Consider the following 121,896-nt stretch of genomic DNA (forward strand, 5'->3'; position numbering starts at 1 on the left):
CCGCTTCCCAAGAGCAGTCCCTCCCAGAGGCCTCTCTTGCCCTCTTGCTCAGCACCCTCCTGGCCCAAAGCCTTGCATCTATCCAGAAAGAACTAAATGAGGCTGGAGTACTGAAGCAAAACTGAGGAAGAGGGCAAAAGGGGTAAGGGTAGGAAGAGCCGAGGTGGAGAGGCAGAGGAGATAAGAAATTCAAGGAGGTGGGGGCTCCTGGCTGGCGCAGTACGCGGATCGTCTAATTGTTCGTTTTGGTTCAGGCCATGATCTCACGGGTCATGGGATCATGAGCCCTGCGTCCGGCTCTGCGGGGAGTCAGCTTGAAGATTCTCTCCCTCTGCCCTCCCCCCACCCGTGTGTGTGTGTGTGTGTGTGTGTGTCTGTGTGTGTGTGTGTCTGTGTGTGTGTGTGTCTGTGTGGCACACACGCTTTCCCTTTCTCTCAAGTGAATAAATAAATGTTTAAAAAAGAAAGAAAGAAATCCAGAAATCCAAGGGGACAGAAAACAAGGGCAAGAGGTCTCTTTGCTAACTTTTAGGGGCCCACATGTTTTCCATCTGCAAGTAGAAGATACAGCTGTGGGTGGAGATACAGTCTTTACATTGATGACAAAATCAAGGACCTGACCCTTCCTGCACCTCGCTTTGACCAGAAGTAAGATAACCAAGAAGCTCTCTGGCTCAAGCTGAGATTTTCCACACCAGTGCGGAAAACCAGCAGGGGAGCTGACGAACAGGACAGAGGCCACCCCCAGATCTCCAGCAGCCCCCACCCTCAGGCCAGTGAACCCTCTAATGAACATCCTTCCAGACTTGGTGTCTGGGCTTCATCAGCGTATCAATCTGTGCGTGGATCAGACAGCGACTTCCTTTCCAACACAGGGGTGAACCAAGGGGATCACAGGTTTATTTAATGTCAAAATCACTCAACCAGTACGTTCCAAAGGATAAACCATCATATAAAGGGATATTTTGCTGATTTAAAAATATTTAGTGCATTCATTTTTCAAATAAATATATTTTTTCTCCTCTATTGAACCTATAACCCTCCCCCATATGGGTAGATTATGAGTCCTTTTCAAGGAACTCACTCAGTCTTCCCAGCAGCTACACAGAAGATCATACCTCTCTTCCTGAGACCCTTTTTCCCTCCCTACAGACCTGAACGACTCATTTTGGTTCTCTCCTCTCCTCCTCACTGCTGCTACCTTCTCTGTCTGTGTTGATCAGAGTTGTGAGTGGCTGACAACAACCCCTCTAGTCAGTTTAGGCAGAAAGGGATTACTTGAAGTTATCAGGTAGCCTGATGCGTTTCTCAAAGGACTATGGAGGGAACCAGCCTTGGATTAGGGAAGCCTCCTAGCAAACTAACGATAACCTCACTATTGCCATGCAGGCCACCAAGCGTCATGGTCGGGATTCTCTTTATAATCCCAGGTGTGTGCTGTTCACTTGGTAGGCACCCTAGATTACTTATTACAATGCCAGCAGATGGTGTCTTATTCTAAGACATCAGTGTCCTAATGACAATTTTTAAATTTTTTTATTTATTTATTTGAGAGACAAGAGCCTGCGAGAGAGAGAGAGAGAGAGAGAGCACGAGCAGGGGGAGGGGCAGAGAGAGAGGGAGAAGCAGCCTCCCCGCTGAGCAGGGAGCCCAACATGGGGCTCGATCCCAGGACCCTGGGATCACAACTTGAGCAAAAGGCAGACACTTAACCAACTGAGCCACCCAGGCGCCCCCAATGACAATTGTTTTTGCAGTTGGAATTGAAGGGCTTTAGGCTGCATTAGGTATCTTTTTCTAGTTAATACAAAGATGCTGTATAACTTAGCAGTAACCATGACCATGATAGCAGATATTAAACGATAGAGACCCCACCACCGTTGCTCCAGAAGATCGCAAACCTCCGCTATGGTGTTTTCCAGAAAACACAGTCTCCTAGACTTCAGCCAGGGCCTCACTGCCACCTTGAAGTCTCACTGGATGAGTGCTCTGCGGAGCCCTAGCTGCACAGGAGTCTGGTAACTGAAGGCTTCTCCAGCCCCTGCAAGCAGGAATGTGAGAACGGTGTTCTGGAAAACAATCCACAGAGGAAACCCTAGGATTTGCAGTGGAGGGCATTATGTCTCCCCTGCCTCCCCTTCTTCACGCTGCTGAAAAATACCATTCAGCCTTTCATCTTCAAAAGGTTCTGCTGGAAGAGGAAAAAAAATGTTCTGCTGATCCCTATGGTGAAAATCTGAGGAGCCATGCAAAAAAGAGAGATTTTGGAATCAGAAAAAAATATCCCTTTTTATGGTTCAAAATGCTTTGCAATTTACTAGTTGAATGTTGTGTGATTCAAGGCTCCTGAAAATCTCAAAAAGATCTCTCTGTATTATTTCTTCCATCTATACTGAATTGCAAATGGAATTTCTGGTCCAACTAGGTAATCAGAGCACATGCATTGATAATCCATTGCTGACCACACCTGACACCTCATGCGAATGACAGTAAAGGACGAGAGCAAAAGAGAGGCATGGTGGCAGAGCGATTTCAGAGGCAGGCGTGAGAACCGAGGCAGCCGGTGCCTTGAATACACAGGGAAAGTCGGCCTCCCAGGAAAGCCTGAGGCCCCACTGTGACAAGTGGTCAACCTGTCCCTAAACAGCAATGACTCTGCGGCTGCTACGCCTACTGACTTCTTTTTCTAAAGATTTTATTCATTTATTTGACAGAGAGAGAGAACAAGCAGGGGAGTCGCCGAGGGAGAGGCAGAAGCAGACTCCCCGCTGAGCAGGGAGCCCAATGTGGGGCTCGATCCCAGGGTCCCGGGATCATGACCTGAGCTTGAGCTGAAGGCAGACCCTCCACCGACAGCCGCCCAGGCGCCCCCACATCTACTGACTTGCCGGGCGGTCACAGGCAGCGAGGAAACAGCCCCAGCAGATGCACTTTATCACTCGCAGGCAGCATGAGCCCCGAGTCTGCGTCAGATCCACCTGCCCCCAAGCCTCGGGAGGGTGATGTGGAGCCCGCTGGGGTGAATACTGCCCATGTAGAGGTCCATCTCGCAGCTGAGAAACCCCCAATCATATAAAAGAACTGCTAGCAAAACTCCCTCCACCCCAACCCCATGACCCAGAGGAAGACGGTATCTTCATTATATCGGTCAGGAAACAAAACTGTCTTCTGAGTCAGAGAGAGGCATTATCTCTAGCTTCCAAGGATGTTTGCTATGCAAGCAACAGACAAAAGCTGTCGTAAAATGTGTAGAAATGCCATGGAGAATTGCCTCCCGATGTTCTGTGGGTATGTTAGAGGCAGATGGAGAAGTGAGGAGGAAAACGGGGCATCTACTGAAGGTCTGTAGGAGGGGTGATGAGGTGTAAGCACTGCCCCAGCCCAGGGGTGGTTGGATGCAGAGTCTTAAGCCTGGTAGCTTTGCAACCCCTCAGGTCTCAGGACCAGTGTAAAGGATTGTTCCTGATGAGTTTTAAAGCTCCTTTTTTGTGGGTCTGGGGATGTTATGTTTGGAGGGTGAGCCATATATGTGGTAAGACAAATATGGGCTGAGCGAAGGTGTAGAGATGGACGGGAGTCACCAGTTGCCATGACATTGGGTGAGGTGCTGGCTACTATTGAGAAGTTCTCGAAGCACAGCTGCGCTAGCCCTTAACACGGGTAATGACAAGTTACTCAGTTCCCACTCACTTCTGGAGGCCTCGAATAAACCCCTTAACCCGTCTAGGTGGCCCTTTCAGGTCAGGCTTTGTGTCAGGGGACCTCCCAAACCTCTCTCCTCATTCCTCTCTTCCCCCAAAACCTTTGACCCTTTAGAATCAAGCTGGACAAAGTTTGGAGCAACAAATTATGGTTTCGAAACAGAATGTAAACCTTACCAGCCTTTACAATGTGGAAACAAGTGACAGATGTCAGGAATTGGGAAGGAGAGCGTGAAGAGAGGAGTTTAAGGGAAAGTCAGGCTTTTTCGACTTTCAATAAAGTCACGAAGATACTGCCTAAAATCATTGGAACGAGAAAGAGACATGTATGTCCATTATTTAATGTTAAAAAACAGTAACCACGAGAAGAACTAAAAATGACGATACACGTCCACTGGCAGAGTGTGTGAGCGGGCTAAATCCTGATCATTCACAACAGCCAGTCAAGAGATAGTGTCTGAAGTTGATAAACCAAGAAACAGCCGTGTGAGCGTAATAGACGTCCTGAGGGAATTACCTAAAAATGGAACCCAGGAGGCTGCGTCTGGGTAGCAGAGTAAATTCCTGGTGCACAAGAATAACTATTCAACACTGTAGAATTTAATTTAAAAAAATCATGTGCTTATATTACTTCGTTTAATACGTTCAATGATTTAAAGAAGTATAAATGGAATTAGGCTTGTCGCCCCCTCCTCCTGTATTTTGTGAATAAAACATCTCCTCAGCTTCTTCTTTTCTTGTTGGTAAGACTCCTAAATGAAACTCCCTCTTCCCAGGTCTACAACCATTGACTTAAGGATGTTCGTTGTGTCAAACACATGTAAGTTTGAATCAAATGCCTGAGACCCAAATGAGAACTTTCCATCGTATTTCTGTACTTATTTTGTATTCATCCATTCAATTAATATATATTCTGTGACTGTGTAATGTGTGCTGGACGCTGGGGATATAATGGTGGAAGCACTCGTGGAGGTGAGTCCTTCAGGCCAGATCCCTAAGTGACAAGAGCACATAGAGTCCCTTTGCTGATCCGGACAGGTGACATAAAGAAGAAACAAGCCTCCATTGTGGTAAGCCACCGAGATTCGGAGGCTGGTTCCATAACATAACTTAGTCAATAGATAGGTACAGGGAGGCAAAATAGAAATTGGGGTGACATGGGAGCATAATGAAAGTTCTATGTCTTCCATTCTGGAGGTTGCAGACTAAGATTTCATTCCCGCTGCAAGTACTCACTATTTCTTATTTCTTCTGGCCAGAATTATCCTAGGGCTTAAAGCCCTACAAGGACCAGAAGCAGCTCTTGTAGTTTTCCCGGCTTAGAATGTCCTTGGAATCAATGTTCTATTCCCCTTTTTCCATCCTTAATTCAAATTTCCCCAGCTCTAAAATTACTCTTCCTCTCAATTCAATAAAAATGTTTCTTTTCCTTCTCAGTGTGAGAGATCACGGCTATGCAACAAGAAGTAATAAGAAAATTCCCTCCAGCATGTGAATAGAAGCTTCGCTTCCCCAAGAGGATTTGCACTTGAAAAGAAGATTTAAAAACAAAACACAAATCCCACACAAATGAAGCTATACTTGGTGAAATTCCAGGAAGTGTGATTAAGTGAGGAGATTTCCTGAAGTAAGGGAGATACTTAGGGGACAAGAGGAACTTTTCTCAGGTACTCTGCAGATGATACCAAATTGTTGGGTATTGTGCTTGGGATTACTGGGGGCTTCTGAGTGGCAGAGAACAAGGAGTCCTCAGGGATGCTTTAAAGCGACTTCCTGTGGTGTCCAGTAATCCCCAGTCTCCTTCAAGATGGCTCCCAGTGACACACCAGTCTATCTCCTACTGCCTCACAGCCTTTCCTGTCCATCCTGAGGCCCAGCTTCCTGGGACATGTGACCTTTACCTCAGGGTAAGTCCTTGAAACGTGACACAGAAATATACCTGCTGCCACATCTCCACTCTTCTTTCACCTGGGGAGGCTTACCTCATATCTCAAAAGTACTGTATATTCATTCATAAGAAATCAACTAAGCAACTTATTTAAAAGGCGGATTCCGAGATCCAGATTCTGATTCAGTCGGTTGGGATGCAGCCCAGAAAGCTGCACTTTTATAACCCTCCTTCCCCCAGGTGGTTCGGATGCACTAGGCAGACTATACTTAGAAAAATGGTGCCCCAGGGAAATGGGTTAAGCTCTGAGCACAGGCTGCCCTCCGGAACCTCCAGCTAACCCTTTTCTAGTAAGCTCTGACTTCATGTGTTATTGATGTAAAGAGGCCATCTGCTCACAACCTTAAAACTAAACAAAAGAGACAAACAAAAGATGGAACGTTGCCTCTTGGAATTCTGTGCTGTTTTTCTTTCTGTTTACAGGGGAATGGGTCTTTTTTTGTGATTTAGTCCTTGATGACAAAAACGAGGACAACTGGTCGTCTCGTCTCCCACTCAATTTCTGCCATATTTGCAAAGGGCCTAAACACATAAGAAAGAAGAAGGAACCAGCTGGGAGTGTTCTCAAATGAACGCTGAGATAATCAAGAGTTAAATGAAATTTGTTAACGCAGTGTTTTTCTCAACCTGATTTAGAGCCAGTGACATAGTGTAGAACCAATAGTCAAAAAGACATAAACCATTTGGACAATTGAAGGGTTAATTTCTATGGCCTCCAGAAAGAGGCTGCAGAGTTACCCCTACCCCGCCCCCCGCACCTGGAGGTAATTATCCCCCTTGGCTCCTGCCCAGCCCTAAACCAGGTCTCTGACCGAAATGCGTTCGCCCCCTGGTGGTTAAAAGGTAAACTACACTTTACATTAGAAGAAAATCAGTTTTAATATTCTTGGGTTTCACCACTCAACACCCACGCAGAGCTTTTTCAGGGACAGATCTGCACGTACAGAATCCTCTTCAAAGATACATCAGGACTGTTTTATACGTAAGGATATCAGCTCTGGTGATAGCCATACAATTTATTGCACACACCTGAAGTATTTGGGTACTTTGATACTTTAAGAATGCAAACATTTAGCAGCCCTTAAAGGCACATTTCTTACCTAGCCCAACTCAGTACACTGAACCAGGCCAAGCTACAAGTGTGTGTCACAGAAAGCACCCAATAAAAATCAAGTCCCAAGTTCAGCATGGGCCTTTGCCTCCACCAGCACCCACTTCAATTCCAGGCCTGCCTGCCCAGCTTCCCCTCTCCTTTGTGGTGTCTGGACCCCTATTATGGACCCCAGAATCTGCTCTTAGGGACAGAGCTTGCATTCACCCTGTGGCCCTTGGGCTCCATCTGGCTTGCAGGTCCACTCCATCCCCACCACCCTAATTAGGGAAAACCTCACAACTCCTAACTGGAAATAGGAAATGGCCTTTGAACCTTCAAAACAAGCCAGCCTTTAGCTGGACATTCTACTCACATGCAAGACTTTTTTAACTATTAATTACACAGATACATTCTATTATAAAAAAAAAAATAAAGGGTACCATACAGAAGCCACCATTATTAGTTTGGAGTATGTCCTTCCAGAACTTTCTATGTGTATTTACACATATAAATGTACATAGAGAAATACAGAGATTTGTGAGCCTGTGGAGCCTTTTCAAAAAAACAAATAGGGTCATTTTGTACCTATCTTCTTTTGCAGTTTTTTTTTTTAATTAACAGTAAGATTCTATTATGGGGACACCTGGCTGGCTCAGTCCGTGGAGCGTTCGACTCTTGATCTAAGGGTTATGAGTTCGAGCCCTGCATTGGGTATAGAGATTACCTAAAAACAGAAAATCTTTAGGGGTGGTGTGCCTGGGTGGCTCAGTCAGTTAAGCGGCTGCTTCCAGCTCGGGTCATGATCTCAGGGTCCTAGGATTGAGCCCCATGTCTGGCTCCCTGCTCAGCGGGAGGTCAGCTTCTCCCTCTGTCCTTCCCCCTGCTTGTTCTCTCTCTCTCTCTCAAATAAATAAATAAAATCTTTTTTAAAAATCTTTAGGGGTTTCTGGCTGGCTCAGTCAGAAGAGCATGTGACTCTTGATCCCAGGGTTGTGGGTTCAAGCCCCACCACGTCGGGTGTACAGATGACTTAAAAATAAAATCTTTTAAAAATTGAATAAAGATAAAATTAGGGGGCACCTGTGTGGCACAGTCGTTGGGCGTCTGCCTTTGGCTCAGGGCGTGATCCCGGCGTTCCGGGATCGAGTCCCACATCGGGCTCCTCGGCTGGGAGCCTGCTTCTTCCTCTCCCTCTCCCCTGCTGTGTTCCCTCTCTCGCTGGCTGTCTCTCTGTCACATAAATAAATAAAATCTTTAAAAAAAAAAAAAGATAAAATTAAAAATCTTTTTAAAAAGACTTCTTTTATCAAAATGTCTTTCCATTATATAGAGAGAGAGAGAGCCATTTAGTTCTTTTTAACTGCCGCATACTATTCCATAGTATTGAGAGTTTAGAAAGCCAAAATAATACTTCTTTCTTTCCCTCCTAAGTCTGTGATCAATGGAGACAGATATGAATCAAAAACTTACGGAAATAAAAATGTCTGTGTTGTAAACATGCTGACTGGAAAGCATGGTTTAAAGGTGCCTCTAGAGGGACTTGCATTTCACCCCTGAATGATTGTGGGGTCACAGGCATCTTGGATATCCACATGTCTTCCAGCTTCAGAGCTTACTACAGAGCAGGCCGCGGGCTAGAATGCCCTCCAGGCAGACACCTTGGAAAATGGGAACAAAAGGGCTGAGCTAAGATGCCCAGCCCCTTCTCCCCAACTCCCCATCGGGCAAACCAATCCTCCTCTCATAGGAATGAAGGAGTGGATGAGGGAAAGGAAGGAGGAAAGGAGTGAAATCTAGAAAGTAACAGAGGCCAGGGAAATGGAGATTCCCCTGATCATTTTTCAGCTTTTTTTTTTTTAAAGATTTTATTTATTTATTTGACAGAGATAGAGACAGCCAGTGAGAGAGGGAACACAAGCAGGGGGAGTGGGAGAGGAAGAAGCAGGCTCATAGCGGAGGAGCCTGATGTGGGGCTCGATCCCAGAACGCCGGGATCACGCCCTGAGCCGGAGGCAGACGCTTAACCGCTGTGCCACCCAGGCGCCCCTCATTTTTCAGCTTTTTGTTCTTGTAACCTTTTTAGACCAAAATGCACCAGGGCATGGTTGACTCCCCCTTTCTCCCTGGAGCAGAGAACAAGCATTTATCAGAAGGTTCCTGGCTTCCGCCTTCACGGATCCATTCCCTGAATACCAATCACTACTCCTTTATAGATCTGTCTCGTGAACATTTAAATTTTACATTGTGAAGTTTGCATTTTAGCTTCAGAAGACTCTAATATGGGTTACGACAGTCCATTTATTAAATCGTCTCCTAGACCTTGATGTTACCTAAGCAAAAACGTGCTCCATCTTTTGCTTCCCATAATAAACATGCCCAATCACATTATCCAATGTAACTCACCAAAAGTTATACACCAAAAAGATACTCCTTTCGAAAATGCAATATCTAACATAATAAAAGTCGTATATTAAAAACCCCCAGCTAACATCATACAGAACAGTGAAAGACTGAAAACTTTTCTCGAAGATCAAGAACAAGACAAGGATACATGCTTCCACCACTTCTGTTCAACATAGTATTTTTTTTTAAGATTTTATTTATTTATTTGAGTGAGAGAGCAAGAGAGAGAGCACAAGCCAAAGGGAAAGGCAGAGGGAGAAGCAGAGTCTCCATCGAGCATGGAGCCTGATGTGGGACTCGATCCCAGGATCCTGGAATCAGGACCTGAGCCGAAGGCAGACACTTAACTGACTGAGCCTCCCAGGTGCCCCTCAACATAGTATTTAAGGTCCTAGGCAGGGTAATTAGGAAAGCAAAAGGCAAGCAATCCAAATCCGAGAGGAACAAGTACAATTGCCACTATTTGCAGATCACGTGATATTATATATATCATATATAATAGTCTTCAGGGTTAAAGACGCCACCAAAAAACTGAACTGACAAACAAATTCAGTAAAGTAGCAGGATACAAAATCAAAATACAAAAATATATTGCATTTCTACATATTAATAATGAACTATCAGAAAGAGAAATTAAGAAAACAACCCTATTTACAGTTGCATCAAAAAGAATAAAATACCTATGAACAAATTTAACCAAAAAGGTGAAAACCCTGTACACTGAAAACCGTAAGATATTGATGAAAGAAACTGAAGAAGACACAAATAAATAGGTATCCCACGCTCACGTATGGGAATAATTAGTACTACGAAAATGTCCATACTACCCAAAGTGATCTGCAGATTCAATGCGATCCCTATCAAAATTCCAATGGCATTTTTCACAAACATAGAACAATCCTAAAATTTGTATGGAATCACAAAAGACCCCAAATAGCCAAAACAATCTTGAGAAAGAAGAACAGAGCTGGAGGCGTCGCTCTCCCTGTTTTCAAACTATATTACGAAGCCAAAATAATTAAAAAACCACAGTGATCAAAACAGTGTGGTATTGGCATAAAAACAGACGCACTGATCAGTTGAACAGAATAAAAAGCCCAGAAAAAAAAAACCCACATATTTTTGGTCAATTAATTTACAGAAAAGGAGCCAAGAATACACAATGGGGAAAGGACAGTCTCTTCAGTAACCAGAGTTGGGAAAACTGGACAGCCAAATACAAAAGAATGAAACTGGACCACTATCTTACACCATACACAAAAAACAGTTCAAAATGTCTTAAAGACTTGAACGTAAGACATGAAACCATAAAACTCCTAGAAGAAAACAGTAGGCAGTAAGTCCTTTGATGCCCTTGTTGGCAAAGATTTTTTGGATTTGACAGAGAAATCAAAGGCAACAAGGCAAAAATAAACAAGTGGAGCTGTGTCAAACCAAACCTCTGTGCAGCAAATAAAACCAAGGCAAGGCGCCTAATGGGAGAAAATATTTGCAACTTATGTATTCATAAGGAATTAATATCTAAAATATATAAAGAACTCATTCAACAACAACAAATCCAATTTTGAAAAATGGGCAGAGGAACAGAATAGACGTTTTTCCAAAGACATACTAATGGCCAACAGACACATTAAGAGATGCTCAACCTCATAATCATCAGGAAAGTGCAAACTGAAACCACAATGAGATATCAGCTCACACCAGTCAGAATAGCTATCATCAAAAAGACAAGAAATAACAAGTGTTGACAAGGATGTGAAGTAAAAGGAGCCCTTGTGTACCTTTGGTGGAAATGTAAATTGGTGCAGCCCCCATGAAAAATAGTATGAAAGTTAAAATTAAAATCCTCAAAAATTAAAAATACAACTACCATTTGATCCAGCAAGGCAACTTCTGGGTATATATCCAAAGGCAATGAAAACAGGATATTGAAGAGAAGGCTGCACTCTTAAGTTCATTGCAGAATTATTCATAATAGCCAGATGTGGAAACAACGGAATATCCATCAATAGAGGAATGGAAATCTATCTATCATCTACCTATCTATCATCTATACACACACATACATATACACATACATATAGATTACGTATATATGCATACATATACACTATATGCATATATACATACACATTACTTATACACTGTATAATATACAATACATATATATAGTGTTATTTGGTCCTAAGAAAGAAGGAAATCCTGCCATCTGTGACAACATGGATGGACTTTGAAGGCATTATAGTAAGTGAAATAAGCCAGACAAAGAAATACAAACACTGCATGGTATTACTTATGTGTGGAATACTTTTTAAAAAATTAAAACATATAAACCTGAGAATAGAAATGTTGTGGCCAGGGCTAGGGAATGGGAGAAATAGGGAGAGGTTGGCAAAAGGGCTCACACTTTCAGCTATAAGATGAATAAGTTCCAAGGATCTAACATAAAACAGGGGACTATAGTTGGTAACACTGTTTTGTAAAACTGAAATTTGCTAAGAGAGTAAAATTTAAATGTTCTCACCAACAAAAGATAAATGTGTGAGGTAATGGATGTGTTCATTAACTAGATGGGTAGAATCATTTCACAATATATACATATATCAAATCACCATGATGTACACTTAAATATCTTACAATTATATACGTCAATTATACCTCAATAAAGCTGAAATTAAAAAAAAAGTACTGCAAAACTACAGTAATCAAAACACTGTGGTATTTGCATAAAAACAGTCATACAGACCAATGGAATAGAATACAGAACCCAGAAATAAGCCCTCAAATATATGGTCAAATGATTTTCAACAAGGATGTCAAAACCCTTCAATGGGGAAGGAGCATGTTTTCAAAAACTGGTGCTGGGAAGACTGAATATCCACATACAAAGGAATGAAATTGCACCATATACAAAAATTAACTCAAAATGGATCAAAGACCTAAATGTAAGAGCTAAAACTATAACACTCTTAGCAGAAAACATAGGGGAAAACTTTATGACATTGGATTTGGCAATAATTTTTTGGATATAATACCAAAACACAGGCAAAAACAAAAATGAAAATAGATAAATTAGACTTTAAAATTAAAACCTTTTGTGCATCAAAGAACACTATCGCAGAGTGAAAAGCAATCCATGGAATGAAAGCAAATTTTTGTATATCGTGTATCTGATAAGGGATTAATATACAGAATATTCAAGGAACCCCTACAACTCAACAACAACAAAAACAAACACCCCAATTAAAAATGGGTAAAGGACTTTGAGATGGTTAATCTTAGGAGTCAACTTGACTGGGCTACGGGATACCCAGATAGCTGGTAAAACATTATTTCTGGGTGTGTCTGTGAGGGTTTCATCGGAAGAGATTAACATTTCAATCAGTAGACTAAGTAAGGAAGATCAGCCCTTACCAATGCAAGCTGACATCATCCAGTTCTTCGAGAGCCTGAATAGAGCAAAAAGTTGGAAGAAGGGAGAATGTCCTCTTTTTCTTTTTGAGCCGGGATATCTATTTTCTCCTGCCATCAAACATCAGCGCTCCTCATTCTCTGGCCTTCAGTCTTGGACCAGGAGTTATATCATCAGCTCCCCTGCTTCTCAAGCCTTCAGACTCCAATTAAATTGTACCTCTGGCTTTCCTGGTTTTCCAACTTGCAGGTGACAGACCATGGAACTTCTTGACCTCCATGACAGCATGAGCAAATTCCCATAATAAACCTCTGTCTATATACAGGACATATATATCCTATTGGGTTTTTTTCTCCTAATACAGACTTGAATGGATATTTCTCCAAAGAAGATATAGAAAAGGGCAATAAACACATGAAAAGATGCTCGACATTATTAATCATTAGGGAAATACAATCAAAACCACAATGAGTTACCACCCCACACCTATTAGGAGAGCTTTTATCAAAAAAACAGAAAATAGGGGCGCCTGGGTAGCTCAGTCGTTAAGCGTCTGCCTTCGGCTCAGGGAATGATCCCGGTGTTATGGGATCGAGCCCCACAGCGGGCTCCTCCGCTGGGAGCCTGCTTGTTCCTCTCCCACTCCCCCTGCCTGTGTTCCCTCTCTCTCTGGCTGTCTCTCTCTCTCTGTCAAATAAATTAAAAAAAAAAAAAAAAGAAAAAGAAAAGAAAAGAAAGAAAGAGAAAAGGCAAAGGAAGTGTTTATTTGCTAAATAAATAAATAAATATTGGTGAGGATGTAGAAAAAATGAAACTCTTTCACATTGCTGGTGGGAATATAAAATGGAGCAGCCATTGTGGAAAACAGCAAGGCTCCTCAAAAAATTAAAAATAGAATTATCATATGTTCCAGCAATTTCACTTCTGGTATATACCCAAAAGAACTGAAAGCAGTAGCTCAAACAGATCTGTACACCCAAATTCACAGCAGCATTATTAATAATAGCCAGAAGGTGGAAAGAACCCTAATGTCCACGATGGATGAACAGGAAATGTGCATAAACATACAATAGAATATTATTCAGTATTAAAAAGAAAAGAAATTCTGACACATGCTACAACATGGCTAAAACTTGAAGACACTACGCTGTAGAAGAGAAAAAAATAATTTTCCCTCTACTCTTCTGAGTTCTTTGCTGAGACTCCTATAATAAAAGACAGTTTAACACAAGAAAACCAAGTATGTTTGTTAACATGTATACTTCATATGTATGTGGGAGATAATTAAGGAAAAATGAATAGCTCTCCAAGGTGGCATTAGAATTCAAGATTAAATACTATCTTAATATGGAAAGGGGAGGGAAGATGTAGGCCTCTTAGGGGAGAGTAAATGATTTTTAGAAGAGATGAATGGGCTCTTAGAAGAATAGGTAGTAAATATGATCGTTTGTAACAGAGTTTGTCTGGGGGTGGTGTTAACTTCTAATCTGCTCTCCTGTGATGAGGGTCAGTCCTCCGTGGTTGTTGAAACTCCATGGGAAGGGATCGATGACAATTGAGTTCCTTTGGATGACCTGTCTTTGGGAAGATAAAGGGAGATCAGGGAAAGCCTCTTCCTGCATGTGCTGGTTTTCAAGTGCCTATAGCTCAAATCAATAAAATAAAGCAGCATATTTTGGGGTGGTGTATGCTGCTACTCTTCAATGCTAAGTGAAAGAAGCCAGTCCTGAAAGGACAGAGACTGTAGGACTACACTTACATGAGGTACTTAGGATAATCAAATTCATAGAGACAGAAAGTTGAATGGTATCTGCCAGGGGCTAGGAGCTAGGGGAGAAACGGGGAGTTGTTGTTTTATGGGTATGGAGTTTCAATTTAGGAAGATGGAAAGGTTCTGGAGGTGCATGGCAATGATGGCTGCCAGTAATGTGCAGGTACTTAATGCTACTAAACCATACAGTTAAAATAGTAAATGTTATTTTATGTTATGTATATTTTGTCACAATAACCAAAAACATAGTATCTGTAACGTAGAGATTTGAATACGTTCTCCCTCCTATGATGGCTATCTCAAGAAAAATTAAAGTCCAAAGATTGAATTCCCTTAACCTTGTAAGTTAGAGGAGGTTAAAATCCAAAATTCTTCCTCTCTGATTGATTTCTTATTATGCTCAGTTTCTGCCTGAAGTTTCTCACGCCAATGCCCAGTAGAGTGAAATTTACTTCAGCAAAATGCCTTCCCATTGATGTCCACAGGAATGAGTATAGTTCTTTTAAGCTCTCACTCATTGAATCCATTCTACAGAAAGACTCTAATGTACCTCTCTTTTAATGAGTCCAAAGAGTAAATAGGATTCACAAGACTGTCCTAGCACAAGCCACATACCTACAAGATTTTGGGAACTCAAGCAACTCCCAGTCCCCCATGATTGCTGTAAGTACACAAAACTTGATCTAGAAACTTATAATTACCAAAGACCAAGGCCATGGGATCTGAGAGAAGGAGACTAGTTGGAGAAATCTTTGTTTCCAGCCATACCAGAAAGCAAATCATCCATGTCAGCTATCTCGAGACTATAGCCTGAAAATAAACTATATCCAAAAAAAAAAAAAAAATCAAGAGGTGAATTAGAGAACCATACATTTACTATACATAGAAACAAACTGAGGGCTTCAGAGGGGAGGGGGGTGGGGGAATGGGATAGGCTGGTGATGGGTAGTAAGGAGGGCACATATTGCATGGTGCGCTGGGTGTTACACGCAACTAATGAATCATGGAAGTTTACATCAAAAACCAGGGATGTACTGTATGGTGACTAATAATATAATAAAAAAATATTATTATAATTTAAAAAAAAAAGAAAGAAAGAAAAATGTCTCCTTCCTTGGAGGATGGCATTTGAGACATTCCTGTCTTCGTGCAAAGTCACCATGTTTTATCTAAGGTTCTTTTCTTAGCCACCCAATTGACTTCCAACCTCTTAGTTCATCTCCCCCTCTGTTTCTGGCCACTCAGTGTTCTGTCTGGTGACAAAGCCTTCACACTCTCCCCTGAACAGGCATGTTTGGTCCTGTGTTCCTCTTGCTGTTGTTATTCTGGTCTGTGTAGGGCTGAGATTCAGTGGAGATGCCCTAGGAAAGCTCTTGCCATTGTTCAGCACCAGCATTCCTTGGGACCCCAGGGCCTGTTTTCCCCAGTCCCCACTTTTGTTTCAGCTGGAGCTGCCTGCAGCAGATTCTGGACTGAAGCAGTCTCCCAGAGGCCTGCAGAGGGCCCATGCCTCTGCCATCTGTTCTCCCTCAAACCCCAGGCTTTCTTTAGCTTTGCATATTTTTGAGGTCCTGTATTTGAATTTCAGGTCTTGAATTACTTTCTTCTGCCAGGTCTTTTTCTGTAGTAGTGAGATAAACTTCTGGGGTTCCACATCCCCTGTAGTTCTCATCCTCCTTCAGAAAGATTTTAAGCAGTATAGCTAGTTATTTATGTCCATTCACTCTCTTCTCTAACTCCTCCATGGCTGTTATCACTCATGGGGCCTGAGTGCCTTCATTCCCACCAGCCTTTTGCTTTCTGGCTCAGATATTGTTTTTTGAACATCATCATCTGCAATTCATCTTGTGGGGTCTCTGAGAAAGAGACATTAAATCAGTGAGTTCTGAGTTTCCTGAAAACACTCATTTTCAAACAAACAAACAACAACAGAAAACAAATTCTAATATCATCTTCCTGAATCAAACAATTCCATCCTGAGGACAGGTATTGGGGGGGGAAAATTCCCTCTACCCTTTCTAAGTTCTTAGCTGAAACCCCTGTAATAAAAGACAGATTAACAAGAGAAAGACAAACAGAAGTCTATTAACATGTATACCTCATGTGTACATGGGAAATACCCAGGAGAAAATGAGTAACTCCCAGAAGAGGCTTTAGAATTCAAGATTAAATACTATCTTAATAGGGAAAGGGGTAGAGGGATGTAGGCCTTCTGGGGAGAGTAAATGGTTGTGGGGAAAGATGAATGGGCCCTTGGAAGAACAGATGGGAGGTATGATAGTTCATGACAAAATTTGTCATTTTCTCTTTCAAATCCATCTAGCCTATGCTCTAAGATAGTTCTCAATCTTTTAGCAGGCATCAGAATCTCCTGAAAGCCTTGTTGCTGAGCCCTGCCCCTGGAACTTTCAGGAAATAGGTCTGGGAAGGGCCAGAGTATTTGCATTTCTGTCAAGTTCCTAGTGACATTCATGCTGCTGCCCTGGGGACCACACATCCATGCCAAGTCTCTCAAATCTCAATCTTTTCTGAAGGGAATCTCTCTCTTTATTTTGCTTGCATTCTTCCACTGCTCTATCCTAAAGCAGATTTTTTTTTTTAAAGTAGAGTCCATGACCAACATGGGGCCCAACATAGAGCTAGAACTCACAACCCTGAGATTAAGACCTGAGCTAAGAGTCAGACACTTAACCAACAGAGTCACCCAGGAGCCCCCTAAAGCAGATGTTTCAAACCTAGTTTGAAACAACTAGTTCTTCCTTCACTCTCTGACTCCTAGATATGGTCTTTTTATTTTTAATGATTTTTTATTATATTATGTTAGTCACCATACAGTACATCCCCAGTTTCCGATTAGATATGGTCTTTTAATCACTTCTTAGCCTTTGGCTTTATAGTAATTCTATTGAGTTGTTTTTCTACTTTAACCCAAGAGGTTGGCGTAGTTGCTTACTAAGAAGATAATTTTCTGTCTCTTGATCTGAGCACTTTTTTGCATGTATGTTATACTTTAATTTTTAAAAAAAAATTATTAAAGGGTCACGTGGGTGGCTCAGTCAGTTAAGTGTTTGCCTTCGGCTCAGGTCATGATCCTGGGGTCCTGAGGAGCCTGCTTCTCTCTCTCCCGCTCCCCTTGCTTGTGTTCTCTCTCTCCCCCTGTCAAATAAATAATTATTTTTTAAAGAAAAAATCTATTAAACACACATGCGTGCATGCACACACAAACACACACAGACAGACACACACCCCCATTCGTTCTGATAATGGAGCTATATTTTTTGAGTCTCTAAAATCCAAAGTCATGGTCAGAGGTTATATAATTGGTCAGCATGGTGGATGTGACTCTAACCTGTAGACAAGCCCAATGAATTTAAAAGGTTAGTTTCCTGCTTGACCCTAAAAGCTGATATAAAAAATGGCCACATTTCAAGCCATATTTCAGTCATGGGCAAAAGAAACCCTGGCCCTGTCCTTCTTACAATGGCAACAAAGCCTAATGCCAGCAGGCCTGGCTGTGCCAGGAGCATGATCTCTCCGTGTGTTTTTTGTTTTTTCGGTTTTTTTTTTTTTTTCCCCTGTTCTTAGGGCCAGTCCCAGTCTACTGCTCAAGGTTCCAAGTTATTGGGTTTTTAAGAGGCTACTATTTACAGTTCTTTATTCCCATCCCAAAACAGAAGCAACTGAAAAATAGACAATAGACCACAGTGTCTGCTTTTTTACTGCTGAGTTTTGGATAGAACATGGATTCAAATCTTTGGCTACAAGCAGTTCAGCCTATAATTAGATAGGCAGGGTGGAAATAGATAGGCTTCCTCACTCGTTACTACTGTGTCAGGCAGCAGGAAACAGATCAAAATGCAGTGTCCCTGTGGGTCATCAAAAAAGAGAAAAAGGAAAAGGAGCATATCCAGTTCTTTCTTCCCAATTCACTAATCATAGATGTCCTCTCTTCCCATAGAGAGGTGTGAATAAGGGGACAGGGGTGTTAATCTAATTTCCTCTCACTGGAAATATGAGACCAGAAAAGAAATGGAGGTTCCCCCAGCATATAGTATGGGCTTACCAGAGTTTTTTAACACCTTCTCCTTTGATGGATATTTAGATTGTTTCTAGTCTCTCACACAATGAAGAGGTGTCAGGGAAGATCCTCTATGTTTCATAGTGCACACATGCACGTTTCCTCAGGCAAGCCATCTGGAAGGGAGTATTTAGGGTAAATGTTTAAACATTAAAACATTTAATGAAGACTGACAATTTGCTTTCCAAAAAGGCTAGACATGATTTGCACTTAAGCCAAAATGTGTGCAAATAACTGTTTCCCCACATCTTCATCACTGTTGGTTATAAGTCATCTTTTAAATTGTTGCTGATATGATAGATAAAAAGGATATCTTTGTTTTGGTTTACTATATATGATTCTGTCACTGGGGAGAACAAACATCTTTTTATGTTTTTGGCCATTGTATTTCCTCTTCACAGAATTGTATGTTCATTTCCTTTGCCCATACTTCTAACAGGTTATCTTTTCCTTATTAATTTGTAGGCATTCTTTATACATTTTGGATGCAAATATTTTGCCTTTTATATTTGTGATAATTATTCTTTTTAGTCTTTTGCTGGCTTTGTAAGTTAAGTATGTATCTTTGGTAGTACAGAAATTTTATTTTTATCAGGTTGTCATAATTTACTTCTTTAATTTTTTTTTTATTTTATTTATTTAAGTCATGTCGACATCCAACGTGTGGCTTGAACTCACAACCCTAAGATCAAGAGTCACGTGCTCCTCCAACTGAGCCAGCCAGGTACCCCCATAATTAATTAATTAATTAATTAATTTTTCTTGGGTGAGAGAGAGAGTGAGAGCAGAGGGAGGGGCAAAGCGAGAGGGAATGAGAGAGAGAATCTCAAGCAGGCTCCACGCTCAACACAAAGCCTGATGCAGGTCTTGATCTCAGGACCCTGAGATCATGACCTGAGCTGAAATCAAGAGTCGGATGAGTAACCCACTGAGACACCCAGGTGCCCCAAATATCCTGAGTCTTTAAGAAAAGACTAAATTTAGGTTTAGGCCCCTTTGTAACTTGTTTTTTAACAAGTTACATATTTTAAAACAATTTCTGTTTTGTTTTTTTTTTTTAAAGATTTTATTTATTTATTTGACAGAGAGACAGCCAGCGAGAGAGGGAACACAGCAGGCGAGTGAGAGAGGAAGAAGCAGGCTCCCAGCGGAGGAGCCCGATGTGGGACTCGATCCCCGAACGCCGGGATCACGCCCTGAGCCGAAGGCAGACGCTTTAACTACTGCGCTACCCAGGCGCCCCAACAATTTCTGTTTTTAAAAAGTGGTTAAAATAAACACTGTGTTGTCACTTGAAGGGGCAAGTTTCCATTACATGGAACTATCAGTTGCATGGGACCTTGATTGTCACACGAAACAATGTCTGTACACTGAGTGTTGTAATTCTTAGATATCAAATTCTTAGATATCAAAAGAAATCATGGTGGAACCAATCTCATAAGCTCAGAGCAAGGAAGATCTTACCTGTCATTTTAAACAAACCTGAAAAAGACCCGAGGGCTTTCTTTTCTCATGCTGGGCCTGGTTGCCGCATCTCCCTGCCTGAGCGTGCAGACCCTCGCGTTACAAGTTGCAAGCTCTCCGTGCTCAAGTTCTCAGTCAGCCTTGGCGCTTCCTGCCAGAGACAGAAATTCATGGCCCTGTAATCTGAGCTTCCACAGGCTCATATTTTAGCCTGGGGGTAAAAATCAAGGAATATGTATCAAAGTAACAGCAACAAAGGAACAGTCTTGGCTGCATGCCCCTACCGTTGAGATTTTACTCTTCTCACTCAAGATGTTTCCATGGTAACTCACTTGTGCCTCTAAACAGCCTTGATGGGCCCTGTAGGATATTGGGTTACTGCTCCTTCACTTCCTCCCAGCAAAAAAAGAAACTCCACAGCCTTTGCGGTGCGACTCCGTAGGGTCTCTCAGTGCGGTACCTCTTCATGCCCCATTGATGTCGGGCTTGAGTCTGTGGTTTGTTTGTCAATGGAATATTAATGAACGTCACGAAGCAGAGGCTTTAAATGTGCTTGCAAGGTCTGGCATGGCTTCTTGGACCTCAGCCATGTACCATGAGAATTCACTGGTCCCAGCGTGAAAGACACAGGGAGTTGACATGAACCAGACTCACAGCCTGAAGCAGACCCACTCCAGTGCCCTATAGCGAGAAACAGACATGTGGTGATATTGATATAAGCCTCTGAAATTTGGGTTTGTTTGGTTTTTTACACAAAATCATTGCAGGAAAACCTGACTGATCCAGCCCCCACCTTTTATTTTTTCTTTCTCTTTTATTTTTTTTTAAGATTTTATTTATTTACTTGAGAGAGAGAGGGAAGCAGACCCCCACTGAACAGGGAGCCCGATGTGGGGCTCGATCCCAGGACACCAGAGCCGAAGGCAGACACTTGACTGAGCCACCCAGGTGCCCCCAGCCCCCACTTTTTAAAAATAGAAATTGTTCTAAAATATATAATTTATTACCTGTCTTAAAAATCAAAGGGCTCTAGGGATGCCCGGTGGCTAAGTCAGTTGAGCATCTGACTCTTGATTTTGGCTCAGGTCATGATCTCAGGATCCGGGGATCAAGCCCCATGCTGGGCTTCCCACTCAGTGGGAAGTCTGCTTGAGAGTCTCCTCCCCCTCACTTGCATGCTCTCTATTTCTCTCCCTAAAATAAGTAAATAAATCTTTAAAAAAAAATTTTTTTAAATCAAAGGGCCCTAGGGGCGCCTGGGTGATTCAGTCTGTTAAGCGTCTGCCTTTGCCTCAGGTCATGATCTTGAGGTCCTGGGATCAAGCCCCTCATCAGGCTCCCTGCTCAGTGGAGAGCCCGCTTCTCCCTCTTCCTCTGCCTCTTCCCTCTGCTCATGCTCTCTCTCGCTCTCATATCAATAAATAAAATCTTTTAAAAAAAATGAAAGGGCTCTAAACATAATTTAATCCAGCGCCTTGCTGGACACATCCCCAGTGTTTACTGTGCACCTCGCCTGTCATTCCAATAGTCACTACTCACCAGACACACACTGTGACTTGCTGCACAGGTCTTCAGCCTCCCACTATGGCTGGTGCCCCCACCATCCCCTAGACTATCTCTCATGTCTCTGGGGTCACGGGTGAGCTACAACTCCCCTCAGTTCCTGCTGTCATGAAACACTTACTTTCTTCCGACCTGGGTTAAACTGTATGAGGCCACAAAACAGAGCCACACTGTGCTGCTATCTACAGCTTTGAAGCTTAACTAATTCTTTCATTTTAGCACAAGACTTCTCTCCCCAGGAGATAGTTACAAGACAGCTGGGCCTAAAGGTCATTTGAGACCCTTATAGAGGCCCTCTCTCCTCAGCAACCTAACCAGTGCTCATGGGCCAAGATGAGTGTTCCTGTTGGGGTGAATTGCTTTCCTTTTAGAATACCACCAGGAAGGTTCAGGTAAAGTTAATGATCTCTAATGGAATGTGGGTCAGCCCTGGGGGCCAGGTGTCAGTCCCAATGTACCAGGTACCAGGCTCTTGTGAGAAAAGAATCCCCGAAAGCCCATGTGGAAATTCACATGAACTCCATCGCTCATGCCTGCACTCTGAGAATCTAAATAGGATAACAAGCTGGTATTTTCATTTTCCCATTCCCTAGAGAAGATAGTCTGTATCAGAATAGTCCTGGAAGATGCATTCATTCAATTCACACAATAAGTACTTATTCAATTACTGAGTTAAGCCCTAGAGATACAATGGAGAAACACACAAAGTCCTTGCCTTCATGAAGCCTACATTCCTGGGAGGAGGAGGAGGGGAAGGAAACAAAAAATAAAGAAATAAACATAAATATAACACTTTAAGTGGCTATAAGTGCTATACAAAAAATAGGGCAAATAGGAGGGTAAATAATAAGAACAGGTAGGGCTCTTATATATAGGGCAGAGAGAAGGCATTTCTTAGAACCTCACATTTCAGTAGGCACTTGAACCAAGGGAAGGGTCAAGCCTAAGAAGTTTTAAGGAAGAACAAACTAGAATGGGAAGAGGAAATGCTAGGACCTAAGCCTGGAACAAACATTCAAAGAGCATCACCAAGTCCAGTGGCTAGAGGAGAATGAGCCAAAGCAAGTGGGAAACAGTGGGTAGGCAGGGTTCAGGTCCTCGAGGAGCCTGTCAGCCATGGAAGGAATTTGAATTTTGTTCTAAGTAGAAAAGGAAACCACTAGAGAGAGTTGAGAGGGAAGGGGGGGGGGGACTTGTAATCTGATTAATCTCTTTATTTTTTTAATGTTTTTTTATTATATTATGTTAGTCACCATACAGTACATCCCTGGTTTTTGATGTAAAGTTCGATGATTCATTAGTTGCGTATAACACCCAGTGCACCATGCAATACGTGCCCTCCTTACTACCCATCACCAGCCTATCCCATTCCCTCACCCCCCTCCCCTCTGAAGCCCTCAGTTTGTTTCTCAGAGTCCATAGTCTCTCATGCTTCATTCCCCCTTCTGATTACCCCCCCCTTCTTTATCCCTTTCTTCCCCTACTGATCTTCCTAGTTCTTATGTTCCATAGATGAGAGAAACCATATAATAATTGTCTTTCTCTGCTTGACTTATTTCACTTAACATTATCTCCTCCAGTGCTGTCCATGTTGCTGCAAATGTTGAGAAATCGTTCTTTTTGATGGCTGAGTAATATTCCATTGTATATATGGACCACAACTTTTTAATCCAGTCATCTGTTGAAGGGCATCTCGGCTCCTTCCACGATTTAGCTATTGTGGACAATGCTGCTATGAACATTGGGGTGCATATGACCCTTAAAACCTAATCTTCGTTGGTACAAATGCTAAGGCAAGAAGCAGCAAAACCAGTTGGAAGGTTACTGCAGTAACGCAGATGAGAGACACTAGTGATTTGGACCAAATGGTAGTGGTAAAGTGGTGAGTAGGTGTCAGATTTGGGGAACAGTTTGAAAATAGAGTCCCTAGGACTTAGTAAGCAGCTGGATGTGGACAGCAAAGAGAAGAGGCGCCTCAGGGATGACTTTCCTGGAGGGACAGAGGGGTGGGGGTGCGCCTTGAGGAAACAGCTGGAACCCTGTTACACAGTTGCTTGAGTATCCCCTTCATCACTGAGATCGGAATGTCACAAAAACAGCTGAACAGTCGAGTCAGCAATCCGGAGAGAGGGCAGGGCTGGAGTCGTGAACCTGGGAATTGTCGCCTTCTAGGTGAGTTTTGGAAAGCTGCGAAGCAGGATGAATTTTCGAAGGAGCAAGTGTAGTGAGGGAAGGGGATTGAGGAGAGTTAGGTGGATCTGGAATCTCACACTCTGGAAGATGCCCTGAGAAATGTGGATGGTTCTCCATGTGGATGTCATGGCGGATTCATGTTCTTGAGGGCAGGGCCCTTATCTTGGTGACCCCGCTGAGTTTTGCATAAGATAAGCCCTGGTGTCTGGCTCCCGTCTCTGTAGCAGGAAGAGTCTCAACTGTGGCTTCAGCTGGGAACCTGAAGGAACACAGCCAACTCAGGGTTGAGTTGCAGCCAGAAACCAGAAGTGAGCTGACAATTTACTTTGTGTTGTTCGTGGTTTCACACGAGTTTGGTTCTGCAACCGGAATGACAATTATGTTGTGTGGGAGGAGGAAAATGGAGATGAAAATTTCTTAGCATCTGAAATGTTCAACTATCTTTTGAGTGAACCTCTAAATTTTTAAATAAGTCTTTCACAGTTGCTGGGGTAGAAATAATTACCTACAATTAGATTGTGCTGGACATATCATAATTTTTAAAATCTTTTTATTTATAAAGAATTCCCAACTTACACAAAAGTAGACAAAATAGTGTAATGAGCCCTCTATGTATCACTCAGTCCTCAAAATTATCAACCATGACAATCATGCCCCATCCACACCCTTGTCCAACTTACTTTGAAGCAAATCTCAGACGTAACATTATTTCATCCTTAAAATTTCGAGTATGTTTCCTTAAAAGATAAGTTTTTAAAATATAAACACAATACAATCATTACACTTTTTAAAAAAAGTTTTAATAGTGTCAAATGTCCCATCAGTGTTTAAATTTCCAATTGTCTCATTAATGCTATGAATTTTTCCGTTTTCATTTTTTGGGTTTTTTTTAAAAATGGAATCAAATAATATCCACATACTGCAAATGGTTGCTATGTTTTTAAAATCTCTTTTAATCATAGGTTTTCCTTCTACTTCTTTTTATAACACTTGCAATTTCTCTGTTGAAGAAACTAGGCTGTTTATCCTGAATAGTTTCCAATAGTCATGGGTTGTGTTTATTGTATCACGTGTTTTATTAAACATGTTCCTCTGTCCTCTGCAATTTCTATAACTGGCAATTGGAGTTGGATCATTATTTTAAATATAACATTTTTAAATATAGATCATTTGAAAACATATCAAAAAACTCCCCAAAAGCACCATTTACTCCAAGTTCCACTATTTACCTTTACCCCTCTTTTTGAACAGTAAAGAATAAAAATGGAAGTTCTCCCTTCTCTTCCTGGAATTGCATCCTTTAGGAGTAACCATAGGTAACAATCTGGTACTTGGAGCACATAGTTTCAATTTAAAAATGAAGAAAGGTGTGAGGGTTAAATTTTTTTAAAGATTTATTTATTCATTTGAGGCGGTGGGGGGGAAGATGGGGGCAGAGGGAGAGAATCCCGAAGTAGACTCCCCACGGAGCGTGGAGCCTGACTCAGGGCTCCATCCCACAACCCATGAGATCACAACCTGAGCCAAAACCAAGAGTCGGATGCTCGACCAACTGAGCCACCCAGGTGCCCCTTGATGGTTAATTTTATGTGTCAACTTGACTGGACCATGGAGTGCCCAGACATTTGGTCAAACCTTATTCTGGGTGCGCTGTATGTTTTTGGTTGAGATTAACATTTGAATCAGTAGACTGGATGAAGCAGATGGCCCTCCTTCATGTGGATGGCCTTCACTGAATCAAGAGTAGAACAAAATAGACTGACCCTCTTTCAAGTAAAAAGGAACTCCTCTCGCCTGACTGCTTGAGCTGGGACATTGGTCTTTCTTCCAGCCTATGGACTCAAGCTGGAATATTGACTCTTGAGCCTGTGGGCTTTTTGACTGAAACTTACACCATCAACTCTCCTGTTCCCAGGCCTCTGGACTTGGTCTGGAATTACAGCTCTCCTGGCCCTCCTACTTGTCAACCGCAGATCTTGAGACTTCTTACCCTCTGTAACTGCATGAGTCACTTCCTGGCAATAAGCATATATATCATACATATCTCCTATTGGTTCTGTTTCTCTGCAAAACCTAATGCAGAAGGCTAAGTGGAGGGGATGGAACTTGAGCTAGGCCTTGAAAGATTGGTGGCATTTAAATGGTTAAAGACAAGGGGAAAGAGTATGCCAGCAAAGCAAAGAGGAAGAGTCTGGGATATGAATGTGTTATGTGGGGTTCAGAGTGAAGATTGGGCAGACTGCAGCTAAGATTTGGGGTTATTGAATTATGCAGAGTTTTGGAGGCCAGGGTTAGGAATAAGTACACTATCCTACAAGCAAACGAGAATCACTGTCTACTCTTACCAAGATAAAAAGGCAGGTATTGAAGAAGTCCGATGTATGCAAAACGGCTCAAAGCAGTAGGATTTGCTGGACAAGTTCCACTGCGGAATTCTGAAGGAACCCAAGATTCTCATTACAAACCTAGTGTCAGAAGCCTCACATACATGTTAAGAAACACAGTTGGAGGGCAGGGGCGCCTGGCTGGTTCGGTCGGTAGAATATGTGATTCTTGACCTTGGGGTGTCAGTTTGAGCCCCATGTTGAGTGTAGAGATTACTTAAAAAATAAAATCTAAGAAAGAAAGAAAGAAAGAAAGAAAGAAAGAAAGAAAGAAAGAAAGAAAGAAAGAAAGAAAGAAAAGAAAGAAAGAGGTATGTGGGTAGCTCAGTCAGTTAAGTGTCCAACTCTTGATTTCAGCTCAGGTGAAGATCTCAGGGTCGTGAGATCAAGATCCACATGGGGCTCCAAGCTCAGCGTGGAGTCTGCTTGAGATTCTCTCTCTCCTCTGCCCCTCCCTGCTGCCCCTGCTCACATTTTCTCTTTCTCTCTCAAATAAATAAATAAAATCTTTTTTAAAAAAATAAAGAAAGGAACACCTATGAGAGCCCTCCAAAAGGGAGGTACAAGGTAATGAAGGCTGTACAGAATTGTGCCTCAACACGGTTACGCCTTCACACCCTGGCTCTGAGACACTCCCTCCTGCGCTCCACCCCTCTGGCTCTCTGGTTCCCAAACTTGGAATGCGTCTGTATCAGTGCCTTCTTGACTTCTGATTCATTATGGCTGCCAGTCCTTGTTCAAGTAGTCTGCTATGGCGTCTATGTTTATCTGCTTGGCTTCCATGAAAGGCAACAGAGGGTAAGTGGTTAAGTGTCTCTGGAGCTATATTGTCAACATTTAAATCCCAGATCTGTCTCTTCTCTGCTTTACCCAGTCTACTAATTCAAATGTGAGCCTCATCCCAAAACATCCTCATAGCATACTCAGAATAAGGTTTGACCAAACGTCTTTTCACCCCACGGCTCAGTCAAGTTGACACACAGTGTGATCTGACCCAAGTGCCTTAAACTTTTCTGAGCCTCAGTTTCCTCATCTGTAAAATGAGAGTGATAGCAACTTACACAACAGAGTTATCAAAAGGATTAAAAAGATGGTAGACATGAAGTGCTTAGGACAGTCCTGGTGCGATAGTCAGTTATTTTTCATGAAAACACATGCAAAACATGTGGTCTCTTCTTCCACTGCTCTATTCCACTGCTGAAGTAACCCATGGCCTTGAATTTCAACCTCCCTGATCTCAGAGCTGTATGCTGCCCTCTCTCAGAGAGGTTCCCTGAGAATGCTGGATTTCTGCACTTGCAAAGCTGGTTTCCTATCATTTGCCCCAGCTAATTTAGCACCTTCACCAGGCGAAGAGATGCGTGATATCTGTCCCTGCTCAGCTATGGGCCTTGAGGCCTTTTTCCAGCAGGCTGAGCTGACCCTAGGAATGGAGGGGTATTGGGAATACCAAAGCCACAGCGCAAGAGATCTGGAATCAGTCAGGCTGCCACAGGCCTAGTATCTGCTGTGCTTGCTTCTCAAAGCCCTAAGCTACAAACATGCCCCCTCCAAACCCCTGGGCTCTGCCTCCACCTCCTATTCCTGGTCTAGATGAGGAGTCCTCCCTTAGACAAGCCTGGCTTGTATGTGACACCCTGCACTGCCCTCTCTGGCCCAAAAGGGCTCTCCTCTGTTTTCCTCTAAAGGCTTTATTGATTTTTCCTTTCACATATAAATTTACAAGCCATCTGAAATTGATCCTGCCTTTAGTTCAAATGTTCTGCAGAGAATTGAATTGAAAATGGTTGGCTTTCATTCATTAGACAAAGGTGTCTGTCCAGGCTATTCCTGCAGCTCCTGCTCCTTTACTTTCCAGAGCTGACTTTGTTCCTATCCAGTTCTGGGCGCGATCCCCCAGCCTTCCTGCTAAGCCTGTGAACTTTCTATAGCCTCTTCTAACGTACCCTATGGATTTCATCAGCCAGAGTTGGTTTCTATTACTTGTAATCAAAGATCCCTAATTTTTATACCCACAGATAAGTAAATGACTCAGGTCCAGCTTTCTGGGGTGAAGGCGGCAGAAATGAAGACATTTGAAGATATCAAGTGAGGAAGTGTATATATTACTGTTGGTGAAATATTAATCTGTCATCTTTACTTTCTTTATTCAGGAGACTAGAAATACCCATCCCCAGGCCTTGCCTCAAAATTGGGCAACATGAATAACTATGAAGTTGTTTGTGGTGGAGACAGTGGGCAGAGGTAAAGAGTACATGGACAGGCACCTCAGGAAATTAGCTTTGGTATTCCCAGTACCAAAAGGAAGAAAGAAAAGCTAATACCCTGATGATGGTGAAGCTAAGGGTGCTTAGTGTTACTGAGCCATTTAACCAATCCTGGGACTTCATGTTAAGTAAGCAATAAATGTCCTTATTGTTCATACTTACTAGTCACTTTTCAGTTATTTGAAGCTGAATATAATCTCACTAACACTGGAGGCCACCAAACTTGTCCCCGAGCAGGCTGAATAGCCAAGGCCATTTAGCGAATGGAAGACCGCACCACGTCTCTATGCCTATGGTACAGGTTCTTGGCAAAAGGGTGTTCTCCCTCCTTGAGGGCAAAATGCCATCATCGCTAAGAGATCTAAATTTGGAATAAGATGCCCAGATTCAAATCCTATCCTCACTTACAAAACTAGACACTAAGTTTGCCTGTTTTTATTTAAAATTTCGTGTAAAAAATTATAATTATGGGAGGTGATGAATGTGTTAACTAACTTTATCACGGTAACCATTTCACAATATGTGCATGTGTCAAATCATCACATTGTACACCTTCAACCTACAAAATATGTCAATTATATCTCAATAAAACTGGGTGAAAAAGAAAAACTTCGTGAAAAAGACATATAACCTGTACTTATGTCTTTTTTCTCAATGATATCTTTGTGAGTACCATCTATGCTACTGCATGTATCGATCACTCATTCATTCTCATTGCTGAACATTATATTATGAATAGAATAGAACTTTTGACTGTTGATGAATACTTAATATCCAACTTTCAGTGATAGGAACAGTTGCTCCTATGAATATTCTTGAACATATCTTTTAGTAAACATATAAATACACATTTCTGTAGATCTCTCCAGGAAAGTATTGCCAGGCAGTAAGTCTGCACTTGTTGAGCTCTAAAAGATACTGCCCAACAGTTTCCCAAAGTGGTTGAAACAATTGGCACTCCCACTGCAGTTAAGACAGCTCTGCTTGGGGCGCCTGGGGGGCTCAGTCGGTTAAGCATCTGCTTTCGGCTCAGGTCATGATCCCAGCATCCTGGGATTGAGTCCCGTATCAGGTCCCGCATTGGGCTCCCTGCTCAGCGGGGAATCTGCTTCTCCCTCTGTCCTCACCCCCCAGCTCCTGCTCGCTTGCTCTCTCTCTCTGTCTCTTGCAAAAATAAACAAAATCTAAAAAAAAAAAAAAAAAAAAAAGACAGCTCCGCTTGCTCCACACTTGCATGTTTAGACACTTAAATGTACTCTTCCTGCCCCACCTTACCTTGCCTGTGGGGCTTTGAGATGTGGCTACTAGAAACCAGGAAGGTAGGAGTGTGGCTACCTAGGCTTGGAGTCCTTTCTAAGTACTGGATGCTGACCGCTACTTCAGGTCCTTGCTGGCAAGGGCAGGAGAAAGGCTCTGGGGCTCTGAGGCTCTCACTGCGTCTCTGCGGGGGAATGACAACTCCAAGGCCTTCCAGGCAGAGAAGGGGTCTCTTGGATGCTCCTGGCCTCCAGCCTAGTGGGTTGCAGCAGTAAGGCTGGGCTGGCTGCACAGGTGGAGTGCGGAGTGGGCAGAGGAAGGGGAGATGGGGGGGGGGGCAGTGTGACAGCTAGAAAGCAGATTCAAGGTAGGTGGGAGTGGGGGAACCAGGGTACAAATGACTGTATTTCCAAGATGTATGCAAATCAGATGTACTTAGAACTAGGTTTCTAATTTAAAAATCAATTCATTATACAAGGAAAACTTTTCAACTACCACAAAAGGGCAAATGAAGTCTCTTTCCCCTCTTAGAAATTCTGGTCCTCCAGACCCCTTCCCCAAAGAAAAGCAAGTCCTCAGAAGCCTGATTATGCAGGCATAGACGCAGAGGGGAAGGTGTAAGGACCACAGTCCAAAAAGACCCAGCCTCTACTTTTCCTGGTTATTTCTGACATAAAGGAGAATAAGGGCACTTAATACAAGTTGATTTTGCGAAGTTGGGGTTGCTATTATTCATACTAATTAGTAGTAATAAATCACTCTGTTGAAATGAAACTGGCTTTGGAGTAGAAGTCAGATGTGTCTGGATGCGCCACCGTGGTTAAGGAGTTCTGTGGTCTTGGCCAAGTCACTTACCTCTCTAGGCCTATTTCCTTCTGTGTACAGTGGAAGGACGGATTGGATGTGTCTTATGTTACTGATTCTAAGATGTAAGTTTTGTGGGTTGTTGTCATTGCTTTTCACATTTTAATATCTCTGAACTTGGAATGCATATATAATAGTTATAAGCAATGTTGTCTTATGATGATTATTGGCACAGTTCTTTTCTTTGCTGCTTTTATCATCTATGGCAGATTAGAACCAATGAAATGACTGAAATTTACTAAAAATTTACTTCTAGCCTGGGAGGCTTCTGGGCCCTAGGAGAGACCTGACTCTGAGACACCAAGTACCTATGAGAACTGTCCATCATGAACTGGGTATTATCTTATCCACCAAACTATAAAATTAAACACATATAGCAGCATTCCAAAATAGAAGTGGTATATATATGAGACCAGGCTGGAGCAATCCAGAGGCATAAATACATTATCACAACCAGGGGGCCCAGGATTCCCTTGTAACTTGCTCCTCGTACTTTGCCCTCTCTTCCTCCAGACATCCTTAGCTTCATTGGGAATTCCCTATGATCAGTTAATTAAAGAGGCAAATGTGGAAGACTCATTGATCAATCTGCATGCCATACTGTTTCTAACTAGAATTGGACGATTTCGTCCTACTGCCCCACTCAGCGTAGCTCTGAAATATAGTGGCAAAGGAAAATCCTCCCAGGATTTAGGGTATACACCTTATTATTTACTTCATGTATAAATAAAGATTGACTGAGTATGGATCTATATTTATTAATGAGCACTGGCTAGTAGCTTGGCCAGCTGAGCAGAGACTTGAGAAAGAACAAGCCTAGAAAATGGTGACAGGAAGATCCAGGGGAGAGGTGCCTGGATGGACCTTTCAGAATGGTCTCTGAATGTGAAAATGTCCATATCCTATGTGTGGTAGGCAGAATAATGGTCCCCAAAGCTATGTTCTCTTACACGGCCAAACAAACTTGCAAATGCGATTATGTTAAGGATCTTGAGATGAGATTATCCTGGATTTTCCAGAAGGGCTAATATAACCACAAGCGTCCTTATAAGAGGAAGACAGGAGTGTCTGAGTCAGAGAGAGATTTAAAGATGCTCTGCTGCTGGCTTTGAAAATGAAGGAAGGGGCCATGAGCCAAGTAATGTGGGCAACTTCTAGAAGCTGAAAAAGGCAAGGAAATGGATTCTCCTCTAGAGCCTTCTAAAGGTGTGTATCCCTCCTGACACTTTCATTTTAGCTCAGTGAGATTTCTGAATCACAGAATTGTGAGATGATGTGTGTGGTTGCAGGTCAAGAAGTTAGTAGTATTTGTTAGAGCAGCAATAGGAAACTAATACACCATGTAAATGACCACAACATGGTGCTCCCAGCAGAGACAGCACTCTATTAATCAGGTGGACTAGATGACCCGTTTTTTTGTATGTCAGCCTTTTCCTAGCCACTCCAGTGCTAGCTTGAAGTGTGTATGCAGTCACTTAATCCTCACACCAAATTTATGACATTAGTACTATTATCATTTCCCCATTTTATAGATGAGGAAAGCAGGCACAAGGAGGTTGTGTAAATTGGCCAGTCATATAGTGGAGGAAGGATTTGAACCCAGGTCATCTGATTCTAGTGCTGTACTATCCAATATGGTAGTCCCTAGCCATGTATGGGTATTTAGATTAAACAATATCAAAAATTTAGTTTCTATCACCAATATGCCCTTCAGCATCACTCATTAATTTCAGATCAATCTCTAAATGAGATCACAGCATGGCTTAGACTCTGCTCCAAGCCCCTAAATAGCTACTCTTTATGGCTACTTTGAATTCTGCATGTGCTTCCGATTCCTCAGAATGTGTTACTGACACAAAGAAACCCTTACAACACTGGTGTTGAGATTTGGCAGCAGAAAACCTGTGCTAAAGTGTCAAGGGAGCTGGGAGGACTAAAACAGGTTGGCATTTTCTTCTGTGCCTAGTACTGTGCTAGGTGGTAGTTGGAGAAGGGTGGAGGGAGATACCAAAGATATATATCATAAAACCATCGTCCTCAAGAGGTGAAGAACACAGAACTACTCTCGTTCATCCCACAAATAGTTATCAAGTGCCTACAGTGTTCTTGCCATTGTCCTAGGCATTGGGAATTAAACAGTGGATAAAACCAGACATGATTCCTGACTCTGTGGTGCTTACTACATGCGTTCCTGGGGGAAAGAAAGACATTGAACAAGAAATAACAAGTCTGATGTATGTGAGGAAATGCAAAGTATGGGATGCTTCAGAATAAAATAGAGAGTTGATAGTATAAATACTCCAGGAATTTGTGAATGAGACATAGCCATGTACAATAAATAAAAGGCCATGTTTTTACTTTAGGCAAGTGGGAATCTTTGTATGGTTTTCAGCACGGTAGTGAAGTATTGGCCAGAGGTGTTTCAGGAAGGTGGTATGTCACAGAGGTTAGGCATTCTGGAGTCAGGTTGGTGTTAGATTTAAATCCTGCCTCTGCCACTTACCAGCTTTGAGAACTCAGTTGTATCATCTCTAAATAGGATAAGCATTAATAGCCCCTGCCTCAGATTTCTTTAAAAAAATGAATTATTGTAATGTACCTAGTTGTTCTTACTATTATTACTATTATTTTTTCAATCTTAGATCCTTTGATAATTATGTGGAGAATGGGATTGAGAGGATTAGATCCTTAGAAAGACCAATTAGTAGGCTGTTGAAGCGGCCTTGGCAAGAGACAAACTAGGGCAGTAGCTGTGCAGAGAGAGAACTTGAGATATTTAAAAAGTTTACGTGTATACCAGAAATTGCACTCAGGAGAACTGAAAACATGTCAATGTAAAGTTTTGTATTAGTCAGGGTTCTCCAGAAAAACAGAACCAACAGGATATTTATTATAAGAATTGGCTCACACTGTTGTGGAGGCCAGGAAGTCTCTTGATCAGCTATCTGCAAGCTAGAGAACCAGGAAAGCTGGTAACGAAATTTAGTCCAAGTCTGAAGGCCTGAGAATCAGAACCAATACTGTAAGTCCCTGTTGGAGCTGAAAGGCCAAAGAACCAGGAGCTCTAAATCCCAGGGCAAGAGAAGATGAATGTCTCAGCTCAAGCAGAGAAAACAAATTCCCCAGACCTCTGCCCTTTTGTTCTATTCAGATTGAATGACGCCCACTCACGTAAGTGAGGGCATCTTTATTCAGTCTACTGATTCAAATGCTAATCTCTTCCAAAGACACCCTCACAGACATACCCAGAAATAATGTTTTACCAGCTACCCTTAGCTCAGTCAAGTGGACACATAAAATTAGCCATCACAAATGTTCATAGTAGCATTATTCTTAATAGGCAAATAGTAGAAACAACCCAAATGTCCATCAACTTATGAATGATAAACAAGATGGGGTATATTCAAACTATGGAATATTACTCAGTCATGAAAAGGAATGAAGTACCAATACATACTATAACAAAAAGGAAACTTGAAAACATTAGACTAAGTGAAAGGAGCCAGATACAAAAAGCTATATGTTGTATGATTCCATTTATATTAAATGTCCAGTATAGACAAATCCATAAAGACAGAAAATAGGTTAGTGGTTGCCAGGGACTTGGAGGAACAGGGCATGGGAATGACTGCTAATGGGTTCAGGATTTGTTAATGGGGTCATGAAAATGGTCTGATATTAGACAGTGGTGAGAGTTGCACAATTTCATGAATACACTAAAAACCACTGACTTGAATGCTTTGAAAGGGTGAGTCTTATGTTAGATGAATTATATTTCAATTTAAAAATTTAATTGAAAAAAATTAGTATAACTGGGTGACAGAGATCAGAGACTATCTGTGCCGAGAAATCCTTTACTCCCAGAGACATTGCTAATATCTATTCAGTCTTTGTGGTAACCAAAAGGATTGCACTGAGCACATGCTATGTGCCAAGCAATGTTGTAAGAACTTTACAGTCATTTAGGGGCGCCTGGGTGGCACAGTGGTTGAGCGTCTGCCTTCGGCTCAGGGCGTGATCCCGGTGCTCTGGGATCGAGCCCCACATCAGGCTTCCCCACTAGGAGCCTGCTTCTTCCTCTCCCACTCCCCCTGCTTGTGTTCCCTCTCTCGCTGGCTGTCTCTCTCTGTCAAATAAATAAAATCTTTAAAAAAAAAAAAAGAGAACTTTACATTCATTTAATGTCCATAGCAACCATATGAACTAGGTGTTATTAGTTCCTGAAGAAACTGAGTCTCAGAGAGGTTATATAATTTGTCCTTGGTCTACACAACTAGTACGTGGTGCAGGTAGGATTTGAATCCACAAAACCTACCCTTAGAAGAAACCACCATATCACAAACTCTCTTATAGAGATGAAATACATCTTTGTGCTAAACCCCCATTTGCACCAGTAGGTGTCACTGTATTTATCAAGGATGCATTTTATCTCTGTGGATCACCCCAGTGCCTGACCTTGGACCATGGTTCTCCGTCTGCTCCCTAATTCTTTCAAAGTCCCTCATGTCTCCATCCATTTATCCACCATCCACCATCCATTGGCCAAAAACTCAAGAAAGAACTTCAACTGGGTTCTGAAGAATATCCTTACTACAGCACATCTCCTAGACCACACAGTTCTTCCTCTGAGGGAAGGGAGGAGAGTAGAGGGGAAGGGAGAGAAGGAGAAAGGGGAAAGGGGAAGGGAGGGGATGGAAGAATTTAAAGGGGAAGGCTTCCTGGTCTTTCACTGTCACACCCACCACCTGGAGTACATCCTTCAGTTAAGGTTTTCTTGATTAAAGTCAGAACTTTCCCAGGGCACCTGGGTGGCTCAGTTGGTTAAGTGTCTGCCTTCGGCTCAGGTCACGGGCCCCACTTTGGGCTCCCTGCTCAGTGGGGAGCCTGCTTATGCCGCTCCCCCTGCTTTTGTGCTCTCTCTCTCCCTCTCTGTCAAATAAATAGATAAAATCTTTAAAAAAATAAAATAAAAATAAAACCAGAACTCTCCCTTTGAATTGTGAACATTGTCCTACCCATTTGGCCCTTAAAAGCCAGTCTGACAGCTAGGTCAGCTCCCTAGCCTGATTCTGCTGTCCCCTCCCAGCACCACCTGTCTATGTTGGTAAGGTCCCAGAATGCCTGGAGACTCAGCCTGTCCGAGTCATGACCAGAGCTAGAGCCTCATTTCCTGTTCTTTCTTTATTAGCCCCAAATGCAATGACTGTATTATCCTGGGAGACCATCACAGGTTCCAAGTGAATTTCCTGGCCTTCTTGCTCTCTCCCTGGGTTCTCAGGGAAACAATAACGCAGCAGCCGTTTGCCCCTCGCCTCCCCTTGCATGCCTCCCTACGATCCTCTGTGCCCCCTTCCCTACCCCGTCCCACCCATTCTGCGCCATCGTGGACTTGACCTTCCCCTTCCCCTACCAAAAAAAAACCAAACAAACAACCCAATCCCATCCTTTGGCTTCTTCTCTGGTTGTGACAGGAACGGGTGATGGGTAGACTAACCAGCCAACGCTCCAAGTACTTGCAATGAACCCCACATTGACCTAAGACCTTTACCTCTAGGAAGTTGTTAAAGCCCTACCAACAATTCCCTGTTGCAGACAACACATTATCATCTCTATTCACTGAGGAGAAAAATGAAGCACAGAGAGGTTGTGCCTGAGGTCACAGAGCAGTTAGTGAGAGCTGAGATTTGAAGCCATATGGGTCCAGTTTCAGAGACCAAGCCCTCATTCCCCATGCCATACTCTCCTGGTATATAGAGTAGCTCATATGTTATCCTTTCTGGCTGACAGGTTTGTATTTTAACAAGGCCTTTCAGGATACCAGGTCTCGACACAAAGGTGTGACTAAAGGTGACTAGATATATTTGGGGTGAGTTTAGGGACCCCCCTTCTCAGGCTAGCTCCACCTTGTGGTTAATGGGTCTGCCAATTAATGTTTTCTAATTTGCCCTCAGATGCTAACTGAAGTTCTTAATGATGACCCTGAGGCATTACAGGTCCCTGAAACTGCCCCTGAATCACCGAAGATTAAGCTGTGCACTGCCTGGTTCATTTATTCAATAAGTACTTACTGGGTGCCTATCACCAGGCACCCGATATTGGCACCCTGCCTTCATCAAGCTGTAGTCTGATGGCAGAAATAATGTTAATCAAACAATCACTCAGTAAGTGTGAGATTGCAGCTGTCACAAAGGTAACTTAAGGAGGGATGCCTGGGGCTCTGAGAGCATAATAAGGGTCTGACAGATCAAGAGGTCAGGGAAGGCTGAGAAGGAATTGACTGAGTGGAGATCTTGAAGCATGAGGGTTAGCCAGGTGAAGAGAGGAAGGAAGAACATTCTAGTCTGGCAGAACATGCAAAGCCTTGTGGTGGGAGGGAGCATGGTAAATAAGAGGTCAAGGTAACTGGAATGAAGAGAAGAAGGAGGAAGATGCTGGAAAAGACTCGTAAGCCTGACTGCACAGGACTCTGAAAGCCCTGTGAAAGTTTTGCTTTGTCCCAAGAGTGAGGGGAAGCATAGACAGGTTTGATCAGATTTGCATTTTGAACCCATCATTCTAGCTGATATGTGGAGAATGACTGCTAAGTCGTAATTTTTTGTATCCCAATGCCAACCATTTCTGCACATGAAGGATGACGGATGTTGTAATTAGCTTCCTCCAGTCAAGTCTCCCACCCGTTTTTGGTCTCGAGGACTACATATTACCATGTTGGCTAGACTGGGTACACTCTGGGACATAAAGCCTCCTAGGGCAGAGCCACTTCCTTTTTGGTTTTAGGTGAGTGACTTGCACAGCGCATTCCCTTACTGGAAGGTAGATTTTGAAAGGATTCACAATCATCCCACCTAGTTCTTTTTACATAAATACCCTGTGCTTGGCATTGTTTTATAGAAATGCTACCTCATTTAACCCCCACCACAGTCCCATGAGGGAGATGTTATTATTTTTCCTGTCATACAGGTTGAGAAAGATTAAATAATGTGTTCAGGCCATTCTGCTACTAAATACCCAGGAAAAGGAACCAAGGCTTCTTGATTCCAAGCCCATCCCAAAACTCCTTCCTTAAGTAAACCCTTGCCTAGGGTAAGGTGAGCCCTTCCTACAGATTCCCTCTTTGAAGAGTGCCCTGTTGTGAACAATTTTCACTACTGCCACACCTACTCTGAACTCTAGGAACAGTTACCAAAGAGAAGAGGCACGCCTTCCTCTTTCTAGTTACCTGCTTGCTCATTGGGCTGTGCCAGCAGCCTTCTTCCATCCTCTAAAGGCCTGCCAAGCAGCCAAGCATAAAACTGGCCTAAAAATAATCTTCTTAGGCAGGTGATTAATACCTGTCTTTTCTCTTCCAATTTTATTCAAGTAGCCTAGTAACTGATAGTACAAGTTTATCAAAGCAGTTACAGTCAGTGCCTTCAAAGCTTTATTGCTTCATGAAGTTCAAGGCAAATTACCTTTAAAATGCAGTTCTAGTATCCTATGTGTAGAAGATACTTTTTCCAACAACACACTTGGACTGCAAATAACTTTTGCCTGGAGAAACATCAGTATTGTCAAAAACAATGACATTGATTTTTTTCTCCCCCCAAAGTTCTACATTTTCTCTTTTTTGAAATGAGTAAGAGGATAAATCAAACAGGTTCTTAGAACTGGTACCTTTGTAGGAGGTGTGGGGGAGCCAGGTTGGCACAGATAAGAATTGAGGTATTGTTTCTGCTGTGGCATGAGAAGGTGGGATAGAGCCCTAAACTTCATGAGAGAGTTCTGATTCACCCTTTGCATTTCTTTTTAATGCTCGTGTTAAACATTGAGGAGGGGCACCTGGCTGGTTCAGTTTGGGGAGCATGTAACTCTTGATCTCGGGGTCGTGAGTTCTAGCCCCACAGCGGATGTAGGGATCACTTAAATAAACATTTTTTAAAAATGGTTAATTATTTAAAAAAAAATAAGTAAATAAATAAACATTGAGGAGAGGCCCGTAGCAGAGGGTCTGGGGCATGGGCACGGAGAAGATGAGGAAGAGGTGAAGTGGAGCACTTATGCATTGATGGGAGGCAGGAAGGAGGTAAGGTGGAAAAGGAAAGAGAGTGGTTGGAAATGAACTGGGAAAGTAAAGAGAAAACAGTGAGAAAGCAGAGGGAAGAAAGAAATGTTTGCATGAGGGAGAATATTCTTCTGTCCTTACCATGAAAGATCTGGCATCCTTACCAGGGACCTTTCTGAAGATCTGTCTCCTTATCACTCCACTCCAGCAAGACTAACATCCTTGCTGCTCTTGAGCACTCTGGCTTTAGGACCCTCCAGTTGCTGTCCTTCCTCCAGGTATCTAGAGGTATCTCCAGCCTCTTCCCTCACTTCCTTCAAGGCTCTGCTCTGGTGATTGCTCTATCCACACCCTGCATAAAACAGCACCTCCCTCCTATCTTTGCCTGGCTTTATTCCTAAAGCTGCAATCACCATCCGTTATACTATTTGGTCTTGTCTGACACCCTCCTCCTTCCTTCCCAGAAGGTAAATTCCATGTGTGCAAGGGACTTCATTTTCTTCGTTGGTACATCTCCAGGACCTAGCCTGACACTTCGTGGGGTGCTCGACGCACGCTGAAGGACTCAAGGAGTGGGTGCAGGTGGCGGAGAGGGCGTTCGGGAGGGGTGTTGGGGGTGTGCTTCCAGCCCAACAGACTAGCATTCTTTTTCTCTCCTCCCCCATATTTCCCTCCCCAGTTTTGAGGCTAGGAACAAGCAGCAGGAATGAGGCAAATAAGAAAAAATCCAAATTAGTCCAGCTCAAATTCTAATGAAAAGAGCACAAGCAAGGCCTGAAAGGTAGAGAACACTGCACACGCAAAAGTGAAAGAGTGAAAAGTAATAAGGGAAGGCTAACAGACGTCACTCTGCTCATTCTCCCTGATCCCCCCACTGCAGGGCGAGGCGCTCCTCGCACTCTCTATTGCCCATGTTGCGGCTCCCTATCACCATGCCAGGCCCGCCTTCGCCCGCCGGCTTCCCCAGGGCCCGCCTCGCCTGAGGCCCGGCACGCGCCTGCTAGAGCCGCGAAGGCGGTCGGGACTACAGCTCCCATGGTGCCGAGCGCGGGGGGCGCCTGCGCAGTGCGGCGGGAGGCGGCGGTCTGTTCTCCGCTGAGGAGGAGCGGGGCAGAGGAGGGAGGCAGTGGGTGAGAGTTCAGAGTTCAGCAGCAGCAGCCCGAGCCCATGATTCCCATATGCCCTGTAGTTTCTTTCACCTATGGTGAGTATAATGTACCCCGCCGAGGTCCCTGCCCGGCCCCTTCCCCGACCCGGGGCTGCGGGGAGGCGCGGGGGTTGGGGCTGGCTCCGGGGAGGAGGCGGCGGCCGCCACCGGGGCGTGCGAGTGAGTGAGGGAGTGCGAGGCGGGAGGGGGAGGCGGCGCGGCCGCGGCCCCGGCCACGGCCCGGCGAGGGCGGCTTCTCACAGCGCCTCTCTCTCTCCCTTTCCCTCCCTCGGCATCTCTGCCCCACCGCACCTCTCCTCCCGCCATGGGACCCGACTCTCCGTGCCCGCCGCAGTGCCCAGCCGGCTGGGGGAAGATGCCAAAATGGCGACCGGCAACTACTTTGGATTCACCCACAGCGGGGCGGCGGCGGCGGCGGCTGCGGCCCAGTATAGGTAACGGCTCCCCGCCCTCTCCCTTCTTTCCCCCAGCTCGCTCTTCCGCCCGGATCCCGTCGACAAGACGCCCCCGCGCCGGCCCCCGCCCGGCGGCCCCGAGCCCCGGCCCGAGGCGGGCCGGGCGCCGCGGCCTCTCCCGCCCCGCCCGGCCCGGCCCCGCGGCGGGGAGCGGCCCCCGGTGGGGGCGGGAGGGAGGGACGGCTGAGGTGTTGGGACGTGGAGGGCCGCCGGGGCTTTCGGCGGCCCCGCAGCTAAAATGGCCTCCCGCGGCCTCGGAGCCCAGCCGCCACCCCCCGCCCGGCTGAGGGAGGGAGCCGAGGCCGAGGCTCGGATCTCTCCCCAGTCTCCGCCCCGCCTGTCCAGTCCCCACCTCTAATCCCCCTCCCACTTGGGGAATGGAGAGGGTGGGCGAAGGGGAGTGCCGAGGCACACTGCCCACCGGCCTGTTACGCGACGCCTCCCGTGCGCTAGTCTTCGCCCGGTGCTGCGGCCCCCTGAGCCCAGATAACGTGTCGTTTTCTCGGGTACCTTCTCCTTTGGCTCCTCCTGTCCCTCGAAACCTGCAAACAAACTGCGGGTGTCACTACAGTCATTGGGTTCCTTTAGTTTTTCCTCCGGGAAGAGATGTAAACATAGCAACCACCTGTGAATTTGTAGTTGGTAGACTGGAAAAGATGTGCGAAGTTTCTAGTTCTGATAAATGAATCCATGGCCTTGTTCTAACTATTGAGTTTAGGCTGGGGGTGGGAGGGCGGTAATAATTCCCCTTGGGGATGCAAGTGAGATTATACTGGTTTACTGTGATGCGTCCTATGAAATTTCTACATTAAGGGAAACTCTAATATCTGAAGTGTCTGTAGTTCATTATACATCTTGTCAGAAGAGAAAAACACGCTAGATTTTTTTTTTTTTTTTTTTTTGTGGTCGTTGTTGCTTTTGAGTCCGTCTGAGACATTTTCTTCAGCTTCAGACCATAAACCTGCAGGGTTCCTAAGTGACAAGCTTTTTATAGAGAGAGAGATTATATTAGATAGCTGTGTGTTAACTGTTTGGTTAAACCCCGGTAATTTTTTCATCTCATTAACTTCAAGTGTTGAGTTGTGTAATGAAAAGGGCATCACTGGGAATCAGAAGATCTGGGTTCCGTGTCTTTTTTTGCTCTTGATTTTATGACGTTGGGGACATACCTACTTGGGCTTTCATTTTCCTCGTCTGTAAAATGAGATATTGGGCTTTCTTCTTGGGTAAAAGCCTGTAATTCTAAGAAAGTTGCCGTGTTTCATGGAATTCTAAAATGCCATTTATTTGTAAAGGGTGACGTTATTTTATGTGTCATTAAAAAAAGTGCTGCCAATTAAAATATGATACAATGTTTAAGACCCCATTGATTTAAAGAGCTGTTAAAATGTGTAAATGTGCATTATATTTACAAATCGGTATTAAATTTTTATAATTGTTTTTAATGTCTTGAATGCATGTGGCATTTTTTACAAATCTGTTTTATCTTGAGACATACTCCAGAAAAAGGACTGAGATGACAAATTATTGGGGCAAAATCTTGGAACTTTTCAGACATTAAGAAATTCTTTGCTTATAAGTTGTGATAATTAAACTAACAAAGTGTCAGTTACTTTGATAAAACCTTTTAGAGTCAATTTCTGTGGGGAGAGAAAATCAAGCTATTTTCTTTTTCTGGGAAACAAGATAGCTAATCAGCATCTGTGCTATAAATCCTGTGCTACCAAGTACTATGTGTTCTAGACAAAGCTGTATTTAACCATTAAAAATGTGACTTGTTTCACACAGTATTTTTTGTTGTTACTATGGGCAGAGATAAATTTTAGGATTATTTACTTACTGAAAATATAGTGGATTCTTTGGCAGTTTTGAAGTAGTTTTTCCTAGTGCAAACCTACAGACAAATGGGGGAGGAAATGCCAACTTAAAGATACTAAATCATTTTTTTAATAAAATATTTGCATGTATATAATTTATCCTCGTATAGAAAACTAGTACAGAATTTGTGCATCTGATTTTTTCTTTGGCTTTGAATCTCCCCAAGTTTCAGTAAACTATAACAACCATCCAAATTACTAAATTGCTTGTTATGTGAATGTCTACTGAGGATACATACATGTCAGCAAAACTAATTGTTAATATGCTCTTCCTTTTATAGAAATACAGTACATGGAAAGTTGTTTGCTTTTAATGGGAAGAAATCAGGCCCAATAATGCTAATACTTTGGCTCAAGGAAGATAAGTAGCAATAATAAAAGGATATACAAATACTTATTTTTCTTCTGTCTAGAAATCACTATAATGTAACTTTTAGAAGACCAAGGCTTACTTTGCAAGTTTTTGTTTGTTTCAATTTAAAGGATGCAAACTTGGGGAAATTTTAAGTGTTCATGTGCGGATGATGTGAGTGGTTGCTACACCTGTCGTTGAATACAGATAAACAGAAAGTAACCTAAGTCTTCATCGCATTCTGGTTCTTAGTTTTCTTGGTTATAGCTATGTAAAGCTATAAATTCTGCTACTTCTAACTGCTAACTTCTAGGTAAACTAAGTTTTTAATTTGTATAATGCATATTAAATATTTTTGTGATAAACATTTACTTACTGTTTATGCTTCTCTTTCCATCAGCTACTGAATATTTTTACTTTATGTATTTTTTTAAGTCAAGTAAATCTATTATGTCCATTTGCCACTCTTGGCAAATGCAGTCTTTTCATTTTCTGACCTTTCATGTACTTTTTCCCCTTGGAAATGAAGAAATTTGTATGTGTTTATATGTGTGTATTTCTGGTAGAATTAATTCGTGGGGCACAGGATGATGCAGATCTCAAGTGTAGTGAAAAAAAAATAGGATGGCTTTGCAGCAGAAAGGGGAGTTGGTTGGGTAGGTAACCTACTTTAGTAGAGTTACCTCTTTTGTTTGAGAAGATAGGCTTACAGATAAATCTAATTTTGTAATCTTGGGGAAAAGTATTTCAACAGTTAGGAGGACTTAGGGTAGCAAAGAATTTGGGGAAAGATAATCCTCAGTAGAAAAAAAGTTTTCTGATAGTTTCATAGGCTCGAAATCATTTTTTTTTTCACTCCTTCATTGGAGGTGATAAAGAAGTTCTCATAGGTGTTTACTTTTAGAAAGGAATTTGTGGCATACACAAATAATATGTATATGTACTATAAATATAAAATAAAGTAATATTCCAGTATTCATAGGACATAAACATTTCTTTGAGAGTTTTTAACGGCCAGTTTCCCTTTAATTGTTATTTAGAAAAGCCTTGGACATAACAATTCCTTGTCATCTTTCTGTCTAATCAAGCTACTTGTCTGTTACCTGGATAACCTAAATCTTTAGCTTGTGCTTAATTAAACTAATTTTCTTTGTCCTATATAAAACTCTTAGTGTATCATTGAATAACTTCAATAAAAATAAAGTTAGCTATGTGAAAAAATCATTTGGCAACTTTTTTTTTTTTTTTTTTTTTTTTTTTTTACCCTTCTTACACCTAGTATTTATTGAATCCAAAGGCTTTAGGGTAGAGGTTGTATTAAGATGCAAAATAATTACTTTACCCCCATATTCTTAGAGTCTTAGCAAATATTGTTAAATGGTAAATGTTTAAGTGGATCTTGACTATTTGCTGGACAACAGTTTAAGCATCTGTTAGGAAAGCATCTCATCCAGTGATTCTTGAGATACCTTTAGTATGTCTGTTCCTAAAGGATAATTATCTCTTCACATCACTGAGATAAATAACTTGGTTAGGCTGATTAGCTGGTGAATCTTCCTTTTTCTCCTTTTCCTTTTTTACTTTATTTTGAATGTAGTGTTAAAAAAACTATGTGTTGAGGAAAGAATGAGTAACATTAGTAAGGTAGAAAAGGAGTAATCCCTAACTGAGAAGGTGAAAAACCAGGTGAGCAGGTTTTTGAAACCAATCATGGTGATGGAAATTTACTGGCTCAGCAGAAGAAAAAAAAATTCTGCAACTGCTAATTATATCAGCTCTTTCATTGTTGAATCAGAGATCTTGGGATTCATATTGCATGAATGAGTTTGAAATAATGAAAATGTTCTAAAAGGATTGCTGCTGTTACATTGATGATATTTCCTGTCTATGTTATTAATAGCCTTAAGAGTAGTTGTAAGCCACAATATTCCTGTATAGAATGCTTAAGGTGTATATTTGTACTTTCATAAACGGCTTTACAATATACTCTCATTGGAAGAGTTTGGATTTGGAGCTTGTAAGACTTCAGATTTGAATCCCACCTCTATCTCATCAGTCACTTGGGCAGATCACTTCATTTTTCTGAGACTGCCCTGAGTTAACTTTCCTTCGGGTGAAGATTATGTATAAAACCTTCTATGCTAGTGCCTGATTTTCAGTAGGCATTTTACCAATGATAGTTTTCTATAAAGTATGCTGTATGGATTTTTAAAGGAACTCCTTAGTTGATGTCTTTCATATACTTTATGTAGAGAACTTCATAATCTCAAAGTAAAATGTTTTAAGAGTAGGTACGTGTGTATCAATTGATAGGTCTCAATTTCCATGTCAGTTTAATGGGGAAGGAAGGAAATTTTTTATTTGCCAGCAACAGACAAAAATATGAGAAATAATAAGCATTCAGCAAATTTTCTGGATCTAAGATCAGGCAAAAATAGGTAACATTACTGTTTCAGCAATCAAACAGTGTTTGGGATCAAAACAGATTCTAGTGTTGGTGATGAAGATAGTATTTGTCCAAAAGTAGTGATAAGAGACTTGTAAGCTATGACAAGGAAGGCCTTGTATTACCACATATCCAGACTTTATTCAACAGGTGAATGTGGTATTATTGGTACAGGGATAGACAAATAGATCACTGGATTAAAATAGAGATCCCAGGGGCGCCTGGGTGGCTCAGTCATTAAGCGTCTGCCTTTGGCTCAAGGCGTGATCCCAGCATTTTGGGATCCAGCCCCACATCAGGCTTCTCCGATGGGAGCCTGCTTCTTCCTCTTCCACTCCCCCTGCTTGTGTTCTCTCTCTCTCTCTGTCAAATAAATAAATAAAATCTTATAAAAAATGTAAAATAAAATAAAATAGAGATCCCAGAGACGAAATTATGCTTATGAGCCGTTGGATTATAATATATAGCTGTTTAAATAGACATATTTGTAAAACCAGTCAAATTTTTTTTTCAGAAGTACACTGTCAGTTAACCAGAAGACCTAGCCTTGGGCTTATAAGTGTAGTAATTGACAGAGTATATTAGAATTACTTAGATACATGATTAAAGGTGTGGAGTACACCTGTGCTCAGCCATAAATTGTCCTTGGCACTCTTATCTCAGAATTAGGGTCACTGTTGGGAGTATAATATTTCTGAGTGTTGCGTGAAAGCTGTGGTGCAGTATAGCTCTTTAATTCATGCTTGTAGAGGACAAATTCGTGAAATAAAGATTACATTGGGCTTTTTTGTTGTTTTAATGTTAGTCTTCTCATATATAATATGTTAAAATATATTTGTAGGGAGTAACACATGATATTTAATGAGCATCTACAATATGTGCAGTTCCTGCACTCAGGAGTTTATACTTCTGAGTTTATACTGAGAGTGGGGACAGATACACCTGCAAATAACCATGCCATGATAATGATCACACCTGAGTTGTAATGAAATATTAAAATGGGGAATTGGAGGATTCTGACTATGGAGTTTGAGGTACGCTTCATGGTCTTTCACTCTGAAAATTGAGAGATCATTTTATTTTTTTTATTTTAAAGCATTTTTTAAAAAGATTTTATTTGAGAGAGCATCAGCAGAGGGAGAGGGAGAAGCAGGCTCCCTTCTGATCAGGAAGCCCGACATGGGGCTCCATCCCAAAACCCTGGGATCATGACCTGTGTTGAAGGCAGATGCTTAACCAGCTGAGCCACCCAGGTGCCCCGAGAGAAGATCACTTAAGACAAAGGAAATGTGTTGAGCCAGGATGCTTGATACGGTTGAGAGTGGATGGTCTTTGAAATTAGACTACCTGAGCTGAATCCTGGTTCCCTATACTACTTGCCATTTGACAGTGGGAAAACAGTCTCTTGATACTTAAGTTTCTTCATCTTTAATCTGGAGATAATACTGTTCCTTACCTCATAGGATTGAGATTTTTAAAAAATTCTCTGTGAAAGTGTAATATATGTAAAAAGAACTGCATATATAATAGTATAGCTTGATGAAATGGCATATACTGAACATACGTGTATAACTAGCTCCCAGATTAAAAACAAAAACAAAATATATTAGCATCCTGGGAGGCTTCTATATTCTCCATTGTGTTTTGAGATCAATGACTAGTATTTGCAAAGTGCTGGGAACAGTCCCTGGCATATATTATATCCCCATCAGTGTTAGCTATTATATTCCATAGACATTTGGAAATGGAGCTTAGGAAAGGGGTAAGGGTTGGTAGTATGAATCTGGATATCATTCATATGGTAGTGACCCCCCATTATAGCTGTTGAGTATGGATGAAACCAAAGTTTCAACAGTATGTGGCATACATCATTCAGTAAACATTTTTTAATGAATGAAAGAAAAACAAAAAATATAGCCATGGTTGCAAATTTGCATCTGTGTTTAAGGTAGGGCCAGTGAAAGAAACAAATACAGGGTAGGCAGAGAGCTATGAGAATGTTACGTCATAAAAACCAGAAGAAGAGAGGTAGTAAGCAATGTTAGGGCTTTAGAGAGGCTGGATTAAGGATTTGTTAGTTGTCAAATTATAGGTATAATTTTAATGGGTAGCCATTATAGGAAAACTAAAATCTAATTATTTGAAACTGCAGAAAGACTAGCATAAAATTTTGCTTAAAATAAGTTTTGTGGTCTCCAGTAGGGCCTGCACAGCATCCCTGAAGAGAAAGGCCTTCTCCCCATTTCTCCAGCCTCACTGTGGGGTGTGTAGTGTTAACTACACTCCCTGTGTCCTAGATCCTTGCTAGAAACCTGCTTTTCTGTTCGCATACCTTGAACTTTCATCCTGGGGGCTCAAAAAAAAAAAAGTTTTGTGGTCTAATTTAGTATTCACATAAATTCTTGAGAGTCCTAGAGATCAAAGGAGCTTAAAATATTGGGAAGCACTGGTCTTAAAGATGATTAAATGAAAAATTTTAAATCATTTTATTTCTGGGAAAATAGTGTATAAAATGCATTACGTTGATATGGTAGTCAGCTTTAAGTGGGAAAGAATGTTCTCGAAAATAAATTTGAAGAAATGTAATACTTTTTTGACAGGAAAAATAATACAAAAGCCTTTTAAACAATAACCATACAGGTGAAGGCAAAGAATGCTGTAATTTATGAAGGTGGCTTTATAGCTTCTCTCACTCTCCAAGTCCTACCCACCCCAAACCATTTTTCACTATAAACAAAATGCTCATCATAAAATGTAAATTCAGCACAACACTTTTCTGCTTAAAATCTTCACTGGCTGTCCGTTACTTTCAGAATATCTGGTTTTCCTACCTTTAAGAATTTCAGGATCTTATTTTACACGTTTATAATTACTTATCCACATTTATGAAATCAAAAAACTTCTGAAAATACACCTTGTAAGTTTGTAAAACATTTGACAATAAAAACTGACCTTAAGTGTCAGGAGGCTATTTTTGGTTTTGTTTTGTTTTTCATCTCACTTAGTGTGAGCTTTCATATCTTTCACTGGAGAAATTTTTCTTGAGTTCAGGAAGTTACAGGGCACTTTGGTTTAATTAACTTATGGTGTCTATCAGCTTTTATTGTACCCAGACATTTGTTGGGTTGTTTTGTTTTGTTCTGTTTTTTTGGATTGATATTTCATGACTTTTTTTTCCTTAGAGGTCTTCCAAAGAAAATTTGCTTATTTTTAAAAGTGGAATAAAATTCATTTTATCTTGCAATTACTATATGGATCCACAGGATCCTTTTATAAGTCTAAAGTTTACCCTATGATAAATGGTAAATGGATTTTATTTTTCCCTGTCTTGAAACATTGTGCTGTTTCATCGTCCTAGGAATTGTTTCCTTTTGTCACTTATTGCCGACTACTCTAAAAAAGACTGATACGATAGAAAAATGGAGGAATGTTGGAATCACCTAGAAGGGTGGTACAATAGTGAAATAATTGGAAGACATTGCATTGCCCAGATTTTTGCGTCTTTTTTTTTTTCATCAAGATTTTATTAGAGAGCACGAGCGGGGTGAGAGGCAGAGGGAGAAGCAGACTCCCCACCAAGCAGGGAGCCTGATGCCAGGCTCGATCCTGGGACTCCAGGATCATGACCTAAGCTGAAGGCAGACGCTTAACCAACTGAGCCTCCCAGTTTCCCAATTTTTGCATCTTTGAAAATGGTATGAAAAAAAGTAGAGACACTGCCTTTATAGTTGGCTTTTAGTTTTTTCCTTCAGCACAGTTGAGAATTCCAAGTTAGCCATACTCTGTCCATATCGGCAAAGAAGAAAACACAGGAAGATGTTTGGCAATTATTAGATAAGTAACATGAATGCAAAAAACAGCACCACTCTAGACTAATGATGATAGTGAAATTGATTGTAAAAACAAAATCTCAGATTAAGAATCCTCAGATACAGTGTCCTAGGTGAATTTTTTTTTTTAGCTCAGGAATCAATGAGTGAAAGATAAAGTTTTTCTAAGGATAAAAAAGTAAATATGGTGTTTTTATCCAGTCAGTCAATAGGATTGACTTCATTATGTAATATTCCATGAGAAGATCTTGAACATCTCAATTTGCTAAAAGTGTATGTGGCAGCATTCTTTCATCTTTTCTGATGTTTGTTCACCAAAATTTACTTCATATGACTCATTAATGGACAGATGGCTGAAGGCAGGTATGTATACAAAGATAATTGGGAGGAAATCAATGATGTAGAAAGGAAAAGATTAATATTGATCATTCCAGACTAAAAATTGAAAATGTTTTGCAATTATGAAGCAAAGAAGATAACTATCTCTCTTAAAGCCATCAAATGTTTTTTAAAATTTTGTAAGCATTGCATTTTGACAGTTCAAGTGCAAAAAGAAGAAACAGAAGTAATGATAAGTTAGAACTCATTAAAGATATATTTGAAATCTACAGTCAGCATTTATGAGATAGAAATGTTCCAGGTTCGTGCATGAAAGTTGATTAGCAGTTCCGTTAAGACAACATGGTTCGTTTTAAAACGAGGAGCATATGGATTAAAAATTTGGGTCTGTCGCTGCTTTTAAGACTTCTGATAGGGTTTTTTTATTATTATTATCCCTTATTCTGGTATAAATAATTTGTTAAATGACTTCAAAAATAAAGTGCAAAAGGTCGAGTGGACCCAGGTAAATCGTAATGATTCTTTTTCTTGGTATACTGTGAGTTACGGATCCCAAGAAAACTAACAGTTTTCAAATTATATTTAACCACCCCTTGCCCTACTAGTAGTCTACTAGTGTTAATGTTTTAGTAAAAGTTGCAGGATTGGTTATTTTATTTGTTCTAGTTCTTAAAGAAATTTAAATTTCTTCTAAAATTCTGTGATACAGTTATTGTTTTGATAGTATTGTAAAGATAATGGGAGCACAATATATAATATCAAGTGTACAGAATAAAGATGGTTTTTCTTTAGGGTGATTCTGTGAGGAAGTTTAATTTTGCATCTTTGTCAACATTATAAAATATTAAATATAAGTTAAAGAAAAATCTGTCAGTAATTTGGTAGATACATAAAATGCCATAATTTGACCTAGAAAATAGAAAAGTCCAACAATGTTGAACATTGAATTTGGACTGATGAAAAGATCAAATTGTATTTTGTATGCCATGAAAAAGTGTTTTGTCTATCAATTACTTTGCCATTTTATCCAAAATTGAAAATAATGCACACACACAGAGAATATGTTTTCCAGGGAGAAAAAAACACATCCAGTAATGTGAGTGACAGAAGCAATCTACATTTTCTTGATTGAGACTTTTTCTCATTCCTTTTATAAGGTCAGAAATTTTATAGTGGCTCCTCTAGAAATTTAGCATGAATAGTTCATGCAGTCTAAAGTTAATCATTATCTTTACTCCCCTAAACAATACAAGGACTTAAAATGCTTTAACCTGATGAATCCTCTCCTGATTTTTGTGCTATTAATTTTGTACGATATTCTAGATTTTAACCCCACAAGCAGTCATTGTTGAATACCGTTACTTTATATAGTCAGTGATTATTTAAATTAACTTCATATTTACCACCTTTTTAACGTGACATTTATTCATTCTGAGATCATTTTCATTCTTCCTAGAGGAAATCTTTAAGAATATCCTTTAATATGGGTCTACTAGTAACAGTTTTTGTTTTTTGTTTTAATCTCACCTTCCTCGTTCTTGAGGAGTCCTCACTTGGTCTCTGTAGGCACTTTTTTTTTTTCTTCTCAGAGCTTCCCTTTTTCTTTTTGGAACTTCCAAATTAATCTTTCATTAATTTTGGGAAATCTGAGACATTCTTTTTAGATGTGTTTCCTCTATTCTTTTTCTCCATTTACAACTCTACTTAGATGTGACTTACCACTTTTTATTCTATCCTCCTCCCCTTTTAACCTCTAATATTTTCATCTCTTTGTGTCTGTGTGCATTCTGAGTAATTGTGGGGATACTTTCTAGTTCACTAATTTTTTTTATCAGCCATGTCTAATCAGTTACATAATGTCTTAAGTTTCGGATTATAATTTTTGTATACTGTATTTCATTTCTGGAAAGTAATCAACTTCTTGGTCCTTTGTCTTAGTTTTGATAGTCTCTTTTACCTTTTTTTTTTTTTAAGTATATTCCACACCCAGGGCAGATCCTAATGCAGGGTTGAACTGAAAACCCCAAGATCAAGACCTGAGCTGAGTGGTGCCTCGGTGGCTCGGTCATTTAAGCGTCTGACTCTTGGTTTTGGCTCAGGGCATGATTTCAAGGTCTTGAGATTGAGCCCTCCATGGGCTCTGCGCTGAGGAGTCCACTGTGATCCTTTCCCTCTGCCTCCCCCCCAAATAAGTAAAATCTTAACAAAACAAAGCAAAAACTGAGCTGAGCTTGAGAGTCAGACACTTAATGGACTGAGCCACCCAGGTGCCCCCCCCCTTTTTTTTTACTATAAGTGTACTTATTTTATATTTTGTATATAATAATTCTAATAACAATCTTTTCAAAATTTTTTTTATTCTGCAAACTCTTGCTTCTAGTAACTTGTTCCCTTATGGATTCGTTGTGATGCTTTTTATTGCCATCTCCTGTTTCTTAGAACATTGTAGCATTTAGAGAGGAAAATGTGTTTTACGACATCTGAAAGCAGTATCAGCTCAGAGATATATTAAACTAACTTCTTAGCTTGGAGTTTTCCTAATCAGATAAGGTGAATTCCAGAACCCAAACCTAGGGGAAGGCTAGCTTGTAATAAAGTACCTGTCAGGGCCGGTGCCTGGGTGGCTCAGTAGATTAAGCTGCTGCCTTCTGCTCAGGTCATGATCCCAGGGTCCTGGGATCAAGTTCAGCGTTGGGCTCCCTGCTCGATGTAAGCCTGCTTCTCCCTTTCCCCGTGCCACCCCCTACCCCCGCTCATGGGCTTTCTCGATCTGTCTCTTTAATTAATTAATTAATTAATTAATTAATTTTTTTAAGGAGTCGTTAGGGGAGGGACGCCTGGGTGGCTCTGTAGGTTGAGGATCCGACTCTTGATTTCGCCTCAGGTCATGATCTCAGGGTCATGAGATGGAACCCCCTGATGGGTTCCATGCTGGGCATGGAGCCTGCTTAGGATTCTCTCCCTCCCTCTCCAGCTGCCCCCCACCCTATGTGCACACACTGCTCTCTCACTCAAAAAAAGAAAAAAAAATTGTTAGGGGAGACTTCTCTCCCCTTTACCCAGAGCCAAGGCTGAGCTAGGAAAGTTTCTTCTACAGTTTTCCCTTAAAAAGGGAAAAGACTTTTTTCTAATTCACCTTCTGTGCTGGTTTCTTACGGGAGTCCCAGAGTTCTAGGCCATTGCTTCCCAGTGCCCTTTGTGCCTGTTAACACAGAAAATGATCCTTAAGAGCAGCACGCTAGATAAAGTGGGAGATTTGGAGCCCCCAATAGGGATATTGCAGTTGTAGGCAACAGACCCAGGGCTCTGACCATGTTGGCTGCTCATTTTCCCTGAGAACTTTTTCCCTGTTACAGAATAGAAGACAAGTTTTTGTTTAAAGGTGTAAAGAGCAGGGAAATGACTGATGAATCAAAGTTAATGCTCTGTATCATAAAATGGTAGTTCTCAGAGCTTATGGTTTTGGGACCCCTAAAGCAGTTATAATTACTGAAGACCCTACGGAGCTTTTGTTTATATCGGTTATATTAATATTTACTGTCTTAGAATTTTAAAAAATATTTATTAAATCATATTAAAAAATAAGATTACTACGTTAACCCCAAATTTCTTTATGTTAACTATAAAAAAATAACTATATTCCTGTCCTCTTAAATAAGGAGACGAGGCATTATTTTATATCTTTACAAAGATTTGTATAAATCTTTTAAGTATCTCAATTAAAATGGTCCTTGGTCTGCTTCTGCATTCGGTCTGTTGCAATAGATTGTTTGGATTAAATTATATGAAGGCAATCTGTAATTGAAAAAGGGATAACCTCCTGGATCCTAGCAGTCCTTGGATCATATTTTGATAACCACTGCTGTATAGAAATTAAAAGAGGTATACTGATGTTTTCCCTGTTACCAGATACCACTTATAAGGACAAGCCATTGGTATGCAAAGCTGTTTTAATGCTGGTAGTGACTATAACTTTAGTATAATGTAAATCCAGGTCATATTAATGGAATTTGAAAGCACCAAAAATGGGCTCAGAGTTGGGTATAGGTTAGGGTCAAGACCAGAAATGTAGAAATTAGAATTGAGTTGAAATAGCTAGACAGGAGTATTTTAAATTTGTGGTTGGTTGGTCATTCAACTTGCCATTTTGAAAATTATGTTTTATGCTTCTCCCCCCCCCCCAGAATAATACAGAATGTAATTAAAAATAGCATGGAATGGATTTTTTTTTTTAGATTTTATTTATTTATTTTAGAGAGTGTGTGCATGTGCATGCAAACTGGGGGAGGAGAGGGAGAGAATCTCAAGCAAACCCTGCACTGAGTATGAAGCCTGATGTGGGGCTCTGTCCCACAACCCTGATGAGATCATGGCCTGAGCCAAAACCAAGAGTCAGACACTTAACCATCTGAGCCATTCAGGCACCCCTAGAAGGGCTTTTAATGAAAACAACATTCCCTTATTTTCCTAATCCCTTCTCCCCAATTCCACTTTGTACGGACACCCACCGTTAAAACGTTCTGGTTTTATTTCTAACTCCGTATCATTACATAATATGCTTCTCTGTGTCTTAATTTATTAACGTTTTATGCATTATGTTTTGATTTCCTACAGTCGTAGTTAAGATTTAGTACACATCCTTTCATGCTTCTCATTTCTCCTTCCAGGTTCAGTGATAAGGCTATTTCTCTTACTTTCAGATATCCCATTTCCAACAAAGGTAGTCAGTATCTCAGTACTCTCTGTTTTAGGAAAAGAATCTTGAAACACTTGTGCTTTACTTCCCCTCTTTCTCCACCCCATCCCCTAACTTAGCTGTAGTTCTACTTGTGATTAACATTTACATTATATTCTATAATCATAGTTTATCTTCTGTAATTTAGGTTGATTCTAAAACTTTAAGGCAGAAACTTTTATTATGATGACTGTAATTAGTACTTACTGTGGATCCAGGTGGTGGTGCTCTATGGTTATCATTCCTAATGTGTTCCATTTTTACAACCCTGTACCACATAATAGAAGAATCTTCCTCAGTTCAAGTTCAAATGGATGTTTGCTTTTTTTTCACCCTACTAATTGCTTAACTGGTGTCTTTTACCAGGATCATGCCTTTCTTGAGCAATGTCATATTTGGTGAAGTCTTTCATTACCTTTTTTTCTCCCAAAATGTTTTTGGTGCCTTGATTGTATCTTAATATTTTTCCAGGCTCCTGGTCTACTGTCTGTTGGCCAATCCTTTATTTTCCTGGACATCTCTCTCCCGGAGGCTTCTGTCCTTTTTTTTACTTCGAGTCCGAGCTCACTGCCTCTTTGGGCCTGCTACACAGCTGCTGACCTGGGCTCTCATCTCCCTCCTGGGTTTGGGCCCACTATTTATAGGATCCCACAATTTCTTTCTTGCTTTATTTTTTGTTAAAGTACATCTTCATGTCACTTCAAAGAAAAGGTATATAGGAGGTAAACTCTTTCAGTTCTTGAATGTCAAAAAAACAAACACCAAAAACCCCTTGTTTTGTCTTAATGGTTTAGCTGGGTACAGCTAATTATTAATACAGAACTCTGTATTAATAACCATTTTCCCTCAAATTTTTAAGACATTAGTCTACTGTTCTCTAGCCACTAATGTTATCACTAAAGGTCTGGTTTTCATTTAGTTGTATGCAGGTGACTTGTTTTTCTTCTCCGGAGACTTTGAAAGATTTTTTTCTTTTTTTTAACCTTGAGATGCTGTGAAATGCTGTATGTCTCTAGCTGTTGTTCTTTCATTCTGTTTTGCGCTCTGTAGGCCCTTTTTTTAAAAAAATATATTTTATTTATTTGAGAGAGAGAGAGAGGGAGAGAGCACAAGCAGGGGGAGCAGCAAAGGGAGAGGGAGAAGCAGGCTCCCTACTCAGTAGTACTGAGTAGGGAGCCTGATGTAGAGCTCTATCCCAGGACCCTGGGATCATGACCTGAGCTGAAGGCAGACGCTTCAGGAACTGAGCCACCCAAGCACTCCTCTGTAGCCCCTTGAAATTTGAAAATATGTTGCCTCCCTTCCAGAGTGGGAAATATACTTTCTTAATTTCTTTTATTTGCTTTTTCTTTTCTTTTCAGAATTCCTTCTAGTTGGATATTGGACTTTCTAGATTTTTCTTCTCTTTTTATAGTTTTTATATCCTGATCTTGGTTATATCCCTTAACTTTATCTTCTAACTGTTAAATTCTTATTTTATGGATACAAATAGAGTTTGTGAAAATTCTTGTTTGTTGCATTGAGATATCCATTTCCTGCAGGATTATTCCTGTTTTTTTTGCAGTTTATAGTAGGCTTTCTTCGACTGTCTGGTGATTTTGGTCGGCTGTCTGTTTTGGTAAGGACTCTGACTGGTTTCACTTTCTGGTAAGCAAGGAGAGAGCTGGCCATTAACCTCCAGGTTAAGTCCAAGAATATACAAGTGTTAATCATTTTTTAGTATTAATAATTCCTTAAATACTTTCTTTACCTTTTTCTCCCCCCAAGAGAAATACCCTTCTATTTTATGTATGATTCTTCAAGTATTTCTTAACCTTGTTCATCCTATATTTTTATGTTTGTTTTCTGATTTATTATTTAGTTTGTCCTGGTTTAAAACTGGTTTATTAGATTTAATTTATTCACAAAGGATATTATCTAAATAGAAGCTTCTTTTCTGCTGGATGAAAATGAAAGTCTTTTCATATTTCACAAATACGTTTTTATGGCATAAGATTTGAATTTTTATTTACTTAACCTGTTTTATTTTAAAAATCATTTAATGACCAGTAAGTCTTAAGTTTTATGTGGGGATATAATTTAATACCTTTTATTCTAACACTACAAACTAGGCAAAAACCTTGGTTTAAAATATTTCAGCTCAAGACTAATTTTGCTTAAACTAATTTGAACTTGATGTGACCTGAATTTTTAAAAATTTACTTACTTTTTAGACTTAGCCACTAGATATTTAATTGAATTGGTATAATCCAGGCTGGTCATATACATCACATAAAAGGCCATTTTCTAAGGATATTTCAGATTGAAAGAGAATTTCCCAGATGAGTTTAAGATAACAAACTAGAGAATCTTTATTCTGAACAGCAGACCACTGCACTAGCCCTTAACCCGTGGAAATTGGAACTAGATCATTGTTCTTCATGATGCTTTTGGTAGAAGAAATGGTTCCAGCCATATCCTGGCTATACAGAGCAGATCCGACTATACAGATCAGAGTTAGGTTAGGCAGCCCTAGGCATGTAGTATATGGTAATTGCTAAGAGTACTGACGTCTTGTTATATGGTTCCTGGGAAGGGAGATTTTAAGATTTATTGTTCAAACTGAGACACATAGGTGTGAGAGTGTACTGTTAATAATTATGGGGGGACAATAGACTTAAACCAGAGCATATCATCACCCCTTTTTTAGTCACATGACGTTTTAAGGATCAGAGGCAGTATAAGTCAAATTGCTTGTCTAGTTGACTTGATATTCTGTTCTGTTCCCACTCTGTTTTTTGTCCTGTAGGACAAGTTTTGGAGACCAGAAAGTGTGAACAGATATTCAATAAAGAGCAATGGGATGAATGGAAACTGTATAGAATCCAAGATTATCTGAATTTTTACATAACCAAACCCTTTTTATGCAGTGTAGTTCGAATGTGTGAAATTTTATCAGTAAATGTTAAATACAAGTTTCACAGAACTGGTGTATTTGTATTTTAAATATAATTCTTTTTTCAGTTCTAGGAATTTTGAAGAAATATAATGTTATTGGCATTTTTTCTTAAGGATATGGAATTATCCATAGAAAATGTCAATCCCAAACCAATTTTTCCACTATTACAATTTAAATTTCCCTTTTCCTGTCTTAATTGTCATATATGTAGAAAATATTAGCTACTTTTAATATCAAAATGTGGAAAACCTCATCCAAATATAAATTATAAGAGTTTCTTTGGACTTTGTTCTAAGTTTTTGTTTTTTTTTCTTTTTCATATTGGGCTGAAATCTGCCACCCTTCCATCCATTGGTTCTAGTTCTGTTCTCTGGAGCAGCATGGAGTAAGTCTCTTCTATTAGAAGGCAGCTCTCATATCTTCCCCAGTCACCTTTTCTAGACTGAATGTTCCCAGGTCCTCCACTTTTTATGTAAAATAATAGCCATACTTATAAGCTTCATATTGATTCCCTTTGAATACATTATATAAGTATCAGTGTTTTCCCTAATACAGTTAAAATGTGATGGCCCCAAATTTTAATTCTATGCCATATTTGTATGGCAGTGTGCATACCAGTGAAGAATATCCTGTACTATAACCCATGAATCGGACACTTATTAGACCAGCATCAGCTTACGTCAGGTATTTTTTCCTTAGCTATTCTTAACTGTTGGCTCATATTAAGACTCATGGTCATCTAAAACCTGTCAGCTAAATAACTGTTGGGGCTCTCCTTTTTTTAGAAGGCATTTCTGCCTTGGTAATAAAGCTTTAGCAAGTGTAACTGTGAGTGTTTTAGAGAACCTAGAACAACAAATAACACTTTCATGTGCTTAACATCTGTAAGCCTTGGTTTTATGTGACATAGACTCTCAATTTAAAAGTTAAAATTTAAAAAAAGTTAAACATTACTCTGAGAACTTTAGCTGGAAATTTATTTGATTTACAGTTTTGGAAAATGTTTTTGCCTCTTTGAGTTTTAAATGGTTATGATTGCAAAGCATCTGACTTAGGTCTCTTTTTGCAACATGTGCTACATTTTTGAGAGAAAAATAGATGTGTATAATGAAATGCTGCCTGTAACTTGGGTAATTTATCTAAAATAATAGAGAGTCCATTGTAGGTTTTGTGCCCTAGAGCAAGATTTCTCAACCTCAGCACTATTGACATTCTTTGGATAATTCTTTGTTGTGGGTAGCTGTCCTGTGTACTGTAGGATATGTAACAACATCACTGGCTTCTACCCACTAGATGCCAGTAGCACACATCACCACCACCTCCTCTGCAGTTTGACCATCAAAAATATCTCCAGACATTGCCAAATGTTCCTGGAGGGCAAAATCTCCCCCAGTTGAGAACTACTGCCCTAGAGTATCAGAAGTATTTAAGTCAACTGGGTAATAGTTTCTACATAAAATGTTTTCTACAGTTGGAGTTAGAATTCAGTATTTTTAACATGATTTCTTTGTAGAGATTAAACTGTAAAATATAATAAAGAACTCTACAAGCAACAAATACTTTTTTAAATTCCTAGTTTCATCAAGTTTTCTTTTCTTCCTAATACTGCTTTTTATCCCAATTTGGCATTCCTGATTTGTGATATGGTCCATGATCTTAAGCATAGTATGTGTGACTGTCTAGTGTATTAAGATTAACGAGTAAAAATTATACAACAGTAACAAATATGGTATTGATTAGACTTACTGAGTTCAAATACTTGGTGTTTTGTAGTTCATGATTAAATTTCTTGAAAATGTGCTTTTTATTTTATTCAACTCTTAGATTTTAAAATTAAATTGTATTATGTTTATTCTTCTACTCCGCACTATAGCCAGCAGCCAGCTTCGGGTGTAGCCTACTCTCATCCAACTACAGTTGCTAGCTACACTGTCCATCAGGCTCCAGTAGCTGCTCACACAGTTACTGCTGCCTATGCACCAGCGGCCGCCACAGTTGCAGTTGCCAGGCCTGCTCCAGTAGCTGTTGCAGCTGCTGCAACAGCTGCTGCTTATGGAGGCTACCCCACTGCACATACAGCAACTGACTATGGTTATACCCAGAGACAACAAGAAGCACCACCACCACCACCCCCAGCTACTACACAGAACTACCAGGTAAGAAAACTAGTTTCAGTAGTCTTAACACGAGGCTTCAGTGGCCCCAGTGTATGATACAATGTCCAAGCCAGTGCTTACCAAACTTGGGTCTTCCAAAATATACCTCTGATGATAGAAATGAATGTGTATTCTTAGGTAATTTAGGGACCTAGTCCAAGCATTAAGCTCCCTTGCAGTGAGTTTTTATTGATAATTCCCGAGTCCATTCCAGTCCATTTTTTACATTAATTACTAGTTATATATTTAACCAAGGTTTTCAGAAAAATGAAGACATTGGGAAGATGCTCCTTGTTTGTACCATGGCAGTATTCCTCTGTCTCCTGTTTCGAGAACCATGAGCCTAAGCTCTATGGGCCAAACAAATGATATGGTGTCTTCTTGGTCCTTAACAAAGGCAGAAATTCTGTTGCCTGTACATTCTTCCCCTCAAAGTATTCTTTCTTAGTATGTAACAAATTGATGCTGTGCTCTTGTATCCTATAGTTGCTTTTGGTTCAGTCTTATTTGGAACATGAAGATCTAATTTCCTTTTATAGTACTATGTTTATTATGGTACTAAATTACTACTTATTTAAATTTCGATAAATCTGAACCTTTATTTTTCTTTTAAGATTTATTTCTTTATTTGAGAGAGAGCATGCAGGAGCTAGGGGAGAGGGAGAAAGAGAATCTCAAGAGTCTCCCCGGTGAGTGCAGACCCTGATGCAGGGCTCAATCTCATGACCCTGAAACCATGATCTGAGCCAAAATCAAGAGTCAGACACGTAACCGACTGAGCCACGTAGGCTCCCCTGGTTCTAATCCTTTAATAACCTGCTTTCTGTTTGCTTGTTTTAGGATCTTCTGAACTTTGCCTAGTTTTTCTATATTCTTTCTAAAGTATATGAATTTATTTTGTTAAGTAATGAATTGACATATGAATTATAATACTAGTATTTTTTATTAATATTTAGCAAGTTATATGGGGCACCTGGGTGGCTCAGTTGGTTGTGCCTAACTCTTGATTTCAGCTCAGGTCATGGTCTTGGGGTCATGGAATGAGCCCCCACAGTGGGCTCTGCTCTCAGTGGGGAGTCTGCTTGAGATTCTCTCTCTCCCTCTCCTTTGCCACTCCCTCCTGTGCTCTCTCTCTCTAAAATAAGTAAATAAAAGATATCTGCAGTTACTAAACTCAGAATTCCTTTTGCCATGGGTGATTGTTTTCTTTATGTCCAGAGACAGAATGTAATAAATTCCATTGTTTTTAATAAGGTGTATGAAGCCCATCATTTTCTGGGCCCTGCCTACTTCTTCAGCCTTTCCACCTGCATATCTCCCCATCCCTCCTCACCGTTCAGTGCCAGAATTCACCCAGCTCACGTTGATCTTCACTGCCTGGGTGATTCATATATATAGTGTTCCTTCTCCCTAGAACCTGTGTTCCCCTTTCCTCTCCTCCACCCAGAAGCTTCTATTCATTATGTTAATGATAGTGGTAAATAGGGTTGCCTGGGTGGCTTAGTCAGTTAAGCGTCCAACTCTTGATCTCAGCTTAGGTCTTGATCTCAGCTCAGGTCTTGATCTTAGGGTCATGAGTCTGGCCCTGCATTGGGCTCCATGCTAGGTGTGGAGCCTATTTTTTAAAAAATAAGTTGTTAATAATAATAGTGGTAAATAAAAAAGAATGAAAAGAAAGCTGGAGTAGTCACAAAGGACATGCAGGTGGTCTTTACTATGAGATCCGTTTTTAAAGCAAAACTGCTATGAATTTCTTAATAGAATTTTTTTAAGGTTTATTTATTTGAGTGTGAGAGAGGGAGAGAGAATCCTCAAGCAGACACCCCCCAACCCCCCACCCCACCCCCACCCAGAGCGCAACACAAGACTTGATACTAGGACCTGAGCCTAAATCAAGACCACCGCTTAACCGACAGAGCCACCCAGGTGCCCCTTTCTTAATAGAATTTTAAAGATAAGCATTATTTTTAAATGTTTCAATGATTTTTTTTTTCTGATGTGAAAGTTAAACATGCTGCTTGAAATGGTTTTGACCTTATTTTCAAAGTCCAAAATGAATGCCCTTTGTTTTGAATTTGACTCTTATACCTAGGTCTATAGTTGTTTTCCTTTATTACACTTTTATATAGTAGAGTTAGGAATTTTTTCCAGCAGCTTCACTTACAGCAAGATTTTCTTTCATTCCCTTTCTTTAGGACTCATACTCATACGTAAGATCCACCGCTCCTGCTGTAGCGTATGATAGTAAGCAGTACTACCAACAACCAACGGCAACTGCTGCTGCCGTAGCAGCTGCTGCCCAGCCTCAGCCTTCTGTTGCTGAAACCTATTATCAGACAGGTGGGTTTTATTGGCATACACAGTTTCATTGCAAACTACTGAAATATATTATTCAGTGTGCTTAATAAAGATACCCTTTTGAGTCCACCTAAGTTCATTGTATTATATTACCTCAAGAAGGAGAGTCTAGCCATGTCCTCCTCTTCTTCTGCTCCCTGCCTTTGAGTACCAAAGAGGGAGAGGGCCATGGGCCCAAATCATAATCGTGCCCTTCTCTCCCCAAAATGTACTTTATATCTGGTCTTCCGCTTACAGTTCTCTTCCTGCTGTGAAGTAAGCTATACAGTGGGAGTTGTGGTGATAACTTCTGGCCAGATCCTTATCTTCACCAGAAATGCCCAGAACCTACTGCTATTGCCTTTGTGTAACCAGTGGAGACTCTTTATGGGCCCCGTATTTTTAATTCATCTTTCTCTGGTTGATAATAACAGGTGGTTCTGTTTCCAGCCTCAGATATTACAGTAAATATAATGGTTCAAATACAGGAAATAATTTGTTTTCAAGGAAGGCTACATATTTGTAGTCTTTATTTCTTTTTTTAAAGATTAATTTATTTTGTTTTGTTTTGTTTTAAGATTTTATTTATTTGACAGAGTGCACAAGAAGGGGGGGTGGCTGGAAAAGGGAGAAGCAGGCTCCCCACTGAGCAGGGAGCCTGATATGGGGCTTGATCTGAGGACTCTGGGATCATGACCCAAGCCGAAGGCAGATGCTTAATCCACTGAGCCACTCAGGCACCCCAAGATTTAGTTAAAGAGTGCATGTGAGCAGGGGGAGGGGCAGAGGGAAAGAATCTCAGTCAAGAGTCATACACTTAACTGTGCCTCACAGGCACCCCTTTTAGTCTTTAAAAGATGGATTTTTTGATAGAGACTTAACTGAAAAATTTTAAAACAAAGCTGAGTTCAGAAAAGTAAACAGTTCCTTTATTTTAGTTATTTTTGAAGGACCATGAGAGTGTGGGTAGAGCCTTGGATTAGGAAAGAGTAGGACTGGCTTCTAGTACTGGCTTTACTGCTAATGTGGGTGAGTGATTTTTACCTCTTTTCATCTCTGTTCTCTTGCTTGTAAACGAGGTAGTTGACCCAAATCTCTCTATGGTACTTTTAGTTCTAAGACTTCTGTGAGTCCCTAAAAAGTGGTATAAAAATATTTTGAATTATGATGACCAGCTTTTCTTATAGCTTCTTCTCTAATAATTTGTGGGTACACTGATCTGTAGTGAACTTCCTGGTTAATTTTCAAAGTTAGATTGCGTTTAAGAGTCGAAAGAGTCTTTTGAATTTAGTCTTAGCTCTGACATTGACTGTGTGCCTTGTAAGCCATTTAGCTCTTGGACATTAGTTTCCTTTTGTAAAATGTCCTCATCTGTGCGTCATGTGGATCAAGTTTTATACTACATGTAGATAACAGTTTTATAAATCTTAAGTGCTGTTTATTTAAGGTGCCTTAACTAAGCATAAAGTGAGTTCGGCCCCCTGGTAATTGGGCCTTTATCAGGAATTACATTTGTATGCTTTAGTGATCATTAATAAGATTATTAATTTAGGGCTTGATAATAAGGTTCATAAGATTCTTAGAGTGAACATTTATTTTGAATATGGTCAAAGGCAGCAGAAAGTTTAGCAAAAACATGAATGGTAGCCATTTAAAAAGAGCTGTACTCAAGCTGTTGATATTTGAGGAATTAAGTCAGTGGCACCTTGTGAGTTGGAATTAAACTGAAGTTCACTATAGATAGATTAATAAAATGCAATGATTGGTATATGAACAAGTTCGATATAATTAAACGTTGACATTTCTACTGTGAATTGAAATCATATTTGAGGCTCTTTATTCACAATATTAAGCATAACCCTCAAGTTAGACTGTCCTAAATACACACACATGCCTTTTCTTTTCTTTTTTTTTTTTTTTAAAGATTTTATTTATTTATTCGACAGGATAGAGACAGCCAGCGAGAGAGGGAACACAAGCAGGGGGAGTGGGAGAGGAAGAAGCAGGCTCATAGCAGAGGAGCCTGATGTGGGGCTCGATCCCACAACGCCGGGATCACGCCCTGAGCCGAAGGCAGACGCTCAACCGCTGTGCCACCCAGGCGCCCCACACATGCCTTTTCTAAAAACTTCATTAGTATGTGTTTTAAGTAGTACTGCTATTTCAGTTAGTTGTAAATTTGGACAAAATGCCATTTTGGAAATACATAGAAAGCGTCTGGGAAGGGATGGTAAATGAATTTATATAGGTTTATATTTTATTCAGTTGGTAATAAGAATTTCAACCCTTTTGCCAAGAAGAAATGGCTAGCACCAAATTTACAGTTGATGTTTACACTTTTTCTGATTTTCAAGAATATTAGTACAATAACTGTTGAGGTTCACGTTTCTAATTTTCTGAAATCTCTTTGCCATTTTAGCCCCCAAAGCGGGTTATAGCCAAGGTGCAACTCAGTATACACAAGCCCAGCAAACTCGACAAGTGACAGCCATAAAACCAGCCACACCAAGTCCAGCTACCACTACTTTCTCCATTTATCCTGTATCTTCCACCGTACAGCCAGTAGCAGCTGCAGCTACTGTGGTGCCATCCTATACCCAGAGTGCTACTTACAGTACCACGGCAGTTACTTATTCCGGTAAGATGCATAAATTGTGTTTAAATGAGTAAACAAATCAGAAACTTATTAGAAACTATCTTGATGTTCTGTGGAATGAATGATCTTACTCTCAGTAGCAAGAATTGAATTAATTGGTAGGTGTTGATATATGTGTATGATGTGACAAATGGACTATAAGTTGTGTTTTGGGGGTTTTGGTTTTTTAAGTCAGGATATATTAACAATGTAATGCTCTTTGGGCATTTGAAAGCCAGTCATGAGTCCTGGGCCTCATGTTGCAGTTAGAGAGAATAACACCTAGTATTTTACAGGGTCATTTTTTTTTTCTGACTTTTCCAAATGAATTTGAAAACTTAAGGTTAACGTTCAGGGACTACCACTGACAAATTGGTTATATTGTGTATTTCAGCCACTAGGAAACTATTTCTTTATTAGGAATAAGTAATCTTGAAAATATTGGGTAGCCTTCGTAAATATCCATAAGATTGTTATATAACATATGTCTCTTGGAAGGACAGAGTAGCTCTATTTTCCTTAAATAATCATGTTTATTTTATTATCTTATTAAGGAAATTATGTATTTCCTTAAATAATCATTATAGTAAGAGAAATATAATCACTAATACCTTACTATGTCCATTGCTTTTGCTAATTTCTAGCTAAGGTACTTTGCATTATTTCAGTGATTAAAATCACTTGTTGCTTTTTTGTAGACAGTGTAACCCTGTACTACTATATGGTTTTGTTCTGCATTTTATTTATCTCTCAGTACTTTGTCTTGTTCTGTGGAGGATTTAAGGCAATATCGGCAATTTTAATTCTTGATATCTTGCTGCACTTTGGGTGTTAAAAGGCTAAGTACTGAATTAAATTTTATTTTGTTTTTCAGAGTTTGTTTTGAGAGAGAGTGCAAGGGCACGTGCTTAAGCAGGGGAGGAGTGAGGGGCAGAGGGAGGAGGAGAGAGAATCTTAAGCGGGCCACACTCGCAGCACAGAGCCCAGTGCGGGGGTTGATCCCGTAACCCGGAGATAGCAACCTGAGCCAAAATCAAGAGTCAGACGCTTAATGGACTGAGCCACCCAGGCACCCTGTTTTTCAGAGATTTTTTTTTTTATTTCTTACACTAAATGCTTATGCTGGGTGCTAGGGATATGGTGGTGAATTAGGCATACAATGGAATATTTAGGAATAACAGTTTGTTGTGGCTGGAATACAGATATATGGGGTAAATATGAGGAGATAAGGTTGGAAATGTCAGTGTGAAGCGCCTTTCAGGCTCTGTTACAGTGTCTTTGTTTATCTTGTGGGCCAGAAGGGTGCCGAAAAGGAGCAGTGGGAACAGATTTATAAGTTAACTGTGACAACCATACAGAAGTGAATTGGGAGTGAGGAGAGGTTGTTATTCCTAGATCTGTCATTCGTGATTGCCCAGATATAACTTTTCTCCCCCTCTTTATCTCTGATTAGTTTTTATTTATACCTGATTAATCAATTATAACTGTAAATGTAATTACTTCAGTGAGACCTGACTGGACACATTTTTTTTTTTAATGTCCACATTCAACAAAATAAGGAGTACGATAGTATCCTTTCCTGTTATTGCTTCCATCTTATATGTTCTCCTCCCTCTCTTTTCTGTCTCTCTTCCATTGTCTCAGTTGCTTGAATATATCTTACACAGATGAAGTTATTTTTATTTACTGCTATATTATATCAGTAATACATCATTTAAAACTAGAGACTATAGATAAGAAAATATTAATTCACTGGAAATGTACCCCTAGGTACTAATTGCCATTAACATTTTGGTGCATGTTGTTCTCTAGTTTTATTCATGGGAATATATGTATGCAGTGTATACATTTTTTTTTTATAAAAATGAATCTGTCTGTGGGGCGCCTGGGTGGCACAGCAGTTGGGCATCTGCCTTCGGCTCAGGGCGTGATCCCGGTGTTATGGGATCGAGCCCCACATCAGGCTCCTCCGCTATGAGCCTGCTTCTTCCTCTCCCACTCCCTGTTCCTGTGTTCCCTCTCTTGCTGGCTGTCTCTCTCTCTGTCAAATAAATAAATAAAATCTTTTAAAAAATTTAAAAAAATCTGTCTAATGCATACCATTTTGGTAATTGCTTTTTTTTCTCGTTGTGACTGTTCTTTCATGTCACCAAATATAAGATACATCATTCTTTTGTTTTTCTGTAACTTTTTATTTAAGAAAATTTTAATTCTGCAGAAAATGTGAAAAAAATAGTGTAAAGTCTATATACCATTTACCTAGATTTACTGGTTATTAATATTTTATCATATTTGCTTTATCTCTTAAAACATTTCAAATGGGTCAGCATTATATTTTTAAGTCGCAGATGACCTGGTGCTTTGCCTAGAATTCTTCAGTCTATATTTCCTAAGAATATGGGCATTCTCTTACATAACCACATGCAAATATCATTAAAAGGAATTAAATGTGGATATTATCTAATTTCTTTAGTTGTCCACAAGTGTTTTTTATGGCTGAGCTTTCTAAAATGTTTGGTGTGTCTGTGCTTTGTTTTAAATTCAGGGTCTAATCAAGGATCGTGGGTTGTACTTGGTTGTCCTATCTTGTTAGTTTCAGTTTCCTTTTTATCTTGTCTCTCCTGACCTTGACATTTTTTAAGAGTTCAGGCCAGTTGTCCTGTAAAATATCCCACAATCTGGATTTATCTCCTTTCTTTATGCTTAGATTTTGGCAGTTTTTTAGTCAATAAAACTACCTAACTAAACTTCTGTGTTTCATCACATCAGGAGCACATAAGTAATGCTATAAAGTCCTTATTGATGATGCCAAGTATAATCACTAATTGAAGTGGTGACTACCAGATCTCTCCATTTTAAGGATACCTTTTCCCCTTTATAATTAACCAAGTAATCTATGGGCCTATTACCCAACTACTTTTCACTCTGTGGTGGTAGATCCTTTGAAAGTGTCTTAACAGAATCAAGTTCTACAGTGATGGATATAAAATCTTATTACATTGATTCTTAGCACTCTTCTCTAAGGAAGCATCCTCTCTCCTCTTCTTTTTTAGTATTACTATGGACTCATTCTTTTTGTTCAGTGTAGTATAGTCCATTACTCTCATTTTTCTTTTTGAGGCACATGTTTTCCCAGATTTGGCCAATGAGATTCTTTTCAAACTCGCTCCTGAGCCTTTTGGACTTGGCATCATTATTCTTTGAGCACTTTTTCCTTTTTTCCTTCCACAGTAAGTTATTACTGATATACTTCAAGCATTTCATGACCAAGACTCACAATCAGCCATTTCGCAGAGGAGCTGTGGTTTCTAATATGGTATTTAGAAGTCAGAATTTACGCTTAGAAATACATAGTTTTTAATGGCTGCATAATATTTTATTGTATGACTGTACTATATAGATTTTAAAGTTTCTTGGGATGCTAGGTTTCATATTAGGGAAGAACTAGAAACAACAGTGGGTAAAATAATCCTTGTATGAAAAGATTTGTGTATTTGCTAGTTGTTTCCCTAAGATAAATTCCTAGAAATTACCGTTATGTCAGAGGTTATGCACTTTAAAATATATGTGGTACATAATGTGAAATTGCCATCCAGAAAGATCATTATTAGGACTTCTGAGTTCTGTATGCACAATTTTATTAGGTCAGCTATTTTTTTCTTCTCATTAAGCTTAGTTCTAGAATCTTGGTGGTTCTAGAATCTTGCTAAATGGTGGTTTGTAACATGCTGAATTTACTACTGAAATGGTATGTTTTTGTTTCTGATATTGTGCATTTAAAAATTATATTTCAACTTAATATGTAACTTACTAATCAGTAAGCATTTTTAATAAAAGTACTTCTTTTTTTCCTAGAGGTGGAGGGAGAAGATGAGGGGGAGAGAGAATCCCAAGCAGGCTCTACTCCCCGCACATAGCCCAACATGGGGCTCAATCTCACAACGCTGAGATCATGACCTGAGCCTAAATCAGGAGTCGGATGCATAACCGACTGAGTCACCCAGACACTCCTAATAAAAGTACTTTTTTAAGTGAAACTGTTTCAGCCCTCAAAAACTGAGCTTTTATTTAGAGATGAAACCTTATATTTGTTTTCCCATAGTGCTTTTACAAGAAATGTACATTTGTTTGCTAATAGTCATAGGAGATTAAGTAGTAAGCTATATTTACACTCACCTTTTATTAGTTTTAGACTACAGATGTGCAAATGAAGGAGATTATTTTGTAAATATTAAGCTTAGCCTGCTGATTTTTGTAGTTTAAATAACTCAGTGTTGAAAGCACCTCACGATCTCTTAGCCTCAGTTTTCTCATCTGTCATGTAAGGATAATAATACTTGCCTTATAAATCTGTTTTGAGACTTTACTGTGTCTGGAACACTGCCTCTCATGCTGTGGATTCTCAATTGAGAAAAAAAAAAAACTAAAACTAAAATTCCTGGTCAGCTTTGTAGGATGTTATTGCCGTTATGCTACTTTTTATTTTCTTGATATATTAATTCATGAGGTTACATTTAAGTGGCATTTCTACAGTTTCTATACACAATAACTAGTCATTTGGGAAATGTCTATTTAAAAAATTTCATACGGGGCACCTGGGTGGCTCATTTGTTAAGCATCTGCCTTTGGCCCAGGGCATATTCCCAGGGTCCTGGTATCAAGCCCCGCATCAGGCTCCCTGCTCCGCTGGAAAGCCTGCTTCTTCCTCTCCCACTCCCCCTGTTTGTGTTCCCTCTCTCGTTGGCTGTCTCTCTCTCTCTGTCAAATAAATAAAATCTTAAAAAAAATTTTTATACAGAAATCATGGTCCTAGCCAGTTATAATTTAAAAATAGCTTTGTTAGTTTTAACTAGACAATTTATGATGTTTTAAAAGTGAAATTTAAACTGTACATATTTCTGCCTATAACTTTGAAGGCATTTGGTCTTCTGTCACATTTTTAAGTAACATAGGATATTGGTAGGACTGACCAGAAGAGTTTACTGATCTATAGTTTTTCCTTTGATCAGTTACATCAGTTGTTTTCTAGTTATTTTTTATCTGATCATATGATTATTATTGATATGCCTACCTGCTTCTTCTTACTTTTACTTTTACATGTTTTCTTCTCTTACCAAACTTTCTATCTTTATAAGCATTTGTATAATTTAATAGCCTGACATAAATGTCTAAGAAGGCTTTTCATGCAAATTACTTGATTGCACTGTTTTCTAGGTACTGCCAGTTTCAGATGCCTTTGATTCTCAGTTTCCATGCATCTTAAATCCTCACCTTTCCAATTCATGTCGTGTTTTCTTTCCTATGTGTGTAGATGCCTCAGAGCTAGCAGGTCATAAGTCTTTTCAACTTCACAGTCTGCATTTGAGAGACCAAAAAGTTCAGTTTTCCTTAAGTAGTTCTTATGTGCCATCCTGGCAACTAGGAATATTTTTCTTGAGCCTTACATGACTCTTTGCCCAGTTACTGCAATGTGATAAATAGGGAGTCCACCAAATTTCCAGAGATCTTAGTTTAGAAAGGGGTAAGTTTTCTAGTTTTGTGGTAGGCTTATAAATAAAATCAGCAACTTTGTCAAAATTTAAACTTCTGTAGACTTTTAAGTCTCTAAATCACTGAACATAAGCAACATGTATATGTTACGTCTGTGTCACTAACTAGTTTGGTGTGCTTGTTCATTAAAGACTTTGAACAGTGGAAATGGATAGAATCAGTCCATGCATTCAACCCGAAAATACAGTGCTCTTTTTCTTTTGGAGAATGAGAACCAGTATATTTGGTCCTTAATTCTAGAATTTTTTTAACTGTTGTCCTGTATATTCATCTGAACTCCAGCTCCATATCACAGACTTCTGCTAAGGTTTCTTCACCTTGCTTCTCCAAACCAGCTTCTGTCAGCTCCTTGCTTTTATCAGTTGCACAATCCATCAGTCAATCACTGGGATTGAGAATCCTGGTGTGTTTCCTCTTCCTTTAAATCTTCTATCCTCTTAGGCATCAGGCATTTAAAAATCTTACTTTAATGAGTTTCTTTTTCTCCTGTCTAGTATCCTAGTTCAGATTCTCCCTCAAATTCAGCCCTTCCCAAATTGTATGCAGAAGAATTCTTTTTGGGGAAATATTAACAGATTCTGTAACCACGTATGTTTATCACTCTGTCATATCCTACCAACTGAACTGTAAGCTTCTCAAAGTCAAGGACCAAATCTTATACTCTTTTATGCCTTTATAACACCTGCGATGTGTTGAGTTAAAAATTTGTTGATTGACTTAAAAGAGGGTAAATAAGATTTTTCCAGGTTTTGTGAGATATTCATTATTTGTAAATATGCACATGTAAACGTACCTTTACTAGCAGAATTTATTGAATTTAAATTCATAGCATTTAACTTGGCCTTTTGTAATTATGTAACATAATCTTTGTTTGATTTCATTTGTAAGGTACGTCTTATTCAGGTTATGAAGCAGCAGTGTATTCAGCTGCATCCTCCTACTACCAACAGCAGCAGCAGCAACAGAAGCAGGCAGCAGCGGCAGCAGCAGCGGCGGCGGCGACAGCTGCCTGGACAGGGACCACCTTTACTAAAAAAGCACCATTCCAAAATAAACAACTGAAACCAAAACAGCCTCCCAAACCGCCCCAGATTCACTATTGTGATGTTTGTAAGATCAGCTGTGCTGGACCACAGGTACTTACGTTGTATGTTTTACCACGAGCCTTTTAGTTATTTTTGATAGTCAAGTATGGTTGATATTCTAATTGTAATGTTTACAGAGAAGGTTTATGTTTTCTTTCCTGTTAGCTTTTAGCTAACACATACATAGTTCGTGAAGCAGTCTTTTTTTAAGAAGTACTTGTATTGAGACAAGAATTCTATTAAGAAAAACTTTTAAAATGATTATGTTAATGAAAAATGGGCAAATTATACTTTTTTCATGAAAGATATTTTGTTCTTTAAATAATATTTAAATTTAACTTAGAAGTTTTATATTCAAATTAATTGGGGTTGGGAGTAAGATTGACTTTTTATTTCTCTTATAGTGTCCACAGCTTGCTTTATAAAGCCTTTATACAAAATTCTTCAACTTAACACAGTTGCCTATTGATTTCCTTAGCTCTTCTTGGAGGTCCATTTTGAGTATATGAATAGAATGTTACAGCTGAGAAAGGATGACCATAGAGATAATTCAGTTTTACATACTTGAATTAAAGATGCGAGGACTTTGTCAAATGTGATATTTTTTGGAGCATATAAATAGCAGAAGAAATTGTCTTTCTGAAATATTAAAAATCCTTGAAATAAGTTCTTTTAACAGTCTGTAGTTTGCAGGATAACATTTCTTTTTTTTTTTTTTTTCCAGAATAACATTTCTATAATAAGGCTAACTTTTGTATATGCTTTATAGAATGTTACTTATTTCTGTGTAATTTCCTCTGTGAGGGAATAGAAACTTTGGGAACAAGAAAGATGTAAGGGGGCACCTGGGTGGCTCAGTCATTAAGCGTCTGCCTTCGGCTCAGGGCATGATCCCAGAGTCCTGGGATCGAGTCCCACATCAGGCTCCTCCGCTGGGAGTCTGCTTCTTCCTCTCCCACTCCCCGTGCCTGTGTTCCCTCTCTCGCTGGCTGTCTCTCTCTGTCAAATAAATAAATAATACCTTTAAAAAAAAAAAAAGAAAGATGTAGGGACATGTCTTTTTCAAAAATATCAACTAATGAAGCATGTAAAATATTTATTCCCTTTTTCCCCCAGGTTTTGTTTTTTTCCTGATTGTTACACCTTAAAATCTGTGATTTAGGCATGAGTGTTCGTAAAGTCTAATGTGTTCAACCCTTACCCTGACATTATTTGTTAATTTCTTTAGGAGTGACTTTTTAGATAAGAATTGACCAACAGTTTGGCTAATGAAAGGCATATTATTGGAAAGGAACAATCTTTGACTCTGCAGTAGTTTCTTTCAGTTACATTGTCTCTGGCCCACCTGTGTACATTCTTTAATATACTAGATTAGTACTATTTACTTTTTAATATTGATTTTTTAGATTATTTTCAGTTACCAGCATTCCCTGAGTTACACAAATTAGGAAATAATTGTGGAATATTTAGTACATGTGACTAGTTACATAAAACCTTCTCCCTGTTTTGAGTGTGATAAGAAATAGTCTCACTGTGATGGGGTCGGGGGAGAGGGAGCAGGTAGGGAATGTTGGCAGGGACCCAGGATTAAACATGGAATATATCCTACTCTGCGATGGCTATTGAGAGGGGATGATGCCATGAGTGGCAAATGTAGACCAAAGAGATGTGTTGAGTATCTGGTACCCATATAAAATGATAGAACATGGGTCTAGGATCATAGGTGAAAAGTAGCATTCAGAATGAGTATAGATGAGGCTGATTATTGGTTTGGAGTGTCTAGATCTTTATGAAAGAATAGGCCAGGGATGCTTAATGCAAATCAGAGGCAGTGCCTTAAGTGGCTAATGAGCCTTAGAGAAAAGCATCATTGATATTGTAAGTTAGAATCTAGATGTGGACCTAAGGGTGGGGGGAGAGTAAGGTTCAGGTTTAAGGGGCCATGGTCCCGGGGCGCCTGGGTGGCACAGCGGTTAAGCGTCTGCCTTCGGCTCAGGGCGTGATCCCGGCGTTCTGGGATCGAGTCCCACATCAGGCTCCTCCGCTATGAGCCTGCTTCTTCCTCTCCCACTCCCCCTGCTTGTGTTCCCTCTCTCGCTGGCTGTCTCTATCTCTGTCGAATAAATAAATAAAATCTTTAAAAAAAAAAAAAAAAGGGGCCATGGTCCCAGTCCTGGCTCTGTCACTGTGTGACTTTGGACAAGTTGGAGACCTTCACATCTTTGGGCTTTTGTTTCCTCACTTATTAAGTACTTGCCCTATATAATTGAGGTTCAGACTGCTTCATGGAGCTGCTTCAGGCCACTGTAGATAATGAGAGGAGGAGAATCAGATGACTGGGTTTTAGGTCTCCCTCTTTTGTTTCAAAAACAGAGCAACTTCCCCTACTTCTGCATAAGATTTCACTTGGAGAAAGCATTCTCTTGTTTAAAAATTAGAAAATCATTGTTTTAGGTAATCAGTAAAGTTCCATCCAGCTCTAAATTCTGTGATGAATATACAGTTTTATGCTAATGATACGTCTGTCTTAACAACTTTAAAAATAAAACATGAAAGAGGAAGTATTTGGCCCCACTCAAGAAAAAAGAAATAGCAGTCCTTATTAACCTCCTCATTTTAATAAATCTGCCTTCTTTAATCATCTGATTCCATACAGTTGTTTTGTTTTGTTCTTTTTAAGGATTTTATTTATTTACTTGACAGCACGCGAGCACAGAAGCAGGAGCAGCAGCAGGCGGAGGGAAAGGAAGAAGCAGGCTCCTCACTGAGCAGAGAGCCCTTCATGGGGCTCAATCCCAGGACCCTGGGATCATGACCTGAGCCGAAGGCAGACACTTAAACCAACTGAGCCACTCAGGCGCCCCCAGACAGTTTTTAATATACAATTTCACGATTTTATTGGCTAGTATTACAATAATATTGTTTTTCATTACAAATATATGTAATTTTGGCTGTTATATATATTTTAAATAAGCTTTTATTCAGGATGGCATGGGTTCTATATGAAAACACATTCTGGATTAGAAAAGTTAGTTTTATCAATAAATACGCCTGTTCGTAAAATGTCTTGTTACCGTTCAGTAACTTTTTTTGTGTGATATAGATACATTCACTCCCTCATCTTAATTCTACAATTAAATAATTTGTGGAATGGTCACTGTCCATCATTATACATAAGCAATAAAAGATTTAAATTCTTAAAACTGGAAGTGGTTACCTTATATTGTTAATATGGCTATATATGGAAGTCCTTTGTAAATCAAAGTGTTAGATAAAGGTATTCTTTGTAAGCAAAATACAGAGAACCACAGATATATCACATATATAAGAAATCCCACATGCTGTTGTTCAGTTGCTTTTACAGTTGTTTTAGTGCTCATTTTTAAATGAGTACTAGAGATTTGAGAATTGAATAATTTCAAATGATATAGATTGAAAATTAGCAAAACAACGTTTATCCTTTTTGTTTGAAACAGACTTATAAAGAACATTTAGAAGGACAGAAACATAAAAAAAAAGAAGCCGCATTGAAAGCCTCACAAAATACCAGCAGCAGCAACAACTCTACTCGTGGGACTCAAAATCAGCTACGTTGTGAGCTCTGCGATGTGTCTTGTACAGGAGCAGATGCATATGCTGCCCACATTCGTGGTGCTAAGCATCAGAAAGTAGGTGTTTTTTCCCACACACCCTTATGTCTTACTCTGTTTTCTTTTACTTTTTCAATGGAGGGTTTAAATATAGGTGGTTTTAAAACTTGAAAACTTTGAGTGCATTATAAGCCTTGTTTATATGCCATTATACATAAAGGTAACATCGAATAGTCATTGCTTAAAGAGGGAAGGATTGGAGACTTTTTTCTTTGAATTAAACGAGATCATTTATTCTTCCAGTTGGAAATTTGTTGTATGATTATTTTCCTCTTGTCATGCTTAAGTCTAGGTTGATATGTATGTAGCCAAGTTGATTTCATCTTTCTTTGCCTTTTTTTCCTCACCTCATGGTAAATGGAATATCGAAATCTGCTTCACGGAGATTGTTTTGAAAGTAATGAGTTTTGTGTATATACATATATAAATAAAAATAACAACAACGAAAAATACAGTTCAGATTTTCATTTTATAAAGTCTTTCATGCCAGCTCAGAGCAACCAAGGGTATTCACAGAATCATCAAAAAAGGGATGGATTTTGTTTAGTTTATGTTGTTTAAAGCAGAGAGTGTGTGTGTGTGTACATATATATAATTTTTTAAGGTTTTTATTTAAAGTAATAAAAAAATAAATATCCATTTCCTTGATTTCTAAAAACAAAAATAAACTCTTTTAGAAAAAGTTAAAAATCAATGCTTTTTGAGTTTCTTCACAAATGTGCTTTTATTTTGTAGGTGGTTAAATTACACACAAAACTTGGTAAACCCATTCCTTCAACAGAACCAAATGTCGTTAGCCAAGCTACTTCTTCAACAGCTGTGTCTGCTTCAAAACCGACTGCCTCTCCCTCAAGCATTGCAGCAAGCAATTGTACTGTGAATACTTCATCAATTGCAACTTCTTCAGTGAAAGGTCTTACAACTACAGGAAACTCGTCTCTTAATAGCACATCCAACACTAAAGTATCAGCAGTACCTACAAATATGGCTGCCAAGAAAACATCTACACCCAAAATAAACTTTGTTGGCAAGTACTGAAGATTCTCTTTCTCCTAACTGTCAAAGTGATGTTTCTCCTCCATTACAGGACTAACCCTTCTGTTTTATGCTCTTGTACCCATCTCCCTTCTTCTCTGGGATCTTACTTGATCATGTATCTGTTTTTTTCTCTTGAATTTTTAATCAGTCCTCCGTCTTCTAATGGTTTCTTCCTTCTTCCTTTTGGTCATATAGGTTTACCTGTGTCTTCCATAGTCTTTAAAAAAAAATAAAAGAACAAAAAATAAAAAACCAGACATTTTCTTATTACTATAATCCTCTCAAGCTACAGCCTAATTCTACTTTCTCTACTTCTGTACTTCTTATCCATTCCTCAGCCTGTTCCAGTGTTTCCACTCTACTCTTCTGAAACTACTTTCAGAGATCACCAAAGATCTAATTGCCAAATCCAGTAACCAGTTTTCAGTCTCACCCTGTTGACCTCTCTAACATTTGACACAGTTGACTGCTGTACCTTAAAGCGTAAAGTCTCTCTCATGTCTACCCACCCCATTCTCAGGTGTCTTATTGGTTTTCCTGCCTTCATATTCATTAAATGGTGATGCTCCTAAGATTCTGATTCTGGTTCTCATCTCACTCTCTTCACCCCGTATTTACAAGTGGTCTCATTTATTCCAGTGTGTATAACTTCAAAATCTCTTGGGCAAACTCAAAACCTCCCACCTTTTAGAGCTATATTGTAGGAATTACCTGGTCATTATCTGTATGGCTCTCTGGCCAACCAGTGTCTCATTCTGTCACAAGAGTGTCATGAAATAATCTTGTCAAATTGCTGCTTTTTTCACATGGAAAATTTTACTGACATTTCTACCTGTTTACTGTCTCCTTCGGTTATGTACATAGTCCTTTTGTTTTTGTCACTACAGTGTTTCTACAAAAAAAATTCCTGTTTTTCTTCATAGTTTTTGCCTTGTTTTTAGGTCTCCCAAGTCTCTTCCTCAGGGCTTTGTCTCTTATCACGGCCAGTTTCTTCAAGCTTATCAAAGTCATTTCATTAAAATACGTGTCAAATTGTGTTAGTCTCCTGCTGAAAAATTTTCAGTGGCCTTCTTGCATGTAGGAAAAACTGTATTCCTTATATGCCAGCTGAGGCCTTCATAGTCTGAATGTGTCATCATGTCTGCCTGCATAGTAATTGATGCTGATATCTTCCTTGAATTTACCATAGTCTTTTAAACTTCGTGTTCTTGTGTCTGGTATTCTATTTAGACATCATCTTCTTCTTTCTGCTGGGCCAAGTTCATACTTGTTACTCTTCTTTCAAAGCCCAGCTCAAGTGACACAACCTTAGTGAAGCCTTTGCTAACTGGATCCTGTTAGAGGGTAGAGGCTCCCCCCCTTCTTTTTTTAAAAACCGTTCCCACCACACTGTGTTCCTACTTACTGTGCACTTACCACATTGTATTATAATTATTTGTATCTTCCCTTAAATTGTTGGCATCTCAGAAGCAGCTACTGTATCTTATTCTTATATTACCAGGACTTGGGACATCGCCCAGTTCCTTGGGAGGGAGCTAGGGATACAAACAAGATTTGGGTTTAGACCCTACCTTTTTAGGTACTTGCTGTTACGAGAGTCATGGTGGGGACGGAGAGTATCTTTGGGTGCTGGAGAAGGGAAAAATGTACTTCATTAACAGGATAAAAAGGCCAAATGGTTGATGTGTTTTTCAAAATTCTGATGTATGTCAAGCAGGAGTTGGACTAATGGTGAAAAAATAACTTTATCTGAAATTTTTGTTGTATCAGATTATAAATTTACAAAAAGTAAATTAAAATTACTATAATTCTTTTATGCTTTTCTAGGGGGGAATAAGCTGCAGTCAACAGGAAATAAAACAGAAGACTTAAAAGGAACCGAATGTGTTAAAAGCACTCCTGTCACCTCTGTACAGATTCCAGAAGTAAAGCCAGACACTGTGTCAGAACCAGTCACACCTGCATCTCTTGCTGCTTTGCAGAGTGATGTGCAGCCAGTGGGCCATGATTATGTGGAGGAGGTACTGATTTGAGAATACCATCACTGTGAGATTAGTATAGGAAAGAAGTGTGTCACTTTGGGGGCGCCTGGGTGGCTCAGTCGGTTAAACGTCCGACTCTTGGTTTGAGCTCAGGTCATGGTCTCAGGGTTGTGAGATCGAGCCCAATGTCGGGCTCCATGCTGGGCGTGGAGCCTGCTTAAGATTCTCTCCCTCTGCACACACCTCTCCCCCCCAGAAGTGTCATTTTGTTGCAGGAATGCTTTATGCGTAAAATTAGATTTATTTATAAAGGAATATCACAGGTGTGAGATCAAGCCCCGTGGTGGGCTCCATGCTCAGCAGGGAGTCCACTTGAAGATTCTCTCCCTCTGCCACTCCCCCCAAATAAATATTTTTTTTTTTTAAAAGCATGCTCTTTAAGCTTGCCTAAGTGATGTCATAATTTTTTTTTTAACTTTTTTCCTACCAATACCATCACTGTGATATAAGGTAGTTTTCTGTTTGGTAGACATTCTTGTATCCTTCAAATAACCTGAATATAAAGAGCAAAAAAAAAAAATTGTGAGCCACAAAAGAATGACAGAGCCAATATTTCTTTCTGTACAATCATGTAGTTTCATGTGTAAATTAGAGTTGCTGATTTATCAGATTATGTTTATTTGATTTCTCAGGGTGGTTAGAAATCTTCCTGTTTTACAGGTAAACTCAGTAAATTGAGGAATGAGGGAACATTGGAGGGGCCTGATAAATATTTGCTGTTAGCAAAAAGCCCAGCATGGAGTGGTGTAGCACTACTCTTTACTTTCACTGTATCATAGAACATGCATAAGTTCTCTGAGTTTCAGTGGTCACATCTATAGAAGTTGGATATTTCCACAGTTGTGAAGATCAGATTAAATAAAGTACCTAAGACAGTGCCTACCATATAGATTTTTGGTAAATATTTCTTTGTTTTTTACTCCCGTCAAGAAAAATTACATATTATGTTGTCTTTGTTTACCAGATAGAAAACTGGGTTATATAGTTTATAAGTAGTTCACAATTTAAAAATTACAGGTCTTAAGAGTAAGGTGTGGTTATCTAAAGAAATGGACACAGCCAAGACACCGTAATATTTAATGGTATTGGTTAATTAAGTAATCCAAAACTTCAGAGAATTGCATTCAGAGCCAATCTTTAAAGCTTTCACAAATAATTTGAACCTAGTATCCATTATAGATGTCTTAATAACCCTGTACTTCTCTTCCTAAGTGGTTGTGCATTTAGAAAAAATTGACATTGATTTTCCATAGTTACATGTATAAAATCTTGAGCTTTGTAGAAACTCGTATACCAGAATAATGTTTTTAATCAGCTTATTTCCATCTCCAAGAGCAGTACCTAGCCAGTAGCCGGTATTTACTATTTACTAGAGAATTTGTTAGAGAACTGTTACCCAATTGCATTTAAATCTAAATGTTTACACATAGATAAAGGTATTGAAATTAAAGTTAATATCAAAAGCAAATACATGCAAATACACATCTTGCATGCTGCAGTTAAGAATTTTAACATTTAGTTCATTTCTCCAGATTATCGTTTTAAAAAATTACAGATAACTGTCTCATTTTTCCCCCACTTCAAACTATTTGTTTACATTTATTCATCACAGAATCTGTGAGGGTCTGTGAATGAAATCTTCAACTATATTTTGTTAATGATTCTTGAATTCTTTTTTCCCGTTGTCAAGGTACGAAATGATGAGGGAAAAGTAATTCGATTCCACTGTAAATTATGCGAGTGCAGTTTTAACGATCCCAATGCTAAGGAGATGCACTTAAAAGGGCGAAGACACAGACTTCAGTATAAAGTGAGTAAAATTTCAACTGTCAGGGTGGTTCAGTCAGTTAAATGTTCGACCCTTGAGTTCAGCTCAGGTCATGATCTCAGGGTTGTGGGATAAGCACCACGTCAGGCATGGAGCCTGCTTAAGGGTCTCTTTCCCTCTACCCCTCCCCCACTAAAAAATTGTTCAACTGTCTTTTTTTTATTTTTTATTTTTTTAACACAGCTTGGAACATTCTCCATAAAAAACAAAACACTAAACAGAACTCAGTTCATGAACTCCATTCTAACATTAGCATGTCATGTCTCACTTAGATTCAGATGTTTGGTTTTTAATTGATTAGTTTGTTATACTTAGTTAAGAACAGTGTATCCATATTTCATCATTTTTAGTGACTGTAACATTGCTTGGATAAAGTAATTGTGTATATATAGATAATTGCTTCACATAAAGTACTTTGAAAGAAGTATTAGGTCTCCATTTATTTACCTTCTTTGTCTTGGTAGAATTCCCACTAAAATGAATTATAATATGAATTCTTCATTAAAAACACTTCAGATGTTAAATCCAAATGATTTACTTATTTAAAGTTTTTAATTAGGGGCGCCTGGGTGGCTCAGTCATTAAGTGTCTGCCTTCAGCCCAGGTCATAATCGCAGGGTTCTGGGATTGAACCCCACATCGGGCTCCCTGCTCAGCGGGAAGCCTGCTTCTCCCTCTCCCACTCCCCCTGCTGGTGTTCCCTCCCTCGCTGTGTCTGTCACTGTCCAATTAAAAAAAAGACAAAAAAACTTAAAAGTTTTTAATTAGCCTAGACTAATGCACTAGATTCATGTTTTCCCTTCTAAACAAAGAGGTAGTGAAAATTAAAAGTCTGTTTTTTAACCCCCATAGGCAGGCATTTAGGGTCATCTACTTATAAACAAATAAAGGAAAATTAACTATCCATTAGTTCCCTAAGGATTTCTTCTATTGGTTAACACTAAGTTATGTACTTTTTACATACTATGTATGTCATCGTAAACTTTGACAATTAAGAATTTGGGGGGTGGGAGGGGAAAAGGATGTTTATTAATATTCTGAATCTTTTCTCTAATACAACTTATTTTACTGATCTTACTCTTACAATAAGAAAATTTGCAACTGAAAGCCTCTATGATGAAAGAAAATGGAGGTTGTATGATTTAATAGTATGTGTAGATTATTAGAGGGCCTGCTAATTTTTAAGTGTCTGTGTTAACAGAAAAAAGTAAATCCAGATTTGCAAGTAGAAGTAAAGCCCAGTATTCGAGCCAGAAAGATTCAAGAAGAGAAAATGAGGAAGCAAATGCAGAAAGAAGAGTATTGGCGAAGGCGAGAAGAGGAAGAACGCTGGAGAATGGAAATGAGGTAATATCTTTAACTGTTAGTAGCATGATAGAAAGTGGTTCAGCCTTTCTAAAAAACTTATTCTGAGTATGTGACGCCCATTCAGAGCAATCCAGATTTATTTAATGCACTTTAATTTTCACTTTTCAGGAAGATCCTAGGTACAGGAAAGAAATACATTAAAATTAAGTTATTGGCTATTCTAGTACTTGACTGTGGCCTTGTTATTAGGAATTATGTGTAAGTGGTATCTTATATATGTTAAATATATGAAGAAATAGTTGAATTATATATATGGATAGTTTTGGGTTTTTTTGTTTTGTTTTAAACACTACTACACCCAGTGTGGGGCTTGAACTCAAAAACCCAAGATCAAGGGTCACCTGCTTTACTGACTGAGCCAGCCAGGTGCCCCAGAATAGTTTATTATATTATAAGTAAACACCTCAGTTTAAAACCAAACTTTTGGTTACATGACAAAAATATCCGGAGTATAAGATTTGGTAGATTCTAGACAATAATGTGTGGAATTTGTTTTGTTTTTAAGATTTTATTTATTTACTTGAGAGAGAACATGAGCGGGGGGGGGGGGGGGAGAGGGAGAAGCAGACTCCCCGCTGAGCATGAAGCCTGATATGAGGTTTGATCCCAGGACCCTGGGATCATGACCTGAGGTGAAGGCAGACACTTAACGGATTGAGCCACCCAGGTGCCCCTAACGTGTACTTTTTAAAAAGAAACGTCTATTATAAAAGCTTTAGAGGCTTATAGGGAAGGGGAAAGGAGAAAACCTATCCTCTAGAGATATATTAACATTTGGTTTTATTGATATAACTGACATCTTTTTTCTTTCTTTTTTTTTTTTTTAAGAGAGAGAGTGAGTGTGCACAAGTGGAGGGGCATAAAAGGGGGAGAGAGAGTCTTTTTTTTTTTTTTTTTTTTTTTTAAGACTTTATTTCACAGAGAGGCAGCCAGCGAGAGGGAACACAAGCAGGCGGAGTGGGAGAGGAAGAGGAAGAAGCAGGCTCCCAGCAGAGGAGCCCAATGCAGGGCTCGATCCCAGGATTCTGGGATCACTCCCTGAGCCGAAGGCAGACGCTTAACGACTGAGCCACCCAGGCGTCCCTGGGAGACAGTCTTAAGTAGGCCCCGTGCCCAGTGCGGAGCCTGATGTGGGGCTTGATCTCACAACCCTGAGATCATGACCTGAGCCAGAATCAAGAGTCAGATGCTTATCCAACAGAGCCAGCCAGGCACCCGTACATATCCTTAAATGATACAATTCAGGGTCACTCAGTGGCTCAGTCAGTACAGCATGTGACTCTTGATTTCACGGTCATAGACTGAAGCCCCACATTGGGTGTAGAGGTTACTTTAAATGGTATAGTTCAATGGTTTTTAAGTAATATTCACAGAATTGTACAGCCATCACCACAGTCAATTTTAGAACCATTTTTGTCACCCCCAAAAGAAACCACAAACCCATTGGCAGTCACTACCTATTTCCCCCCAACCCCTACATCTACGCCTAGGCAACCACAATATACTTTTGGCCTACAGACATACCCTGGGGGCACCTGCGTTGCTCAGTTGGTTAAGCATCTGTCTTCGGCTCAGGTAATGATTCTAGGGTCCTGGGATTAAGCCCTACGTCAGGCTCCCTGCTTGGGGGGAATCTGCTTCTCCCTCTTCCTCTGTGTGCTCTCTTTCTCTGTCTCTCAAATAAATAAATCTTTAGACTTACTCTGGAGATTTCATATAAATGGAATCATGATCTGTGGTCTTTTTTGTCTGCCTACTTTCACTTAGCATGTTTTCAAGGTTCATGGGTGTTTTAGCATGTATCATCAGTACTTTGTTTCATGGCTGAATAATAGTCCATCATACAAATGTGTAACATTGTTCATTTATCAGTTGATGGACATTTGTGTTGTTTCCACTTTTGGGCTATCATGAAATACTGCTGTGGAGTATTCAAGTTTTAAAATATAATTTCAAGGGCACCTGGGTGGCTCATTCAGTTAAATGTCTGCCTTCAGCTCCGGTCATGATCCCAGAGTCCTGGGATCAAGCCCCACATTGAGCTCTCTGCTCTATGGGGAGCCTGCTTCTTCTTCTCCCACTCCCCCTGCTTGTGTGCACATGCTCTCTCTCTGTGTCCAATGAATAAAATCTTAAATATATATATAAATATATATATGGAATTTCAAAAAATAAGAACAGAAGCATAATGTACACATTTCTTTTTAAGATTTTTTTATTTATTTGACAGAGCACAAGCAGGGGGAGTGGGAGTGGTAGAAATAGGCTCCCTGTCTGATGAGGGGCTCAATCCCAGGACCTGGGATCTTGACCTGAGCCGAAGGCAGATGCTTAAGCAACTGAGCCACCCAGGTGCCCCTGTACACATTTTATAATTCACTTTTTTCATTTATATGTCAACTTAAAAATTAAGCTAGGATTATTTTTCATGACAGCGTAGTATTCTCTTGTATAGATGTGTAATTTTCTTTATAACTTGTCCCATATTATTAGATACTTAGGTTGTGTTTCCAGTGTTTCTGTAACATAATTATTACATTGACCATTCTTGAGACTGTATTATTGCATAAATCATGATTAGTTGCTAATAATAATATTTCCAGAAATGGAAATATTTATTTGAAGGAGACCCATACTTCTGCCTATACTGAATACTGTAACTTCAGTGGTTTTCAGACATTTTGGTTTCAGGACCCTTTATACTCAGTAATTATTGAAGATTCCAAAGAGCTTTTGTTTATGTGGGTTATAGCTATGAAGATTTCACTGTATTAAAAATTAAGACTGGGAAGTTTAATATTTATGAGTTCATTTAAAATTGACATTTGAACTATATTTGTTAAAATATAAACATATTGATTCTATTACGTTGCATGTATTTAATAAATACAACATGGTGAAAATTAATTATAAAATAACTATTTCTTCACCAGAATAGTGGGAATGATACTGTTTTACATTTTTGCAAATCTCTTTAATGTTTTGCTTAAGAGAGGGCAGCATGATTCTCGTATGTGCTTCTGTGTTCAGTTTGTTTTGCAATACCACATTTTGCCTCTGGATAACTCCACTATACATTCAAAAGAGAATGAGAATGGAAAAGGTAGATGGTGTCTTAATATTAAGACATGGATCCCCTGACAGGGCCTCAGGGACCATCTGGAGTCCTTGGGCCATACTTCAGAAATTGCTGCTATAACATTAAAGTCTCTGCCAATGAGAGAGAGAAATATGAAATCCTTTTTTGGGTGGTGGTTTTTTGTTTTCAAATTTGAAATTTGGGGGTAGAAGGGGAAAATCTTTTCAAATTTGTTTCAGTTCAGTTTGAATTGTAATTATATTACTGGCAAATTTTCAACACCTTTTTCTGAGTATAGTTGACATGCAGTACTACATTAGTTTTAGGTGTACAGCATACTGATTCAATAAGTTTATACTTCATGCTGTGTTTATCACAAGTGTAGCTTCCATCTGCCCCCAGACAACACTGTTAACAGTATCATTGACTATATTCCTTATGCTGTGCCTTTTATTCCTGTGACTTACTCATTTCATAACTGGAAGCCTGTGTCTTCCATTCCCCTTCACCGATTTTGCCCGTCCCCCTCACACCTCTCCCCTGTAGCAAACATCAGTTCTCTATATTTATAGGTCTGATTTTGCTTTTTGTTTGTTTATTCATTTGTTTTTTTAGATTCCACATATGAATGAAATCATATATTTGTCTTTCTCAGTCTTATTTCACTTAGTATAATACCTTCTAGGTCCATCCATGTTGTTGCAAATGGCACGATTTTATTCTTTTTATGGCTGCATAATATTCCTGTGTGAATATTCCTGTGTGTGTCCACATCTTTTCTGTTTGTGTATCGATGGACACTTAGGTTGCTTCCATATCTTGGCTATTGTGAATAATGCTGCAGTAAATGTAGGGGCGCATGTGTCTTCTCAAATTAGTGTTTTCATTTTCTTTGGGTAGTTAACATAGTAGTTGAATTATTGGATCATAAAGTATTTCCATTTGTAATGTTTTCTGCAGTGGTTGCACCAGTGTACATAACCACCAACAGCATACAAGGGTCCCTTTTTCTCCACATCCTTGTCAACCACTTTTTATTTCATAAAGTGAATTTTATTTCATGTTTTTGACCGTTTACATTTCTTCTGTAGTAAATTCCTTATTCATTTTTAATTTTTTTTACTTACCTTTTGTTTTGTAGACACTATATTGTAGCTATTAACATATCAATGTGCTATCTTGAGATATTTTTTGCTGTTATATATTGATTTTTATTTTTTATTTTATTTTTAAGATTTTTATTTATTTGACAGACACAGCAAGAGAGGGAACCCAAGCAGGGGGAGTGGGAGAGGGAGAAGCAGGCTTCCCGCTGAGCAGGGAGCCCAACGCGGGGCTTGATCCCAGGACCCTGGGATTATGACCTGAGCCGAATGTAGACGCTTAATGACTGAGCCACCAAGGCACCCCTGATTTTTATTTTTTTAATATGTTTAAATATATCAGTCTCATTTTTTATGAATAATCTGCCTTTGTAATGCATTTGAAACTCTGTATACTTAAGATTATGGAACTCTTCCTCTTTTGCTGATATATCAAATATTAAGCACTTATGATGTGCTAGGAAATTGTATATAGTGTGTTAGGCACTGAGTATGAATTGGTAAGCAATGGATAAAAATCTCTGCACTTACACAACTTAAAGGTTTGTGTTCAGTAATAACAAACTATTCAAAACTGGAATGAATGTAGTTTTCCAGAGCTTTCAACCTGTTATTAATCATTTTCTCTCAAGGCCTAAATAACAGAGAAATATGTTTCTATACTACTTATAAGTTGGATGACCCAAAAAATCACTACTTACTCCCAAACTGAGGAAGTTGGTAGTTTCTGCAGAGCTACTTGAGAATCATACCTGGGTTTGTTTGTTTCGTTTTTGGAGAAACATGCTTTTTTCTTATGTTTTATATTACACAGATTTGTTTGGTAAAACCTTATTGCTATCAAGATTAACTTTAGAGACATGATTTCCCTTGGGAGTTATCAGTATCCTAGTTTGAAGATAAAAGTAAAGACAGAAGTGAGAGTGAGTAAGGTACTAAAAAAGAAATTAGATTCTGAAAATGGCCATTAAAGCAGAGGTTATAAATAGCTACCCACAGTCCAATTCAGCCCATGGATGTTTCATTTGATGTACATGGCATTTTTAATCTGAACCAACATTAAAGATTTGAAAAACATTAAAATCCTGATGATCTTAGGATTGCAAACCTGTATTCCCTTATGGTAGTAATTAATTGGGGCTGAGCAGCAGCTGTTCTCTCTAGCTAGAACATGTACTTTCTTTTTTTCCCCCTTCAAATTGTTATTTAAATTCTAGTTAGTTAACAAACATGTGCTTTCTACTTGACCATAGTCCTCTCCACCCTTAATATGTCCCCAAAAATGAGACAGAATTTGAGTTGCCATTTATCACTGTCTTGCACTGTTTTTCCTCATAGTAGACAAATGTGTGTATGCCTGTATCATAAATGGGGAAATTAAAATTAGTCTTAATTCTCTCTAAGGAGAAAATGGCACATTTCTTTGGAGACAGGAAGAAAATTCCTGAATGTGTGCTTCGGGTCTTTCATTCATACATGTTATTGGTCTGGCCACTCTAGGTAGGCATTTAAGTTTACAATCTTTATCTTAAAGAGGGAGAGACTGAAAGGAACTCAGGTTTCTGGTGTTTGTTCCTTTGGCTTTGACATCAGGCTATGAAATTTTGTGTTGCTTTTCTGTTTTCTCACCTCTTTTCTGTTATATTCGCATCCATTTACTTGTAGATGAAAGCAAATAAGGGATATTAGATACACTGGGAATAAAAAAGGTGTTAGCTAAGCTGATTTGGGACAGTTTTTTTAATTGCATTTTTTTGTCATTATTGATTTAAGTTCTTGGGTGGTTATTTTTCTTAAAGGCTTGTGATATCATTCTCTGTTTTCAGACGTTATGAAGAGGACATGTACTGGAGAAGAATGGAGGAAGAACAACACCATTGGGATGATCGCCGCCGAATGCCTGATGGAGGCTATCCTCATGGTCCCCCAGGCCCATTAGGTCTCCTGGGAGTCCGACCAGGCATGCCTCCTCAGCCCCAGGGGCCTGCAGTGAGTGTCCACTTAATTTACATAGGAGTGAAAGTGTATGATTGGTTGAGCATTAGAAGATAACAGTTTGGGTGGGGCTAGATTTAGTAGTCTCATAATCTCAGTGTAAGTTTTTCATCTAATTTAGAATTTTCCCTCCTTTTATTATAGCTTCCTAACTCATGTCTTTATGTATAAGGACTTCATAGAGTTTCCATGAACTTTTCTTACTTTCAATATAAACTAAGCAGGAGCAGAGCTTTTGTTCTGTCAAGTGTTCTTTAACATTAGAGATTTTCTTTCCTTTGTTTTTCTTGACATTTGCATGAACAACCAATTTTGAAGGCACCTGCTTTGCCTTCAACATTATTATCTTCCCATTATCTGTTGTTGAGAATCTTTTTTCCTTCTTCAAATCCTGACCGTCTAAAACTTGCTACTGCTTCTGAATTGAGTGCAGGTGAAGGGGGTATTTATATGGCTCAACTTGAGCGTCACAGGTGGTGTACTACGAAAACTGTAGGAAAGATACGCATCACGAGGGTTTGTGTTCCATAGAAGCTGTGTAAAAGAAGAGACACCAGCTTATGAGGAACATTTCATAGAAGTTCAGACTACAAAACTAGAGGATTTTTTGTTTGTTTGTTCTGTTTTCCAGAGAGTGTTTCGAAGAAATTCCTCCTCTTTAACTTACTGTCTTTCTCATTTGTCTTTACACAGAACAAGCATTTGTAAGACCTGTTTTAACAAAGCCAAAAAAAGTTTAACAATCATTGGTCTTTAAAGTTGAGTAAAAAGTATTTTCATAACCTTAGGTGTGGTGTTCAGGCAAAGCGTGTATACATTCAGAGATAAGCATACATATACAAGCATCAGATTCTTGGTAGTGTAACTTTCCCAAGTTTGCAGTTTTGTTTTTACTGAAGTAGGGAAAGGGAAGATAATTTTAAATGGACGTTTTGCATAGTTGACTTTATTATTAAAAAGATATGACAAATATATGTATAGTTGAAAAATAAGTTTACTTTTGCCCAGTAAACACTTTTTAAATGAAATAACTTTTTTTCTCTAGCCCTTACGTCGTCCTGACTCATCTGATGACCGTTATGTAATGACAAAACACGCAACCATTTATCCAACTGAGGAGGAATTACAGGCAGTTCAGAAAATTGTTTCTATCACTGAACGTGCTTTAAAACTTGTTTCAGACAGTTTGTCTGAACATGAGAAGAGCAAGAGCAAAGAGGGAGATGATAAGAAAGAGGGAGGTAAAGACAGGTGTGTTTTCTGAGTTATTTACTTTGCTTATTTTTGTTTTTCCTTCCGTGGACTTCTTATACTTGAAATTAAAGTTATAAAGACTAAAACTCTCTGTTGTGAGTGTACATGTCTATCTTGTTTGGGTAAATATTTAATGTATTTAGCTGCTTTTTGCTAAAATGAGAAATACAGCTCCTTAAAATCTCCATCCTTGTGATTTTACTAATTTTATTTTAATTTATAAAACTTTTGAGTCTTTTTTCAAAGTAGCCTTTGTAATTGCATTCAACTACTCTGCAGTTTTTGTTTCTTATATCTGTCCCATGTTCAGTCCTTTTTAGCATCTTGTTTCCTTAATTCATTGACCATAGAGCATGAAGAACCTTAAGCTTTGGAAACATCTTTTTTTTTTTTTTAAGTAGGCGCCAGGCCAACTGTGGAGCCCAACATGGGGCTTGAACTGATAACCCTGAGATCAAGAGTTACTTAACCAACTGAGCCTCTCGGGCATCCCCAGAAACCTCTTTCGTATCACGTTTTGCATTGTGGCCTATAACTTCTCATTTTCCTTTTACCATTTGGAAATATTTTTATATTATATTAAGCATGACTCTTGGGACGCCTGGGTGGCTCAGTCAGTTAAGCATCCAATTCTTTTTTTTTTTTTTTTTTTTTTTAAGATTTATTTATTTATTTATTTATTTATTTATTTATTTATTTGACAGAGAGAGACAGCCAGCGAGAGAGGGAACACAAGCAGGGGGAGTGGGAGAGGAAGAAGCAGGCTCCCAGCGGAGCAGGGAGCCTGATATGGGGCCCGATTCCAGGACCGTAGGATCACGCCCTGAGCCAAAGGCAGACGCTTAACAACTGAGCCACCCAGGCACCCCTAAGCATCCAATTCTTGATCAAAGCTCAGGTCTCAATCTCAGGGTCATGAGTTTAAAAAAAAAAAAAAAAAGAACCATGACACTTATTCTGATTTGTAAAATGAGATGCAGAAATGTTAATATTCTTTGAAACTGTCCCTGTGAGAACTTAGTTCTTGACTTATTTATCCATATTTCTTATCTAAATGAAGGATACTTCTTAAAAATATTAAATATTTTTAAACTGTAGTTGATGAAACTTTGAATAGTATAAAAATTATTTAACTTACTATTATATATTTAGAGATTATCATGGATCTGGTTTAGAAGAGAAATGTCATAATATAATTTGATTTCACTGCAGAGCTTTAAAAGGAGTTTTACGAGTAGGAGTATTGGCAAAAGGATTACTTCTCCGAGGAGACAGAAATGTCAACCTTGTTTTGCTGTGCTCCGAGAAACCTTCAAAGACATTATTAAGCCGTATTGCAGAAAACCTACCCAAACAGCTTGCTGTAAGTATTATGGAAATGTTCATTTTTACCCCTTGTCTCGTTCAGAAGTTTTTGGCAGGACTAACTGTGCTTCAGCCTAAATCTAAGCCAGCCTTTAAATTTTTGGCTTGACTTTCCATGTTGAGGTTTTTTTTGCTTCGTTGTGCAAATTGGTAGGACTATTTTTTACTTTGTCTTTTTAGGTTTTATAGTGCTTGTATTTGACATGAAGCCATCTTGCTAATTTATTTAAAAATGTAAAATTGTAGCACATGTCCTCCTGTTTTTTTCCCCAAGATTTGAAGGCAGTTGACAGAAAATGGTTTTTCTTTCTTTTCTTTTTTTTTTTGTTCAAAACAAAGCCCCTGTGTAGCAAGCTTAAATATTTTAAATCTGTGAGCTTCTTGTCTATTTAGTTGAATACATGTTTTTAATAAAATATAGTAAGAAATAGTCTTTCCAATTTGAATTTCCCTGGTTTTATTGTGATTTTTGTTTTGTTTTGTTCTTCTTTGTTTATAATGATAGGAATTCTGTCTCCAGCAAATCATGGTAATGCACAATTAGTAGAATATCCCCTTTTGGTCTTACAAAAGCAAACTTCAAGTTTGAACTCTAAGAAATTTTATACATTAGTTTGTCAGAATCTCAGATTGGGTTGTTTTTTTTTTTTTTTTTTTAAGATTTTATTTATTTATTTGTCAGAGAGAGAGAACACAGGAGGAGCAGCAGGCAAAGCAGACAGAGGGAGAAGCACCGGCTGAGCAAGGAGCCCGATGTGGGGCTCTGTCCCAGGACCTAGGATCATAACCTGACCCAAAGGCAGGCGCTAACCAACTGAGCTGCGCAGGCATCCCTCAGATTGGGATTTAAAGTAAATATTCCTTGGGGCGCCTGGGTAGTGCAGTCAGTTAAACATCCAGCTCTTGGTTTTGGCTTGGGTCATGAGATCAAGCCCCACATTGGGCTTGGCCCTCAGCTCAGAATCTATTTAAGACTTTCTCCCTCTCCTTCTGCCTCCCACCCCACCCTCCCCCCCCCCCCGTTTTACTCACCCACAAGTTCTTCCTCCCCCTCTCTCTCTAAATAAAATAAATCTTTTTTAAAAAAATATTCCTTGAATAATTTAATGTATATAATTTATTTTAAAACTTTGCAGTTTAATTAGGTATTCTAAATCCAAGGATTGACAGTTGATTGGTAATGTGTTTTCTACAGCAGTGAGTCAGAATAAATAGTACCTGACCACCGCAGTGCAACTGGTGACAAAAGGGGTAGTGAAGCACAGTGTTGAACTTAAGCTCTGACAACTCTGACACTTACTGTTGTTTGCTTTATGTTACCATTGTTCCAGATACGAAGTTTCTTATTGTGGATGAGTCTTTTAAGTACTACAAGCCAACAGAATTGGCATTGTGTGTCTGCTTCTTATCTATCTGTTGAGGCTGCTAGGGTAATGGGGTGTGAGGTGGTAAGAGAGGAAAGGTTTGAGGACCTTGAGAGAATTATGTAATTTGCTAGAAATATCTTGCTCTTAATTGTAATGCTTAGTAAAACTACAAAGCAGGAAATAAATCCTAAGGAAATAATCAAGCAGTTAGACTAAAAACAAAATACCCTTTCCAAATCAGACTATACTTACAAGTGAATAAAAAAAGTAGAATTAATTCTTCATCATCGTCATAGTTGATGTTTATCTAGTAATTAGTATGTACCAGGCACTGTTTTTTTGTTTTTTGTTTTTTTAAGATTTTATTTATTTGAGAGAGAGAGCACATGAGCTGGGGGAGGGGCAGAGGGGGAGGAAGAGAGAGAATCTCAAGCAGACTCCCCACTGAGCACAAGCCCCAACATGGGGCTCAGTGCCAGAACCCCCAGATCATGACTTGCACCAAAGTCAGACACTTAATTGACTGAGCCAGCCAGGTACCCCAACCAGGCTCTGTTTTAAGGGCCTTATATAGTTAATTCGTTTAGTTCTGTAGGTTTTTTACAGAAACAGGATAGGGAAGTTAAATAGTTTGCCCATCCTCAGGACGCTAGTAACGTTACAGCTGGAATTTGAACTTATATACTATACTATAAACACTCAATGTAATTTCTGTAATCATTCATAGAAACTGAGGCGTATTATCTATATCTATCAAATTATAGTGAATCTTGGTTTTTCTGGATGTTAATCAAGACTTTTTGCTCTCTGATTATGAAATATAGATCTGTTGATTTCACAGTGTACAGTGGGAATGGTTGAATTCAGCTGTCATTTAGTTTCATTCAAATTCTGCAAATGTACGAGAACTTAACTACCCAGATGCTATTTGAAAGGTACAGTAGCAAATATAGCAGTGTTTCTTTAGCCAAGAATTTATGATCTAAGAGGGACATATATAAATAACTCTTCTGATACAAATAATGGTAAATATTAGCTTAACAAAGAATTCTAAAAGGAAGGTATGGTAAGAGATTTATGATCTTTGCATTATTGTAAGGCTTCTTGGAGGAGTAGTATATTATCTACTCCTTACAAAATGCTTTTGGTAGTGAGAAAATGGAAGAGCCATAATGAAACTGCTTTGTCTGATAATGTAAAAGTCCAAATAATTTTTTGTACTCTTCATTACATAGGTTATAAGTCCTGAGAAGTATGATATAAAATGTGCTATGTCTGAAGCGGCAATAATTTTGAATTCATGTGTGGAACCCAAAATGCAAGTCACTATCACCCTGACATCTCCAATTATTCGAGAAGAGAACATGAGGGAAGGAGGTTGGAAAGCCATTAAACATTATACTTTTCTATTAACTTTTTTTTTTCATTTACCTACTCTTTAAGATGGCATTTAGCCCTAGAAGGCAACATGCTGGCATTACATATGAATTTGATAGTTTTGACTTACGTAGCAACCAGTTTGCTTAAGATCATTTCCCAAAAAGTAAATGCTCTTTTTAGTAATGTACTTTCATATAAAACACTCATGGTATTATTGACTTTCTTGATTTTTTTCTTTTCTTGCTAACCTCAGATTTCTGGAAAAAAAAAGTTCAAAATTATTCTTGCTGATGTAGTAGACACATGAAAACAATTAAATGTTGGTAGTAAGGGGCCACAAATTTAACTTCTGTTAAGAAGTTCTTGTTCTTGCCTTGTCTTACAAAAAAGACAAGAGAGTTTCAAATAAAATTGGTTATATACTCGTAATACTTACATTTTAAGAGGCATTGTTACATGTGTAATCATGGATTTGGCTTGTCCTGAGGTAAATATTTCTAGTTCTCTGAGGTTGCTCTTTGGTTTGGAGAGTTTTCATAAATGCAGAGCATCCTAATGCACGTAGATTTGGGCATTTGAACCCAATATTATTATACTAGAGATATTGAAAAATAAATGGTGTAGGTGTAGTTAGTAAGTTATAGTACCTACAGGGTTTTTAAACTTACTTTACAATTGTAGAACATGAAATCCTGCTGGTGCCAGCAATGTTGCTTTAGGGACTGTTCTGTAACATTTTCAAAGCTTCAAAAGCTTTTAAGCCAAAAAGCATGGTCAGTGTCTGCCTTATGTTGGTTCTGTTGTTTTATGGGTCAGATAAAATTTACTTTGTTTCCTTTCATGTTGTTTTTGTACATCTTAACTTGTTGAGTATGGAGTTATATAGTCTACACTAATACTTCTTTGTGATACAGATAGAGGAGAAAAGAATACTGTATATTCAATACTAAAATTGTCTAAAATAGCATCAGTAGGCTCTTACTGTCCCTTTAAATTTGTTTTCTTACAGCAAAGCAATTTTTTTTTAAGGCACTGGGCTTTCCACGACCCAGCAAGAGAACACTTTATTTAAAATGTGGTCATTGGGAGACATGTCTGATCTTACATACTTCATATATACACCATATCAGGACTTGTATATTGTATAAGCTTTGCATCTTAAAAATGAATGGGTTTTGTGTAAAGGATCTTTTATATGAACATGAGTTTCCACTCAAGGTCTGACTGTGGATATTGCTGGAAAAATAGTTCCTGAGTCAGTCTGGTCAATTCATATGCAATATATGACCCTTAGGATTTGAAAAAGAAATCTTCTAATATATAAATAAAAGTTGTTGTACTTAGGATGAAATTATACTCATATAACCATTTAACTATTTCAGAGCATATTTTATCCAATTATATTTAGCCTTAGTTGAATTTATGCAATATCGAGTTATTTTTTTATGTTGCAAAAGTCTAAAGTTCATATCTCCTTTGTAGTAGAGTCTTTGATAACCTATCCCTTTTAAAGGAAACAAAATTATACTTTTGTCTGACCCAGACTTGAGTTAGAATTACTGTTTTGGATTTCATAAATACTCTGGTGAGAGAAGTGATCAGTCCAAAATTGGAAGATTTTACTTCAAGACACTGAGCTGAAAAGTTGGATGTGCAAAAAAGTGTAGAAACATTGATAGAGTGTTCCTTGCTGCAGATAACTGCAGTAAACTATGTCTTTAGCTTCATTATGAAGATTGCTTCTTTCTTGCTGCAGAATAACGGTATGTATTCTCTCTCACTGCAGCTCCCAATGCTCTGTGTCTTAAAATCACTTAAAGCCTATAGCTTGCTTTGGGGAGTTAGTACAGGGGGTAAGGAAGGCTTTGCCGGAAGAACAATTATAAATCTTGAGACTTGAGACTTGCACAGTGTGGTAGCTCTTTAATGGTTCTGTTTAATACCAAAAATTATTTTTCAATTATTTAAAAGAAATTATTAAATTGCCCAAATAACTGTTAAACGCATGACAGATCTATTTTATGGTACTGTGTTTGACAGTTAAACACTAAGTTAACAGTTAATTGACTTGAAGCTTGAAATGTTCGAAATGCTCTAACCCTTGCTACAGAGTCTTTTCTGCAGCAAGTCAAGTATGTGTGTGTTTTTTTCCACCTGTAGCTTATCAGGCCCGGTCCAAAGCCTTCTAGCAGAGGGGATTGATTCCTGTCAGGGGTTGCTGCCAAGACATCGGAAGGATTTTTGACCAAGGTTTTCAAAAGCTCAGTGTCACACCTGCCATTTGATTAAGGAGGGATTTTGGATGCAGAGTCTGGCATTTATTGTCCTTTGTGTGGCTGTTTTGTTTGTTTTGTCTTTGTCTATTCTAGATTTGAGCAGTGTTCACACTAGTTTTTAAATGGTTGTGGGTGGATTATATATTTTATATAACCATGTTAATTTAAATTAATATATTCCCATTAACTTTTAATCATAAAATAGTGTGGACACAGCATGTCTTCTAACTGGTGATTAACCCCTTAAAATTTATGAAATACATTTATGTAGGGTAAGAATTTGCTCTTTTTTTTTTTTAATAAATTAAATGATTTTTGTTTTGTTAACTGGATATTAAGCAACAAGTATGATTTTTTTGTTTTTAGTACAATATACCTAAGGGGTTAATCCACTTGAAATACAAAATGGGTGCAAAAATCCACACTCTAAATTTAACAGAAACTTTCTACTTACAGCTCTTAATTTGTTTTTAAATTGCAATAGGTGTCTTGGCATCTTTGAAATTGTTTCATTAATTAAAATTTTCAAAGTTATAAATGCTTGTGTGCAAAAAAATTTTCTTACATATTGAAGGAAATTACAACATCGTGAAAATAACATTAGAAATGCAGAAACTTTTTTAGAAAGAGATTGCACATTGTCACCTATTTGCATTCTAGCTTTAGCAAGTAATGTAAATGAGGGATACAGAAAGAGGGTCCTTCAGTTCTGTAATTCTGCTTTGAGGAGTGGTTGTTTCACTTTTTTCTTTCTTTTTTATTTCCTTAGTTAGCTGTGCTTTCCTGTATTCCCTTTCCTTATCTCAGAAGAGCCCCATCTCTTGTGGTCAGTATGTTTCTGATTTTAGTAGTAGGTCTTTCAGGTTTTGAGAGTGTCCACTATTTTTTAAAAATCACTGATATTTTTTGTCTTGATAGTTTCTTTTTAGTACCCAAATTCTTTCAGTGTTAATTCTCAGAATGCTGCACAGTATTCTTTGATTATCTATAAATTGCCCGTCTAACATGTCTTCTTGAAAAATCTGTATCATCTGATTTATTTGAGGAGCAAGAACTAAGAATAGAAAGCCCAAGTGGATAAATTTCTTTATCATTTTTAGAATATGCTTTATGTGTTATCTACTCAAAATAAGGAGAAGTGTCTTTTAAGATAATTAAATGCTCATACAAAATATATACAGTTAAATAACTTGCCAAAAGCAGCAGTAATACTTTTAAAATCATCTTTAACTTCTTTTGTCATATATTTCTTTTGTCCCTCACTCTCATTTGGTACCCTCAGTGATTTACAATTACATCTTAAGTACCCCATAATTTTGGTCACTTTAGCCAGAAGACTGTTAAATTCAATAGATTACTCATCTGGTATGTAATTATGCTGTATTTAGAAAATATTTCTACTATTAAAATCATTAAGAGCTATGAATTAGATTGACTTAGTTGCTGTTTTGAATAGTTTGGCAAATATGCTGTTATTTTTATACACACTTTGCAGATATGTTTAGATGAACATATAGCTGGCCAATCATGAATCTGTCTAACATGAATTAAAATTAACTTCTTGTCCTAGTTTAGGTTCAGATTTTCTCAGATTTTTAGATAGCTCCTTTATGTTTTAATACAATAATCTGATTTAAAATCAGGTATTATAATTTTAGACCATACATATTATTTATCATCAAAGAGTTCTTACTACATCTCTTCTTTTTCTGTACTTTCCTATTTAACCATGGTACTTCCTGTTGCCCTTTTCCACTGTACCCATTATTTCTCTCCAATTATTCTTTGGAATACTTCATGGGAACTTTTTAAAAGAGCATTTCATATTCCCTTAAGCTAAAATTTCCTTGTAGAAGAGAAAGCATTGACCTCTTAGAAATGTCTATTTTTCGCTCTCCGTTTTTTTCCATGATTATTACTGTATTGATCATTCCATATTTATTATTAGTTCTTTGGTATATGAGCCCCAGAATAACCTCTGATGGTTTAGAATACTGAACAAACTTAATAGTTTATCGTGAACTCTCATTTATTAAGGTGGATTTTTGTGTTCCCTCTTGTCTTGTCTTTGTGCTGGTGCGCTGTGTCCAGTAATCCTTCCTTTTGATTTTATTTTGGTGGGTAGGGTTGATTTTTTGCAGGAATCATTTATTATATTTCTTAAGAGTCTAAATTGTCCTTTTGATTTTCACATTGGATTATATAAATTTGCTGAAAATAACTCTGGGTACATTAAAGTGCTGGTAAACTCGCAAATGGCTCATGTGACACTGATGCTACTTTAAGGAAGTGTCTTGCTCACCTGGTCAAACACCCATTCCTCACTGCATTTTGCCAATTCAATCCATTTTAGATGTAACCTCGGGTATGGTGAAAGACCCACCGGACGTCTTGGACAGGCAAAAATGCCTTGACGCTCTGGCTGCTCTACGCCACGCTAAGTGGTTCCAGGTTCGGAACATCATTTTACTTTTTTCTTGTAGCCTTATGAGAGAGTAGTTCAGTGCAACATGTTTAACTGTGTTTAAACATTTCAAAAGATTGCCCAAGCAATACTATTTTAAATTAAATCTCAGAAAATATGTTAACATAGAAAGCTGGGTATGAAGATCTGCATATTGCAGTTACTATTAATTTGACAATACCTTAGGTTTGGGGGTGTTCTGTAGTTTGGGTTTTTTTATTTTTATTTTTAGTGGCTATATTTAAAGTTTACTTGTTTAGGAACATCACATGTTTGTGTATATATATTATATTCCATAAGGCTGCAGATTAACTTTTGCTTTAAATAATGGAATATGTGTTTAAAGCTTTGTGTATAGTTTTAAGATTTTTTTCCCCTCTTTCTCTAAGTTAATAAGTGTAGGGAGTGAAAGGTGAGGAAGCAGCTGTTTGGTTTAGTGACTTTGCAGTCATGCAAAGGCACAGAAGGGAAACCAAACAGATTTCCTTAACCTTTCAGTCCCTAGACAAACTTTTTAGCTCTTTACTTTTTCTTTTATTTCTAATGTAGGCAGATTTTTTTTTTAAGTTTACTGTTTTAAATGAACACAGGTCAAGGTTCACAGGGGATCAAGAAATATTATTCTTGTATAATCTGTTTACTTTGACCTAAAATACCAGCTTTTAAATACTAACCCTGGCATAAAATACTGCTGTAAATGGCAGCTCATTGAATCCAATTTTAAGTGTGGTTATTTTTGTTTTATTTTTATCTGAGCTTCCATTGAACAGTGGTATTTTAACTTTTTTTCATCAAGGGATATTTTCAGTATTTCTAAGATTAATTCACCTGGGTTTTTGTGTTGCTCTCAAGGCTAGAGCTAATGGTCTGCAGTCCTGTGTGATTATCATACGTATTCTCCGGGACCTCTGTCAACGAGTTCCAACGTGGTCTGATTTTCCAAGCTGGGTGAGTAGTATGTAACTTTATGGTGTGAAAAATAAATATTTAGGAAATGCTTCTGCAGTTTTTATAATATCTTACATTTAATTGTCAACTTTATTTTCATTTCCTAAATGTAGTTTCTTTCCTCTTCTAGTGAGAAATCCTGGGCGTCATAGGGTGTCTATAATTTCCTGAGATTTTACTATTTAAAGAATTGCACTTGATGTTTCTTTTGTATTGTCCTCTCGTTTTTTTTTTTCTTTTGTCATGATGTTTATTTTTTAAGATAACAGCAGTTGTTAATAGGCTTTTACTTATATAAAGGTACAAAGACTAAAAATAAGCTCTTAATCTCCCTATGCAGGGTTCTGTTGACAGTTTTGTTTTTAATAATGTGTAGGGGCACCTGGGGTGGCTCTGTCAGTTAAGCGTTTGACTTGGCCTCGGGTCGTGATCTCAGGATCCTGGGAAGGAGTCCTGTATTGGGCTCCCTGCTGTCTCACTGCCCCTCCCTCTGCTCGTGCGCATTCTCTCAAACTCTCTCTCAAATAAAATCTTTTTTTAAAAAAATGTGTGAAAGTTTAAAATTTTAAGAATTCAGAAATATAGATTGTGAAATAAAATGTGAAGAAGAAAAAGAAATGTGTGAAGTTAGGAAATTCAGAGAATGCAGAAAGGCACCAAAAAGTGAAAGTTTTCTCATTATTTAATGGCAAATTATCTTTTTAACAGTTTGTTGCGATTACTTCCAGGAAAAAAGTACATGTATATACACCATATATGTTCTTATATTTATATATGTACTAGTATACCTTTAATGTTTGAACCCTTTTGGTAACTGAATAGCAAGAATTCAGGTAGAGGAGGGGTTTATTCAAAAATATAATTGAACCTATTGATTTTAGGGTTGGGTTAGTGAGAAGTGAATAGCCAGGTTACTTTAATTCTTTATAATTTTTTTCTGAACACAAGGGTGTTTGTGCTATTTACATTATTTTCATTTCCTTAACAAAATACATTTTGGAGCTCTTTGAGAAGGGCATAGTCAAATCCACCTTATTCTTTGCATTGACTACATGGTATTCCCTTTTTGTGGACATACCATATTTTATTTAACTAGTATCCATTTGATGGGCATTTTGGTTGTTTGCGGTGTTCTGCCATTAAGTCTTCATTATACTATGGTCAAACTTTTGTATTATAATTCATGTAATAAATTGCTAGGGCTAGAATTCCAAGGTCAAAGAATGTGCTAATTATTTATCAGAAAGTTAGATCATTGAAAACATCCAAAAACTGTTGGTTTGATCATTTCCTTCACACCCTCACTAACTCTGTGATATCATCACACTTCTTTTTTTTTTTTTTTTTAAGATTTTTTATTTATTTATTCGACAGAGATAGAGACAGCCAGCGAGAGGGAACACAAGCAGGGGGAGTGGGAGAGGAAGAAGCAGGCTCACAGCGGAGGAGGCTGATGTGGGGCTCGATCCCATAACGCCGGGATCACGCCCTGAGCCGAAGGCAGAGGCCCAACCGCTGTGCCTCCCAGGCGCCCCTATCATCACACTTCTTAACAATATAATAGGGGTGCCTGGGTGGCTCAGTTGTTAAGCATCTGCCTTAGGCTCTGGTCATGATCCCAGAGTCCTGGGATCCAGCCCCTCATCAGGCCCTCTCCCACCCCCCACCCCCACTTGTGCTGCCTCTCTCTGTCTCTCTGTCAAATAGATAAATAAAATCTTTAAAAATAATAATAATAAGTATAAAATGGGGGGCGCCTGGGTGGCTCAGTTGTTAAGCATCGGCCCTCAGCTCAGGGTGTGATCCTGGAGTCCTGGGATCGAGCTCCGCATCGGGCTCCTCTGCTGGGAGCCTGCTTCTCTCGCTGGCTGTCTCTCTCTTTGTCAAATAAATAAAATATTTTTTAAAAAAATAAATAAGTATAAAATGGTGTCTCATTTTTTATTTACATTTCTTTATTTAATGATTACTGGCATTTAGAATTATTTTTCTCTTAACCAGCAGTTCCTTTGTTACACAACATTTTCTTAATTACATTAAATTTTTTTTATAAGAGATTAGTCCTTATCTCTAGCAGAAATGGTGTTTTCCAGCTTTTCGTCTACTTTTTATAGCGAGATCATTTTTGCTGTATCAGAGTTTTTAAATTTTTGTAAATTCTAATCCATTAATCTTTGATGACTTCTGTGTTTTGTGTTCTCCTTATAAAAATCCTCTTATATTTTAGGTTATAAATTAGTTCACACATACTTTCTTCTAAAGCTTTTTTCCCCCATCAAATTGTATTTTCTTCTTTTTTTTTTTTTTATTTAAGATTTTATTTATTTGACAGAGACAGACAGTGAGAGACGGAACACAAGCAGGGGGAGTGGGAGAGGGAGAAGCAAGGCTTCCCGCCAAGCAGGGAGCCCAATGTGGGGCTCGATCCCAGGACCCTGGGATCATAACCTGAGCCGAAGGCAGACGCTTAACGACCGAGCCACCCAGGTGTCCCCAAATTGTATTTTCTACAAGTGCATATATATATATATATTTTTTTTAATACATAATAAAAGCTTTGAGAAGGCTATATTCCAACTTATAATAGGGGTTGTCTCTGAGGAGTCAGAGAAAGGGATGATTATGGTAGAGATCTGTAATGTTTATACCAGGACAAAATATATATACATTACTTGTATAGTTAAAAATAATTTTCAATTAAAAAATATTTTCAAATCATAAATGGATTTAGCTAAATGTTTTTTCAGACCATTTGCCAACTATTCCAGTACCATTTTAATAGTTTATTTAACACTGATATCTGTTCTCCCAACCCCCAGTTTGAAATACCACCATTATCATAAACCTGTGGTTCTCAACCAGGGACAGTTTTGTCCTCCAGGAGACATTTGATAATGTCTGGAGACTCTTTTGGTTATCAAAACTGGTTATCAGTAGCACTGAGGTTGAGAAACCCTGTCCTAGACCAAAGCTCCTTTTTTGTGGGTCCATTCAGCAGTTGTCTTTGATTCTTCAGTCTGTTTTCTTCTGTAGTACTAAACTTAACAATTGAAGTTTCAGAGTTTTAAATTTCTGATTGCCCTTGTCATCACATTCTTCCCTCTCTGTTCTTTGCCCCCCTTTTAAACAAACCATCTTGCACAGAATTTTTTTTTTTTTTTGGCTTTTCTTATATGTTTGTTTTTCCAAATGAACTTGACTACAACTTTGTTCAGTTTCTCCAAAGTTCTTGTGATGTTTTTTTAAGTAGTACTGCATTGAATTAATAGATTCGTTGGGGGGAATTATCACTTCTATACTGTTCTTAGCTGAGAGTATGTGACGTCCTGTTTACTGAAGTTAATTTTATGTACCTGCTTAAATTCGTATATGTTCTATGTAAAGTTTTGGTTTTGGTTGTTTGTAGCTAGGTAGGTATTTTATCTTTTAGAGGCTTTTTTCCCCCTTCACATCTATTTTCTAGTTATTGTTTGTGTATATAAAAGCTATTAACTTTGAATGTTAATTTTGCAACCCCTACCACCTGACTGCATTTCTTTATTTATAATAATTTTTTTCATATTATTCTCTTGTGTTTTCTAATCTTAGAATCATACCTATAAATTATATTTTGCCTTCTTTCTTTTTTTCTAATTTAACTGATACTTCTAGAATAAATAGGAAAAAAAAGAAATAGTACTTTACATGCATGCTGTGTTCCTGATTGTATTGAAAATACTTTTAAGCAAAAAACCAAAAAAATGTTTCTAGGGTGTACAGTGTACTAAGCATGATGGTTAGCCTTTTATTTGAGATACTTCTCTGTCAAGTTAGAATTATCAGTCTTTTCCTAGTTTGCTAAGTAATTTTGAATCAGGAATAGAGGGGTACCTGGCTGGCTCAGTCAGTAGAGCATGTGACTGTTGATCTCAGGGTCGTGAGGTCAAGCCTCAAATTGGGTATGGAGCTTACATTTTTTTTAAAAAAATGTTTTGAGGTTAAAAGAATGAGTCAGGAATGGAAATTGAACTTGATCAGATACTCTTTCAAGGTTTATTGACCTGAACGTATAGTTTTTTCCTTTCAACCTGTTCAGTATTGTTCATTGTACAAATAGATTCCTCATACTGAACTATCTTTGCATTCCAAGGGTGATTCTCATATGTGAGAATAATATTAACTATTTTGCTGATAGTCTCTTTAGGAATTTTCTTGGTGACATAAAGTTTTATAGTTTTATTTTTGTCCTCTTTTTCAGATTTAGAATCATAATGCACTAGCTCTCTAAAAACAGTTTGAAAGCTTTTGTTCTGTATCTAAATTCCGAAACACTTCTAGTAGGATCAAACTACTGTCATTTGATGACATTATTTCCCAATCTCTGTTAATAAAGTGGGTAGCATTTTCTCAGTTTTTTCTTTTGTGATTAGTCTAATTTTTATCTCTCCTTTAATTTTGGCAACTTGTATTCTAGAAAATTGGACCAATTCAGCTAGATATTCAGATTTTTGTATGATAGAATTTTGCTTTTGGGGCTCTTGGGGGGGTTGTTTTTTTGGGGTTTTTTGCTTTTTTTGTTTGGGTCTTTTGTTTTTATTTTTCTTTTTAGGTTTTTGGGCGGGGGGTGTTAAGATAGATAGATAGATAGATTTATTTATTTATTTATTTATTTTAGAGAAAGTGCACACATGAGTGGGTGAGAGGGAGAGGGAGAATCTTAAGCAGACTCGTCCCACCACCCCACCCCAATGCGGGGCTCGATCCCACGACTCTGAGATGACCTGAGCCGAAATCAAGAGCCAAAGGCTTAACCAACTGAGCCGCCCAGGTTGCCCCTCTCAGGGTTTTTTAAATACTTACAGGATCTTTACTATTATTTTGTCTGTTTTTAATTCTTAATTTGATTTAGACTAGCCAGCGGTAGTAGTTGCTGTATAGGAGCAAAATGACAAATGGGTGTTTCATTATTTACATGTGGTCAGAATTCACTAAATTCTTGATATATTTTAATATAAAAATGTGTTAAGCATTATCTAACTTCAAATTTTTTTAATGTTTAAAAATATATGCACTATTACACATCATCATTCTACTTTCTGCTTCCTTCAACTTCAGTTCCCTACATGTATGTGCCCTTGAGGCTGTTACTGTTGTACTAAGTCCAAGATACAGTACTTTAGAGAATGGACTCTCAGGCCGTTCTTTCTAGGCCACTCTTGGGAGTCTGAAGGTTCATCACTGTAGATGCCCCTGCCCTACAACTTTATTTTTCCTCTTTATCAGAGGGAGACATGAACTTCAGACACCCCTTTGAGGATGCAGAGCTTTATGAATTGAGTGGAAAAGAGAGGAAAAGTAGAAGGAATTAGAAGAGCATAGGCCATAGCAGGGTAATGATAGGAGAGTCAGATAGTACAAATGAAGCTGGTGGTTGATCTTTTAAACGGTGTTGTACATAAAGTACACCAGCTGTTTGATTATTTAAGACACATCAGAATGTTAATATTTTGACTTTTTAAAAATGCTCCTAGTATTGTCTTCTTTAGGCAGTGGCTTACTTTTCATGTTATTTTTTCCTTTCCCCAGAGAATCAGCTCCGTGAATTTATCTGCCAGATCTACCATTTTCCTATTTATTCCTAATTTCGTTTTCCTTGAGTTTATTGTTCTTTTACAAACTCCTTGAGTTGGATACTTCTTTCATTCACTCTTTAATTCCAGTATCGTTAACATGCAGTGTAGTATTAGTTTCAGATGTACAATATAGTGATTTAACAGTTCCGTACATCACCCAGTGCTCATCGAGACAGGTACACTCTTGGTTTGTTTTTTGGTTTTTGTGGGATTTATTTATTTATTTATTTTGGAGAGAGAGTGCACATACACAGGGGGAGAGATGGAGGGAGAGAGAATCAGAAGCAGACTCCCTGCTGAGCATAGAGCCCAGTGCAGGGCTGTATCCCATGAGCTGAGATCATGACCTGAGCCAAAATCCCAAGTCAGACGTTTAACTGAATGAGCCACTCACACACCCCCTTTGGGGGAATTTTGAAATTCTGTGTGATTGAAGGTGGGTTGCTTTTGTTTCTGTAAATAATTTCTAGTCTTACAGCATTGTAATCTGATAAATGTATTCTATTTACAATTTTTAGAATTTGAAGTCTCTATTGTTTAATTTGTACAGTTTTTATGATCTATGGGCACCTTAAAGAGGTGTTCTCGAGAACACAACATAATACCTCTTAGTTCAGTTTAGTCGTTTTGTTCATATCTTCTGTATTTTTTCCTTATATAATTTTTGTGTACTTCATCCATCCATGGATTGATGAAAGTGAATTAAAATCTGCTATTTCTATTATGTTTCCATTTCTGTTCTATTTCCTATAGTTTGTGCTTTACTGTTTTGTTGCAGTGATAATTTTGGACATAAACAATACAGTTACGTCTTCATTGTGAATTTGAACCTTTGCCATTTTAAAGGGTCCCCTGAGTTAATAAGCCTTGTCCATTGATTAATATTGAAATTCTAGCTTTCTTGTCATGAGCATTTGTCTGGTATGAGTATGGTATGTTTCCTTTGTTTTCTTCTGTGCTTTACCATAATTCTTCTTATTTCCTTTTCTTAATTCTTTTTGTGTGTGAATGTTTTTTCCTTGTGACAGTTAGTTGTTGCCTTTCTAGTTTTATATGACGTTCTCATTCATCTGTTAACAGTTTTATATAGTATCTGTCAACTCTCACCTAAAAAAAGTTGAGAAAATTTTCGTTTATATTTCTGCCCCTTCCCCCAGTCCTCCTTTGGGTTTCTTGTTATGTAATTCTTTCATTTGTTCCCTAAATTTTTTTAATGTATTTAAACCTGTTTCTTGATTAACTTATGTTAATATATGCTGATTCCACTAGAAAACTGAGCCATTTACACACTTAGGCTTTTTAAACCTTAAAAGTGTAAAAATAACTACCTTCTGTATTCATATTCTGATTGTTTAATGTTCTGTATATTAAAATGGTTCGATACAAACCACTAGGTCTCATACTGGGGCTTTTCCTTTTCGTTTCCTGATTGTATATTATAATCAAATAGCTTTTACCAAAAGGTGTTTAAGTTTTTTGAAATTCTGTCATGTTTGAGAAGCTTTGCCAGTTGCCATTACTTTAATGAGAAATACATTGTTAGTTCACAGTTTTCCCCCCTCTCCATTTTTAGTTTCACCTCACTGTCTTTCAGTATTGTGTGTTAGTAAGTCTAAGTTCAGCCTAGTTTTTTGGTCCTGACTTCCTTTTACAGGCCATTGAAAGAATTCTTTCTTTACCTTTGCATATCATTAACTTTAACCAAATTATGTCTTGGAATGTGTTGTACAGTATCAGCATTTTATTGAAATCTTTGTCCTTTTATCCTGCAGATTTGATTTTTCTTTCAGTTAGGGGAGAAAACAATCTTCCATTATGTCTAATTGATAGGATTCTCTATTTTAGGGACACCGTTACCCTTATGTTGGATTGCTTTTGTCCTGCATATCTTTTATCTTTATAATTGTTTTTTTTTTTTTTTAAGATTTGTTAATTTATTTGAGAGAGAGCGTGTGTAGGGTGGGAGGGGGAGAGGGAGAGAGAGTCTTAAGCAGTCTTCCCCCTGAGTGTGGAGCCCAGCATGGGGCTTTATCTCACAATCCTGATACCAGGACATGAGCCAAAATGAAGAGTTGGCTGCTTAAGTTGACTGTGCCACCATGACACCCCTGTAATTGCTTTAAGTCTTGTCTTCTTTCCTCTTGTGTCTCTTGTGATTATTTCTTTGACAGTAACTTGCTTTTCAGCTATGTCCTAGTGTTCTTCGCTATTTATAATTCATTTATTCTCTGATAATATTATTTTATTTTTCAGCGTGCATTACTAGCTCTGTAATCTTCCTTTTGAGTTTTTGATTTTATTGGGTTTTTTTGTTCATCAAGTTCTCTTATAACTCAGAATATTAGCAGATTGATTATATCTTTATTAGCTTAAACTAAGATCCTTCCAGAACAGGTTTTTTAATTTATTTTTTAATAGACATTATTTTTTTAGAGCAGTTTTTGGATCTTCTACTCTCACACATGCACACCCTCCCTATCAACATTCCTCCCTAGAGAGGTACATTTGTTACAACCCAGGGAACATAGATCACACATCATTATCGCTCAAAGTCCGTAGAGAATAGATTTTTCATCTCTATTTTTCATGGTATGTTCCACCCAAATATAGAGATAACATGCCTGGTTTGTTTTTGTTTTTTCATCTCATTAGTTGTCAGTTCCATTACAAAATCATCTTTTTGTACTCTGACATCCAAACAAGAATTGTCTTTGAACCTCTCCATGCCTTTTTAAATAGCTCTCCTTTTTCTTCCCCCGTGAGCTCTGCTTTGAGGCTCAAACAAAAGATATATGGATTTGCTGCATCCAGCCTTGTTGCAGACTTAGGCAGTGCTCTCTACAACGTCTTGATTGAATGTGCTGTGCTACTCTATGAGGTAGATTCCATTGGCACACCTTTGTGCTTTGGTTTCAAACCCAGTGTGGGCACCTAGAGCCTTTGCCTATGCAGAATCTGCTCGCTCGCTCTATTTTTTTTTCCCCCTTCTTCCTATTCATCGTCCCCTTTTAGGAACAACTTCATTTCCCTGAGCCAACAGTGTTTTGAGTATGTGAAGCCACTTTGGGACACTTCTGTTGACAGTTCACAGCCATTCTTCATAATACATTTTCCCTACTGCTTCCTTCTTGGGCAGATCTTACCTTTTCTTTTACCTACATATTAGCCAAATGTCTGTTTAGAGATATTAGATGTGGATAATTAGGATTCTTTTGTTCTTCTCTTCCTCCCTTCTGCAAGAGTCTTCAGGATGGTGAATTCTTTTCTTTTCCTTTCTCTGGTAAGGAAGGGGGTGTATGAGGGATTTTTACATTTAGGAAATTACTTTTTCTGCGACTGACTTCAGTATGTCTTGTTCTATCTACCTCTCTTAGTTGGGAAGTTATTGCTCAAATTTTTTGGATCTTTTTTTTTTTCACTCAACTGCCAGCGCTACCCCCATCTTCTCTCTAGAGAACCAAGTTAGGAGCTCCATGGAGAGAGTTTCCCAAGGCAGTCAGTTCCTTGGAAAGATTCTTTCACTGACCTTTTCTTCTGTTTTTGGTTAAAACTGTTACATTTTTGCTTTGGTGTGTTGTAACATATTTATTAATTATGTGTTGGAGCAAGAGATCGTGAAATTAGGCTTTATACTGTCACCTTAGGCAGAGATAAAATTTGTTTTTTAAAGATTTTATTTATTTGAGAGAGAGCAAAAGAACACAAGGTGGGGGCGGGGATCAGACTCCCCATTGAGCAAGGAGCCTGATGCGGGGCATGATCCCAGAACTCCAGGATCATGATCTGAGCCAAAGGCAGACACTTCACCATCTGAGCCACCTAGGCACCCCAAGAGTAGTGTTTCTTGATTTTCATAAAAGAAATGTGAAATTCTTAATGAACTTTATTATTTTCAGTTTTATTTAGCATTCAGATTATTTACCTTGAATAAATAAGTAACAGTGCCTACTTTTAGGCTTTCCTTCACCACTGCAGTTGAGTACTGAAAATGGTACTCTGCCCTCAAATTAGTTCTCTTGTCCTGAACCCATGGTAATGAAGTAAAGAAAATACAGGTAGAGTTCTTGTCAGGTTGGTCTGATATCAGAATTTCTATGTAGTATCTAAACTTCCTTTGGAATGTTATACCTGCTATAATTCACAAAGGATGTATATTTAATTTTTTAATGTTTATTATATGTTTTATTTCTGAACAGTGTAGATTAGGGTAAGGAATATTTTACAGAAAAGAATGATCTATAGCATCGATGAACCTCCAAAACAGTACATTAAGTGAAAAAAGCCAGACACAAAAGATCACATTATATGGTTGCATTTGTATGAAATATCCATAATAAACAAAGTCATACAGAATGCGAATTGGTGGGTTGCCAGAGACTTGAGGGAAAGAGGTTATAGAAGAAACTACTTAATGGGTTAAGGCGTTTTACTCTGAAATTATGGCAATGTTTTGAATTAGATAAGAGGTGGTCATTGTACAACGTAGTGAATGTACTGAATGCCACTGAATTATTCATTTTAAAGTACTTAGTTTTATATTATGTGAATTTTACCTTTTTAAAAAAACCACTATGTCAGGGGCGCCTGGGTGGCACAGTGGTTAAGCGTCTGCCTTCGGCTCAGGGCGTGATCCCGGCGTTATGGGATCGAGCCCCACATCAGGCTCCTCTGCTATGAGCCTGCTTCTTCTCTCCCACTCCCCCTGCTTGTGTTCCCTCTCTCGCTGGCTGTCTCTATCTCTGTCAAATAAATAAATAAAAATCTTTAAAAAAAAGAACTATGTCAAATGTAAAAGGACAGTTCTCAAAGAAGAGGCTGAGAGAACTGCGTAATTCTACTTTGTGCTCAAATAGCTGTTGAAATATGTGATTCAGTGTTTCTTTCTACATATTTCGTGGGGTTTTTTTTGTTGTTGTTTTTAAGAATATAAGTAATTTAGATTTTAATGGTGGTAGCTTGTAGTAAGAGAGCTACTGTCACTTATTTTTTCTTTTTTTTCTTTTCTTTTGGTGGTAATCTCTACCCGACATGGGGCTCGAACTCAAGACTCTGAGATTAAGAGTTGCATACTCTACTGACTGAGCCAGCCTTCCCCCCCCCTACCAAATCCCCCAGTCTGTCACTTTTAGAACCAGTGAAGAGTTTTTAAATGATAGGACACTGACATTTAGGGCAAAGAACTAACCATTCTCTTAGCTTGCAAAAGAATCCACACATTATACTTGAAGTGTATCATCTTGTTCACTTTAGCTTAAAAATAATATATGTGCAACACTTAGCTACCCCCAACAGAAACCATCTACTTAAAAGGTACACGCACTCCTGAATCACCAAAAGTTGTAAAAATCTTTTTCCCACAAGACGTGACGGTTTTTACCAAGAATTATTGAGTATGAAATAAGGTGCTATGCGTAAATATCCTACACATGGACTTAGGAATGGAAGTCTGTCATGCATGTATCAGTATTAACCCACATCAGCTGGAATGTAGAAATGTTTTTTGTGTATACAGTTGCTTATTGTAATGGAATTCATAAGATCCTGTGTTATTAATATAAACACCTTCATCTGTAAAGTAGGAATAATAGTCATATCTATCCCCAAAAGGTGATTGTGATGATTTAAACTAGTTAATGTGAGAATTTACAACAGTGCTTAGTATATAATAAGCACTCAGTAAATATTAGCTGTAATGAAGGGGATAATTACTATTATTTTTATTATTTAACCAGACTTCCTAGTGTTAGATATCTTTTGTGCTTTCATTAAAAAAAAAAAAATTGATTGCTTGGAGAGAGAGAGCATGTGAGTGAGTAGGAGTGGGGGGAGGGGCAGAGCAGACTCCCAGCTGAGCCGGAAGCCTGATGCCAAGCTCAGTCCCCGGGCCCTGGGATCATGACCTTAGCTGAAGGCAGATGCTTAACCAACTGAGCCACCCAGGTGCCCCTTTTTGTGCTTTCATTAAGTATAATAGCCCCATTGTAAATTTTTGAATTTGTCACTTGTATACTAAAAAAGGTTTTACCTGTTTACACTGCCACCAAATGAAAGTATTTGTGTTACCACAATCTCATAATGTTTTTTAGTCAGTGGGGCATGGGAATCTTGATCTCGAGTAGTGAGTTCAAGCTCCACGTTGGGAGAGATTACTTAAAAACTAAAATCTAAAAAAAAATTTTTAAAAACTAATACACAAGGAAACTAGTTATTGGTCTGGATCACCCATTGATAAAGGATATTTATTGAAATACAGTTGTTTTTTTAAAAAACAAAAATAGATTTTAAATCAGACCCGAGTTCAAATCCCAGCCTGATTTTTACATTTTAGCTGTATAACTTTGGACAGCCTGTTTAACTTGTTTCCCCAACTCCCTAATCTTAAAATTAGGGTATAATAGGATCTAGATATGAGAATTAAATGAAATCATGCACGGGCGCCTGGGTGGCTCAGTCATTAAGCATCTGCCTTCAACTCAGGTCATGATCCCAGGGTCCTGGGATTGAGCCCCACATTGGGCTCCCTGATCAGCGGGAAGCCTGTTTTGCTTCTCCCTCTCCCACTCCTCTTGCTTGTGTTCCGTCTCTCGCTGTCTCTCTCTCTCAAATAAATAAAATCTTTTTAAAAAAATTTTAATTAAAATAAATAAATGAAATCATGCATTTAAAGTGCTTAGCATGTTGCTCCACATAGTAAGCATTATTACTACTACTAGAGGTGGGAAGGAAAAATAGGCTACATGAGTGGTGGGGTAGGGAGGGCACAAATAATTTTTATTTATTTATCTATCTATCTATCTATCTATCTATCTATCTATCTATCTATCTATCTATCAAATACACCAAAGAATCATGCAGTCCTACCAGCATTGAATTAAATCCTGGGCCACAAGTCTGTACACCCTTTTGCAGCTGGTCCTGTGATAGCAGAACCTTTCATTTTGCCTTTATTGTTTACTATGACTCCTGCATTATCTTCAACTTAGAGATACACACCATCTTTTCTCCTGTATGACTTTCATTATTGAATCACCACTGCTCCATGTACTTTCTTTCTGAGCTGTGGTTTGTCTGTCTTCACTGTGGCTGTCACCGTCTCACCCACATCAGAGGCAGAAAGTCTGTTCAGTCATCCCTAGGTCCTCTTCATGGGCCCCTACACAGATTTTTGGTTCCCATGTTACCAGCACAGTTGATCATGGCTCCTACCAGAAGACCCAGGAAATGTGGAATTTCACACCAGAGGACCCACCATGTAGTCATTTCAACATCTTGAATGCTGGAGAGGGACCCATGAGTGGTTTTTAAAGCAAATACTACAATCTTAGATTTCAAATAATTTAATATGGAGAGCTTTTCTCTCTAACATAAGCTACCAAGATCTTTTATAGTACAATCTAAATATTATTTCTCTGATTCAATTGTGTTCATCTTTAATGTTGTCCTTTTACTTTGCATACATTTCAGAGCTTATAAACTGTGTGTATTCTAGTTTTGTTGCTTTCCTAACTTACATCTGCTTGGCAAACAGCTATGTTCTGTAGAAAATCAGTATTTTTAAATTGCTCACTCATTGCAGATGATCTCAGAAGGCAGATAGTGGACTTAGTTTTATTGTGGGTATTGCTATGTTGACTTTCAGTTTTCCATAAATTATTTCTTTCTTGGTTTTTAGTTTCTACCTTTATATGCAACTATAAATCATAAATTCTCATTTTTTTTGGAGCACCTGGGTGGTTCAGGAAGGAGCCTGCTTTCTCCCTCTCCCTCTGCTGTTCCCCCTGCTTGTGCTCTCTCTGTCAAATAAATGAAATTATCTTTAAAAAATAAAAAATAAGTTTCGTTTCTTAAGATCAGTTAGCGGATTTTGTTAAAGCTTTGAATTACTGGGAAAACATCTGTATCTGGACATACCAAGATTAGAGCTGATTATTTAATACTTAATTTTCTCTTAACATTCTCTAACAGTACTTAGTAAAAGTTTGAGATACAGTTGACCCTTAAACAATGCAGGGGTTTAGGGGTACCAATCCCCACACAGTTCAATATTCATGTATAACTTTTGACTCCCCAAAAAGTTAACTACTTATAGCCTGCTTTTTACTGGAAGCCTTACCAATAACACAATTAATATATTTTAAATGTTATATGTATTATATCCTGTATTATTATTTTTTCCTAAGAGGGGGGAGGAGCGGGCAGAGGAAGAGAGAGAATCTTAAGCAGGCTCCACACCTAGTGCAGAGCCCATCATGGGGCTCAGTTTCATAACCCTGAGATCATGACCTGAACTGAAATCAAGGCAGATGTTTAACCAACTGAGCCACCCAGGCACCTATATCCTGTATTCTTATAGTAATACCTTTTTCTTAAATTCTTCTGATATCTCAAGGCTGTGTGGTTCATCTGTCTTTTCAAATTGTCACAGATGTGCAGAGAATTTTTTGATACATTTATTGAAAAAAATCCACATGTAAGTAGACCCATACAGGTCAAACCCATGTTATTCAAGGGTCGACTATATTTATGAAAGTTGCATATTTTATGATTCATTTTGTATTTTAAGCATAGCATCAATAATTTTGATAATTCTTACCCTTAATTTCTCTTATGAGCAGTATTATTTTCAGAAGTGTTTTGTTTCCTAAGCATATAATTATTGAGTATTTTCTATATGTTGGCCACTTACACTAGTCACAGGAGCTCAAAATAAATGACATTGATCTTATCCTTAAGGATTTCACAGTCTGTTAGACATCTTAAAATAATACTTGGTTTGTCTAAAAAAGGAGAGATATTCGTTATACATTCATAGAATTATCTGAGTAACTGAAGTTGATTCCTTAAAATACTAAAAATTTTTAAATTAAAATCCTTTTAAAAAAAAAAAAAGAACATCTCCCTGTATTCTTCTACTGAATAAACTGAACTATCTTAATTTTTTTCATTGTGATTTATATTTTTTCATTTTTGTTTTCAATCTCATGCTGCTCAGGTTATCATTTTTTGTAGTTGTTAATGTGTACTGTCTCTTTAAATTTCCTTCTCTTACAATTTATTCCTGATTTGCTTAGAATTGCAATCTCCACATAACTTTTTAGAGTTGTTCCTATTTAAAAGATCTGCGAGATAAGCTTGGGGTGAATAGGTGGATACATCCATAAGCTTCTTAGGTACACAACTAAAAATGGGTTCTCACTAAGATATTTTCAGCTTTGTTACCATTTTTAGGACTTTATTGTAGTTCCAATATATTCAGTTTATTTGAATGTTATATTGGTGGTCATATTTTAAAATTTCAGTAAAAACTATGACATGGGTGAACCTTCAACATTATGCTGAGTGAAGGAAGTCAAATGCAAAAAGCCACATTTTATATAGTTCCATTTGTAAGAAATGTCCAGAATAGGCAAGTCTGTAGAAATAAAGTGGTTTTGTGGTTGCCATTGGTTGCCAGGGGTTGGAGGAAAGGGTGGATGGGGAATGATTGCTAGGAGTATAGACTTTCTTTGGGGTGGTGAAAATATTCTGGAATTAGCTAGTGATTATGGTTGAACAACTTTCTAAGTATACTAAAAACCACTGAATTGTACACTTTAAAAGAATGGTTCTTGTGTGAATTACATCTCAAGTTTTAAAATCTAAATGAAAGCAATTTTTTCTAATAAGAGACTGTTCAGAACACTTCCTGGATGGCTTCTTTCTAAGTCTATACTTTTACTTTTGTCTTTTATTGATTGGTTTAGATTTTGAGTCTCTCAAATGTAATTTACAGTGAAAGCATAATTTATATTTTCCTTAGGGATAATAGAAGTCCATTTGTGCGTTAAGTGAAAATTTAGATAATACACATTGTTTGTAAAGAAAGAACAAGTTGTCTTTACTTGGGATATTGACCTGCTCTAACTGTAGGGGGTTTTTTTTATTTTGTTTTAAAGATTTTATCTATTCACTTAGAGAACACAAAGGGAGAGTGAAAGGGAGAAGCAGACTCCCCGGTGAGTGAGCAGAGAGCCTGATGCGGGGCTCAATCCCAGTACCCTGAGATCATGCCCTGAGCCAAAGGCAGACACTTAACCTACTGAGCCACCCAGACACCCCTAACTGTAGGTTTAAAGAACGAACATGTGACCTCTAAATATGTAAAGAATTTTAAGGACTGGGACTCCTGGGTGACTCGGTTGGTTGTGTCTGCCTTCAGCTCAGCTCATGATCCCAGGGGCCTGGGGTCAAGTCCTGCATCAGGCTCCTTGCTCAGCAGGGAGCCCGCTTCTCCCTCTGCCTGCCATTCTCCCCGCTTGTGCTCTCTCCCTCTCTCTCTCTCACACACAATAAATAAAATCTTTTAAAAAAAAAAAAAAAGAATTTTAAGGACTGAAGTGCCTGGGTGGCTCAGTCACTTGGGTGTCTGCCTTCGGCTCAGTTGTGATCCCTCAGATCTAGCCCCAAGTCGGGCTCCCTGCTCAACAGGGAGTCTGCTTCTCCCTCTCCCACTGCCCCTCTCCCCTCTTGTGCGTGCTCTCTCTCAGATAAATAAAATATTTGGGGGAAGAAAAGAATTTTAAGGACTGTCATTTTAATAGGAAAGACCAGCAATAATTAAAACTAAAAATCAAAAACACTGTTACTCTGTTTTACATTTTTCTTCATTAAGCATAAATTACATTATCTTTTTTAAATGTAAGTTATGTATTGCCTCTTGAGTTTTGTTTTCATTACTTGTTTTATTTCATTTTGATTTTTTTTTGTGATTCATTTTCTGGTTTCGTGATCTGTGTAATGTTTTCAGTCTTTTAAAATTTTTAATAACCAACTTCATAAGTAATTTGGCATTCTGGTGTTTGAGTGATTCCTTTGTTCTATAAGCTGTTAAACACGTCTTTTATGTTTTTATTTTTAGGCTATGGAGTTACTAGTAGAGAAAGCAATCAGTAGTGCTTCTAGTCCTCAGAGCCCTGGAGATGCACTGAGAAGAGTTTTTGAGTGCATTTCTTCAGGGATTATTCTTAAAGGTAAATTTTGCTTTGTTCTTAATGTTTGTGTGTTTGATAGTTGAATAAAAGCTCTTTCTTTTACAAATGGTTAATGCTAATGCCTTTTTCTCCATATATTGATTGCTTGTAGGTAGTCCTGGACTTCTGGATCCTTGTGAGAAGGATCCATTCGATACCTTGGCAACAATGACTGACCAACAGCGTGAAGACATCACATCCAGTGCACAGGTACCAATGTGTTCTAATCCCAGAGCTTTGTTGTTGGCTCGCTGCCCTTAAAGTTTTGGTTTTTTATAGTTGTCCTTTAAAAGAAGTTACTGTATAGGGGCACCTGGGTGGCTCAGTCGTTAAGCGTCTGCCTTCGGCTCAGGGCGTGATCCCAGGGTCCTGGGATCGAGCCCCACATCAGGCTCCCTGCTGAGGGCCTGCTTCTTCCTCTCCTACTCCCCCTGCTTGTGTTCCTTCTCTTGCTGGCTGTCTCTATGTCAAATAAATAAATAAAATCTTTAAATGAATGAATGAATGAATGAAGTTACTATATAGTACTTATTTCTATTCTTCTTTAGTAAGTAAGCCCTTGGAGGGGATATAATTTAAACTAGATTTCAGTAAAATAATCTTAGATTCTATTAGTTTAACTATAATGTGTATGTCTTAAGTGTATTGTATTATATGAAAATAGAACTGTATTTTCGGTGTCTTATTAAATCTGAGTATTAGGTTATATATCATAATCAGTATGGGAACTGTTTATGTACTCTGGTTGTAAGAAGTGATACGCTGTGTGGTTTATGGTAATTATTGTTATAATTTAGTCTCTCCTGCCACTGGAAAGGCTCCTAATGTAGTTAATTAAAAGCGTGGGCTCAGGGCACCTGGGTGGCTCAGTTGGTTAAGTGTCGGACTGGTGATTTTAGCTCAGGTCATGATCTCATGGATTGCAGGATCCAGCCCTGTGTTAGGCTCTGCATTCAGTGGAGAGTCTGCTTGAGTTTCTCTCCCTCTGTGCCCCTCTACCACCACCACCACCCCCCACTCCATGAGAGCTTGCACGTGCATTCTCCCTCTCACATAAATAAAATCTTTGAGGGTGGGAGGGTGGGCTCTAGAGTCAAGACTCCCTGGGTTTGAATACCAGCTGTGTCATCTCATCTATAAAACAGGGATAAAAGTAGTATCCTGTCTCAAGCAGGATTATTGGGAGGAGTAAATGAGTTAATTTGTCAGTAGTATCTGGGAAATGGAAGAATCTTAATAAATGTTAGCTATTACCATCATTATCAGTTAAGAATTTTATTGGAAAAAGATTAATGGAAGAGGGGGCGCCTGGGTGGCTCAGTCGTTGAGCGTCTGCCTTAGGCTCAGGGTGTGATCCTGGTGTTATGGGATCGAGCCCCACATCAGGCTCCTCCACTGAGAGCCTGCTTCTTCCTCTCCCACTCCCCCTGCTTGTGTTCCCTCTCTCTCTGGCGTGCGTGCTCGCTCTCTCTCTCTCTCTGTCAAATAAATAAATAAATCTTAAAAATATATATAAATAAAAATAAATAAAATCTTAAAAAAAAAGATTAATGGAAAAGATACGTGAACCTAATAAATGAATGAAAAAAAACAGTCTAAAAACTACTATAGCTTTCCTTTTTTTATTCCAAAAATGTACTAAGGGGAAAAAAGAAAACTAGCAGTGAACAGTAATAATTTCACTCTAAGACATTAAGTTATTGGACTTAAAGTTCTTGATTTGTTATCTCTTCTGGCAACGATAATTTGGAAGATGTCAAGATAAAAATAAATTTTTATGTCAAAAGTATATTAAGGGATAACTTATATGATTACTAATTCAGGTGTTTTGGACAAGTTTTGTTTGTATTTCTTTAGGTTACCCTAAGTGGCTTGCTTTCTTCCTTGGTGCTTAAAGGAGGAATTATTTGTAAATTCTAAGAGAAAGGAAATTTAGGGTTAGGAGCAGGGCATTCGAAAACTAATAGAATTCACATTTGAAAGGCATTTTTTTTTAACGTCACCTTGAAGAAAGTGGTCTGGCTTTAGGAGGTAGTGACAAATGTCCTTGTTAAAAGTGAAGGAGTTGGCGCCTGGGTGGCACAGCAGTTAAGCGTCTGCCTTTGGCTCAGGGCGTGATCCCGGCATTATGGGATCGAGTCCCACATCAGGCTCCTCCACTATGAGCCTGCTTCTTCCTCTCCCACTCCCCCTGCCTGTGTTCCCTCTCTCGCTGGCTGTCTCTATCTCTGTCGAATAAAATAAATAAAATCTTTTAAAAAAATAAAAAATAAAAAAAAATAAAAGTGAAGGAGTTAAAGAAAGTGAAGGAGTTAACTGCATTATTCCATTTATGTAATATTCATGAAATAACATAGAGATGGAGAACAGTAGTGGTTCCTAGAAGTTCGGGATGAGGGTAGGGATTGTTAACGGTAGCTAAAAAGGGAGTCTTGTGGTGATGGTACAGTTTAATATCTTGATTGCGATGTGGCTATGGAAGGCTACACATACGACAAAATCGCATTAAAGCTAAAGACACACAGAAGTGCATATATAACTGGTAAAATCTGAATAAGCTCTATGAATTATACCCATGTCGATTTCAGTTTATTTCTTGGTGACCTGTAGCACCCATGTTAATAATTTTCTTCTTTCCTTTGTCTCTGTCTATTCTTCTCTCCCCGCCCCCCATAATGCTTATCTTTATTTTTCTGTATTTCTGTAGTCTTATTCTTCAGTGATCTTTTCAAGATGCTTCTGCAAGATAAAGCCTTGGTCATTTATCCAGATCCCTTCCCTTAGGTGTAAACCCTCCCCTTCTTCGGTGTTATTTTAAAATTCCAAGATGCCTTTGAGAATTATTCCAGTGTCAGTCCTCAAATTGTGTTTGCTGCTAAATAATTGCCAATTATGTGGCAGAATTCTCTCTTGTTAAATGTTATAAATACATACAAACCACATGCAGAACAAGAGGTTATAGGATGCTCACCCTAGCCTCAGATCCTTAATTTTACTTACTGGTGTATTCCTTCATTTAGAAACTCCTAGTGTTAAAATAGGCTGATGATTAGCAGCAATATCCCTGTGGTAGAACTGTATTAGTATTCATTATTGTATACCAGGTGTCTTTGGATATTTTCCATGAATACGGAAGAAAACATTATTCTGTTTATCTTTTCTAAATCTCTCAATAAAGAATTAGTATTCTATAATGATAAATATTCCTTTTTCTCACTTCAGAAAGTTAACAGCCTTATAGCTTAAATGAGGTAGAGAAGCACCCAGTACTCGTGAAAATCTGGAATTACAGACTAAATAGAATGCTATATCAAGTCCTTAACACAGATGATTTGGAGACTTTGAGGATTTCAAAAGCCAACATATGAGGCAAAGTTCTAAGGAATTGGAATCGTATAATTGAGGAAAGTTCTAAAATAGTAAATTCTCACACAGATAATTGTAACAAACAACTAAATCTCAGCTGAAGAAAATAATTAGGTATTAAAAGTAGTCTCAGGGCACCTAGGTGCTTCAGTCAGTTAAATGTCCGGCTCTTGATTTCCTCTCAGGTCCTGATCTCAGTGTCGTGAGATCAAACCCCACGTTGGGCTCCATCATGGACATGGAGCCTGCTTAAGATTCGCTCTTTCCAGGGCGCCTTGGTGGGTCAGTCGGTTGGGCACCTGCCTTCTGCTCAGGTCATGGTCCCAGGGTCCTGGAATCAAGCCCCGAGTTGGACTCCCTACTCAGCAGGGAGCCTGCTTCTCCCTCTCCCACTCCCCCTGCTTGGGTTCCCTCTCTCACTGTCTCTGTCTCTCAAATAAATGAATAGAATCTTTAAGAAAAAAGAAAAAAAAAGATTTGCTCTCCCTTACACTCGGTCCCCCCGCCCTCCTCCCTCTGACGCACACACTCGCTCTCTCAAAAAAAAAAAAAATAGGGGCGCCTGGGTGGCTCAGTCGGTTAGGCCTCTACCTTTAGCTTAGGTCATGATCCCAGGGTCCTAGGAGCGAGCACTGCGTCATGCTCCCTGCTCAGCGGGGAGCCTGTTTCTCTCTCTCCACCCCCCTTTGTGCTGTCTCTTGCTCTTTCTCTCAAATAAATAAAATCTTTTTTTAAAAAATAGTCTCAATAGCAGCCACTTTGTTAAGTGAAAGAAGCCAGACACAGAAAGCCATGTGTTATATGAAATGTCCACAGTGTGCAAATCTTGTAGAAATAGAAAAGTAGATTCGTGGTTATCATGACGTAAGGGTGGAGGGGTTGAGGAATGACTAACATTGGGTCATGGGGTTGTGGGGGTGGAGGTGTGTGAAAATGTCGAAATTAGAGAGTGGTTATGGTTCCACAACTTTAACTTTGTAAGTATACTAAAAAACACTGAATTGTACACTTTAAAAGGGTGACTCTTAGAATATGTTAATTATATCTCAAAAAATAATCTAAACATTTACATTGAAGGTTATAACCATATAGTGAAATTTGCCATATAATCAAACAACTACATCTCCTTGAATTAATTTGAGGAATAGATTATGTCTTATGAAATCTTGTGACATTGATGCCTAACACATACCTGCACAAACATAACCATGTAGTGAAAATTTTCTTTTTAGTTCATGAAGTCACAAGTTGAAGAAATGTGACCCTTTTTTGTAAACCTGGGGAAGTGTGTGTGCGTGTGTGCATATGTGCAGCCTATACACATGGGCATCCACAGGAAAAATGGGGAAATACATGAGTAGAAACCAAAGAGGGATTTACTCAATGAGATTTACATTCCTTTTGCTGTGTATTGTTTGAATTTCATTTTTTTAAATGAACATAATGCTGAATTTTTTTAAAGATTTCTTTCTTAACTTATGTCTTTTTTTTTTTTTTTTCTTTTTTGAGAGAGAGAGAGAGGGAGAGAATGCAAGTGCTTGCGAGCAGGGCAGGGAGGGGTAGAGGGAGCAGGAGAGAGAGAATCTTCAGCAGGCTCCATGCCCAGTGCAGAGCCTGAGTTGGGGCTTGATCTCATGACCCTGAGATCATGACTTGAGCAGAAACCAGGAGTCAGACACTTAACTGACTGAGCCACCCAGGCACCTCTTAATTTATGTTTTAAAAAGCAAAACAGCATGCATACAGAAAAGCCTGAAAATGTAAACGCTAGAACATATGGAGTGTTTCGGTTGTGAGACTTAAAATTATTCAAGGTGTTTATTTCATTAAATATGCTTTTTTATACTGTTATATGGAACTATAAACCTAGTTAATTAATATTTTGGTTCTTAAAATTAACTCTGAATTCTGGCTCTTTTTGTTGCAGTTTGCATTGAGACTCCTTGCATTCCGCCAGATACACAAAGTTCTAGGCATGGATCCATTACCCCAAATGAGCCAACGTTTTAACATCCACAACAACAGGAAACGAAGAAGGGATAGCGATGGAGTTGATGGATTTGAAGCTGAGGGGAAAAAAGACAAAAAAGATTATGATAACTTTTAAAAAGTTCCTGTAAATCTGCAGTGTTAAAGACAACAGGTGCCCATTTGTTGGTTGTTTTTCATTCATAATAATGTCTACTTTGAAAAATTTATCAAGAATTTAAAGAATTTCATGGAAGAACCAAGTTTTTCTGTGACGTTAATATCTTAATGTACAGTGTTAGGTATTATATGAATGGAAAGACACCCAAAAAAAAAAAAATTGTGCTCCAGCTAGGGGAAAAACAATGCTTAAGATGTTTTCCCCATTATTTTGGTTTTATTTACTGGTTGCCCTAGCGCCCCCTATTTTTGTGTCTTTTATTAAGTAGTCTTATTAAATCTTTACTGTATTTAATGCAGTATTTGTGCTTCAGTTGCTATGTGTATTTTGATATTTTTATTTAGGAGTTTTGTTTGCTCTTTGACACTAGTTGTTACTTTGTGTTATAGATGATATCTTTCACCCCTTCTTAATATTTTACAGCAGTACGTTTTTTTGTAACGTGAAACTGCAGAATTTTTTCCTTTTGTTTTGTTATTCTGTATGTGATGGATTACAACACAAAAAGTTATCCTGCCATTTAAGTGCTCAGAACTGAATGTTTCTGCAGATCTTGTGGCATTTGTCTCTAGTGTGATATATAAAGGTGTAATTAAGACAGATTTCTGTTAATCTAATCAAGTTTGCTGTTAGTTGTGCATTAGCAGTATAAAAGCTAATATATACTATATGGTCTTGCAACAGTTTTAAAGCCTCTGCATAATTGATAATAAAAATGCATGACATTTTTGTTTTTAATAGACTTTTAAAATTATAATTTTAGGTTTGACACGTAGATCTTTGTACAGTTGACTTTTTGACATAGCAAGGCCAAAAATAACTTTCTGAATATTTTTTTCTTCTGCATAAGTGGAAAGGGCATTTTTCATATATAAGTGGGCTAACCAATATTTTCAAAAGAACTTTATCATTGTGCAACTAACAACAGTAACTAGCCCTTAATTATGATGACAGTTCCTTATTGGTGTGTGTGAGATTACTCTAGCAAACTATTACAGTATAACACAGTTGAATGATTCCTCCCCCCTGCCCTCATACCCCGTCACCCAGATAATTTACAGTTCTCTTAACAGTGAGGTTGATAAAGTATTACTGGTAAAAAATTAAGGTTATCTAAGGAAAAAAAACCCAGAAAATTATTTGGTGTGGCCATCTTACATGCTTATGTGTCCTACAAAAAGCTAAATATTCTAGCAGTGGTGTAATGAGAAGTTACATCTTACTGTTGATGTATGTATGCTCTGGTACACAGATGTCATTTTGTTGTCACAGCACTACAGTGAAATACACAAATAAAAACTTAAATTCACATAATGACTTAAATGTATTATATGTTAGAATTGACTCATAAATTGCTTTTGCTTTGAAATGACTTATGCTTCAGTAAAACCATGTTCAAGTTTATTGGGTACTTACATCTTGTTATTCCTGACAACTGCTTGTTGCCTCAGCACATAATTTCCAGAAAAATCTATAATTCAGTAGCACATTGGCTCAGTGTCTTTCTGGAGTTAGAATCTTTCCCTGGACCCTTAGAAGACCAGGAAACTGTAGGAGACAACCACTGGAGAACTGGAAAAGGAGACTTGGGCTTTTCTCCCAAGTATGTCACATACTATCTATGTAACATGGGCAAGCCTTTTTCACCCCCACCCCCCATTTTTTGTTTTTTAAGTGTTTCTGGGTCTCGTTTTACTCTTTTGAATAATTAGTTTTGCCCAGTAAAATTTTTGAATTTTGTTTCTCAGTGTTCTCTTTAAGAAGGCAAGAACTTGGGGCGCCTGGGTGGTGCAGTCGTTAAGCATCTGCCTTCAGCTCAGGGCGTGATCCCGGTGCTCTGGGATGGAGCCCCGCCCCGCATCGGGCTCCTCCGCTAGGAGCCTGCTTCTTCCTCTCCCGCTCCCCCTGCTTGTGTTCCCTCTCTCGCTGGCTGTCTCTCTGTCAAATAAATAAATAAAATCTTAAAAAAAAAAAAAAAAGAAGACAAGAACTTAATATCACACAGCAATGACATACCATGCTATGTCATTTCATATGTTTTCCCATCTTAAACAGTGAGTGACAGTGCTATATTTCTTATTTTTCAGAGAAAACAACCCCAGAGTGGCTAAGTAACAAGATCACAAATCAGCTTAATGTGACAGGATTGAAATTGAGTCGGGTTTCAAAATTCATGCTCAGCACTTTCCCAGGCTGCTCCATTCATCTTACAGTTATGTTCTAGACATGTTTTCAGCCTGTTTCAAAATTTTGCATTTGTT

The 121,896-nt window shown here is 38.7% G+C and overlaps 1 protein-coding gene and 1 pseudogene across 3 annotated transcripts; one reads left to right on the plus strand and one right to left on the minus strand.

Annotated features, from left to right (window-relative positions):
* Window positions 1-39,508: 39,508 nt before the first annotated feature.
* ZFR (zinc finger RNA binding protein) lies at window positions 39,509-121,039 on the plus strand. 3 transcript variants are annotated; one of them, XM_045787195.2, is made up of 21 exons: window positions 39,509-39,643; window positions 39,942-40,041; window positions 56,941-56,964; window positions 58,453-58,735; window positions 60,931-61,075; window positions 63,492-63,710; window positions 70,146-70,393; window positions 73,819-74,010; window positions 74,728-75,019; window positions 76,858-77,051; window positions 78,763-78,882; window positions 80,102-80,247; window positions 86,277-86,439; window positions 87,491-87,696; window positions 88,912-89,062; window positions 91,667-91,808; window positions 96,441-96,538; window positions 97,404-97,499; window positions 114,009-114,120; window positions 114,233-114,330; window positions 119,414-121,039. In XM_045787195.2, the coding sequence occupies exons 1-21, from the start codon at window positions 39,607-39,609 to the stop codon at window positions 119,591-119,593; spliced, it is 3,246 nt and encodes a 1,081-aa protein (XP_045643151.1). In that variant the 5' UTR covers window positions 39,509-39,606; the 3' UTR covers window positions 119,594-121,039. The 3 variants fall into 3 exon arrangements, 2 of the variants coding, with proteins under 2 accessions (XP_045643151.1, XP_045643152.1); XM_045787196.2 differs by lacking the exon at window positions 56,941-56,964; XR_006777635.2 differs by lacking the exons at window positions 96,441-96,538; window positions 114,233-114,330; window positions 119,414-121,039 and having other exon boundaries at window positions 114,009-114,028.
* LOC123785452 (large ribosomal subunit protein uL14 pseudogene) lies at window positions 109,959-110,355 on the minus strand (annotated as a pseudogene).
* Window positions 121,040-121,896: the final 857 nt, after the last annotated feature.

Source organism: Ursus americanus, chromosome 15 (genome assembly GCF_024610735.1).
Source record: "Ursus americanus isolate L20-20 chromosome 15, mUrsAme1.1.p, whole genome shotgun sequence".
NCBI classification, from domain to species: Eukaryota; Metazoa; Chordata; class Mammalia; order Carnivora; family Ursidae; genus Ursus; species Ursus americanus.

What these genes read in the sequence shown, in the direction of transcription:
- ZFR (XM_045787195.2), top strand. Translation starts at nt 39,607, where the DNA reads ATGATTCCCATATGCCCTGTAGTTTCTTTCACCTATG. An exon ending in GCCATGATTATGTGGAGGAG is followed by an intron (nt 77,052 to 78,762) that starts GTACTGATTTGA and finishes CCCGTTGTCAAG; the next exon opens with GTACGAAATGATGAGGGAAA. An exon ending in AGAGAACATGAGGGAAGGAG is followed by an intron (nt 91,809 to 96,440) that starts GTTGGAAAGCCA and finishes AATCCATTTTAG; the next exon opens with ATGTAACCTCGGGTATGGTG.